This window comes from Aethalodelphis obliquidens, unplaced genomic scaffold (assembly GCF_003676395.1).
Source record: "Aethalodelphis obliquidens isolate GAN/ISIS:26980383/991018 unplaced genomic scaffold, ASM367639v1 scaffold15, whole genome shotgun sequence".
In the NCBI taxonomy this organism is placed as follows: Eukaryota; Metazoa; Chordata; class Mammalia; order Artiodactyla; family Delphinidae; genus Aethalodelphis; species Aethalodelphis obliquidens.
The window spans coordinates 18,229,155-18,373,333 of NW_020837959.1; the positions used below are offsets into that span (position 1 = coordinate 18,229,155).

Sequence of the window (144,179 nt, forward strand, 5' to 3'; positions counted from 1 at the left end):
GCATTCCTACCATTTTTTTTATTATTATTCCTGGAAGATATTCCAAAAATTTTCTTCAGGATCTTTAGGATACAAATCTATTCATCAAACTTGAACTTCTTTTCTACCCCTTACCAGACTTCCCTACTTACCTTTCTAGAATTACTAAAAGAGAAATAACCCAGTCCTCCGGAGTTCTTTCACATTGCCTGGACACAAGACCTTTTCTCAGTGCCCCAGGATTTGGACTTTGACTTCATTTCATGTTATCTTTTAACATTTGAGTTTCTGTGGTTTTCTTCTCAACAGAAAAATCTCTGGCCACATACATTTCTTTCTTTTTTATCAAAATAAAAATAGCCTTATTTCCTGTAATTATATAATATATGCTTATTATAAATAATGTAAACAATATTAATTTTTTTAAGTTTAGCAAAAATTTTCCTTCAGTCCACAAACCAGGGGATAATAACTGTTAACACATTGCTGAAGAATATCTATCCAATATTCTCCATTACACACACACACGCAAACACACCAGCAGATACTTATTTGTCAAAGTGGGATGGTTTACAAAATTATTTGGATTCCTTCCTTTAATAATTCACAGAAATTCTTTCGTATCTAGGTAGACAGATCTTCATAGTAATTTTATGATCTTATATATATTTTATTTTATGAATACCAAGTAATTTATAATATATAATAAATTCCACAATCTTAAACACATAATCTCTGATTTTTTGACATTCTTCACTATTACAAACAATGTGACTATGGTCTACTAGTACATATATGTTTTTTTTTATCCCTGATTTTCTTAGGTTAACTTTCTAGATTTAAATCTCTTGCTAGAAATTTTTTGGTAAAGAAATTCTTCCATTTTCCACAACTGGTATTCTTTTCGGAATGCCAGTTCTAGGTGATATTTTTAATTTGCCCCACATTTTATTTTATCAACTGAGCTGTTCATTAATGCAACAAGAATATTTCCATTATATGTTTATTGCTCTTTTCTGGTAGAAATAAATAGAAACTTCTTGAGGCTAGTATATGTAAAAATGGGACATGTATTATGATGCTACAGAGGTTTTTCCTATGATCCAAGGTCAGAGTTATAGTAGGGCCTTAAGAACAGATTGAGTTGGAGGTAAAAAAAAAAAAAAGGGAAATCATTTGTGGGCGTGTACTTATTCTCTCCTTCTGTATGTATATAAATCTGATTAAAGCCCATCTTCCTTAGTTTTCCATTTCTTGTATAAGCCATTATTTGTTCCATTGAAAAATAGTGTTGGTGATTCTCTGGTCCAGTTCTTAATTTCCTTAGGAAAGTGCCTAGTTGATTGGAGTAGTTCAGGTTTGAATGCTCACTCCTGATCTCTCTCAATCCATGAGTGATGAGTAGGACCTGATAACATTTAAAACATGGCCACTAGAAGCCCCACTGCCATAACCATGTGGATTGTGGTAGACAGTGTGATAGACAGTCTTGAGATGAAGGTGGATGGGCAGTCAAGGCAAAAGTTAAAAGTAATAATTGGAGACTTCAATAACTAACTTCTAATAATGGATAGAACAACCAGGCAGAAGATTAACAGGAAATAGAAGACTTGAACTTCACTATGCACCAACTAGACCTAACAGATACCTTTGGAACACTTTACCCAACAGCTGTAGAATACACATTCTTCCCAAGTATACATGGAACACTGTTCAAGATAGGCCACATGCTAGGCCATAAAACAAACTTTAATAAATTTAAAAGAATTGAAATCATACAAAGTATGTTCTCTGACTACAATGGAATAAAATTAGAAATAAATCAACAAGAAAGAAACTTGGAAAATTCACAAGTATGTATTATAAAAATTAAGCAACACACTTCTAAATAAACAGTGGATCAAAGAAGAAATCACAAGGAAAATTAGAAATTACTTTGACATGAATAGAAATGAAGATACACATACGAAATATACGGCATGTGGCTAAAGCAGTGCTTAGAGGGAAATTTACAGCCGTAGATGCCTATAATACACATTTATCATCCAAATGGAAGCATATTACTTGTGCCTGATGCATCTTCCTGAGTTCTTGATAAGACATGTAGACTTGTGAGAATATGAAAAATGGTGCCACAATATTGATACATTAAAGGTGAGAAGTATAGGTCATTTAAGGTAGAATTTCCAGTAAATTCATTTCTGGTGAGTTAAAAGGAATTAAGATGCACATTATTGAAAAGCACAACCAGTATTCTGACCTTTGAACCAGAACAGGAGACAGAAGCTGGATAAGCATTTTGGCTATTTTCATTAACCATTTTTTTTTTTTTTTTGCGGTACGCGGGCCTGTCACTGTTGTGGCCTCTCCCATTGCGGAGCACAGGCTCCGGATGCGCAGGCTCAGCGGCCATGGCTCACGGGGCCCAGCCGCTCCGCGGCATGTGGGATCTTCCCGGACCGGGACACGAACCCGTGTCCCCTGCATCGGCAGGCGGACTCTCAACCACTGCGCCACCAGGGAAGCCCCATTAACCAACTTTTATAATGATATGTAATATTAACCTGATAACCAGAGGGTGAGCCCCCATTATATAGAAATAAACCCTGAGTTACAATGTCTTCACTTTCATTACTAACAAAGGGGACAAATGCTAATTTTGTTCTCTGTGGGCCACAACATCACTTTGGTTTTGTAGTTTTCCAATTGTATTATAAGAACAGGGTCTTCCTGTTTCATTTGTTTGGAAAAGGAATATCATATATTTTTTAAATGACTATTATGTGTAAGGAACTATGTTAAGCACTTTTATGCAAATTTGTTCACGTCTTTGTCTCATTATCTCTCCTGAGACATTATCATCATTACTTCAGAGATTATGAAACTGAGGCTGTGGGACTTCCCTGGTGGTCCAGTGGGTAAGACTCCGAGCTCCCAATGCAGGGGGCCTGCGTTCGATCTCGCACGCCTGCCGCAACTAAGAGTCCGCATGCTGCAACTAAAAGATACCGCATGCCGCTACCAAGACCCGGTGCAGCCAAAATAGATAGATAGATAGATAGATAGATATTAAAAACAAACAAAAAAAGAAACTGAGGCTGTAAGAAATTAAAATTTAACCAAAGTCATGGCCTGTATATGGGGAGGTGGATTTAAAAAGCTCTGACATAAGCCCGAGCTTCTACTTTTTCCATTTCTCCAGGTTGTCTGCAATCTGCCACCTCCATTCCTGCATTTTGCTGGGAGAATCCCAACTCGAGTCCTTTTAGCTTGTACTTTCCCTTCAGATTATCTCAATGGCAGCACATAAGAAAAACTTTTGAATTGGTCTTTTTATTACTTCAGTTGCTAGAGAAATTTTGTGTTCTACCTCACAGCTTAGCAGAATGATCATTGAAGGGCCAATCTGATTGAATTTGAGAAATAAAAGTAATGACAGTTCTTCAAATATATTATTTTGTTTATTCATATGTGCCTGTTCAGACCTCAGCAAGATGTAAGACATTTAATTCACGTTTGTGAAGGCTTTAAACTGCTTCAGGTAATTTTGCACACATTGTCTTGTTCTGAATTTGATATTATTTGCTTCTAATCTCAACTTATTCTCAACAAAGTAACCATCCACACTTATAATAAACTTTATTAGATTCTTGTATTTTCTTTTCCATTTTTAGAACATATAAATTCTTTATTATCACTACGGTGGTCAAAATTTAGCTCTGTAATTGGAATTATAAATATGTGTAGACAAAAACCAAAACACATTTGTTTGTTTTATATGTTGTTGATAGACAATTGATGTTCCTCTGAAAAGTGCCACATATGCTTATGTGCTGATTGATTGATGATGATATCAATACATTCTATTTTATAAATTCCAGGACTTTTACTGGTTTATGGTGACTGGTTCACTCTGAATGCCTGATGAAATTGCCTTGCCTACCTGAGCTAGTATAAAAAAGTCTGTAGGTTAAAAGGGAGATTCAGTTGAGCCAGATAATAGTACTGATTTAAGAGCAAACATATCCAATATCAAGTAAGAAACTGTTAGACCCTTCAGCCTTTCCTCTCTCCCTTCTCTGTCTCCTTAGGCCCAAGATAAATTTCAATTACACAAACTATTTCCCATTGCTAATCACCTATTCTAGTCAGTATTCCTTAAATAGTCATTTAAGGCTGGGATGAGATCTCTGTGATTTCTGAAACTAAGAGAAACTTTGGAGCAGCCCACTAACAGAGCAGGAAATTCCCTAATATCCTCAGGATATGTTTAGAAACGCATCACGATTAAATACAAGAGGGACTAACATCTCCTGGGGATATTTATTAAATAAACGTGCCTAAATACGTCTGACAAATACATTATCTTTCCAAAAAAAGTCTAATTACCGAGATCCATTTATCTAATTAAGTGACACTCGAATGCCCTAATTTTTCTTTTGAAACTCCTCTTTGACAATGAATTTCCTGATCATGAAACCAGCTTGCTAAAATGGGTACCAAGATAATCAACTCATTTGTGCATCTTTTGTATTTCCTATGTGAGATAAAAGCATTCAGAGGAAAAAAAGCCATCATTCCATCCTCTAAGATTAAAGTAACTTTTCCTAAACAATTGTTCAAGGAAAATGAAAAACGTTATTTACTTCATTGTTATTTGTGGCAGTGACAATAAGATGAGTGAAGGAGATAAATATTAAACAGCATGAATTATATTTGTAAAAGAAAGGAAATTTCAACTTTTTTCCTTCAAAATTGTGAAAACAATAACACACCATTATTCCACATAATCAAACAATAATTATCTCATAAAAATAAGAAGGCAAGCATTAAAATATCTACCCATAAAATGCAGACTTGTTATAGCACAACTTGCTTTGTTTTGGAATTCAGCAAAATGGAGTCTCATTCAAGGAGACTTAGTCATCAAATACTCAAAATATCAATACTTTTTCCTGTCAGGGTCTTTTCAGTTTAATCTGTCATTAGTTTCTTCTTTTCTGTACAAAATCACTCTTTTCCCCCAATCCAGGCACATATATATATATATATATATATACACACCCCTAATTGTTTTCTAAACATTCTTTTTTTTCTTCCTTTGGCACCATTTGCTCATGACTTGTCTCTCTGTTTCGAATACCCTTCCCCACCTCTCCTTGGCCTAGAATCACACAAGAGGCAGTTCTAGAGAATGAGAAGAGCAAAGATTTTGAAATTTGGAAGAAGTGGGTTTGACCAAGCTCTGCCTCTTGCTAGTTGTGCAACAGTAGGAAGTGTAAGACAATAGGACCAAAATTGAGTCACTTATGCTAAGCCCCATGTCACCAAACCAAGACTTAACTTTATAATTTTGGATCTCCCAGAAATGGAATCTTAAAGCCGTCAATTGGGGATCACCTTATCAGCACTAGTTAGGTCACCTGCCTGGTAGACCCCTGCCATCCCCTAAAGGAAAGTAACCTGCAATAATCAACCCACTTTTTCTGCCAAGTATAACTTCCTTGTTCCAGCTCCCTCTGCCTATAAAGTCCTTTACTTTGTACAGCTCCTTAGACCTCCTTTCTATTTGCTAGATTGGATACTGCCTGGCTCATGAATTACTGAATAAAGCCAACAAGATCGTTAAATTTTACTCAGTTGAATTTTGTTTTTTAACAGAAGGAAGCTTTGAAGTTCAGCTTTTGTCCTTTGTAAACTGGCAATGTATTATCTATTTCACGGGATTGATCTGAAAATTATGTGACATATTTGAATTAAAAAAAAAAAAAGTCAGTGGGATGGAAAGTTCTCCATAAAACCTACCCCTCCATAGGATTTTTGTAGCAATTACAGCCACAGTGATCTCTCCTTTAAACATGCCTCACCAAGCCTGCCTCTTATTTGACCCTTCTCACAGGTTTTATGTAGTTAGCCAACTTTTAAAGTTCACTGAAAAACAGTTACTGAACACTTGCTAAGAGTCATACTCAGTGTTACATGGTGGTGAAGATAGAAAAAATATCCACGAGAATCTTGTGATCTATGTTGAATGAGGGTCTAGTAATTTGGACTCTGCAGAGCTGAAAAAACCAACTAACTACATCTTACCCCAAATTAAAGCAGTTATAGAGGGTGGCTCTGAGGAGGTAGCTTTAGTAGGAAATAAGACTGTGACCCCAAGATTTTCTCCTGTTATATATTTCTGTCTGTCAACAACAAAGATCAGATTATAGAGATTGCTTTCTTTCTAAAGCCTGTTCTTTCAAATTCTAAGGGAAGCCACAATTAAGTTGAGAGAAGAGGGAAATTGGAAGGGCCAAGAGGCCAGTAAGTAAAAGTCTTCAGACTCAAAACTTCTAGAAGTCTTTCTAATGGAGACTAGCGCCAGAAATTTACTATAATCAAAGAAACCATAAGCCTGACCTAGAAAGCCTGTGATTTACTTCAGCTCTGCGGAGACCCTCAGGAACCCAAACCTTCACTAGCAGGAATAAGGCTGCAAAAGTGTAGTCCCTCGGAAGGGCAGACTTTCCTTTCCTTCCCACTTTGATGGGACCATAGAGAATAAAAAGACAGAAGAAATTTCTGGAAGTAGAATTACGGGTACAGGAATCAGGGGCTGCCAGATGGAATTGACTCAGAAGCTGAGTCCCTGTCTGGGCAGGAGTCTTCCCAATTTCTGCCCAGCAGGAGTTGATAGTTCCTATGGACCAGAGATTACTGTGCATTTCCTATTCTTCCCTCTTTTGGAGGAAAGTTCTTATTAAATTATTATTTTAAAAATTACTGTTCTCCTGTTTCTATGACATGATCAGGTATTGAGTTTGTAAGCATGTGTGTGTCTATAGTGATGGGGAACACAGTACTTTTCTTTTACTTCATAGTTTCCTGATCAGGAGAAGCAACATAAGGAGATTATGGAGAAAGCTATCCCTCAGAGACCCTGGACTTTGATATGGGTGCAGGAACTGGCTGGAATTTTGTGGTTGTTTTCCTTGGGCAAAATGTAAATGCATTTTTTTAAGAAAAGAAAGATGAACATCTGCTATTTCGGTGATCAAGGAGGCACATGGTGGCAAAAACTGCTGATTGTTCCCTGATATGCATTCTTCCCACTTTGATTCTTTATTCATTTATTTGTTTATTTTTATTAATATTATTATTTTTCCAATGGAAACTTGAGTTTTACATTTCTCAGCCTTCTTTGAAGCTAGTAGAAGTGATGTATGCATTTAGGTTACACCCTTAAAAGGAAAAAGCTCACTCACTTCTGGTTTTTATCTTCTTGTTGGCTAGAATGTGGACACGATGGTAGTGAGTCATCTTAAGCCTTGTGGATGAGGAAAAATTCTTAATTTGATAAAGCCAGAAAACAAAAACAAAACCAAAACTGGGTTCCCAACAATATTGGAGTTGGACAACTTCACCCCTGGACTGCTATGAGAGAGAAAGAGGGTGAAGGAGGGGAAAAGGGAGAGGGAAAGGGAGGTGGGGGAAAGGGAAAGACAGAAAATGAGAGGGAGTGGAAAAGAAGGAGGAAAGAGATCTAGCTTATAAAACTCTTGTCGTATTTGATATATAAAATCATGGATTGGGTTAGTTCACCAGGGCAATGATTCTCAACAGGAGATGATGTTGGCTCCCAGGGGACATTTGGCAAGATCTGGAGACATTTTTGGTTGTCTGGAGGCTGGGTGCCACTGCCATCAGATGGGTTGAGGCCAACGATGCTGGTACACATCCTACCATGCGCAGGACAGTTCCCACAACAAAGAACAAGGCCAACCCAAAATGTCAATAGTGCCAAGTTTGAGAAACCTTGACTTAGGGAAAGTATTGATAAAGTTGAGAAGAAGACCTAAGATTGAAATAACCAATCAGTTTGCCTACGACATGGAGTAACACCAGAAAGAACTGGAAAATCAGGCAGGTTCAAATAGTTAACATTCTTGTAAGCCACTGAAGAAGTTTAGACTTTGTACTAAGGACAAATAGAAACTGGGAATGAAAAGGGGCTTACCATAATAGGATTTGGATTTTAATGACACGAATTTGGCTGCAGTGTGCAGACTGACCTGGAATGAGCAGGTCTGGAGGCCATTGAGCCCAAGTTTAAGACACAGTATCCCTGGCAAGGGCAGTGCAGTAGGAAAGGAGAAAGCAGCAGACAGATCCAGGGGACTTTTGGAGGGAGAAACAAAGTATTTGGTGATTGTATTGACATGTTGGTGAAGGAGAGAGAATTCTAGTTTGGACTAGAGGCACACAGGTGACACTCAGTGAGCAAAAAATCATTTTTTTTTGCCTTGTATATTTTCTCCAGCACTTTGGAGACAGCAGTTATGAGGCAAGGGACTTTACAGTAAAATCGCTGAAATCATCACCAGATTCCTATAGGTATTTAGGATTGGGGAAGAAGGCATTGTCTTTCATATGCAGTGTAACAAGCAAATGGAAGTCATCTCTGAGGAGCTGTCAGGAACTAGGGTCCTGGTGAATAAACACCAACCTTTTCACCGAAGGTAACCATTTTCTACTGTAGCAAGTACATTCTGTCATGTTGAGGGATGGTGTCAGACTGGAATATTTAACCAGTCCCCCATCTTTGTAATTAAACTTGAAGTCAGAAGCACTACCAGTGTTCCAGGCTGCTTGCATCTGAGTTGCTATGGTTAAATATATACGTCTTAGCAACTGTACGCAACTTTCTTAATGTTTCCGGGTGCCTCCACATCAATGAAAGAAACAAAATCAAGTTAGAAAATTATCCTTAAAAATGATTTGTAAATGATTTTATATATATATAAAATACATGGATCAGTTGACTCAAGAAATCCAACCTATCAGTCCTAGTTCCGGGACACATATTAAAAATTCATAAATGCTAAATGCAATAGATACGCATAAAACATGTTCTCCTTGCTCAAAGTCTATAATAAAATTTTGGGTCTTATTAGCATTGCTCAGAATGAATGGTCATTAATTTGAAAGACTTAATTTATTATTTCTAAGACTATGAAAGAAAAACTAGGTAAGATAGGATTTTAAAAACTCACTAAAGAATTTTTATTTTATTAAATCAAAATTTTAAGCCATTTAAAATTATTCAAATGACTTGATATTAAATATGAGAAATCACAACGTAAAAATCGTGATTTTGAGGCCTAAATAATTAGATCATGATATTCCAATGTGAATTTCATATTACACAATTAATTCACAAACAGCTTTTCTCAGAATGTGTAACGATTTTTTTCCATTGTTTATTTGGCATGTTTGTACTACTACTAGCTTTCTAAAAGGCCTGTTTAAAAAACCCAACAAAACCAAAAAACTCTAGAGCAGATTACTGTTAAAAATGCACCACGTATACTTTAGTATTTGAAGAGCTTAAAAACATTTTTTCTTTGTTTGGCTAATGTTTTGAATTAAATCTTCACAGATGTAGTGCTTCTAGAAAAATGAAATCTTAGGATTTACACACAAGTGTTTTATAAGCATTTAATATATGCTATCAAGATTAGTTGATACATTTTCATTACAAATTTGTTCTTCAATATAGTCTCTTATTCAACACATTTTATCCGATAGCACATTGGAATTCACAGAAGTTCTATTTGGTAGAAATGAAAATGCAAAAACTTATTTGCTCCCTCTGCTGGAGAAATGGGTGTTAATTTAAAGAGACAACGTGGTTTTGAACTATGGAAAGCAATGTGTATGTTTTATTTCTCAAACCCAAGAAGTGTCTCAGTAAGCAAATATAATGGCATGTAGAGAATAGAAATAAAGCACATTTAGTAAGATACATTCTATTTTAAAGACTAAAATAAAAAGATGCACTTCTGGAAAAAACTGTTAACTCGAGAATGAAGATTTAAATGTTTGTCTCTAAAGCTTCCTTTAGTACTTATTGTACAGATTCACTTCCTAGAATTACCAGTCTATTTTGGAATGACTGTTCTGTATTCTTTCATAGATGATGTGGACTCTTGAGTGTTATATTTGTATAACGTCAATACCCAAGGAAATAAAACAAGAGATCTTGCATAACTTTTAGCACTAGAATAGTTTTCTTTTTCTCTTCTCCTCATTCTTCAAGTAATCTTTAAGCACATGTTCTGGTGCAATTATTATGCAAGTGTACTGGCAAGTCTGACAGTATATCAGTTTATAGATATAATAACAATAATAATATTTAACTTTATTGTGCCCCAAGTAAGTGCTAAGAATTGTACTAAATTCTTTATGCAAATTATCTTATTTAGTCATTTCTCAAGTATGTGAGGGTTGGTATCAAAACTAGAGTTGACTTTCTGTAGAGGTCGGCACAGCTGATTGTGGGGATAAGGTCCTGTCCTAAAAAGAAGGGGACTGAGTCTGACTTGGTGAACTGCTTATCAGGGTGTTCCTTCACTGACTGCACTCCTCAGATTCTGAGAACCAGATTTATACCCTCCCAGGCAGAAAGTCAGAGGATTCCTTTTTAGGGAACTAAGCCCAAGAAACAATACAGGTGCTGACATTAGAGTTTCCCTCAATGAAAAATTCAGCTCCCTGTCTTTTCACCCCCTTTAGAAGTTCACCACTCAGTAACCACCCCCACCTAACATACCTCACAAACATGAACTCAGGTAGCAGTCATCAGATTTCCAAGGAAAACTTCTAATATAAAAGACTGGGACCAAAATAAATGAACTCAAACAAATGAAAAATCTAGCCCCATTTTACAGGTGAAGAAACTGAGGTCTAATAAATAAGGAACTTGCCTAAATTCAAACACCTAAAACTTACCAAGGCAGAATTTTAAACCAGACTGCCTGACTCCATCCTGGAGCTGACACATGTAACCATTATAAGAAAGTCTGAATGATGTCTAGAGTGAAATGTTACCTGCACATTGTACGACTGGTTTTAAACCAATAAATAATAAAATATGTCACTACAAAGCTGCTATTTCTTCCTGCCAGGCATTATGTTAATGCAAATTGCTGTAAAACGTAAGTTTCTGGGAGATTCCTTGTTCTCTCAGACTGGAGCAGTAAAGACAACCTGACGAGGCTTGACGATGCATGGCACAATGGAGTTCTTAGTTAAGAAGTCTGACTTTGACTGCTGATCCTCTGAGTCGAAAGGTCACCATTTGCTCAGGTTTTCTCATCGTTAAAATGGTTGTGCCGCTTGCAGGAAAAGTCATAATGATAAATTCGAAAAGATGTGCATGATGTGCTGATCCTTACAACCTGGGATAATAGTCTCTGTAAATACTCAGTAAAAAACCTATCAGCCCAGGGCTTCCCTGGTGGCGCAGTGGTTGAGAGTCCGCCTGCCGATGCAGGGGACAAGGATTCATGCCTCGGTCTGGGAAGATTCCACATGCCACGGAGTGGCTGGGGGCCTGTGAGCCATGGCCACTGAGCCTGCGCGTCCGGAGCCTGTGCTCCGCAACGGGAGATGCCCGCGGACCGCAAAAAAAAAAAAAAAAAAAATCCGCCGGAAACTTGATGTGTAGCTGTACTCTTGTGCATCACATGTGGTAATGGAATAGAAAATTACTGGAAAAAATCTTTTACACTGTTAGAAGAATCAATTCAATGCCCTAAAGCTGAAGAATTTTGAGTTAGAGTGTTAACACCTTATTTAACGGTTTGAATACTGACTTCTCACCAATTTAAAGGAAATGTAATAATGTATCTGCTGCTTTTTTGATGTCAGAGTCAAACTGTAATACAGAACCATTGAATCCACTGCTATTTGAATGAGTCAGTATTTTCTAAATATCTTAGCTGATGATTGCTGACTGATTGATTTGGCTAATTATGTATCTGATTCTCATACGCCTGCTATATTGAATAAAAACAACGGTATGGGAAATTTTAATTGTGACCATCCAACACATAGTTTAAGGTATAGAAACTATGATAGTTAAATTGATTAATTGGTGAATCATAAACCATTTGAGGACTATACTTTTCAAGTGAGCTTGGTAACAAAAAATTGTCTGCTGAATTTTGTACTCCATAGACATCCTTAAAAACATAAATCCAATTCCTCAACCAGAACATAGTAATTCTATTTCTAATACCAAAAAATCTCCAACACAGTGTGATGACATTGCACAGAAAAATCTCTTTAGGAGAAATTGCACTAGCAGTATTAAGACTCCTTCAGATCGCCCAATGGGCATCAGATATATCTGCCACATCAATTCAGGAAACTTGAGCTAAAATACAAGACAAAAATAGTTCTGTCACAATATTGTAGATAGGGCTGTGTTAAAGGACACAAGAGGTATGCTCAGGGCCACTGAGAAAAATATGTGTGGGGAATGTTTCAGAAGTCCCATTATAGAGGCTGTTGTCAGGGACAAAACAGTCTGTATTCTATTAGTATTATTTTATTTTGATTTTACAACCAGTATAGCCTGAGAAAATACACGTGTATTCGTACATGTTATGTTGCACACGAGAAAATGAGGCCCAAGGAGGTGGTAACTTTTTCAATACTATCACTACTCTTATTGGTAAAAATAAGCTGTAAATACTATTTTAGAAAAAAACTCCTTGATATAGTGAGTATCATAGTTGAAAAAGGTCTAGAATTAGAAATATCAGATCAATTCGGAGAGGCTATGTTTGTGAAGAATGAATGAGCCAGGAGCTGATTAAATAAATTAAGGTTCATCCATACAATGGAATTTTTATGCAGCTGTTAAAAAGAATGTGGCAGATACGTTAAAAAACACTATAGATAAATCAACGTGGAATTCTAAAATATGTTCGGGTAAGACACAGGAAGGCAGGAAAAAGAAAAGAGAGAAAATAAACAGAAAATCAAAAAATAAAATGGAATCATAAACCCTAACGTATCAATAATTTCACTAAATATAAATGGTCTAAATACATGTTAAAAAACAGAATTTGACAGAGCAAGTAAAAAATTATCAAACTATATTTTGTCTACAAGAAATTCTCTTCAAATATAATGAGATAGGTAAATCGAATGTTAAACAATGGGAAAATATATATCATGCAAACATTAATCAAAAGAAAGCAGGAGTGGCTATATTAATATCAGATAAAATAGACTTCGGAGCAAAGAAAATTTCCAGAGGCAGAGAGGAACTTTACATAATGATAAAAGGGTCAATCCACCAAGAAAGCATGACAATGATAAATGTGTATCATAACAACAAGTTTCATATCCTTAAAACCTGTTTGATAGCAGTATTTTTGTACAATTAAAGATAGCTGTTTAGAATATCTTACTGATAATTCTGTATATTTATAATAACAATTTTATGTTTTCTTTGGCCTTTCATGGTTTTAAAAATTGACATTTTTCCATTACCGAACAACTTTATCAACCCTTTCTTCTCTGGTATAGAGTCACCAGTTAGGCAGATAGACACTTTCAGTAGTAAATCTGTTAAGAGGTTTAAATTAGCACATGTAAGGGAAAGTATATAGTGTATTTTGAGAAGCTTTATGAGAGAGAGAGACAGACTTTTCCCTAACAACTTTGCTCAGTGTATACTGAGTTACACACCAATAATGCTATGTAACAAACTACCCCAACACTTGATGACTTAAAACAGCAATCAGCTATTGGCAGAGATCTGTAGGTCAGTAGGCTTGGCTGATTTAGGCTGGCTCAGGTGAGCAGCTCTTTTTTGGGCTGGAACAGCTTGAGTAATTTTGCTTCTAAACACTGGTCTGTAGGTTGTCCGGGGTGGCTCTGCTCACATGTCTTTCATTTCCCTTGGAACAGTTGGCTAGTTAGAGAATGTTTTTCACATGGAAATGGCAGAGGCACAAGAGAAGAAGAGAAAAGATGTGTTATCATAAGGTCTAGTCTTGGAACTGGCACACTGTCCCTTCTGCTCATACGGCATTAGGTAAAGCAAGTTATGTGGCCAAGCTCAAACGTAAGGGGCAGGTGAATATAAACCCCTTTTAGAAGAATTGCAAACTCCCTAAGCAAAGGATGTAAATACAGGGAAGTGTGAAGAATTGGGGCCAGTGGTGAGATTTAGTAAGACTGTTAACTGTGCTATCAATCCCGCTTGCCAAACAATAGACACACACACACACACACACCTGACCAATGTCTTCCCGCTAAGTTTGGGTGGATTTTTGATTTACTTGTTTTTATTTTGTATTTTTAAAATTTTATTTATTTATTTATTTTTAATTAATTAATTTTTTTGGCTGCGTTGGGTCTTCATTGGTGTGCGTGGGCTTTTCTCTAGTTGCCGTGTGTGGGCTTCTCACTGCAGCGGCTTCTTTTGTTGTGGAGCATGGACTCTAGGCCTGTGGGCTCAGTAGTTGTGGCTCACGGGCTTAGTTGCTCCACAGCATGTGGGATCTTCCCGGACCAGGGCTCCAACCCATGTCCCCTGCATTGGCAGGCAGCTTCTTAACCACTGCGCCACCAGGAAAGTCCCAACTTGTTTTTAAATGAATATGAAACTCAAAATCATGAAAGATGATGACATTGAACTCCCATATTTTTGTTTGCTACATACTTCAGAGAGATAGGCATAATCAGGAAAGGGTGGGCAGTGGTAGGGGCTATGCATCTAGTGGTAAAATAAATTTTATACTATATGCCTGGAGTTTCCCTTGTCCACTTGGTCAATAAGTGTGTATAATTCCTCCCCACTTTTCTTTCTCTTTTGAGGCTGTCATAAAATCATGGCATGATTAAGCTAGAAGAATCCAGACACTTTAAAAGTGATCCAGTCCTTGGGCTTCCCTGGTGGCGCAGTGGTTGAGAGTCTGCCTGCCGATGCAGGGGATGTGGGTTCGTGCCCCAGTCCGGGAAGATCCCACATGCCACGGAGTGGCTGGGCCCGTGAGCCATGGCCAATGAGCCTGCGCGTCTGGAGCCTGTGCTCCGCAGCGGGAGAGGCCACAGAAGTGAGAGGCCCGTGTACTGAAAAAAAAACAAAAACAAAAAAAAAAATTGATCCAGTCCAAAAATATTCAATCTCTGTTCCTCATATATATGGATTATATAATCCATATAATCTTGGATTATAAAGTGGGAGGGTAGATATTTTAGGACCCTTCTCCTACTTGATAAGAAAAGATCTATTTTAGCTGTTTTGTCTATTGGCCTCTCATGTAATGTTTCATGACATAAAATGGTTGGAGCATCTTTGATTTTACTAAAATTATTCTCTCTCTCTTTTTTTTTTTTTAACAGATGAGGAAAATGAGGCCCTGAGATGTGGAGTGACTTATTTCTACACTACCAACATGTAGGTTAGACTTGGGATTCCTGGCTTCTGTACTCGATTAGGTTTCCTATACAACAAATTGCCACAGACCTAGTGGCTTAAAGCAACGCACATTATCTCAAAGTGTCTGTGGGACAGAAGTTCGGGAATGGCTTAGCTGGGTCCTCGGCAAGTCTGCAATTAAGGTGTTGTCCAAGGCTTCATTCTCATCTGGAGGCTCAACTGGAGAACGGTCTACTTTCAGGATCACTCAGATTATGGCAAAATTCACTTCTTTATGGCCGTAAAAGGTCAGCTTGCTTCTTTGACCAGTAATAGGCAGTGAGAGACCCTAGCAAGAGAGGTGCTACACTTATGTAATCATGTATTTACCATCGCCTTTCGCACGTTCAACTGATGAGAAGCAAATCACCGTTTTGCCCACACTCAGGGAAGAGGATTATACAAAGACATGAAGACCTGAAGGTGGGGTCATGGAAGCCACCTTAAAACCTGTCCACCACCAGTACAATAACTGTTTTAGCTGCCAAAATATTAGTAGGTGAGAAGGACACTATAGTGGTTTAAAATCTGTCTAATGTTCAAAAAAGTATTCTCTCCTTTTACTCTACTCCCTTGAATCTGGACTGGACTTGGTAATTTATTTCTAATAAACTAGAAGATGGTGGAAGAGATGGTGTGTGACTTCTGAGACAAAAGGCATTGTGATCTTCTCTTTGCTCTCTTTCTTCGATGATTCACTCTGGGGGAAAACAGCTGTTATGTCACAAGGACATTAAAGCAAGCCGGAGGAGTGGTCCATGTGGCAAGGAACTGAGTAACCCTGTCGAAAACCAGAAAAAGGTTTCTGCCAACAGCTATATGAGAGCCAGCCCTCCGCTGACAGTCACGTGAGTCAGCCGTTTCAGAAGAGGATTCTTGAGCCCCAGTCGAGCTGTTAGATTTCTGCAGCCCCAGCCAGTATACCCTCCTGAGAGAAGCAGAGCCAGACCACTCAGTGGAGCCTCTCCCGAATTCCTGAGCCACCAAAACTGTAAGATCCATAAATTTTTTTACTTTAAGTTACTAAATTTAGGGGTAACTTGTTACTCAGTTAATAGAGAATTAATATAGATATGAAGTGCTTTACTGTCTGATTTCACATCAATCAAGGAACCTCCCTACTGTGCATAACGGGAGACTGTTTCTGACAGACGTTTTTATATTTATGAAAATCCTTACAAAATCTTCTGCTTATTTTCCCCTATAACAGGACACCAACCCAAGATATAAATGTCCACTTTTGTTAGCATCTAAGAATTCTTTTCAGAAAAAAGCGAAATGTCCATGCTCTGTCCTAAAGCATTGATTGAAGGGGTAATTTCCCCTGGAAAAGGCTGTGCTGTAGTCAACATTCACATCTCAGAGCTGACATAACCCTTTTCCACTCCGTATTCTAGAGGGTTTCCAGCAGCTAAATCAACACATTTTCTGCAGAGAAATGTTCCAAAGATAAAGTAAGAAAGATGAGGACACTTGTTCTTAGACTCTTCCAGGTGAGTGAAGCCTCAGTGTGGATTCAAGTGAATTTGCTTGGAGGCTTTATTCAGAGAAAACAGTCAAAAGATCAACCCTTCATGGGGGTTATAACCTTAAGAAACTTAAAAGAAATGGCTTGTCTCTCCCTCCAGCTGTGAGCATAGGAACAAAGCAACAGAAAAGTTTATGAAAAAAGTTTCTAAAATTTATTTATTTTATTTATTTATTTTTGCCTGTGTTGGGTCTTCGTTGCTGCGCGCGGGCATTTCTCTAGTTGTGGCGAGCTGGGGCTACTCTTCGTTGCGGTGCACGGGCTTCTCATTGCAGTGGATTCCCTTGTTGCAGAGCACGGGCTCTAGGCACACGGGCTTCAGTAGTTGTGGCTCGTGGGCTCAGTAGTTGTGGCTCAGGGCCTCTAGAGCGCAGGCCCAGTAGTTGTGACGCACGGACTTAGTTGCTCCATGGCATGTGGGATCTTCCTGGACCAGGGCTCAAATCCCTGTCCCCTGAATTGGCAGGCGGATTCTTAACCACTGCGCCACCAGGGAAGTCTCAAGTTTATCAAATTGAATTGATTTTCTTAACAGGACTGAAATAATCTGGTCTAAGTGAAAAAATAGACTTTCTTCGTTAGGGCTGAATTTAAAAGCGCAGACTTTTTTGGTATCAAAATAACTGGCTTTACAATTGGATGTTAGCTCTGCGTGGCAATTATCCTTTACTTCTTTACTCCTCGGATCCTCTTGTGTTCCTTTTTATCTGCCATGCATTACACTTTTATAATTAGGAGCTGATTAAGCCATGGTAGACTATTTTTACTTTTTCACTTCAAAAATTATTGTAGAATGCTTTTTTCCCCAATTGTCTATTTCACAAATAGCCTGATTATTGGTATTGGTGTTTCAGTGGTGAGTGAAATCAACTAATGTATATTCCATGGTGGAGGAAGCAAAATGCCTATTGGGTCAATTTAATCCATATTAAATTGTGATATTTGTGCCTTAAAGGGGTAAATTTAACAAGGCCTGGATTTAATTTATCAAGTATACTGACGTAGGTAAATAACAGCATGGAGCCTGATGCATCAGAGTTGGAAGTGTAATGAGATCAGTAGGCAAGCCCTCCATAAAATTACTTGGGGCGTAGGAGAATCCAGACATAGCAATTATACTTAGCAAGAAGAAGCAGTTCTAGAGTGTGAAGCAATTAGTCAGATTTACAATCTCAGAGGAGAGAAGGGAAAATTACTTAAGGTAAACTCAGAAGCATCTTAAATCATCGTTACACTGTATTGATCTCAGTTGAAAGTGACTGGCTAGAAATGCTTGGTTTATCTTTACCATTAAATATTTCCATGGTGTTTGACTAACACCAAGAATATATAGCCTGGCATTTGAACTATAGTGAATTATAAGCACCTAGGCTTTTGCTGTGTGTGCATGTCTTTTGGAAGAAGAGTCTCAGAACATTTAAGAGAGTTGATGTTCATCTATAAGCTAGTTGTATTTTTTAACATTCCTGATAATACACCAGAGTAAAGGGTGGGCAAGTACATTTAAAGAGAATGAAGTATACGTGGCAGTGGTTTTAAGTGAGAAATAGGCTGCACTATTTTAACTGGTTTTATATCAATACATGTCATTGTCCATTTACTTATTAAATGGTGCTTATTATTAAGTGTATAAGTGTAAGGAGAGTGATTTTAAAAAGCCGTGGTCCCTATAGAATCTCTCTCTCCCTTTACCATTTCCCATAAAGGGATGGTTGATGGGGAAGGAAAATCTGAGTTTTAAAAGCTTCCAGGATTTGGTTCTTTATATTGCTAAAGGTGAACACTAGGGTTTACACCTCTTTGATATTTTTTTTTTAATTTTTTTTTTTTTTGCGGTACACGAGCCTATCACTGTTGTGGCCTCTCCCGTTGCGGAGCACAGGCTCTGGACGCGCAGGCTCAGCAGTCGTGGCTCACGGGTCCAGCCGCTCCGCAGCATGTGGGATCGTCCCGGACCAGGGCACGAACCTGTGTCCCCTGCATCAGCAGGTGGACTCTCAACCACTGTGTCACCAGGGAAGCCCCTCTCTTTGATATTTTTTGTATTCATGTTTGGGAAACACTTTAATGAGTCCTCATTTATGAAAATAGAAGGTATTAGAAACAATAAGAAAAATGCAAAGGTTTTTTTGTTCACACATATCGATGCAAAAATCTTAAAGTTACCTAGTAGCATCCAGCAGCACATGAGAAAACAATACATCATTATCAAGTAGGCTTCTTTCCAGCAATCTAAGGATGGCTCAGTTTTAGGCAGCTTGGACGGTATTTAATAGACCAAATGTGAATCCAAAAGATCATTGTCCGTGGATATTGAGATCGCTTTAATATAAAACTCTACACCCGTTCTTCACGGTGTGCTGGATATATTATATTTGCTCTCCCAGATCGTTCTTCACTCTGCTCTCTGCCCCAGGAGGCTGGCCTGTATGGATTCCATCAAAGGGCTGTTTCAATCTCTGGGGTCTAGCTGGGTTCAGGAGGAGCTCATGCAGTGAGAAGAGACTGAGGTCAGAGTATTTAGTGCCTGTTTTCCTCTCTGAAGCAATGCGTCCAGCTACTTGTGTGCCTCAGAAAAATGTCCCTGCGACCCCGAAGTTGGCTTTTCTATATGACTTTCTCCCTCTGTGTTCTGGACAGTGCTTCATTTCCTTGTCCCTTCTATCCTTGGAATAATCCCAGTTTTATTGAAATAGGCTTTGAGGTTCCTTGATACTCCAGCCTCACCTTAATAAATAGTCCCTTTGTTAAAATAAAATTACCCTAATTTCAGTATGCCACCTGTTTTCCTTGTGTGACCTTGATCGGTTCATATGGGAAACTTCCTTAACATGATCAAACATTGTGGTATATCAATAAAGTAAACAGGCAAAGAAGGAACGTATCTGGTCTTTTGTCTGAGGTTCCTGGCACAGAGCTGCAAAAACCCTTGGAATTGCCTGAGTGATAGGAGTGTCTTTGTTATGCTAATGGAGTGACTCAAGGTGGGTCCCTAGGTAGCTTCAGGATGGAGTCTGGTCCGCGAAAGACCAAGCACATGATTAAAGGGTTGGGGACTCTGAGGTAGCCTGACAATGTAGGAAGCAGAGAGGGGCTGGAGATTGAGTTCAATCACATGGTCAATGACTTAATCATTCATGCCTAAGTTATGAAACCCTGATTAGAAGCTCTGTGGAACTTCCTGACTGGAGAGTACATTAATGTGCCTGGAGGGTGACATGCCCTGACTCCATGTGGAGGTGGCATGGGGACTCTGCATTCTCTTCCAGTACTTCACCCTATGAGTATCCTTTGTAACAAAGCTGTAATTTTAAGTACAGAACTCTCCTGAATTCTGTGTCATTCTAGTGAATTATCAAAGCTGAGGGGGTTATGGGAGCCCTCCAACTTACAGTCAGTTAGTTGGAAGTCCAGGTTGCCTGGCAACCCCCTAAAATGCAGCTGGCATCTGATGCAAGCACAGTCCTGAGAAGGGTTAAGCCCTTAAAGTTGTGGGGTCTGATGCTAACTCCTGGTACTTAGGGTTAGAATTGTATTGCAGTACATCCAGTTGTGATGGAAGTGAAACAGAACAAACATATACCCAATCAGGAGACAGCATCATGTTTAATGGTAAAACTTCAAAAATATTTCTACTAAGATGGGGATATCCACTATCATATTAATATTTTCATTTTTAGTAATACAAATTTATTAAGGCTGTGAATTTTCACAGAGTAAAACATTGGTTTTGCTGAATCTTGTAAGTTCTAATATGTTTCATACTTATTTTTACAAAATACTCTTTCTCTTCCCTGGAACACTCTTTTGGTTTTACCAGAATTTGTGTCTCCCAAAGTGGAATTCCTAAGACCCCCCAGTAAACCCTTTTCTTATTTGTAGCCTTCTGTGTTTCTTCTTGGTCGACAATAGGTTACCTTAGGGTTTGCTCTTGGTGTTGTACAATCTATGGTATCGGACAAATGTGTAATGACATATATCTATTACTGTAGGATCACATGGGGTGTTTTCATTGCCCTAAAAATCCTCTGTGCTCTGCCTATTCATCCCTCCATCTAACCATAACCTTGGCAACTCTGATCTTTGTTGATTGTAGAGTTTTTTGTTTTTGTTTTTTGGGGGGTGGGTGTGGGGTAGGGTTAAATGAAATGATGAAATGTTTACCAAATCCAAAGCAGTGCGCCAGGCACATAGCAAATGGTCAAAAAATTTCAGCTTCTTCCTTTTTCTCAATTTCCTAAATATACTCTGAGATCTGGCTTTTATTTACAGACATTTAAAGGCTACTCTGTTTTTTTAGATTCTCTTTATATAAGGACTCAATTATGGAAAATGACTTTTATTATATTTAGCCTATATGAGAAACTAAGAAATAATTTACTGGGTGTAAATTTGGGTAGAAATGGATGTCTTTTTAAAGTTCCCTAACTATAAATCAAATTTATTCCTGGACAGCTATTAGTGATGTTAAAAAACAAAATTCTACTGAATAAATTTGAAGTTCTAATTAACTTTATTCAATGATTTATGAATCAGGCAGCATTCCGTCTAACAACTAGAAGCGAGCTCTGAGGGGTTATACAAAATGAATTTATAGAAAGGAGGGTGGGGCAGGAAGTCACTATTACAAAAAACAAAGTTATTTTGGGCAAGAAATCTTTTCAGGGGAACCCAAGGGCAAGCGTTTTATCATGCAGATTGCCTCTTCTTCCTCTGGGGGGAGATAGAGAGGGCCCATGTGACAGATTACCTTACTGGTGCTGCCCAGAAAATTCCAGATTGGTTAATTAAGATTGCATTTCTAAGGGGCTTCCCTGGTGGTGCAGTGGTTGAGAGTCCGCCTGCAGATGCAGGGAACACGGATTCGTGCCCCGGTCCGGGAGGATCCCGCGTGCCGCGAAGCGGCTGGGCCTGTGAGCCATGGCCGCTGAGCCTGCGTGTCCAGAGCCTGAGCTCCGCAACGGAAGAGGCCACAACAGTGAGAGGCCCGCGTACCGCAAAAAAAAAAAAGATTACATTTCTGGTGAAGGTCGAAACTACAGTTGGGTAAGGTATTAAATCTAGGTTCGGCATCATGGACTTTAGCACAAGTGACACCATTTTAGGTCTGTGGTTTTCACTTTAACAGTGCTATTCTTCAATTTGAGAAGTATATTTACAGAATCTCAACATTTATGGGATGAATACATTGTTATAAATTCACTCTGAGGTATAATGCTTCTCAGATTTTGAAGTTTAAGCTTTTTTTTTTTTTTTTTTTGTCAGCATCAAGTCTTTGATTTTGCTACTACCAAAATGGTCTGGATTATCGTACTCAAAGCCTGGATACTGCTGGCAAGGCAAACTATGGTGAGTACTTTTCGAATCAAATATTCCTGATTTGATGTGCTAATAACCACAGTCAGTCCCTGGCAAAAGGCAAAATTTGTTTCAGTTTTGGTTCATTTTGTACTTTTATTCTTTTTTGGTAGCAAACCTTATACTCTTTTTCAAACAGGTTTATTTTGCCTTATTCTTACTTTCACTGTGATTAAACATGTTTATTCTAAAGCATAAATTCACTAGGCAGTGCATACAAGGAGATATTCATTTTATTCCTATGCAAATTTGTCTTTTTGGCAAAATAGAGTTCTTTCTGGTATTTGGGCCATGTAGGCCAAGTATCATATTGTTCTTTCTTGTAGCAGGAAAATAGATGCACATATTTTCTATAGTAAATTTTCATTGAGTTCACTGAAATCAACTGCTGTACATTTCTGTTTAACAATTTGGAACTTTAAAAGTGCTTTCATGATTTATCTTCTTAATAACTGTGTAAGATAGACAGGGTAGGTAGCGTTGTTGGTATTGTATAAAGAAATTGCAAAATAAAGACTCTGAATGACATATCCAGACTCTAGGAGCTGGAGGATGGGTTGAACACCCAGTCTTTGGCCTTTTGGCACAATGATTTCTCTGCTAACCACTACGCCTCTCTAATTATAACTCAACTAAACTTAGTGACTGTTTATGTCAGAGAAGTTGGGGATATGTGGTTATGTATATTAATTCTGGCATGTCAAATCATAGGGTTGTTTGACTTTTTTTTACTACCCATAGTTGTAGCGAGTTGTGAGAGGTGAGCTTATAATTCTAGCTTTTGCTGTTATAGTAACTGATGACTGTTGACTCACAGCCAGGTTCATTTGCTTAGAATTATTTATTTGGTATAATTTGGTATAATTTATTTGATAAGCGGATTTGTCTTGGGCCATGCTGGCCAGTGTCAGGCAATACAAGATGACTGGACTTGAATGCATCAGAATTTTGTAATTGGAGTTTGTCTAAACAAAAAAAATGAAACAAACAAAGTTAGAATGTTCCCAGCCCTACTGATAAATTATTGTATTCCCAAGAATTTAAGTCAGAAACCAGAAGAAATCTTTCTCTCCAATGAAAGTATGCGGATCCAAGTAATTTCTTGTCAAATTTTCCTGGTATAGGTATTGACAAAAAAGGAATCATTATTCATTGAATAGTATGTGCTTGTCCTTTACTGCCCAGCTCTTTTAAGCCTATCACATTTGCAAAGTCTATATTATTGTCCCATTTGACAGATGAGAACATTGAGACTCAGGGAGATCAATTGCCAGTAATGACAGAACTCAAATTTGAATAGTGTTCTCAAACCAAAGTTCATGCTTTTTCTATTCTCCCAACAATCCTCTCTCACAAACAAATGTCTACAATTTCTGTAATCTCAAAATGTTTGTATTTACAAATCTTATCCCTAAGAGATAATCATTTCTTAAGTAAATTAGACGTTTTTATTTGCCTGAGTAACCAGAAGAACTTTTTCAAAAAGGGAGATAAATTGTAGATTAAAATATGTTCCTTAGACCATTTTGATAATGTCAGACCGTATGAAATAATTGCAGATAATTTAAACCCCATGCTTAACCTAAGTTTGATTTGGAGGTCAGGAATTCCTCTGATAAACTACAGTAGTTGTCCCTGGAGTATAAAAAATTATTTTGCATAAGGGAGGGAGTTCAGCAGGGTTAGTGAAAATTTGCCAGCATAAAAATTTAGAAGGCGTTGACCTGTGTAGCTACATGTGAAGTAGACAGATTTAGTGTATAAAAGATTTGTGTGTTCTACTTATAAATTTTAATTACCATGCACATGATAAAAAGACTCCTAATACTGTAATTTAGAAACCTACATAGATTTATTTTCCCAGAAAAAAATCTTTATGATTCATTGCATGTAACACCTCTCAGAGATCCTCAGTACTTTGCCTCAGTGTACAAAGTTTTTGTTAAAAAAAAAAAGTATAATAACTCATTAAGGATTCATTTTGAATACTGTGTTGCATTTTAAATACTGTTTGGTAAATTCTAGGTTTGACAGTAGTGAAATGATTTAGTTTGGAGTGGGCTCTTCGTCATGCTGAAGGACTGTAGTAAATCAGTTCTATGAAAAACAATTTGAGTGTACTTCACTCTACTAGCTCTAGGACATTCAAAAGCAGTTAAGCCTTTGTTTTACCTCAAAAAAGAATGTTTACTTCATTAGAACAGGTAGAAAAAAACACACTTATGCTTTTTCTTGGTATTTTACTTGAAGATTAATCTTTTTTTTCACCACTGGATCTGTACAAAAACAAATTTATTTGAAAGGAACTAACTGTCATGTGGTATGTGGGTCTTAGTTTTCTTAAAGTGAATAGGAAATGTCTGGGGCCTAAACAATATTTCAGTTTGAGGGTAATGTGTTTTCTGGTTTCTACTCTGTCAGATTCTCACCCTGGTCTCCAGGGAGGCAAGAAAAGATTGTCTATATGACATATTTTGCCTAAAGCAAGTCCTGAAACTAGGATTCATATTATTCACGTGACTGAGTGTTGATTTCCATAGATTTGCCAAGGCTCAGAATACAATCCATTTTCTCAAAAAATGTAACACCTCTCTTTTACAAATGAAGTTGTATTTTGTACAAAATAATGACGGAAAATGGGGAAATAAAGAATGTTTGACTTTGAAACATTTTTTACACATTAAACTACATAGAATCAGGCTTTTAAATGGGCTTGATTTTTTTTTAACTTATTTATTTTTGGAGGTATTGGAAAATTTAGGACTCTGAACACCCTTTTCTGGCCAGATGGAAAGAAACAGCAACAACAATAACAACAACAAAAAAACAAAACCACGTATATAGAAAAATTACTTAGAAATCATGAGGTCTTGTCTCTTTTCAATATCTGAATCAAAATAGTAAAATATAAACTTAGTCTGATAAAGTAAATGAAATATGACTTATTCCATTCCAGATGTTAGTTGCCACTGATAAAAATCTTCTTGAGGGCTTCCCTGGTGGCGCAGTGGTTGAGAGTCCGCCTGCCGATGCAGGGGACACGGGTTCGTGCCCCGGTCCGGGAGGATCCCACATGCCGCGGAGCGGCTGGGCCCCTGAGCCATGGCCGCTGAGCCTGCGCGTCCGGAGCCTGTGCTCCGCAGCGGGAGAGGCCACAGCAGTGAGAGGCCGGCGTACCGCAAAAAAAAAAAACAAAAACAAAAACAAAAAAACTTCTTGAATTGCTGACTGATCTTGCAGAGATGTAAAATCCATGGACTCAGTTGATAAAGATTAATGATGGTATTATAGTTTTCAGAGATTAACAGAAGATCATAATCATATTTTGCTATATGGGGAAGCTTTTTAAAAATAGGGAATATCCCATAATTGCATTCCAAACATAGTAAGTATAAGAACAGACAGTTTTTGTTGTTGTATTTCTTCTTCACATCCAGGGATAAAATAATAGAAAAGTTCTATGAGGTCATGGAAAAGTTTCTACTCTAGAATTAGGTAAAAAAGACAAAATAAGTACCCAAACCATATGATTTATCTGTAGTATAGACAGGAATTGCTTTTACACTACACTATTCATTCTCCAAGGCCTAGTCACTTTGTTGAATTTTTCTGTAATGACTATTACAACTATAATTGCCCTTTATATTGAGAAAAGTCACATCATAATCCCCCCAACAACCTCCCAAACCAATTCCTTGACCTGAATTCCCCATAACTGTTAACATCATTACCAATGGACCACCCTTGACATACTGGAATACCTTTTATAACAATTCTTAAGTTTGATCCTCTATATTCCATAAAATGCCAATTTATGAATATTCTACCTATACAACACCTTCTTAATCCACCTTATTTTCCCCATATTCATTGCCATTACCCTTGTGTAAGTGTAAGTTAAGTTAATTCAGATTTTTTCTAATAGGAAAAATGAACTTCTTCCACCTTTTAGAATTTAAATATCTCACTACCACCATCCCCAAACACACAAATATCAACTCACTCAGAGTTTCAGGATTAAACCCTTCTTGCTGTAGAGCAAAGATAAATAGTTATTTGCTGAATTGGTTCTAATGGACCATCAGAGTCAATTAAGAAAGAACTAGTGGAGAGGATTTTTGCATAGCAGCTAGAAGGGAGGGAAAAAAGTGCTTGAAAAAGCAAGAAGGAAAGTAAAACATTTGAAGGAGGAAGTCATGTCCTAGTCTAAAACGGAGATTAGAGGATGAGAGAGGAGAGAAAAGAGGGCTTTCCAGAAGAAGAGACCAATATTTGCCATCTGGGGAGACGTGGAAAAGAACCCACTGTTAGGGGGCATTGCTGACACACTCAGGGCTCAGGTACAAGATTTGACTCCCATACTGTGCCTTTCCTTGCCACATTGAGGTTTTATGCTATTATTTTTACTGGATGGGGTTTTCCCTTCATCTAGACCCTCACTGAGTGACTATCCAGTAGGAGAGATGCTGCTCTGTTGGACTTTGCTTGGTTTGGTCCTCACCTTAACACCCAGAACATCCTTAGGATCAATAGGGGGCTGATGTGCCTGCTTAGTCTCTAACCTCCATATATACTTGGGGAATTGCTGAACTTAATAACCAGAGACACCAGAACTCCATGGTGTTTAATGATACACTGGAACATGCGTAACTCTTAGAGACAGCTTTGATCATCTCTAATTTATCATCTTTTTCTTTTCCTATTGTTAAAATGTGCATTTATAAAAAGGCCAAATCCTGACTCTCATAAAAAACATAAGATCAATACATGTCAAAGATTTTATTTAACTCATGAACTTATGAGGTAACCAGTTAGATATTAACAACCAGTTCAAAAAATAAATCAAAAAGCAGAGATAGAGGCCATGAAATGATTTTATAGACGGAAGCAAAACCAACTCTTTTTCATAGGGATGGGGCGGGCAGGTGGGGTTAGGGAGGAGAAATGAAATGTCTTTCCATCAGACAGGATTGTCTTGCATGCTAACAGACAAGAGCCATTTGCAGTGCTATCAGTTATCTACAATTTACAGAATTCTAAAATAGCTCAAAAGACCAAGAAAGGTGCAAATCCCTTAGATTCAGAACCTGGAAGAATGTTCTTTAGAACAGAGGTTAGCAAATTTTTTCTAGAAGGGACCAGATAGTAAATATTTTAGGCTCTGTGGTCCACATATGGTTCTTGTTACATATTCACCTTGGCTTTGTTCTGTTTTGTTTTATAACCTTTCAAAAAATATAAAAACCATTCATAGCTCCAATACTGTTCAAAAACAGACCACTGGCCCATTTTGGCCCATGGTCCTAGTACACCTGACTCCTGCTCTCAACACCTGTAGTTTAGAATTAAAGTCACCCAATAACCTTTTTGGTCCATTTCAAAGTCTTTCACATTTTTCCTTGTACCATCTGGACCCGTCCTTCATTTTGTTGCAAAATAATTCTTTTAAGATGCTAATTTGGTCTCAAGCTTTCTCCTTTCCAGGAAATTTCATTGGATCCTTGCAGAATTAATTAAGTGCAGACTTCTTGGACCTGGACCTGGCATTCAGGACTTTTGCTCATGTGACTGATGCAGATTTATTCCCCAGTATCTTCTGTGTGTGAACCACTCACTCACTCTTACTTAAATATGCCTCATTTTCTTACTACTGTACATTTTCCCGTTTTAACCATTACTCAGAATTTTCTTCCTTTTTTGAAATCCTAGGCTTCCTTACAAGGCCTGTTTCAAAAGCTGTCTGCCCACTGGTGTCTATCCCAATTTTTACATGGGGGGATGTTCTTCCTCGAGTCATACTAACATTAGCGTCATTATTACTATCCTTCAATCTAATCTTCCTGTATTAACTCATCTTTACCTGTATTACTTCCTGTCTTAGTCTGTTTAGGCAGCTATAACAAAAATACCATGCACTGGGTGGCTTATAAACAACAAAAATTTATTTCTTATAGTTCTGCAGGTTGGGAAGTCCAAGATCAAGGACAGATTCAGTGCCTGGTGAGAGCCTGCTTCCTGGTTCATAGAAGGCTGTCTTTTCACTATAATCTCATATGGTGGAAGGGGTAAAGGAGCTCCCTGTGTACTTTTTCATAAGGGCACTAATTTCATTCATGACCTAATCACTTCCCAAAGACCCTACATTCAAATACCATCACATTTGGGGATTAAGTTTCAACATATGAATTTTAGGGGTACAGAAGTATTCAGTCTATGGCATTTCCCATTCAATATTGAACTTTTCTTTCTTGTTTACCTAATCTAGGCCTTTCAAAGATTAGGTGCTCAGTGAATTTTTTGTTACATTGCATCACTTGTTTCTTCTCTTGCTTTTGCATAATTTTCAAATTTGCTGGCATGAGAGTTTCTCTTGACTTTTACTGAGATAAGCTAAACGTGTTTGCTGCCTAAAGGCAACATCATTAGCTAGGCTGGTATCTATGGGAAATCACTGACTCTACTGGTATTAGTTACTGCTGCATACCAAGCTACCCTAAAACGTATTAGCTTCAAGCTAAAAACATATTTATGAGTTAATGGTTTCTGTGCCTGAGATATGCGTGTGTGGCTTTGCTGGGCACTTTGGCTTAGGGTCACGTGTGGTACTGCGGTGAAGATAGTGCCAGGGCTGCAGTCACCTCAAAGGTCAGCTGAGGAAAGATCTCCTTCCAAGCTCACTCATGTGGTTTTGGCAGGATTCGGTTTTCTGCGGGTTGTCGGACTAAGGGCCTCATTTTTCTCACTGGCTGTTTGTCAGAGAACTCCCCCTCTTCCTTGTGTCTTCTCTACGGGGCAGCTCACAGCATGGCTGTTTGCTTCATCAGATTCAGCAAGTGAGAAGAGTCAGAGGGAGAAGGAGGGAGACAGAGAGAGGAGAAAGAGAGAGAGATGGAGGTCACGTCTTTTATAACCTAACCTCAGAAGTGGCATTCCATTACTTTTGCTGTATTGTATTTGTAAGACGCAAGTCTCCAAGTCCAGAACACAGTCCACAGGATAGAAAATTACACAAGGGTATGGATACCAGGAGGCGGGATCATTAGGGGTCATTTTAGAGTCTACCTGCTCCAATTCTCTATATTTCAGTTACCAGACCACTCAGATGAAGGTAATAAACGTTGAATCTACCAAACTCAGAGAACTGCAAAATTAAAATGCTATCGTAAGTTCAAAATGCTATGGAATGCACGTTGTGGCCCCTAAATGTAAGAAGACCACGGAAAACTTCTCCTGTCAAATAATGGAGAAATGGATCATATTTACGGAAAAATAATTAATTTTCAGCAAAAATTAATGTTTGCTGAAAATGAAAATGATTTAGTATGACTCTGCAATTTTCCCTCTATTATCTAAGCCTCCAGCTTTTGGAAATCCAGACTTTTTTCTCTTGTTTTGCCACGGCATTGCATATTCTAAATAGATACACTTGCATCTTAAAGGAACCTTTGCAAAGATAGTAATCATAGACAAAGGAAAGGTTCTCAGGCTTCCCTGAAGGTCTCTAATTTTGGAAGATTTCTTTCCTAACAGTCTTGAAAGAGACTGATTACTCTGCTTCTATATGTGTTAGAGCCCTGAGAAATCATCTTTAAAGTGTCTGGTTAATCCAATTTAATCACCATTGTCTCAACCCCTCTTGCTGCAGATTATTACACCTGCAGTCTATCATTGTTCCAGCAGATGGCAAAAGCATACTATGCACTGGGTTGGAATAAGTTTGAAACTCGTATATTGAAGGCATGAACAAATGGTCTCAACCTGTTTTAAAAATCTGCCTTTGTTGTGTTTGGGACACCGTGGATGTGAAGGGAATTGTAGCATTCCATCACGTACACCACTGATGCAGACAGGTTTTGCTGAAATTCTACAGAATTAAAGACAACAAATAGTTCATAGGAACGAGTGATCTCAAGCAGAATTAAGTCATGCCTGCGTGTTAATCTTGTAGTTAATTCAACCAGGCTTTTTTCTTTTTGATTTATTTTAATAAAACAAACTGGATATAATATGGAAATCATTTAATTAAAAGAAAGGCATATGGCACTTTGTAATTATAAGCCAAGAAGATCTGTTATTTAGATAGTGTTCTGCAGTGGGAGTTAAAAGACAGAAAGACATAAGACATTTGCATTCAGATGCTGGTTTTCAGTTATGGAATACCAGTATGTTTTAGAGTGTACATAGTATTGCACATATTGTAATTTAGAAAGCATATACGCATAACAATTCCATTGCTATTCTTGTCTATGTTCTTGCTAATTTGACAATACTGTAATTTAAACCAAGAACATTATGCAGCTCTGTGATTGTAACCACTGAGAGATAAGGATGGCAAAATTTATATTCATGCAAAATAAACATGAATTAGGGAAAATTCAGATAATTTTTCTGGTATTGATGCTAACTGGAAAGAATGCACACATCCAAAATGCAGTGAAGTAAAGCTTGATTTTCTGTTTGTTTTCATTATATTAAATGAGATGCATTCTCGCAAAAGAAAGAAAGAAGAGAGAGAGAAAGAGAGAGAGAAGAAATGTCCATAATATATCTTGATAATAATGCCCATTGCTTTACTTGTTCTTCTGGCCTCAGCAGAATATCATGTCCAGTCCTTCCTGTGAGGCATCCTACCCTCGGTAAGGGGCTCCCCGTGGGGAAAGGCCACGTCGGGCCAGAATAGGTATCAGGAGGTTTGCTGGTGATGCTTTCAGTGAGCAGGTAGGCAGGCTTTTAGCTGGAGCTAGCTCAGGTTGTCAGATCTGAGAGCTCGGAGCGGCAGCATAAAGGGAAATGAATTCTGAAGTTCGTAGCTGGGAAATGAGAGCAAGGCTGGATGAGCTGTGAGATCGAATAGGGCGGTTCAGGAATTAGTTTCTGAATAGAGGCTATAATGCGTGGCTACTTTTTCCGTGTGGCGTTTTGGAAGACTCTCTGTTTAAAGGCATTAGCTAAAAGGAACGCGGTACATCGATGTCTTGAGGGATTGTCAGTCTACAAAGTCCTCTCTGTCCCTGCTTTTGCTGATAGCTCAGACCCAATTAGATTGTAAATGGGATTTGGATTACTTTTTACTTAAATACATTCTTATATACGCTTAGAGTAAAGCTTAGCTGGCATTTTTCTATCCACTGTAGACATCTTTCAAGACAACCCATTTGATTGGACATTTTATTATCTCAAAGTGCTTGGCTTTGAAGTACAGTTTTAGAGAATTTATTGTGGCTTGTGGTCTACAGTAGTTAAAACTTGCATCTATTGTAGCACTAATCCTTGGAGAGCCTTATTGTTCCCTTTCTTTCTCCAGAAGTGTGTTGATTTCCCTTTATAGATTTTTATGTATCTACACTGTTTGTTTATCCATTTTTCAATCCCATGGAGATTTTAAAATAACCATGAAAGTAGTTTTATTCAAGGTTTTCTTGATAACGTAAATAAAGTGTATATATCTATCCATTTCCTTTTTACATGCATATTTTCCTTCATTCTAGATACTGTATGAAATCAATTTTGCAAATGTATCATTGTTTATCACAACACAAATCAGCTGAAAATAAGGATATCTTGAAAATCAGAGTCTTGAAAAAATCAACAAAAGGAAAAATCAGGTTCGAAGAACTTAAGACCTTACAGTGAAAATGGCATTAGAGAACTTACCTATATGGTTTTCACATCTGACATTATTAGAAAAGACAGCTTTATTATTAATACAGTGATATTTTTATTTACTGTATATGATGTGGGGGAAATTGTTAGGGTCTCTATCCACATTAGTTCCAATGATGTATTTATAATTTGTTTTCTTTGTTGGAGAGCGCTTTCCGGCAGAGAAGCTCTTTGATGCTGGTTTCTGTGTCTTGGCCGCAATCTCATTGTGAATACTTTTGTGATTTTGTTGCTTAGAGCTGCTGACAACAGGGTTCTTACGCTGGTTCCTACTTCCGTGTCCTTTTATCCCTTTTCTCACTTTGCAAGTGACATCATTGCTTGGATATTTAACTTTTAAAAACTTTTTGACTTTTCTAAAAGTCTAAAAGGCAACTTTGGGTGACTTTTTTTTAACGTACTAAGGTATTTCTCACCGCTTCCCAGTTCCCAGGGTTTTACGCTTTTAGCTAGGCTTTATGTGAAAATATACACTGTCAACCCATCTTACTTATGTCTTAGCTTCCCCATCACACAAATACAAACACCACCAACGTGTGATTCCAAAGCACAGCATTGTAGTCTTTTATTTTCACTTGTTTCTAAAGGATTTATTGAAAAGTCACTCATTATTTCTCTGCTACTCATTTTAGCTTCTTTTTTCTAATTTCTGAATGCCAAGGTCCTCTTTCTTTAACTCTCTCTAACAGAACTGCATTTAATAATTTTACAATTGTAAAATTATTGATATCTTCTTGATATCTGGGGACTCAGTTGGAGGAATCAGAGCAAAGAGGCCGGAATTGTCTGAAGGACATTCAGTCCTGTGTCTGGTACTTGACGATGGCGGTTGGCTAAAATCTTAGCTGACTCCGGGCCAGAACAACTCATAAGGCCACGAGCTTGGGCTTCCTCACAGAATTATGGATGAGTTCCAAAGCTATTGCAAGAAAAAGGCAGGCAGAAGCTGTATCCCTTTTATGACCTAGTCCCGGAAGTCACACAGTAGCACTTCTGCCTTACTCTACTGGTTGGAGAAGTCACAAGCCAGCCTAAGTTCAAGAGGAGGGGAACCAGACTTTAGCTCTTACTGGACAAGGCACAGAACTCTGGGAAAGCATATAAGATAAGAAATATTGCTCTGCTATAAACGTTTTCAGAAAAATACAATCTGACACAGTCTCTTTGAGAAAGTGATACTTAAGTTGAAGCTGTTTGCAAGGGAATAAATATGGAAAGACATTATGGTCAGAGGAGGCTGTCTGAGTAAGGATCCTGAGGTGGGACAAACAAGTGACTTAACTGAGAAAATGAGAGCCAGGTGATTGGCAGGTGATAAACCTGGAGAGGTAGGGCCATATAGGTCTTGGCAAAGAGTTCAGACTTAAAGCAAGGCCCTACACATCATGTTAAAGATATGCAGACCTCATCATGAAGATTATAGGAGACTGTGGGCAGGTTATAGTTTGGGAATGATGTGATCAGATCTGTTGTTATAGATGTCAGGCTGCTGGATTGCAAGATAGAAGTGTGGGTGATGGGAGCAGTTCAAGGACAATTGCAGTGAGCCAGGTTGGAGAGAAAAGTGGCTTGGACTAGGGCGGTGGCTGTGGAGTTAGAGTCAAGTAGACAGATTTGAGATCTAATTAGTTGGTATGGGCAAGATTTGGGAAATGGTTCGGTGGTGAAGTAAGAGGACAGTCAGATTTGAGAATATATTTCTGAAGTTTTGCTTTGGAAACTATATATGGAAAGACTGGAGTAGCAGGAATGGCTTTTCGGGGGTAGAGATTATGAGCTAAGTTTTAGAGATACTGAATTAAGTGTTTTGAAAGCTATATTGAGATGTCCAATGGTAAGTGGATTATACGGGTCTGGAGCTGAGGAGGGATGAAGTATATGTTTGTGAATCATCTGCATATAGATGGTACCTACAGCCATGGATTAGATCAGAAGAGGCTATCAACAAAAGGGGAAGCAGTGTCACAAATTAGGTTACTTAAAAATAGATTAGGTTACTTTCATCTTGCAGAAAAAGAAAAGCAGCTTGGGAAAAGGAATTTGACTTTTCTTATAGTTTAAACTCCTTCAGGGCAGGAGTCATTTCCTTACAGGATGGATTGCGATATAATTACAGGTAGAATGGGTAGAGTTTGGGAAGTGGTTTGGCTTTAAAAGATCTCTGCAGAGTCCATTTTCTATAGCAACTGAGAAAATTCATAGACACGAGGCTGAAAAATACTGAATTCATCAATAGTGGAGAATAATGCTTATAATTGGAAAGGCATGGTTTTACATAGGTTTTGTTTTATGTGCTGTGAAATAAGAAAAATACTCTCTAGATAGTAAAAACATAAAACTGTATTTAGCGTGAAGGTGAATAATCAGAACTATTTGTACAAATTTGCAAGCCTGTGTTCTGAAATTATGCTCAATGAAGCTGTAGACCCATGAGTTTTCTATGGGAGTGAATATTTTCTGTGTCTTGCAACATAGAAGAGTGGTTTTGAGAAGAGTGTGTCCAGGCCTTTGAAGTCCTTCTCTATCCCTTTGAGTGTGAGTAGGTAGGAAGATAGGAAGAGTAACAGCAGTGCGTTGTTAATAACTACTGGCATTGCTGTGGTTGGCCACATGTAAACAGCTAGTTGGTGGAGCTAATGTGGGCAATTTCACTTCAATTTGCAATAAATAAATAGCCACCTGGCTGTCTCTGGGTAACCCGTCTTGTTTCTTAGTGACCAAAGAACATTGCCAATAAAATTATAATTCTGTCAGTTATGTGTTACTTTCTGATTTTTGACTGATTGCTCTCAAGTAGTGGATTATTTTGTAGAGAATGGGCGTTATGAATAATGCCCATTATGAATAATAACTCTGTTATTAAAATACTTTTAATCCCCAGAACCCCAGAATGTTGTATCTTCTCAGCAAAGAGAGACAGCGCTTTGGTAATAACAGTATCTGATGTGAATGGGTTTAATATTTTCAAACCTGCATCAGTGTAGGGAAATCCTGAAGATGGAACTTATTATTGAAGTATTATAAATTATAAATTTCAATACTAGGTAATTATAAATGGAAGGCTGATTTTCTATAAGGTGAATTCATTCATTCATTTAATATATACTGAATATTTACTACTTGCTACTTATGGTTCTAGGCTATCGAGGTCTAAGAAATGAGCGCCGTAATTGCCATTCAGGAGCACACAGTGAAAGAGAGGAGAAAGTCTAGAATACTCCCTATTGCGTTCAGGGCGTTATGATAGTACAAAGAACTGTTACCTAAATCAGAAGCTTTTCCTGATGCCCTGGTCTAAAAGGAAGTTGACTTGAAATGAATCCTTCACCAGACAATAGGTGTTAATATCTCTAACGTTTTTCTTTTAACATTTAAAATATCCCAGAAAAAAAAATAACATGGTTCCATAGTGTGAACAGGTAAATACTTCATTTTCTGTATGATATTGGGATCCAGACAATGAGACACTGAATATAATGTGGCTGCTGGAAGCCGCATGAGATAGATTTCCCCATAGGTGTAATTTTCCTTCTAGATTTGACACTGCTAGGTATATTGCGCTCAGTGCCTGAATGTGGTTCACCATTAGTAGTTCTCAAAACCATTAGTGAGTCTCTGGATCACCAGGAGGACCCCTTAGGGCAGAGTCCTGGGCTCCAGACCTGGGGTGGGGCCCAAGATTTGCATTTCTAACCATTTCCCAGGTAACGCTGGTGTCAGTACCGCCGGTCCCAGAACCACACTTTGAGAACCACTGCATTCGATTTACCCCTTGTCCTCAGTGAGTTTACAGCCAGGTGGGGAAGACAGCAAATGAGAAATATGGTGTGGTAAGTACAAATGGAAGTGAAGATTTAAGGTGAGATTGCTTAGAACAATCAGATTTATGTCAAATAGTGACCTAGTGATTTGTAGACAGGCAAAATGAAGTAAACATCTGATGTAATTATTAAGACACTTCCTCCCCACAGCCTAACAGTATAAACCTTTTAGTGAGGAAGAAAAAGTGACAATGCTGCCGATTGCTTGTCTGTGCTGATTGGTTTCACCAGTTAAATGCTTCCCTTTACAATTCCCCTTATCTTTGTCGAATTAACCTCACATCATTTGGGAACTACTTTTCTCTCCAATGTCATCAGATAAATAGTGGCTGTATTTGTGTTTCTTGACAGCCATATAAAAGTGCATTTATAGGCTGGGGTTTCATCTGTCTTTTTATGTGTAGTTGCAAATATAATGAATTATGTCAGAGCCTAAATAAAAGTCCTTTCCTTTGACAATGTTTTTCTTCTGACCCAATTTAAGAACTGTGAACTGAGAGATTATCTTATACAATGAAGAGAATAGAAAAATCCTAAACTTCTGAAGATAGATTTTGTTAGTACAAAGTATGTGAATAGTCTAATCATTTTACTTGAATTTCCAGAGGAGAAATAAGTTATTTCTTTCACATTTCACTTTAGTGAAAGACTGAAAAGCAGTTTCAAACAGTGTAGGTGTTTCCCTCAGATATTTAGAATTGGCCCAAAGTAGAGAACGGTGCTTTCTAAAAACATATTTTGGAAATTAATGAATACTGCTTTGCCTCATAGTTCTGTCTCCTGGTTGCTTTAATATAATTTTATTGCCCCCTTAACTCTTCTCTTCCCACCCCTCATCCCTTTGCTTTCTGCTACAGTCTTCTTGTAGGGAAAAGAGGAGTTTCTTGCCAGATAATGTCTCAGGGTTATGTACACCGTCTAATCCTATATCCTTATCATTTTCTTTTCCTCTTACATACCTGAATTTTTGACCTACTTTTCCAATTTATGTCAGTTAATCTTCCCTGTGATTTTGTTCTCTTCTCCAAGACACTGTGGAATGGAACATAGGATTCCTAATCCCTATTTCTTTTCTTTAAGGTACTTAACTCCCTTTTTATTTTTAAAGAACTTAATATCTATAAGAAGGCAAATATAGATTACCAAAGTTAACAAATGATGAGTATGTTATAAATACAAAAGAAGTCTTAGAATGTCCTCTTTGTAGCTATATCCAGTTTTGTAATGTGAACCAGATTTGCTTCTTTTTGGCCACGCTGCTTGGCTTGTGGGATCTCAGTTCCCTTACCAGGGATTGAACCCGGGCCACGGCACTGAAAACTTGGAATCCTAACCACTAAGCCATCAGGGAGTTCCCCCAGATTTGCTTTGTAAATTTTTTTTTCCCCTGACTCTCTGATCCCTTTGACGACTTGACTTTCTAAGTTTCTGATTCTTCTGGGAATCTCTAAGAGATATTTTCTCATAGGACACAATACTAAATCTTCTCCCCAGACTTACTCTTGTGCCCCTTGGTTTTCTCCTAATGACAATCCTACATGCTATTACACTAGTGCAAGCACCTTGCTTTTCACTGTCTCAGCAGGATCACCTAGAACCAGAGCAAATCTTTTCCTTGCGAAAACTTGATTTAATGGCATAAGGAATATCTTTATTTACCTTATATTGTGCAACTTAGTCCCCCCAAATTTTCTTTCAGTAGTATGATCTAGTTCCCACCAGGTTACAGTAAATAAATTAATTACATGTGTCCCCAGTGCACCCTACAGATAATATCCTAGCCCTACCTGCCTTTCTCCTCCCCTACCTGAGAAACATCCATTTCTCAAAGCCATAGGCAAATCCCTATCTTGCTATGCTGTCCTTTGGTATCAGTTTCTATTCTAGACAGGGGTTACTGGTTGCAAGGAACTGAAACCTGCTCAAGATTCCTTAAACAGAAAGGAAAGCTTATTATATAGGTTTGGATAAATACAGCCAGGTCTATTGGGAATTGCCATTGGAAACAAGGCTTCTGTCTGGAACCATGTTTGTTCTTTCAGTATCCTTTGGGCAAAATGGTCTCCTCTAGGCCTTTATTTGTTAAGTCTGGCGTGTTTTTGTTCCCTGTGATTTTCACTTAGCTTTGCTCTTTCACTTGGTTCCCCACAGTTCATTGATTCCCTCTTTGTGTCTCTTTGATTAAATTCAAGAGAGGGGTAGGAATTCCTGATCCATCTGTTGTCATTCGTGGGGGGCTGCAGGAGAAAGTTGGCCACACTTTTCACCTATCAAAAAGATTTCATCACATTTGAGGGAAATTTTTTTTTTCTGAGAGCCACCCCTCCCAAAAGGTTAGATTAGGTTAAGCTATTTTTAGAAGCAAATTAAGCTAAAATTCTGCATGGAGAAATTTTCTTAAAACAAACTGTTCTAAAACTATCTCAAAAGTAGAACCTTGATACAATAAATAAAATATATTTTTAATATCCGGCAAGAAGTGCTTTGACAATTGCAACCTCTCTTTTTACATCTGGAATGAATTCAAGTACTCAATTTAAGAAGAAATCTGTTAATAAATAATGATAGGGACCTAAGTTAGTACAGAATATCTACCAATCAAAATAGTAATCACTAACTATCAACAACTTTAAAGAAGGGAGAAAATAAACTTTGTACTATTTGCTTTTCATAGCAAGCTTGAACTATAATTTTATCTGATTTGTGAAGAAGTTCTACAAAGGCCATTTCTAAGGTCAGGAAGGTGATGCCCTCATGATGAGATTAAGGCCTTAAAAGAAGAGGCACCAGAGAGCTTGCTGGTTTTCTCTTTCCATGCGTGCACACACAGAAGAGGTTACGTGAGTACACAGTGAGAAGGCAGGTGGGTGCAAACCAGAACAAGAGCCCTCGCCAGGTCCTGAATTGACCAGCACTTTGATATTGAACTTTTCTGACTCCAGGACAGTGAGAAATAAATTTCTGTTGTTTAAGCCACCAGTTGATGGTGTTATGGCAGCCTGATCTAAGATGCTGTACATTTTAACTTTTGCAGCTATTATCTTTTGCAGAGAATGCTCAAGTTCAGTGTATTCAGTACATTCAATGGAAATAATTTCCAGAACAATAGTCACTTCCTTAATCTGCACAGATTTGAATAGGAAACAGCACATAACAAGAAATACTTGATATACAGTAGAAAGGAAGGCAAGGAAACTTTCTGGTACATAGGCTTGGATTTAGAGTGAAGTCACCTGGGAATTTAATTACCCAAAGTCTAGTTGTCTGGTTCAAAGGTCAAGATCTGTACCGAGTAACCTTTTAAGTCTTGTTAGTTCAGAAGTTTCCAGTTAAGTCTTTCATGGATGATGCAGGTTTCACACTTGTACTTGATATCCTAAGGCAGGGATTGGCAAACACCTTCGGTAAAAGACCCTACAGTGTCTTTGGCAGTTAATCAACTCCTCTTGTTGCAGCCACAGGCAACATGCAAATGAGTAGGCGTGGCTCTATTCCAATTAAACTTTCTCTACAGAAACAGTCACAGTTCACGTGCAGGATGTGGCTCCCGGGCCATAGTTTGCTGGCTTCTTTTTTGTTTTTCTGCCCCCTCAAGCCATTATGTATCAATCTTAGGGTCTTAGGAAAAAGGCATTTCTGGGTAAAACTAAGCTTTTTCATTGTCCTCTCACAAGGGCATAATAGCTGGGAATCGCACCACAGAACAATTCCAGTCTATCCCATCTGTAAGAAGGACTTACTTTTCCTATGGAAGTGCTTGCTTCTTTCTTTCCAGTATCCCTCAGTATCTAGGGTCTGTCCATGGAATAATTCCTATTATACTATTCATAGCTTGAGTAGAGTTGGTTTGTTATAGTCATAGATCTACTGCATATATTTAGTTTCTCCTCAGTTATTTGGATTGAACTCATATCCCACCTCCAAATTGAGAAATCAATTGAACATTGGATTTCTGATTTGTGGAGAACATTATGAAAATAAATATCATAGTGTTCCTGTTTTCTACTGATGCCTCATTATCCAGAATCTTCAGTGAAAGAGGTGTTCCGTGTGACTGATTTCCTACTTATGAAAGCTCATTGTTTTAAGCACCAAGACTCCAGTTTATTAAAACTATTTTGAATTAAAGTTTGAAAAAGGAACTGTACCCTTTTAGTGCCTTAAAATTAGGAGAGGAACCAACACAGTGAATGGTAATTCAGTTATACTCTCAGAAGATGGTGAGCTAGATAAAGATATTTTCTTTTATACTAAATGACTCAAGAGAGCTGTGCTTTTGAGCATTGCATGATTTGTGCCACTCAGATCATTTGTTTCACAGCTCAGCTCACCATGGGATTATGCCCAACTTCAGATGTATGGAAAGTTATCTTGTGTGAAAAATAAACAAGCTGTATCTATATATTTACACTGATGAAAATTTTTCATTCAGAATCTCAGTGAGAGGCTCAAGGAAGCAGTTTTCAACTCGCTATCTGAGCCTAGTAGGAAGGTGAGGGAAAGTTCTTTCCCTCCTTCAGAAAAACACTTTCAGCAGAGTCATTGATCCGTCTTTGGGAGGAATCCACGGTGTCAGCAGCAGCTGCAGTGTGAGAGGCCTCTCAGCACAGTCGCCATGTCTGTGCCAGGGCCAGCACTGGACTTTGCATTTAGCACAGAGTGTCTTGACCTGGGGGAACAACTTGAGGACAGCCAATCAGAAACAGCCAACTAGGCTTTAAGCTCCAGTCCATCAATAGTTTATTCATGACAATAATTTAATTTCTTTATAATCTATAAAAAGAAAGCTTATAAGAAAGCAAAATGGCCTCTGAAGGATAAACTTTTTTTTAAGCTATTTGCAAATTTTGGTGTTTTTCCTGAACAAATGATTGTGTCTTCAACTTCTGGGTAGAATTTAACTTTACGTGGCTATCATCCATTCTTTTTTTTTTTTTTGATATGACATAATATTGTTATTTTATTTTATCCTTTTATAATCCATCCTTATATGATGACATAATTGTTCACATAAACTGTAGTAGTGTAAATTGAAATATTACCCTAAATAATTAGAACAACCTGGACTTCTCAAAATAAACATGACAAAGCATAATTTGAATATGGTATACTTAAGGTTTTTAAATGCTCACCAATTTTAATTCTAATACTCCAAATAAATTTGTCAAAATCTTCATGTATTTAGCAATGGTCAGCTCACATCACTAAAGGTAATGGAATCTCATTGTACGATATTTCCACAGGCCACTCCTACTTAAAAGACCTCATCTCTTTCGTATACATATTGTCTTTAGATAAACATACTTATGTTTTGCATACACCAAACTATTGCTTGGTGCATATTCTTCTTTGAGATTTACTATTAGAAGTGTCCTCCTCTGTGTAAGGTTCTACATTGGACACACCACCCATCTTCCCAGTCAGTGATTTTCAATTCATTTCCTTGATATCCTTGTATTTGCCTCAAGAAGGTGGATTGAGGGTGAACAATAGGGTGGAAGTTCAAATAAAAACAGGTAGGAGTCCATGTCCCTTAACTTAAATGAAATGTGGATTTCTGGCCTTTTTCATGGTGATATAACATATCAATATCAAGGTACAGATCAAGCCAAGAATGACCTCATTGACTGAGGGGCCAAAGAGAGATGTGAGCAGAATTCAGTCTTGAGAGTACTGCAGAACTCTGCTATTCCTTTAAACAAGCTTATCCTCATCTGGAAAAAAGCGGAAGGGCAGATTTGAGTACAGTTTCTTTTACCTACCTTGTGGGTCGGGGATAACAGAACTTATTTCCACCAATAAAAAATTTAGAATTGACATTTGATGTTTACTCACAGCATTTTAAAAAACAGAATTCATGTGTAATATTACTTTATTTGGATGATTTGAATCTTCCTTCCTTTCCTCCTCCTCTTTTCCTTTTCCTTTCTCACTTTATCTATTTTCATAAGAAATGTATATTATTCATTTTTTCTATGAAAAGCAATATATTTAAAAAATGAATATGTATTTTATGTTCTAGGTAAATGAATCAATGTCCTATGCAGTGAAATGATTTTTTTCCATTTAAAAATTTTTGTATGTATTTTTTAAAATCAGGAGTTCACTTACATGTAAGTCAGGATTCTTCTTATTTTAAATGACTAAAAATCACTACTGCTAACAGGTAAATAGAGAAACTATTGGCAAACATGGCATTCTCAGTCTTAGAGATGCTTGGAATTAGAGATCCAAATGCTGCCTGGAATCTGTTTCTTTCCATATCTCATCTAGTGCCTGGAGGCTTTATTCTCCTTGGTTAAGTAACAGACCCTTAACTGGGCAACTCCAGGGTTTATCGTCTCATAATCCAGACTTATAGTCTCATAATCAACAGCCTCCTCCTACCAGTTCCTATCTGAGAAATAATAGGAAAAACCACTGTTTGAACCACGCTGGGCCATAGGACATCTCTGCATCAATCGTTGTGGCTTAGAGAGTCTGTGATTGCATACCCTCGTCTACCGTCTACCCTTACCAGTCCTCCATGGTTGGAGAGGAAGAAAAGCAGTTCCCCCCAAAATGGACTCTGCTATCTTATGCAGGTTAATCAACTAGAAGCACTTTCACAGGAAATCTGTGTCCTGAAAGCACCTGCCAAGTGCTGCCTTAATGTATCAGAAATACTGCAAATGTAGAATATTGTAAATAAATCTGTCAAAATGCTGTAGTGGAGGAAGTGGGAGCCTTAGAGTTTTCCGCTTAAGAGCTCTGCTGCTTCTGGCGAGGCCCTTAAACGATCTGATCCTTTGTATCTCTATCTGTAAAGTGAGCATAAATAACCACATTATAGTTTTGTTTAACGACGGGAAACTAGAAAGCATGTGTGTATACTGCCCCCAGTATACAGTTGGCACTCAGCTGGTGGTAGCCTTCACTGCTGTACATTGTTGCTGCATCATTTTGCAGGGAAAGCACTTTTCCTCAGCTTTCTTACAGCAACACACGCCATCTGGGCACTCTGCGCAGACTGTGAAAGCTGTTTTTTCCACCTCCTAGCACAAAAGAAAATGTTCTACGATGTGCACGACGCACATTTCTCCTGCTTCCTTTTCTTTTGCCTTCTTCCCCTCTAGGTCCCTACTTTCTGTTTCCTTTTTCCTCCTATTCTCTCATCTCCACTTTACGTTTTTCCTTTTACATCTATCTTTTATCTTTGACTTGCCAGTGCTGACTCCCTGCCCACCAGCGGCTTTGGTGTCCCTTCAAACTTGGGGGCACAGTTTATCAGAGACTAGGAGGCCCATTAAGCTTCCAATGCCATGACCAGATCACAAGTAACAAAGTTTTAATCCCGGCAAGCTGTTTCTCTGGGATGTGAGAGGAAAGTGATGGTTAATTACACAGGAAACAGTGAAATACTGAAGTTAACTGCTTGTTCTTGCAAATCACACTGACAGGTTGCTATAGGCAGAGTTCAGAGCAAGTAGTTTCGAAGGTAAGGTGTAAGTGTATTCTTTGACATGAAGCCTCAGTGAAAGGGGAATGGATTCAAGATCCAGATTCTCCAGATGTGTGTGGGGGGTGTGCGTGTGCATGTGTGTGTGTGTGTGTGTGTGTATGACAAATAAAATCCCATTGTGTCTTTCATATTTGCATGGCATTAGCATATTTCTAAAGCATCTTCCTTTTCAATAAGCAGTGTGTGTTCTGGAAATGCCAACTCATATTAAAATATAATTAGGAGGGCTTCCCTGGTGGCGCAGTGGTTGAGAGTCCGCCTGCTGATGCAGGGGACACGGGTTCGTGCCCCGGTCCGGGAAGATCCCACATGCCGCAGAGCGGCTGGGGCCGTGAGTCATGGCCGCTGAGCCTGCGTGTCCGGAGCCTGTGCTCTGCAACGGGAGAGGCCACAACAGTGAGAGGCACGCGTACCGCAAAAAAAAAAAAAATAATAATAATCGTCTTTTCCTTGTAATGAGTGCCTTTCAAATTCAACATACATATTTTGATACCTGCACCATGTTTCCAGTCATTAGTGTATATAAGCCATTCTATTTCCTGTTCATACACATTGGTGGACCAGTCAATATATGAACATAAACCCAATATAACAGCATCCACCTGAGATATCATACTCAGATATATACGTGTGGGACTAAATACAGCTCTTCTCTATCATTGAACTTCACCACAGTTTCACCTTATCGACAATACATGTCACTCTCAGTTTCAAAATACACTTAATTCTGACTTACTCTTCAATATCCTCTTGACTTTGTACCTTATTTTATGCTGTACTTAGGTTCTTTCTCTGTGTATGCACAAGTGTGTTACTATTTTCAATATGGAAACCCTCCTTACTAAAAGGCGTTTATGTAATACTGTTAGCAGAGGTAACTTAAGTACTTTTTTTTTTTTTAATTTTATTTATTTATGGCTGTGTTGGGTCCTCGTTTCTGTGCGAGGGCTTTCTCTAGTTGCGGCAAGCGGGGGCCACTCTTCATCGCAGTGCGCGGGCCTCTCACTATCGCGGCCTCCCTTGTTGCAGAGCACTGGCTCCAGACGCGCAGGCTTAGCAATTGTGGCTCACGGGCCCGGTTGCTCCGCGGCACGTGGGATCCTCCCAGACCAGGGCCCGAACCCGTGTCCCCTGCACTGGCAGGCAGGCTCTCAACCACTGCGCCACCAGGGAAGCCCCTTAAGTACTTTTTTGACAATGATGATGTTAGTATAAAAATACCCCACATTATGTAATTGAGAGTGTTTGACAGTGATTTATGCATTTGTAACACCTTAAGACTTTGCCATTAACAAGTGTCATCCATGTCAAAACATAAAAAGGTAATTACTTTGTGCAAAGAGATGTTACCCAAGTAATTCCTTAGAAGTGTATGTTACTCCAGTAGAACTGAAATTGCATGCCATTGCCGGTGACTTCAGTCATCAGTGCATAATCTTAATCTTAATGAGGTTCCAATCACATTTGGCTGTCATAGGCTTCTAAACATCTCCTAGGTCTGTTACTTGGTTCCATTAATTAGTATGTATATTTTCAAAAGCCTAAAATAGATATCATATTAAGTAGAAAATTTAGAGATGTTCTTGACATCCTGTTTGGTTTTTACACTATTCATAGGCTAGAGAGGCTTAAGTATTAGTGAAACAGCCTTTTCTTTTAAGATAGAGAACATGTGTTACAGGCATTTAGTAACTTCACAAGAAAGTCCTATTAACGTTTTATTTTTTTCTTTAATGGCTTTACTAGAAATGGAAAAATAATTGCCTTAAAGGTTCAATATGCACATTTTGGGTATATTTGGGAAGCGTGATGAGGGATGGAGAAACTCTATAGGTATTAATGAATTTTATCAATTCCTTGGGTGATGTGTCATAATTAAGAACAAGCTTTGTTATGGACTGAATTAATGTCCCCCTAAATTTCATATGTGGGTGCCTTAACACCCAGTGTGGAAATGGGGCCTTGGGAGGTAATTAGGTCATGAGGGTGGAGCCCTCATAATGGGATTAGTGTCTTTATGAGAAGAGACTCAAGAGAGCTCTCTTAGTCTCTCCCTCTTTCAGTCTCATCCTCTCTCCACCGTGTAAGAACATAGCAAGTTGTAAAGCAATTATACTCCAATAAAGATGTTAAAGAAAAAAAAAAAAAAAGAACATAGCAAGAAGCCAGGAGGAGAGACCTACCTCATCAGGAACAAAATCAGCCAGCATCTTGACCTTGGCCTTCCAGGCTCAGGAACTGAGAAATAAATGTCTGTTGTTTAAGCTACCCTGTCTATGATATTTTGTTATAGCAGCTCAAGGAACTAATACAAGCTTTGTAATCTAAATAGACAGAAATATGCTAATTCTATTCGAAGAGTTAATAGCTATTTGATAGGCAGTGATAAAGAGAATGTTTCTATTTGATTTTGCAGGGAAGATGTTCTCGAAACTAAAACCAGACTACCTTGAATGGCTCAGAGTTTAAAAGTCTGACTCAGAGTCTTTATGCTCCAATGACATATTTTACTTTTAAAGTTGGCTGAGCATAAAGCATATGAGTGATAAATATGTGGTAGAGACATGTGACTATAGGTCATGTCTCAATGGTATTTTTCAAGAGCTAGTAAATGTAATAGAGCTTTGTAAATTTTTTGAAGCATTCAAATGACTGTGATAACTTTCCTACAGTTCCATCTAAGTCATGTAGCATGTTGCAAACATTAAAATCAGCTTATCTTTATTTGAAACAAAAGTCAGTGTTTCTGTGACATGCTTTCAAATGGCTGTCAGATATTAACTTTGCACTGTATATTTCAGCATTTATAAATAGCCCTCTAAATAAATCGTGGCTCTCAAACTGTGCTACGTTAGCTTCTTCTATCAAGGTTTTATATAACTAAAAAACTAATGAAGAAACAACAATTATTTTAACAATTTTGAAGAGATGTTGTTTGATAATGGTGATAATTCTTCCTACAAAAATATTTTTGGTTAAAATTCTACATGAGAACATAATAAGGTTCCAGGATGAACAATTTGAAAATAGCAACAGTTTCAGACTCCTGGGTATTCATTTTTCTATATAGGGCAATTTTAATTTTCTACAATAAAGTTGTATTTCTACATCAATACTATGTGGCAATGTATTTGAGTAGGGTCAACCAAAAAAAGAAAAAAGTAAAGATAGTTTCCAACATAGTAAAAATTCGTGCTCTTTTTAGAATCAAAAACATTTTTCATTATCCTGATTTATAGATTTACAGATTTAGAGACTGAAATTAAAAAGAAGTTTTACATATGTATTTGAGTCCATTAGAGAAGCTGAACTCAGAAATATGTTTAATGAAATAAAATAAATTAAAGCACTTCATAAACTGTAAAGTGCTAAACAAACCCCTCAAACAATAAAATCTTCTTCCCCTTAGTTTAGAGATCCTTCTCTTGGAACAAAGTAAAGCAGAGCGTTCTGTGCCTATAATTAGTAAAAACAGTTTCCCCTATGCTAAAAACTTAAATAGCAGGGCAAGTATCTGAACTGATTCCTTTCCAGCCCAGGATATTTAGTTGTTTCAGCAGGCATTTGAGAATCCTAATGGAATGTTCTATGAAGCATTCCTAAGGAAGGAAATTCAAAATGCTCACTTAAGTTTAGATGATTAAAGTCAAGAGTTTGTTCTTTGGTTCAAGGATTCAGTTGGACATATAGTTCGCTTTTCAAATGATTAAAATGAGAATGATATTGTAATAATGGTAGCCTTAAGTGCAGTTGCCAGTTACATAAACTTATTTTAAAGGATAGAAATACCTCTTGTACATGGGTCTTATTTGGCCTGAACAAAGGTGGTCTGTGATATAATATTAATTCTTCTTGGAAGAATCAGTACTTTTAATACATAGTAAAATGTTAAAAATGCACAAGTGGCTCTTTGGGAGAAGTAAGTTAGCATAAACACTTTTATTGCAAATTGCTACTTGTGTCCTTGTGCTTGGAGTATTAAAGAAAATGTCCTCTTACTGGGGAGAAATTAAGCTGAGAATAAAGATAAAAGGCTTTAATATAAGCAGTATCCAATATAAACATAAGTTATTTAAGTTGGTTTAAGTTTTCTGAATATTAAGTAAGAGAATAAAGCCAGTACACACACACACACACACGCACACACACACACACACACACACACACACACACACGCTACACAAAATTTTGCCGTAATATAACTGAAGAAGTAAACATATACAATGGGAAAACAAAGATAGAAAAGATTTCTGTGCATCTTGAATCCTGGTGCTGAGGAATATTAGTTTATTTAGAAGAGGCAGCTGGACAGTTTTGTGAGCAATGAGGGGGAAAATTTCAATTCCTTGGAGGGCTTAAAATATACTCTATGGTTTTTATTTTTCTTGATTCAGGTAGTTAGTAATATTATGTTTTATCAGCCGTGTTGTTTTTGGTTCTCAAGTTAAAATTAGAGAGATTGATGATGAGAAATTGCTGATGAGATTGAAAGATGAGGAAAGAGACTTCGTGAGGCAATGGGGGCAGCACAGAGAAAGCAAGAAGAGTAATGGGATCTACAGTAGCTGTAGCTCTGGGCAACACAGATATTCACTGTGTTGAAATTAACTGCATTATGGACAACATGTATCAAACAAGAAGAAACAAAGTGAAAGAAGCTATGCCTAAATATTGATTTCTGAAAGAAATTAAGGAGCATCTGGTCATCAACTCTCATAACCAGCCAGTAGGTGGGGCCCAAGGCCCAGAAGAACTGGTAATTGTTCAGAGAAGAGCATTTAGGGTGAAAAAGCCCTGAGGAAAAAGGTGAAAGTCAGTAATTTGAGTGGAATATTTATTACCCTAGAAGAGGCTGAGTTTTCTCCCTCGTAGACGAGTATGAGGTTGATAGACCTGCCTTTATTATTATTATAATTATTTTTCATCTGTCTAATTTGTTACTTTTGGTTGTGTTTTAAAACATTAAGATCATGAAAATGGATATTGTATTAGTCCTGTCATGAAAGAATAAAAATTGTAAAAGATACATAATACTTTCCATTGCCATTAAGATTTCAAGGACTTGAAGCAGATAAAAAATATCACATCGTTGCCTTTCATATTTGAAATGTTTTTTGGCATTGACAGCCCATGTCTGAGAAAAATGGGCAATCACCATGCCTTCTTTATGCAAAAAATTTCATGTACATCTAGTTGTAATTAAAAACAAACTGAAAACAAGCTGTTCAAAAGTATAACTGATGTATTTTAAACCACATTTTAAAACATTTTGGGATGCGCTAAAATAGCATTTGATTTTAGGAAAAGGATTTTGCACTTTATCAGTAAAAACTAATTATCTGCTTTTTCATATTTAAAAGTAGTATAGGAAGTTAATGCCAACTCTTTTTTAGGTTATTGTGCAACATTACCATTTTTGACATTAAGCACCATGCTTATTCCAAGAATAGTTTTCTTTAGAAATCATCTGTTCAAATATGTGTTAGCATTACCATATAAATGATGAGTAGTTACATTTAGTATTAGTAAATGGAAATCTTACTGTTGCACACACTTAGCACATCTCTTGCAATCTGATCTAGTTTAAATGTATTCTTTAACTTAATTATATAAAGACAAATTTAATCTTAATATGTCAGAAAGTATCATTTTGCAAGCAGTTCTCCAAGGTTAATAATGTCTGGGAATGTAATATGCTTTTGACTGTAAAATTAGTCGTCTTATTTGAAAAAGGCTTTAAATTTCATTTCAAAGGAGATTTCACGCCCCATGAAATTTAAACTATGACATTTAGAAAACATTCACTTTATTATAATGCACTGAAAAATTATAGTGCCAATGCTTCTTGTTCCTACCTATCAAAACTGTTGTTAGAAATGTAAAGGGACTATTTTCGTAGGTAAAAGTTATGTTATGTGCTGGAAAAAAAAAAAAGAATGCCTCCTACCGTCCTTCCTGAAGTCAGGTAATTACTGTTTCAATTATGTTACAGAATGCTTTGAAATTAGGTCCTACAGGTGTTTTCAGTAGAGTTTATGTTTAGATAACCTTTTGGTCACTGAGTCTGCCATTTATCCAAAAGTTTATGAAGTTCTCCATATGCTTTAAAAATAAGTTTTGAGGAAATCTTTATATGTACTCTTGATATTACTTCTGTCACAAACTAATACTGAGGTCTAAGCCACAAAAATGTGCCACTTTTAAATACTAATGTATTTCATTTGTTATCACATAGTAATTTTAGATGTCCTTGCTAGTACTCAACTTTGATTTGAGTGTCTTCTTGGGCCTCTCACTGTTGTGGCCTCTCCCTGGAGCACAGGCTCCGGACGCGCAGGCTCAGCGGCCATGGCTCACGGCCCCAGCCGCTCCACGGCATGTGGAATCTTCCTGGACCGGGGCACGAACCCGTGTCCCCTGCATCGGCAGGCAGACTCTCAACCACTGCGCCACCAGGGAAGCCCCACAAATAATCTTTTGAAGCACATTAAGCAGCACAAGTCAAAAATAAACATACATACATAGAAAAAAGGCACAAAGAGAGAATTGGCAGAAAAAAAATGAAAGCTGAAATAGACTTCAAAACATTTAATAAATTGTAAATATCAGGCCAGGTTAGAAAACAACTATTATTTTTATGTTCAGAGAAGGAAATGACAAGTTTGTATATATCTGAAGGGAGCATAAAAGTATAAAAAATAACGAAGCAGATTTGAAAAATCATGAAATATAACTTCTAGAAATAAAAATGACAATAACAAATATTGAAAAGTCAATAAATGGGTTTAACAAATGATTACATACAGCTGAAGAGAAATTAGGTAGAAGAAAGATCAGAAGAAATTACCCAGAACACACTTTTCAGAGAGACAGGTTAAGTGGTATGGGAGGTTTCATTGGATCATGATTAGAAGAAAGAATGAATGGCATGAAGGGTTGTTGTCGTTCCAGAACTGGTGAAAGACACCAACCCATAGATTCAAGTAGTTCAGTGAATCTTAACCAGTGTAAGTACAAAGACCATTACATTTAGGCACGTTATAATGAAATTGAAGAACGTCAAAAAACAAGGAAAAATCTTAGAATTCACCAGAGCAAAAAAAAGAAAAAAAAAAAAAAGAGGAATGTTCCCTTCAAAAGATTTTTAATTAGACTGATGTGGCTCTCTTGTCATCAGCAATAATGGTAGCCAGAGAGAGGGAGCTGACAATTTTAGTATACTGAAGGAAAGAAAACTCTCCTAATCCAGTAGTACCCAATATCGGCAAGAAAAAAATATTTTCAGATAAAGAAAAACAGAGGATTTTCCATCAGTAGATTTTTTACTAAAGGAAGCAGAACAATATTATGAGTTCTAGAAAGACATGAAGCACAATAAAGGTAGATTGATGAATATGTTTCATCCTTCTGTGTTTTCCCTCCAATAGTTTGGAAGCTATGTACGTTATTCCTTTTACCAGTTTACATATAAATTTTCACATGCATCTTGAATTTTTCTAATATTAATAAAAATGTGCCACTTCCTGAATAATACAAGGACTTGACTTCACATTGTCTTATCCCCAATCTATGCGTTATTGTTGTCATGTGTTTTAATGCTTACCATTTTAATCCACTATGACATTATTATTGATCATCCTTCCAAAAAAAGAACAGATTGAAAAAGAAACATTTAAGAAACAGGATAATTAGATACATAATTTTTGTAGCATTTACAAAAGCTGACCATTTGAAACTTGACCATAATGAACATTTTCAAACATTTCAAAAGATTGCTATCTTAACTATGTAGTTAACCTAGAATTCAATTAGCAATCAATAATGAAATTAAGTAGAATGTTTCCATATCTTGGAAATTAAGAAATTAGCTAAAAGAATCCATGTGTTAAGGAATACATCCTCACAGGTATAGAAAGTGATGAAAAATGAAGAAAATTATAAGAAAAATACTACTATGTCTTAAATTATTAGAAAACAGCCCAAACATTTCTTATTTAGAACCGATGTTGAAAATTAATGAGCTAAACATATATCTCCTGTTTTAAGAAGAAATCCAGAACAAATGCAAATAAAAAGGACGTAACAATAATGTAGATGAAAGCAGAAATTAGTGTCATAGAAATAAACACTAGGAAGTTTGAAAAAAGCCAAAAGGTTGTTATTTGGGAAAGTAATAAAATAGACAAAATTTGATTAATGATACAGTTCAATAAAGTATAAGGCACAAATAACTAATACCAGAATGAAAAAAGAGACCTAATTACAGGTGTTACAGAGATTTAAAAAAGGTAATGTGAAGAATTTATGAACAACCTTTGGGCCAACACATTTGAAAATTTAGGTGAAACGGGCAAGGTCTTACAAACGGTAGAGCTTAGTGGATCAAAGAAAGAGGGAGCCGGAACTAGTCGTCAGAAATCTCGCACAGAAAGATCCAGGCCCTATGGACTTTAATGTGCTGTTATTACAGAAAAAGATAATAATGGCAAAACATAGTAAATATGATAAACTGCAAATTAAGACTCTTCAAAAGCATTTCCCATGCTTACAGATGGTATCATCAGATTGCTGTGAAGTTCCAGGGCCTTGGGCTGTAAAGAAGCAGATGCTTGCTATCGTTTTCATGACCATCTCACTCAAGCATGAACAGCTCCATTCTCAGCCTCCTAATCCTCAATCATTCTTTGTCACAGCATTAAAGAGCTAAATGTCAGGCCAAATGCATATTGGCACGTTTGCCTTTCTTTGAACCTTTATAAGATACAAAGAATGAAAAAAATACTGATGTGTCATACTTGGCGTTCAAGCCTGGCACTGTGTGGACATTTGGATTACAGAAGGAATAAAATCAGCACGTTAGAAGGAACACTGTGTCTTCTAATCTTTGAATTTTAAAGCTGCAGGAATGATCACAGTGAATCGATTTTATTTTTAGTGTGTCTGCCTCCAACAAGTTTGATTTTATGAAGAAAAGGCAACCTGAGTTTTTGGAACTTAAAAATAAGTATATTGGGCACCTTTCTATGGGTCTCACTTTAAAAAATACATAGAAGTCACCATATGTAGCCATAAGCTTTCGATTTCTTTTTTTTTTACCTTGACCTTGAATGTAATTTAAGCATTTTATTGAACTCGAACATATTGAAGCATATTATTACTTGATCCTGTTTCACAATGACATGTAATAATAATAGTGATAATTAAAATAATAATTATCATACTAGTGGCTGTTTACTGAGATGCTTAATATAGTCCAGTACTATTCCAAGTATTTTCATAACAGCTAACATTTATTATTCTGTTTCATACACTTCACATGGACTATAGAAATTTAGTAACTTGCCTGTGGATATGTAGCTATTACATGGCCAACCTAGGATTCAAACCCAAGGAGACCAAGTCTAGGGTTGTGGTTCTCACATGTGTTGTGCACCAGACCCACCTGTAGGACTTGTTAAAACACAAGCTGCTAGTCCCACCCTGAGCAGGTGTGGAGCAGGTCCTAGGAATTTGCATTTCTAACATGTTCCCAGCAGAAGATGATGCTTCTGGTCCAAGTACCATACTTGAGACCCCATTGTTATAGGCCCTGTGCTCTGAAGCACTATGCTGTATTGCGTCTCTGCAGCATCTCATTTATTCCTGTCAGAGCCTCTGAGATATGAATATATTATCATTATCTCCATTTCTAGAAAGGAAAATTGAGAATGTGAAAGTTGAAGAATTAATACTCAATTTTGAGCAGCTAGTAAAGTCAGAATTTGAACCTGTCTGTCTGCCTCCATTCAATTTCTTTTGGAGTGTGTGTGTGTGTGTGTTTGGTTTAAAAATAGTTCAATGTAGATTTTAAATTTTAATTAAAATCCAACCTTTGCAGAATCCATGATTCTCTGTGGAACTCCACCCAGTGGTTTCTTGGAACATGGTTTAAAAACCACTGCAGAGTCCAAAATTTTAACCACTGTTTCTAACATAAGTTAAAAATAACCAAGACCAATCTATGCATTTCTAGCAATCCCTTAAAGAAAAATCACCCAACAACTTTTGTCTTTATTTCTACCAATTCAGGATATTTATTGCTGCTTACAACATACAGAATTTTCTGGGACTATTGTTTATTCTGAATAATCCTTTATTAAAGTAAAGGCTTTTGATTCAAAATTGATAAGTGATTAATGATGGTGGAAGGAAATTTTCTCTCCAAATTATAATACAAAATTCTCTAGTTTAATGACAACTCAGAACAGTTTACTAAACTAAAAGATTTCCCAAATTAATTTAGGAATTCACAGTGGAGAAAAGGACATCACAGAATTATAAAGTTTGAGGCATCTATGCATCTAAATTCTTGCATGTTTCCTTATCACTGAATACTTGGACCCTAGCTCCTATTTTTTGGGTATCCCACAGGGACTAATTCACAAGGATCAGAGGGCTTCCACATTGATCGTTGCTGTTGCTTATTCTTCAGTTTTTTAAAGTACTGCATTAGTTTTAGATCAAAGCCTTCTTTTGGGTGGTCTTCCTGCTTAAGAGGCAGAGATGGTGTGGTGGGCGAATTTTAAAATCCAAGGGACATCCCATTTGGACAAACGTAGCTATCATGGAGACTTCAGGAGGATATGGAAAAGCTGTATCTTAGAGTTCACGGTTGCAATGCTTATCTTGGTACTTGAAGACATCAGGAAATAACTTTGACATTAATAATACATATTTTACTTAAATGTACTAATTCTTAGGAACTTCCTTTGTAAGTCTAGCCAAAAGGTCGCTATCTTCTTACCTTTGCTGTTTAGGCATAGAATGCCTTAGGCATTAAGCCCTGGGTTAGCTTTGGGCTAGAACAGTGGGCTTGCCTGGCTTCTTCCATTGCCTTTTCCCTTTGAAGCATCTTTAAAAATGAGCTTATTTCAGGGAGAAGCAAACATTACACTGTACTATTAATATTTGAGTGGGGTTTAAAATATTTATTAGAATATTTTTATTTCTTATGTGTAATTTTAAAAGGTCTTTGGTTTTCTTCAGTGATCCAATAGACCTATAGGCTTAATTTAAAATCATGTAATTAAAAAAATTAAAAATGGGGGACTATTATAATTCACCTGAACAGTTCTTAATTCTAGGTAAATCCACTTTATTAGTTGACGATGGTAAGTGGATTGGGGACTCTTCAGTGACGTATTTATTAGAGCTCCATGGAAAAACATGGCTCTTTACCTTTCCCTGTATCAGCTACCTTTACATGCCACATAAGGGTTTCATCATCATTACATTCACTGGTACTATCATTAATATGGTTAATATGGTCCTGAGTTTGTCCCTCACAACAGAAAGCAAATACTTCATTTTGCTCTGAATTTTCTAAAAAAGAATGACAAGTCAGTGCAGGAATACATACTCCTTGACTTTGAGATTTCTTAGTCTAACTTTCCTTGATCTTTTTCCCCATAAATTATTTCCTGAACTATTAGAAAACTCTTCCAGTATTCCTATCACCATAAATGCTTTGAGTGGTGATAACCATGAGTGGATAACATTTCCTGTGGCTACCTTGTTTTTAGTGACCAAGTCACTTGGGATTTTTTTCCCCCCAATTCTGAGCTCATGTATCATTTTAAAGACCTTTAACTGGATGTCTAATTTAATAATAAATATGGCTCATTTTCTATAATGTAAAAATAATTTCCTTTTATCACATTATTGAAATATCTGTATTTTCTAAACGATTTGAGTTTATTTCTAATGCCATATTCTCTTTCAGTTGTGAGTTGGTCAAGCTATAGGCGTTTACTCTTTTCAATCTTCATAAATCAATCCTTCTGGTTCTATCGGCCTTTTCATTACTCATTCTTGATTTCTCATATAAAATGCTAACTATAAAACTATATAATCTCAATGCATTTCTGAAATGTAATATGTATGACAAGATTAAGTATATTTCTGTGCATTTTATGAAAAAAAAAGGGACCTCTCATGGGAATCTTCTACTTGTCTTCCTGCATCAACCGGATACAAGTAAATGTGGAATAATGTGCTTGGGTTGCTAAGCTCACTTGAACCTCTGGGGATTTTGTGGTTATTTGGTTAATATCTGTGCTCTCACAAAACTGTAAACACTTGAAAGCAGGAGCTATACTTTTCAGTTTGAATAGTAATATATATATATAAAAGAGCAAATGATTGAATTTTGAGTTTAAAACTCTAGTTTACAGTGTAATGTCTTAAAGTAAAAACATCAGACTTTCTAAAATTAGGTTTCTAGAATTATTTTAGCAACCAGTTAGCAGAGTGCTTGAATTGAAATAATTGAATCACCTGCCCCATCCCTGGTATTACAGTCTGTTGGAAAAAATGTCAGTCTTTAAGCTAAAAAAGATTTAGGTGTTGACTAGAATGTGTTAATGTTTTAAACATTCTATCAGATTACATTAGTTAGCTCAGGCTGCCATAACAGAATACCAAGACTGGGTAGCTTAAACAAAATAAATTTATTTTGTCAGAGTTCTGAAAGCTACAAGTCCAAAATCAAGGTGGCAGCAAATTTGGTTTTTGGCGAGACTTTTCTTGCCTTGCAGGTAGTAGCCTTCTTGCTGTGTTCTCACATGGCCTTTCCTCTGTGTGTATGTGTAGAGAGAGGGAGAGATCTTTCATGTCTCTTTCTCTTCTCATAAGGACACTAGCTTTATGAAATTAGGATCCCATCCTATGACCTCATTTAACTTTAATTACTTCCCTAAAGGCCTTATCTCCAAATACAGTCACATTGGAAGTTCAGGCTTCAACATATGAATTTTAGGGGAATACTATTCAGTCCATAACACAGATTATTTTCCACATCAAGTAATACTGTTTTCACAGTGCTTCATTCATCGATACTGACGCATGCATGCTTGGGATAGGAATAGGAGAGGGGTGCAGTGGTAATACAGCAAAAAACCATTGAAGGCATTGCTTAGTTTTGCTTAGTTTAGACTTTCAAAATCACCATGTTGTGAGGTGTTTCCTGACACCGACGATCAGTTCGCTGATTCTCCAGACACGTACTGGCGTCCAACAATTTAATTTAATTCTGATACTAACCACCTGGAGTTAGCACAGAGCCTACAGGTTAAGGATACAATCCCACAAGATCTCCTGCACTTCAGGTGCCAGCCACAAGTCCTGGGCCACCTTCTGACAACTAGCTATAAATCAGGGGTCTCTACCAACCACTCCTCAGTTTCAACAATTTGGTAGAATAGCTCACAGAACTCAGGAACATACTTTACTTATATTTATTGGCTTGTTATAAAGGATACAATACAGGAACAACCAAATTGAAGAGGTGCATAGTTCAAGGTATAAGGGAGGAGATGTGTGGAGCTTCTATACTTTCTCTGGGTGAACCGTCCTCCCTCTTAGCACCTTGATGTGTTTATGAACAAGGAAGTTCTTTGAAGAATCTCATTGTTCAGAGGTATTACAGAGTTCAATCCCCAGCCCCCTTTACTCCCTAGAAGTCAGGGGTGGGGCTGAAAGTTCCAACTTGCTAATCACTTGGTCTTTCTTGTGACCTCCAAACTGAGGCTAAATAGGGGGCCCACCCTAAGTCACCTCATTATCATAAACTCATATGTGATCCAAAGGCGCTAGTTATGAATAACAAAAGACACTCTTTTTGTTCAGGAAATTTCTAGTGTTTTTGGAGCTCTGTACCAGGAACTCAGGACAAAGACCAAATATATTGTTAAATTATACCACACCATGTTTAGAGTAAAGCAGAAAGAATGAGTCCTGAAAGTCAGAGTTTCATTTGCAAGGATCAGATTGGAGAGAAAAAGGCTCTTGATTTCCCAAGTCTGTTCTATAAATATCAAGATCCAGAGTCTAGAGGAATGAAGAGTTTTAGGATATTTGCAGGAATCAATGGGAAGTTTTTCATTGAAAAACTGCAGTTTTTCAGACTGAACAAGGTAATGGTTTGACCAAGGAAACCCCAAAGGAAAAGAAGTGGAAAAGAGAATAAGAATTAAAAATAGGTGAGTGTTTCTGCGAGGGCCCTGGCCTTGGGCTCTCCTAAAACTGAATCTCTGGGGAGCTGGACACTATCAGTTTTCCCAATAAATTTGGAGATCCATGAGCAGACAAGAATTGTATTCCAACTTCTATATAGACCGCTGGGAGTGATTATTCTTATAGAATTTCCTAAACTATGGTAGAAATTTAAAATTGAAAATTTTTTTTTCTCAACTCTGCATGATATGACATTTCAGGCTTACAATTAAAATTAATTATGTCCTTCATCAATTTTTAAATAAATGAGTGTATTTCTATATTAAATATATTGGGGCCTGGAATATGGTGTGTCTTCTGAATTTGGGCAGTTTTCCCTGCCTTCAGAAATGCTGTATTTTGGGCCCCTTCTTGGAATACTAAGCTGTTAATTTCCTGGTAACAGTTACTAGAGATGAAAACAAAGGTAATGAACTGAGAAAAGATTAGCTGTCTTTCCAGAATGGTTTTGGAAACCTCTAGACTTTTGCCATGATAGAATTGTCACGAATCTCTAACTCTAAATAAATTAAATGTCAGATGATGTCTTATTGTAATCAGTGGAAATTCAGAGGTGGTAAGGTGATCCAGTCACTGTTACGAGTTGTGGTCAAACACATCACTTTAGGGGACTGTTGTATGACAAAATGGAAAATACCAGAAAATGTCTTCAGCATAATATGTTTAAGATATTGACTAGAGAAAGGAAAATCCATGACTCCTAGAGTAAAAAGTTATTTTTTTCTGATATCTGGAATCAACTCCTCTTATCAGATGCATAGTCTTTCTGTATGTGTATTATCCATACCTTAGTTTTATAGTTTTAAGATTCTTGAAGTTTTGAAAGACCAAAGAAGTTAAGTACCAATTACCCTAAATAGATTCTGCAGAACATTTGTAGAGTCCCTCAGGAGAATACAAATTGGGAAATGCTTGAGAAACATTGATCGGAAACAGGTTGTGATAACTTAAGAAAATTTGTGCTCTCCTGGTTATAAAAAAAGAATCTTCCCTCTCAAAACCTGAAACAGATTTTGTACTTTGATCCTTTTATCAAGTACTGGCCATATTATTTTAGATGATAATATCAACTGGTAATTCCTGCTTCACTCTTTTACTTAGAATAGTTGAATTTCAGATTTTAAAAGGTATCTGTAGAGATAGGAAATGACAATCTTTATTGAAACTTTCAAAATGAGCAAAATAACCACATGAGCTTTGGATTTGTATAGTAGAATTACTTTTTGGTAAAAGCACTCATAATGAGATCATTATGATAACTTAAACTGTTACGAGGTCTGAGATGGAATTTCCATATTCAGAATTCCTTACCATAATAGGCTTATAGTGACATTTCAAGGTGCTTTGCACATATCAGGTATTTTCTGCATGGAACTTCTCCCCGCTAGGCTTCTACTAAGTATGGAATAGAGACAACATGTTTTCCTTTATAGGGCAGCATCAAGAGTGACTATTTGTAACAACATTTGCTCTGTCTTGCCAACTCTATGGAGTGTGCCAAACCAAGCCGATTACACAGCAATTCAGGTTTTTGGCAGATTTTTCTGCCATTTGAGTAAGACCAAAGGTAATGTTCTCTGTAAATAACACCTTGCCTAATCTGTCTGAAGAGCTCTAAGGCATGTCATACCAAGATGCAAGCTTGGTAAGGACATGTTCACTGCAAATAGTAATTGTCATCAGTATATCTAACCGCAGCTACCTTTCAATTTCATTTCCCTTACATGTAATTAAATGAGGTCCTAAACTATCCTATAATAAAGGAAAAAATGACACGTCATAGATCTTTATATGTTATCAGGGTTTTACTGTCGTATATGAGTGAATGCTGAAAACACTCAGTAAGATGATGGTAATTACAGATGGGGAATATAAAATTAAATCTACCTGAATTTTCATGTTAGTAATGAGTAGAGGGAAGGGAGTTTACAGAAACACAGTTTTCAGGAAAGTGGCTAAATAATTTAGCACAACACTCAACATGTTGACTGTTTTAGGTAAAAGGCCTAAACTCTTAGTGTATACTTTTCAATTTGTTGGATTACCTCTGAGTGACAGAGAGAAGCAAATTATAAAGAAAGATATTTAAAGAGAAGTCATGGTTTGATCATGTCTTCTTGAACCAAAATGGAAGAGGAAGTAACTTCCTTAATAAGTCTAAATGATGCATAATGTTAATGTTACTATCAGTAAAAATATAATACTTATTAAGGGCCAGGTGCCAGTCTAAACATCCTACATATAGTAACTCATTTAATCCTTCCAACAACACTGTAAAGTCATTAGAGTTATTATTCCCATTTTAAAGGTGAGAAGCTGAAAAAATGAGGGGTTAAGTAAATTGCCGGAGTCACAAAGCTGAAAAGTGGTTAATCTGGGATTCCAATCCATACAGCCTCCCACTGTGGTCCCTTACTTACATAATATACTACACTGCCACTAAAGTAATACTAAAACTAACACTCATCTCACAACTTCCCTACAACAGGCATGGCTGACACAACTAATCATCACAAAAACCCTGTGAGGTAGGTACTATTATTACCCACATTTCCTGAGACTCCGAGACCCAGAGAGGCTAAGCAGCTTGTTAACATCACAGATAATACATAATGGAGCTGTGATTCACACTTAGAAAACTTGGTTGTAGAATACCTGTTAACTATTCTGTTATTTACCTAATTTTTTTTAAAAAGTAGGCAGTTAATTTAGCTTTGTCTCAGTCATAATAATCAAAATTTGATGATTTGTTAAGGTCTCTTCTTTTTAAACTTTACATCATTTATAAGGCTTGAACCAATGAGAAAACTTTATGCTCTACAAGGAGCAATGTTTATCACACAGGAATTAATGAATGGATATCTACTTTGCTAGATTTGGATTTTCTGGGTTGGTTCATTGGATTGATCGACTTCACTGGATTCTTAAAATTTTTTCTTCTTTCTATTGCTAAAATGTAGATATAATCATAATCAGAATCCACTGATGATTAAAATTACTAAATTACTAAGACATACTATAGTAGAGTGGTTATGGGCATCAACCCTGGGGCCAAACTGCCTGGGTCTGAATTTTTCACTGATAGTTTTGTGATCTTGAGCAAGTTACCTAACAACTTTTGCCTCACTTTACTCATCTATAAAATGGGAATAATAGTAGCCCCTGTATCAAAGGTTGCTGTGAAGACTAAATGGGTATTTCTATGTAAAATGATTAGCACACTGCCTTGCATATTTAAGTGCTATATATATCTGGTAGTACTAACTCTCCAACTCACCAGGCATAATCCCACTTCAGGGCCTTTGCACATGCTCCACGTTCTACCTGGACCACTCTTTCCCCCAGATAAGTACATGACTCATTCTTCATTTCCTTTAGGTTTTTACTCAATTGCTGTCTTTGATGTAGGCCTTTGCTGGCCACACTCTCTAAAATTGTAATGCCTTCCCCACCTTCCCCATACTCTTTATTCCCTTTCCTTGCCTTATTATTTTCATATCATTTATGTATCTCCTTATATTTCTCCTTATCATTTCTTCTGCTTTATGTTTTATTGATGCTTTATGTTTTATTAATTTATTATAATTTAGAGTCCGATTTAGAGTCTGTCTCTCCTCACTAGAATATTAGCTTCGTGGGAAGAGGGATTTCTTTCAGTTTTCCTCTGGCTTCTGTTTCTTTTGGGTAGGCATGCATGCATGAATGAATATTTCCTCTCAGTGTAGGGGATATCACATATCAGGTGTTCTGTGATAACTTTGATTTTGAATTAAAAATGATAGAGACACTTGAGTTTTTATAGAACTATAAAATCTCCTACCAGCCTTGGTGTAAATTAGAAAAAAAGATGCTGCTTCCTGCAGGATATAGCCTGAGCTAGAGCATGTGACTTGGCTAGGGAAGCCCAGATAGATTTCAGGCTGTGTGCTGCCTTTGTACCTGCTAGAAGCACAAATTCCTTTTAAACAGAGGATCAACTGAGACATGAATATGATGAATTGAAATATTTTTTTAAAACCAACTAAAATTGGTTAGTAAATATCTATCAGCATCATCATCGTCATCTAGTTATCATCTATCTAGCTATCATCTATTTATGTATCTAAGTATCTATTGATCTATGCACATCAGGTTCTAATTTCTTCTTTATCTTTTCTGATGAGGTTGATATTATTTACTTGACAGCAATATGTTTTGTTTTGTTGTGTTTTGTTCTTGCGGTACGTGGGCCTCTCACTGTTGTGGCCTCTCTCGTTGCGGAGCACAGGCTCCGGACGCGCAGGCTCAGCGGCCATGGCTCACGGGCCCAGCTGCTCCGCGGCATGTGGGATCTTCCCGGACCGGGACACGAACCTGTGTCCCCTGCATCGACAGGCGGACACTCAACCACTGCGCCACCAGGGAAGCCCAAAATTAACTTTTTAATGTCAGAAGCACCAAAGAAAAAAGAGTGAAAAGACAAGTAATGCAACACATGGAGCCACTTTCTGTGCTGCTGTGTGGATGGGAGCAGAACCTGTCCCTGTTGGCAGGCACCCCAAAGGAGGGGGGCAAGGGAAGGGGAGAGCCGGTGATCCTCACAGCTGCTGACTGAATTGTTGCAGAACCAATTTGGCAATCTGTAGTCAGTAAAAGTATGCTGCTGCCCATTAAAAGGTAGCCTTACTGAATAACTTAAATAGATTTGAAATGTTAAATAAATAATAATATTAAATTTGATAAAAGAAAAACATTCAAGAGAACGTACTAATTAAGCCGAGAGAGGGAGGATGAAAAAGTGTAAATAAGTAAGGATGAGGAAGGTCAAATAAAGCTAGGGAGGCATAGGGAACACTATATGCTTAGGTTTTCAAGAGCTGGGAGGTCAAGGGTTGTGGTATAAGGTGTTTGGGGAAGAGCGTTAAAGGAAAAGAGTGTACTAAGAGGTGTCACAATAAACTTTTAGGCTTACAGTAATCTGAATTTTAGGTTGCTGGCTAGCGTTATTCATCCATAATATAGTTCCCCCCAAAGCTTATTAAGATTAAATGAGAGATAAAAATCTAGTAATCCTTTTAAAGCTAATTATAAGGTGCCAAAGTTTACACATAATTTGCTTTAAAAGATATAAATTAGAATCACATTAAGATTATATATATTTATATTAATTGTGCTCTCACTTGCTGTCTGTCCTGTTTGCTTGAGGGATAGATTTACAGTCGGTGGCTGGGTAATTACATTTCCCTCTGAGAATGCCCATGGGAGTGGGTGACTCTTATTAGCAGAGTAGGGACTGAGATCCTCCTTAGTAGACTGTAGGGTAGATGAGTCTGGATAGGTTGGTTGGGGCCTGATTTTGGAAGTCTTTGAATGACATATTAAGTAAAGCATTTGAGTACATTGGAGGGTCATTTCCAGTTCGGATCTGTGTTGCTGGAGGACATCAGGCAGCAATGTGAGGGCAAGAGATTGGAGCCTAGGAAACTACTTACAAGGAAGCTGTAGTCATCGAAGTGGCAATGACCTGAATTCAGGTCATGTCAATGGGGACGTATGAAGATGGATTAATGAGTCACTGTAGAGATAGAGCAAGATGTGGCCACGAAAAGTAAGTGGGAAATGAGGGAGAAGGAAGAATAACAAAAGGATTCCCTGGGGGCCGCATATTGGTAGGATGATGGCTTTATTCAATACGGTAGAGCTCACAGAGATGAATCATTTACTGGGGGGAAATAATGAATTCAACCTTGGACATTTTTGTATTTGATGTATTCCTGGGACATCTGCATGGATAGGCCTAATGATGATAATTATAGTAAATACAACATTTCTCAAATCCTTACTTCTTAATAGGCACTGGGCTGCATGCATTTTTCTCAATTTAGAGATGATGAAAGTGAGGCTTATTGAAGATAAATAATTCGGCCAATGAGTGGTGGCTGGGAGTTGAACACAGACTGGCTCTAAAGCCTGTATATACATCCTTAGCCACTGCACCATACTGCCTCTAGGGCTTAGAAGGGATGTTGAGTTAGAGATGGGGATTTGAGAGCTATTAGTTTATAAGTGATCCCTATGGAAAGGAGATGAGTTTTCCTAGGGAGAGATTATAGAGAGAGAATGCTGACAGAACACATCTATACAAGTTAAGCAGAATAAAGTGATTATAGACATTTAATGTCATGCAATGTTGTAAGACTGCTTTATATCGATTTCCTGTTGCAAGCAAATGGCTTTCTGAGTGTAGTGATGTCTCTCTGTTCAGTGCAGTTCATCTCTCATTTATTCTTTGGGGATGAAGCCAATTTAACAATATGTATGACTAATTCTTTTCTTGAGAAATAGAGATGAAGAGGTGACCTTCTGCCCAGCCTTCTGATGGCAGGTTAAAACGGAAAGATTGGGGTCAGATGAACTATCTGTATTTCCCTGTAAGACTGTGACTATTTTGCCTCTTTAGTTCACTTGGTGTAGTAGATTTATTTACTCTTGATCAGGGTGATAGATTGGGAAAGAAAAACTATAGGAATTTATAACATAAAAGAAGTAAAACACCCCACCTTTGGATGTTACTCTACAGGCTAATTTAGAATGATTACTTTTAGTGCAATATCAAGGAATAAAAATGCTTCATTGTTTCTTAATGCCCCTCAGCCTATTTTCAAATTTCTTTTAAAATATTACTTTCCAGTCACAATAGAAGTGACGGCAGATTTTTAAAGGACCCAGAAGTCTCTAATATATATTGTCACTATTCTTAGTTTCCAATACATTCCCTGGTACAAATAATTTGCAACCAGGCATTAACTTTTCAGAAGGTCAAGAATATTTTTGGTCTTTCAGAATAAAGAAACCCTCACTAAAATTATAATAACTCTGGAAGGGGAAACACTTTTAACTTTGAGCTTCTCAACCTTAATTGCATGCAGAGTTACGACTACCCCAGGGGCTTTAAACAACAGCAAAGTGCCAGGACTTCACTTCCGGAAGGTACTGATTTAATTGGATAGGCGTGGAATTTGAGCACTGGCGTTTTCTTTCTTGGCTTAAAACAGAAATTTATTCTCTCACAGCTTGGGATGCCAGAAGTCCAAAATCAAAGTGTCAGCAGGGCTGTGCTGCCTCTGATGGCACTAAAGGGAGAACCAGTCCTTGCCTCTTCCAGCTCTGTTGGCTACAGGTGTTCCTTGGCTTGAGACTCTATAATTCCACTCTCTGCCTTGGTGTTTGCTTGCCCTTTCCTCCATGTGCTTAATCTCCCTCTGCCTTTCTCTTCTAAAGGACGTCCTGTCATTGGATTTATGGCCCACCTGGGTAATCCTAGATGATCTCTCCTCAAGATCCTTAATATCTACAAAGACCTTTTTTTCCATATAAGGTTACATTCACAGGTACTGTGAACCGAATTGCGTCCCCCATAAAATTCATATGTTGAAGGCTTAACCTCTAACGTGATGGTGTTTGGAGACCGGGCCTTTGGGAGGTGATTAAGCTTAGATGAGGTGCTGAGAGTTGGGTCCTCCTGATGCATTTAGTGCCCTTGTAAGCCGAGACCCGCCCCCCCCCCCCCCCCCCCCCCCCCCCCGCCCCGCCCACAGAGCTTGCTCCCTCTTTCTTTCTCTGCCACGTGAAGGCAACGATCTTCAAACCAGAAGGAGGGTTCTCATCAGGAACTGAATCTGCTGGCACCTTCTTTAAAGACTTCTAGCCCCCAGGACTGTGAGAAAATAAACATCTGTCGTTTAAGCCACCCAGTTGATGTTGATTTGTTATGGCAGCCCGAGCCGACAAAGACAGCAGGTTTCAAGAGCCACGATGTGGACACGTCCTTGGGAGCCACCCTTCAGTCCACTGCAACTGGTGTCACCCGGCGCTCTCTGGTTACATTTTTACTTGCCCGGGCCAGGATTAAATCATAGAAAAGAAAACTTCGACAGACTCTTTTCCTTTCTCCCTCATCATTGAATTTTTGGATACGAGTATTTTTTAACTCCCCATGGAATTCTAGTTCACAGCTAACACACGCGATTGGATAGTCAAGTCAGATTTCGTAAATCAGAGATCCTACTCAGCTCAGATGGAGCAAAGAGACGTATGGGGACTTCAGAATGAATCCGCAGGTCCTATCTTCCGTCGACAGACATGCACTTTTTACCCAGAATAATAGGTTGAGACTTGTGTGTAAGATTTGTAGGAATCACCTCCTGTGGTGAAGCGTTCGAATTGTTAAGCAGATCTATTTTATATGTGATAAAGCATGTGTAGCATTATTCATGGCTTATAGATGCTACTTTCCTTTTACGATAAGTAATTGTCAACCAGGGATGGCGACTAAGGGCATTTCAGAGAAAAAGTCTGTTCTTCCTGTTAAGTACTATTGGTCCATTTATCTGGTGGTCCAGTTGACATAAGGATTAAACAAAGTCATCTGCTTTCTTTTCATTCCCCCAGGCTGCCCCTTTCCTCCCTCATCCCTCCCCCTTCCCCCATGGATCAGAGGTTGGCTGCTTTCATTCTTTGCTCCCAGCAACCAAGGTCGAGATTTAGAGGGAATTAATAGCTTGCTGGAGAGCTGCTAGCTACTAGCAGAAATGGAGCCAGACAAAATGATACCAGGAGAAACAGTGCCTGTATCAGTCTTATTTAGTGCTGTCATTCATGTAACAAACATTCATTGATCACCTATTATGTGCTAGACGCTGGGGATGTTAAGAGTAAAAAAAAACATAGTCCCTAATGGGTAGACAGACAACAACTAAGTGAGCAAACACATAAGAAAATTAACTCTAGAACTATGGAGAGATTAAGAGGGCAACGAAGGAAACTAACTGGGGGAATTCATATATGGTGCAGTCATGGGAGGCCTCTCTGGGGGAGGCATTGCATGAGCTGAGAACTGGAGCATGAGAACGAGCCCGTTACCTGAAGGGCTGATAGAAGTGCCTTCTGGGCAGAGAGGGGAAAGGGATTGGTGTGCTCTTTCAGCCAAAGAAAGGAGGCCAGTGTGGCTGGAACATGGCGGCCAGCGCAGGAGAGAGTGGCTGAGATGGGGCTCGGTGGGGAGAGTGGCCGCCAGACCATGTGCTGACTTGGCCAGAGTTCTAGGTTTGTTCTCAATGCAATGGGAAGCTGCTGAGGGTTTTGAGGGGTATTTAAGTGGGGAAGTAAAGCAGTTCCTGATCCATTTCTCTTTATTTTTTAATTTTTATTTTATATTGGAGCATAGCTGATTAACAGTGTTGTGTTAGTTTCAGATGTAAAACAAAGTGATTCAATTACACATATACATGCATCTATTCTTTTTCAATTTCAATTAGGTTGTTACCGAATATTGAGCAGAGTTCCCTGTGCTATACGGTAAATCCTTGTTGCATATCCATTTCTCTTTAGTAGGCAAAAATTAAGGATGCTTATCCTTTGACAGAGGGTACTTGTCAGGGAGAACACCAAGAGTTCCTTAACCAACGACTGTGTCTGCTGACAAAGGTTTTGCTGACCAGAAAAACACTAATTCCTTCAAGGGAAAGGTCAAAAGCTGCTCTTGCTGTGGTAGGGCTGAACCTTGCGTGGCAATTTGTAAAGTGGGATAGATAACAGAGATAGAAATGCTTGGTGTTAGTGTTGGGTTAGGATTAGCTACAAGAACTCTGAAAATGGGAAAATATTTTGAGCTGTCTTTTATAACTTTGAAAAGAAATTTAAAACTGACTACTCAAAGAAATGAACTGCATACAGGGGTTGGAAAATATTTATTCTTTCATACTTAATGCAATACATGGGTTAAGTTCTTTATTGTAGTAGAGGCAAAAAAAAAAAAGGGATACAGTAGACAAGCCAAAGTAATTTACATAAAACACAATGGAAAGTGGCTGAGAAGAGGATAACTTTGGAAAATGATCTCTCCAGGAATGCTGCCAAGGTAAGTGGCAGTAGATATTGATTACGTAGACGTGTCATGGATTGGTTAACCAGTCATTCTGAAAACTGAATTGGATTTTTCTTCCTGAAATGATGTTCTTGAAGCTATGCCAAACGCAGTCTCTCTTCCCACCCATTCTGGTTTGTGTCCGCTTTTCAGACTTAATAGTACTCAGTCGTTTATACTGTTGGTCACAGGAAAGTCTTCCATATACCCAGAGCAAACTGATTATGTTACATCATTTTACATGACAATTTCTCTCACTTTAAAAATACTGTATATTCTGCAACAGTGGATGTATAACGTGCAATGCAGTGTGGGAATAGGTGAAGCACAGAAAAGAAGGAAAAGCAACAAAGCACGAAAGCTGCATAAAATAAGGTGACTATATAATTTATCCTCCAAAACATGGAAACGTTTGGGAGTAAAACGGGATGCTACGATTACACTTGTACGACAGGCTTAAACTGGAGATGTTCTAGGCAAACCGGTTTGTGTGTTTACCCTGTGAGTTAGAGGAGATAAGAGAATCCGAGTGAAGGCAAAATGTTGTGACAGGTAGGTATTTATTTAAGGAACAAGGGTCAGAATGAAGCTTCAGAATAGGATGTGTGAAATGGTGGACTATGGAATGGGACACATGGAAATCTGGAAGCCAATAAGAAAGGCTGGTAGCAACATCCTCTGTAGTAAAAACTTACCCAGCATATTAATGAAGACTAAGAAGCTGATCAAATCTAAACTTCAGCTCTATGCAGGGATCCCATATATGTAAGTAAAAGGTGAATGGAACTTAAATGTTGTCCTGTGAGAAAGCAAAAAATATAAATACCAAGAGGCAGGTGACTACCATGAAACATAGTCATACATTCTGGTATGGTTTGGGAAGTTTTTATGGATGACATACTATTTCAGGCAGGCCTGGAAAGATGGCTAGGTTTAGGGGGAAATAAAGCAGATGATAATAAAGAATATTCCAAGTATAGGGAATGTCAAGATGTAAGGTGTACATAGGTAGTAATTTGGCTCAAATATTATACATGAATGGGAGTTTCAGGAAATAATAAGTTTTGAAAGATAGATTGTCCCCAACTCATAGAATGGCCCTGAGATTCAAAATGTGCCACCTGCTAATTGATGAATATCTCACTAAAACTTAGACATGATAACAGATCAGCAGAATCTGAAAGTGAAGATCTTGACAGCAATAAACCGGTTCAGAAAGCCAAATTCGTACCATCAGCTTTATTAAATTAATTTTCTTCTACTTATCGTGAGCCTACTGTGTAATTACAAGTTAGTTAAGGTTGCCCTGTCATTTGAGATATAAATAAGATAAACTCAATCCTCTTGTCACCCTTCCCACAGAAATGTCAGGGCCCTTCAAGACCCCGGCCTAGAGTCCTTGTTCCTCCCTGGTCTTCTCTCTCCCCCAGCCTGCTGGCCCTCTCAGCTCTGTACTGGCTCAGGCAGGGAACTGAGCCTCTTTCCCTCTGTTTGTCCACTCAAACAGTTTCCACAAAGCATCTAGGTTTGGAGTCTATTGAAAGAAGAGTCATGGATGGGTAAGGCCTTGGGAGCCTATTGGGAAGATGTTCCTGGGCAGCCAGAGCGAGGGAAGCTGGGGGAGGGGTAAGGCAGGGGGGGAGGAAAAGCTGCGTGAGGTGTGCCATGGGTGTTGCTGTTATGAGCAGTGAAGGCTCCATCCCACAGGAGCCCCCCGAGAACCATGCGGGATGCCTCCCTCCATGGGCAGGGGCTGAGCAGTTATTTGCCATCCCCTGCCCCCTGTGGCTGAAGGTTGACATGATCATGCATACTTACCTGCCTCCTGGGCTGGGCTGTATTTGGATGAACAGCTCCTGTGGCATGTGAGAAGGCTCTGGGGCAGGATGCCCCAAGAAGGGGGTACAAGCATGCAGGGGGCATCGATCTGTGTATGTCTAGGCTCGCTCAGAAATGTCCTCCACAGATGTGCTTGCAATTGGAAGTGGGTGATGGAGCATGAGAAAATCCACCAGCAGGTATCCACAGGGTACTTTTACAGAGTGGATCTCTCTCCATTTTGGAGAAGGTTTCTATTGCAGAAAACTTAGGACATCAGCTTAAAATAGAATATTAGCACTATTTCTAAAGGGCTTTTTACTATCCCAGATTTCTTACGGGGCATCTTAATTTGTAGGCTCCAAACTCTTCAAAAACCTGCTGCCTCATCCCTTAACTCACTTCACACCTCATGCTTCTTTCTCTTTTGGGTACCCACCATTGGGGCTTTCTTCTGAAATTAAATATCCTGATATTATCAGCCAGAACAATCTAACTTACTTCCTCTAACTAGACTCTGGACTAACAGCTGCATGTCCCCAAATGTATTTATGTTCTTGTCAAAGACACAGTCATCTACACTTGGAGTCACCCAGGCACATTAGAAAACTGGCCAAGATTTTGAGAAGGTTAGTCTTTTCTTATCCCATTCCCTCTTAGCCACAGGTAGGTTGAATGGAGCCGTTTAAAATTTTATTTTCCCTTTAATATGAATGATGCCTCCTACTCTTAGCCTGACAACTTCCTAATGACAGAAAGGTCAAGAGGCAGTTTTGATTCTAAATAGTTTTTTTTCCCCGAAACTCAGAGAAATTAAGTAACTTCCAGCTCACATAGATAACGAGTGCCAAAGCTCAGATTCAGATCCACTTCTGTTTTTTTGACATCAAAGCCTCATACCAAATTGTAACTTTTCCACCATATCGCCTTCTTAAAAATAAGGTCGTGCTTATATTTAACGTATATGTTAGCTCTTTCTCTCCTAGCTAGGACTGATTGGAAAGCTCTTAGTTGAAGACAGAAAATTCTAATTCTTGCATAATTCTTGTAGCTAATTACCAAACTTATTACTTTGAGACTGAGGAAAACTTTGCTTTTCCTAGTTGGTTTGTCAGTTGCTTTCACATCAGCTCTGTATTGAATTCAGCTGCATTTTGTTTATAAATAAATTTGAGCAAATGGGATAAAGAAAAAATCCAGTAAGATTCCTAAACTACAAAGGAATCAGATCAAGGGCTGTGCATTTAGGTCCGAATGCTCAGTGTCAAAAATAACATGGAAAGGAAAGGATTAACATTAAGTGAGGGTCTTTAACATAATTTGTCTTGAACTTCTTGTGATAAAACTCAGGCTAATATTTTTCTAAGTCTCCCTTCCCCAAATGATTTTATATATTAAACCTCACAATTATGTATATGCGTACACACATATTTATATATTTACACATAAAAGGAGTGATGTATTGACTAATTTTAAATTTCTTTGGATATGTTTTCTGTTATCAGAAAAGTTTCCAGTACAAAAAAACATACAAAATTTTAAACTACTATGATTAAGAATTTCAGATTTGTCTTTACTCTTTTGTTTCATCTTATAGCACCTATGTGTTTATTAGAAAGCTTAAAAAAAGGTATTGGTTACACATATAGTTGTTAATATGAAGCTTAATACCTTTCAGCTGTGTTTGTCCATATCATTTGTCTTTGATTATTAGTATGTTTAACTAGTAAATCTGTATCTATAAATGAGATCCTTTCCGTGTGTGTGTGTGTGTGTGTGTGTGTGTAATGCATGAGAGGATTCTTTAAAATGCTCCAAACTAGTTCTGAAATTAAGTCTTGAAGGAAAGAGCCCTTGCCTTTAGAGATTAATTATTTCCAGGCTTTGACATTGTGAAGTCAACTTTTATTTTCTCCAAAGCAAAGTAATTGTGTTGATATTGAGCTGTCAATGGAAAAAAATAGATTTGGTCTCTCAGAAATAGTTTAATGATTGCCATTCCTGTCATTATGGGGACAATAATGTACTTAGTTTTTCCTCCAGAAAGGTTAAGGACAATGTTACGTTATCGCAAATACCACTTTCAAAATTGCACAAAATGATACATGTTCTTTTGAAGGCATTTTATCAATGACTATTGATTTAACCCAGAAACTGGATTTAATAATGACTGCTTTACTAAGTACATGTCACAGTAAAGTCCCTGAACCAGCAGTCTTCAAATGAGTAGCCTGTACCTGCATTGACTCCTTTTCTTAAGACTTACTCCTAAAGACTTTTAGCGTATCAAAATATTTATTTAAATTGGCAAAAGATAAATTGTGGTAATTTTGTTACATTATTTCTAACATTCCTTGTTAGCATATCTTTAAATTTGTACCATTATGACAATGAATATTAGTTTAACGAACATTAGCTTTTTTCTTAGATTTTAGGCTGGAGTGTGTATTCTGAATGTTTAGAAAAATGTATGCATTTGATTTTCAAATTATGCAATTAAGAAATTGATCTACTAGTGTAAAAAGATTGAAAAATTTGGAGTAAATACACAATCTCACTGATTTTTTGTGTATTTTAATCTTTAATGTTTTATATTAATTGTCTAGTTTTTTAAAAATTCATTGATATTTTCCATGCCGAACTTTTATTTTAGGAAATAATACCAAAATAGTAAAGCAAGTAAAAATTATTGAGTACAAATTTACTAGGTCCTGTTTTTTTCAGATGGTTGAATTTTATAGTACTGCACAGTTTTAACTATCTACAAAATAAGTTTAGCCTTTTCTGCTCTGGAATAGGGTTGACAAACAAAAAAGGAAGGTTTAAAGTGGACTTGTGTTCAGAACTCTTAGGATCTTGAGACTGTACCTTACTTGCAAGCTAATAAGCTGACCCACTACAGTTTCATGGATGCTGGCAGAAGCCACAAGACTCCTGTGACAGAGACAAAGGAGTAGACATAGTATCAGCATTTACTCCAATTCTCCAAGTCCCTGATCCCATCTTGTGACACAAAGAGGCACAGGTATTATCTGCACACCTAGCAGGTTGTGTTACAAGAGAGAGCCCTGAGCCTGGATCTTTAATCTTTCTTATGGGCAGTAAACAAACCCAGCTTTTGCTCCCAAAAGACACTATCTTCATCTTCTAAGGCTATTCACGATCCAAACATACTTGAGAAGATAATCTGTAACCAAAGGACAGCAGTGCCTTCCTGCAAGAAAAACCTGAGAGACCTCTGGAGAACTGTCTCCCAGCAAAGTGGTTTACACGTTCCTAGATTCCTATAAGTGGTGTAGATAGTTTTGTGAAGTAGTACAATCCTATGAGAGTGTAGATCAGTTTGAGAAATGGATATATCGATTCCCAATTAGTTCAAATTCTCACTGCTAGATAATATACATTGGGAGGTGGCAATGTACTTTCCTGTCTACATCATTTTACTATGAATTATCATGACTTATCATGGCAGATGTCAGCCCCTTCGGGTTAAATTGGACTCTCATTTATATATTTTAAGCTGTGATTGATACCATTGTTAGAAACATGATTCAGTGCTGTAACAGGTGATTCTTAACATATATTTCCTTTAGGTGACTGTTGCTGTTAAATCTTTGTCATATCATCAAAAGTTCCTTCCAGGTATCACCAGAATTTATTTAACTTCCTTGTTTTAAATTTAGGTTTAATTTTTTAGCATACATTATCTCAACTAATTCAGTGGTGTCTCATAGTTTAATTTATAGCTTCCGAGTTCCCCCATTTTAAATGTACATTTTGATGAGTTTTACTGAATTTATACAGTTGTGCAACCATCACTAAAATCTAATTTTAGAACATTTTCATCATCCCTAAAAAGCTTCTTCCTGCCAATTTGCCCATCCTCACTTCCATCCCTCGTCCCTAATAACTTCTGATTTGCTCTGTGTTTCCATTTTTACATTTTCTAGAAATTTCTTATAAGTCAAATCAGTTTTTGTGTGTGTGTGTGTCTGATGTTTTTAATTTAGCATATAATACCTTTGTGATTCATTTATACTGTTGCATACATCAGGAGTTTTTTCCTTTATATTTCTGAGTACTAGTCCAATATATGGATGACTATTAGATATTTTTGTTGCTTCTAGTTTTGGGCTATGAATAAAGATGCTATAAACCTTCATGTATGTCTTTGTGCAAACACTTCATTTCTTGTAGGCCATATGGTAAGTGTATGTTTAATATTTAAGAGGCTGCTAAGCTGTTTATCAAAGAGGTTTTACTATTTCACGTTCTCATCAGCAATACATGAGGTACAGTTTTTCCACATCTTTGCCCACAATGTCAGTCTTTTTGATTTTATCCATTCTGGTGGGTGTGTAGTGGTATCTCTTTGTATTTTTATTTTGCATTTTCCTAATTACTAATGATGTTAAACTTCTTTTCATGTGCATATTTTCATTTATATATCTTCTTCGGTGAAATGTCTATTTGACCTTTCTAAATTGGATTAAGCTTATTGTTGAGCTATAAGAATTCTTCATATATTCTTGATGACAACCTTTGTTACATATATATTTTGCACGTATTTCCTCCCAGTCTATGACTTGTCTTCTCATTTTTTTAAACATTAACTTTTGAAGAGCAAAAGTTATCAATTTTTATTATATTTTTTATTTTGGGGACCAGAATATTTAAAATCCATTGGCCATAACCACCTACATTTATCTCTGTTGGTGGTTCTAGGCCACTTCAAGCTTGCTTCTCCTATACAGTGGTGACATGGGCATGCACCACATTTGCCTTGTTGACTGTTTCCTTCGGGTCCTGTGGTTAACAAGTACTCCTAATTGACACAATGTTTATATAGTTAAATATGTAGGATTCTAGTCCTGCACACTTGATCCATCTTCCTCTTGTCATTGACTCCTAGAGAGTAAATCTGTTTCATTGATTTCTACATTCTTGGTGGAGCCATCTCGTATCTCCTAAGAAACTATAATAAAATAATTATTTTATTATTATGGTCACATTATAGCTATGTAAGGACACATTTTCTTGATCTTAACCACCTATTTTTTAACATCTTTATTAGAGTATAATTGCTTTACATTGGTGTGTCAGTTTCTGCTTTATAACGAAGTGAATCAGTTATACATATTCATATGTCCCCATATCTCTTCCCTCTTGCGTCTCCCTCCCTCCCACCCTCCCTATCCCACCCCTCTAGGCGGTCACAAAGCACGGAGCTGATCTCCCTGTGCTATGCGGCTGCTTCCCACTAGGTATCTACCTTATGTTTGGTAGTGTATATATGTCCATGCCTCTCTCTCGCTTTGTCACAGCTTACCCTTCCCCCTCCCCGTATCCTCAAGTCCATTCTCTAGTAGGTCTGCATCTTTATTCCCGTCTTGCCCTAGGTTCTTCTGACCATTTTCTTTTTCTCTTTCTGACTTACTTCACTCTGTATGACAGTCTCTAGGTCCATCCACCTCACTACGGATAACTCAGGTTCATTCCTTTTTATGGTTGAGTAATATTCCTTTGTATATATGTGCCACATCTTCTTTATCCATTCATCCAATGATGGACACTTAGGTTGCTTCCATGTCCTGGCTATTATAAATAGAGCTGCAATGAACATTTTAGTACATGACTGTTTTTGAATTATGGTTTTCTCAGGGTATATGCCCAGTAGTGGGATTGCTGGGTCATATGGTAGTTCTATTTTTAGTTTTTTAAGGAACCTCCATACTGTTCTCCCCAGTGGCTGTATCAATTTACATTCCCACCAACAGTGCAAGAGGGTTCCCTTTTCTCCACACCCTCTCCAGCATTTATTGTTTGTAGATTTTTTGATGATGGTCATTCTGACTGGTGTGAGATGATATCTCATTGTAGTTTTGATTTGCATTTCTCTAATGATTAATGATGTTGAGCATTCTTTCATGTGTTTGTTGGCAATCTGTATATCTTCTTTGGAGAAATGTCTATTTAGGTCTTCTGCCCATTTTTGGATTGGGTTGTTTGTTTTTTTTATATTGAGCTGCATGAGTTGCTTGTATGTTTTGGAGATTAATCCTTTGTCAGTTGCTTCATTTGCAAATATTTTCTCCCATTCTGAGGGGTTGTCTTTTCATCTTGTGTATGGTTTCCTTTGCTGTGCGAAAGCTTTGAAGTTTCATTAGGTCCCATTTGTTTATTTTTGTTTTTATTTCCATTTCTCTAAGAGGTGGGTCTAAAACGATCTTGCTGTGATTTATGTCATAGAGTGTTCTGCCTATGTTTTCCTTTAAGAGTTTGATGGTGTCTGGCCTTACATTTAGGTCTTTAATCCATTTTGAGTTTATTTTTGTGTATGGTGTTAGGGAGTGTTCTAATTTCATTCTTTTCCATGTAGCTGTCCAGTTTTCCCAGCACCACTTATTGAAGAGGCTGTCTTTTCTCCATTGTATATTCTTGCCTCCTTTATCAAAGATAAGGTGACCATATGTTCATGGGTTTATCTCTGGACTTTCTATCCTGTTCCATTGATCTATATTTCTGTTTTTGTGCCAGTACCATAGTGTCTTGATGACTGTAGCTTTGTAGTATAGTCTGAAGTCAGGGAACCTGATTCCTCCAGCTCCATTTTTCTTTCTCAAGATTGCTTTTCAACCACCTATTTTTCAAAGGATGCTATATAATTGAGAATCATTAAAGTGTACATCAACAGAAGACTTGCTTGTAAGATAAATTTTATTTGATTTCATGTTTAATTGCAATATTGTTAATTCAAAAAAGTGATATCATTCAACCTCAATGGATTGCAGTCAAACATCTCATGCTTAATATTTTAATAAAAATGGTATTTTTCTATAAGAATGACTAACTTTTCTAGTTTTAAAGATTACTTAAAGCCCAACTCACAGTTGACATTTTGCTTTTATTGTGGAAATAACAGTAATAAGAAAGACTAAATACATGTTAGCAAACTGATACACTTAAGAATACTATGTCATTTGCTTTAGAAGATTTGTTGTTCAGATTTTCTGAGTCTTTAAAGATTGACACATGTGTAGATTGTGAAGAAAGGTAAATAGCCTCTGAGGCTCAATGATAGTTCTACAGAGTATTAAAAGCAGCAAAAAGCATGAAAGTTAATAACTCTTATCTTCTAATGCAGAAAAGTGAATGAAATATTTAATGCCCTACTAATCTACCAAGGGACCTTTCTAGTCTTGTCACGTTTTCTTCCCCTGTGAAGAGCAACTAAAAAATTATTATAATTCTATATTATTTTTCTATAATTACCCAGCTTTAAAAAAAAAATACTTAGCTTTTAACATTTGTTTACAAGCATTTTAGTGGACTTTCAACCTCACATGTATTTCCCTCATCTTTTACCTTCACAAAAATATACATATGGCAGAGATTTAAAATATACAAGGTAAAAAGATGCAAATCCTAGATATAACAGTAGTTAAGAAATAGAAGAATACAAACAAAATGTTCCTTAAAATAATAATTAAGATTTCATAATTTTTCTATAGTCTACAGTAATAGACATGAGAACTCATGGCTGAAACAAATATATATTTCCATTTATATACATAGAATAAAAATATATTCAATCTGTTTTTTAGCCTGCTGCCTATATTTCTAAAATGGTAATACTTATCATGTCATTTCCATGTTTTAAATATGTCAGTGGTTACCTATCGACCACTAGGTAAAATCAAGTTTACTTTCCATATGTAGTATTTAATTATTTGTCCTCTTATACTTTTTTTCATATTTGCTACACATCATATCCTGAGCAGCTACTTATAGTTTTAAAATTTAACAAAGATTTGTTGATAATCCGTAGTGTAGTAGTTCCTAGGCCCTGGAGATAATAAGATCCCTATGTTTACCTCAAATCGTCAAAAATTCAAAGACCCCACAGTCTAGTGAGGGTATGTCAGCATCCTCATCTTCATCCTCATCATTGTCATGATAACTGTCCTTTCTTGTTTACTCAGGACAGATGCTGTGTAATGGGCTTTATATGTATGAACTCACTTAACCATTAGTGTAACCTGTAAGGTAGGCTCCACTTTAAGAGGAAGAAACTGAAGCTCTGAAGATTAAATATTTTGATTAAAGTTAAACTGCTAATAATTCATAAGCCATACATCTGGAATTCTAACTGATAACCGTCTTTCTCCTTTTCTCTACATGCCTTCTCCTATGACACATTTCAGTACCCTACAGGAAATGTCACATGAGTACAGGAAACCATGGAAGGGGGGTTGGGATGTCCACGATCCTGCCTGTGGTTGTCAAGCGTTTAGGTTTTGCTTCATAGAGAAAGAATCACTTCAGCTGAATTTTGAAGGATGCCTGTGACTTTACCAAGTGGACAAGGAGTGCGAAAAAGAGTATTTCAGTTATTTGCACAGTTAACAAATAAGAGCGTGGCATTGGAGGAACAGGGAAGGGACATTGTAAAGCACAAATAATGTGGTAGAAGCCCTGTTTTCTGTGATGTGTGTGTGTGTGTATGTCTGTGTCTGTGTGTCTGTGTGTGTGTAGTAGGATGCCTTAATATGAAACATAGTATGTGATTTATCAATATAAAAATTTTCTGAGGTTTCAGAAAGCAGTTTCCTAGAAAGACATTTAATTAGATAATCTTTTGTTTTCAAAAGAAATATTGTTAGCACCATAATAAATCTCATAATAACACTATAATAATAAAACTAATAATAATAACACTATATTATTAAAAATCTTCCGATACAATACAGATATTGTTTAAATTATTAGAACAGTTTTTAAAATTGGTATCTTGAACCCAAAAGACAACACTGATCATGGGATTTTTTTTAGGGTTCTGCTTTGGATTTTTGTTAATAAACTATTTCCTAACCTAAGGGAATGCTGTTGCCCAGCTAACAAAAGTTATAGTTTTCCAATGAGTTTCCATGCACTCCTTCCATTTTCTATGCTGTTGATTGCTATAGGTTTATTTCCTATTGATTTCAATTTTTCCTAAATAATACCTCTTTCATTTTCATACACATTTTCAGTCTCTTCTGAATAATAGTTGGATACTGAATCTCCAGGTGCGTAAATCTTTTGACACAAGCATTGTTGCTACTGCTCTGTTAGACGTTCCGTATATGTACTTCTTTTTTATACCTGAAGTAGAGGCCACTACCTGTTTTGTACAGTCAGTGTCAATGTGGAGGAAACAATTTCTTCCACAGTCCATATTGGAATGCCAAAAAGGGAATAATTGACATAATCTAGATGTTGAATTTCATAGGAAGAGAAAAACTCTATTAGTCTAAAAATGTATCATTTCTAGATGATGTTCTAGATGATGTTCATCATCTAGAACATCAGAGATCATCAAGAATACCATTTAATTTAGAAATCACTGTGGAGTAGAAGAGAAACTAAAAGATTCTACTGTTGATCAGTAGGCATTTAATATGTATTTCCTTTTCTCCCCTTATATGATCCTAGGCTGGTTATTTTCTAATGCAATCATTGTGATAATCATTGAAGTGAGTTGTGGAATAGACACACAACACATCTAATCATTTATTAACATTCTCGGCGATTTCAGGGGAAAAAACTATTTCTAAATCTTATTTTGATGTTAAAAAAATATACTAATTTGCTAGTAGAATAAGGAAATGGAGGCCTTACTTGATTTTAAAGAAGACCAGCTGACAAGCAGTTCCAGAGCAGGAGAAGGCCTAGAAATTCAGATTTTGAAGTCGGAGGCTCTGCTTATATTTATAGCAAACTGGCTGAACTATTGTAATCATTCTTAAATGTATCCTTAAGGTATTTTTAATAAGAAGATTTCATAACTTAATTTTATAAATGGTCCGAGTGTTTTATTACAGCTAAAATTAAGTAATTTTTCCTGTACTGTAACCCAAACTTCCTTTTCCGATTAATATTCATGAGTTGCAGTCCTTAATTCAGATACCAGTGTGAATATGTTGTGACTATCCACTCCTTTGTTGCCACTCTCACAAAGCATTTTCCATTTGTCTATGTCTTTAATGTCAGTATTTCTAACTTTATTCCTTTATTTAAATTATTTCGCCAGCTCACGTTTCTTGATTTATTTTCTTTCAGTCTTTTCCAATATAGGTGTAATTATTTTTATTATTTAAATTTTAACTCAATCTTCTGATTGACAGTAGTAATGCATATATAAGGCATTTTCTTATTCTTATATTGGACTTTGAAAATGAAAACCCAGATACAGAGACCCACAGTTGTCTGCTGGAACTAAATCACTTGTTTGGAAGGGATGAAGAGACCCGTCACTCGTAAATATTCTTTATGCTCATGACATTTTTAAGGTGCAGTTTTGAAAGTGATTATTTAAAGCTAGAGAGTCAACTTAGAGCAACACATTTGCGACTTCCTCAATTGTTATTTATCAAATGTCCACTGAGCCAGTGGCCTGTGATTAGTATATGTCACAGGCTATCATGGGAGGATTTACCAGTCAACTCTAGATTCCTCGGTTACGATGATTAAAACTTCCAACGTGGCCTTTGAATTTCTAACTCCAGTTTTACATCTAGGAGGAGTTTGTTTGAGATGACATCAAAATAGGCAATTTTTTCTTTGAGGGAATAATGATAGCAAATCATTTCAAATAAATAAGAGTCTTAGTATTGGGGGAACTTTGTTTCTACAAAAAGTGCAATAAAATGGCAAGAAATGCAGAAATATTTAATCTAATGTAAAATTTTTACATCTGTACAGCACAGAAACATTTGTATTAGTAATTTTCAACAGAAGATATAAGTGACTATCAGCATCTCCAGGGAGCTTTTAGAAAGGAGGCGCTACCTCAACCTTCAGTCTTTAGAGTGTCTCTTGCTCAGGAGTGCACAGGGGCTCAGACCCACTGCTCAGCATCATATAATATTTCTGTGGGACAGTCAGGCATTTGCAGAAATGGGATGAGTTAGCAAAATATGTTATCTTTAATCAGTGCAAAACTCTAGGTGAGAATGTGAAATGACAGGTAGAATAAAGCAGATATTTTTTTCCTCTAGGGAAATTGAAAGTAGGAGTTACTGTAGTCATCTGGTAACTTTAAGGTTTAACTTCGCCAAAAAGAGAGAGCACACCTCTGATCCTTCTAAATCCAGGTGGAATTAGGCAATTCATGAGGAGTTTCTCGCTCATTACACATTTTCAATGTCCTTAATTCCAGAATTCCCTTCCTGCTCCTCTCCTTTCCTATCTATGCAAAATAAATATGGTTTTAAACAAGGACATCAGGTAACCTCTTTTCTCTGAAAAAATTTCTGGAATTCTCTACTTGTTCTCTGTTCTTCCTCTTTGCTTAAGTTCGAGATAGGACTGAGCCCCAGACTTTGAGATTACTTCTAAAATAGAAGTGAAGATCAAAAAAGGCTACATTTGGCCAGGGCAGATATATGGGAGAAGGTGGAGAAATAGGACAGCACACCATGTCCTGTCAACTTTGTAACCATCTCCTGCTGGGTGACATTTTCTTGCTATTCATCAATTGAAGGTCTACAGACGAGCTTTCACGGAAGCATGCCTGAGGCAAGTCTCTGGAGAGGGTGTGTAGTGAGAGGTATCTGTATGGATGTGCATATATATTGAGCTCCAAGAATAAAGGAGATAGGGGTGGAACAAAACAAAAAAGGAGGAAAGAAATTGCCTTTAAATACTATGTTTGCAGTGGCTGTAGTTTTTATAGAACGATGTTGTGTTCTGGAAAAATGGAATCAAACTAATAGTTTCACGACTTACGACAAGAACAAGAAGATTAAAGCGTAAACCGGGAATGACTCAGGGAAAGGGTGAATGGGCCTATTTGGCAAATACCCTTTTTTAGTGACACTTAGGAGAGAGCTGACACATACATTGGTACAGACTACACAGGTGCAAACAAAGGAAAATAACATTTGAAGTTAAGTTATCCCAGGACCTACATCATAAAATGAGTTACAGATCAAGACCAAAGCTGTGCTGAGGTTGAACATAAACTGTTTGCCAGAAACAGGCGTTCACATGTCATTTCTGAATTTTTATTAAATTCATGTCAGGAGATTACGAGTATCTCTTGAATCTAAAGACCCTTTCTTGGTTGGCAAGATTTACTACTTCTGAGGGCAACATAACAGTAGACAAGTTAGTAATGCTATTGATGGCAGTCAATGTGTGCTGGGAAAATAAACATCAATCTACTAAGTAGGATGACAGCGTGAGGTACCAGAAGACTAACAACAGTCTTAACAATAAGAAATTGCAGTTTCCCCTGCTGTGTTTTAAGCCTCGTTTATATGACTACTGCATTATACAAATTAATATTTAATGCAGTTCAACATCAAGCTTGTCAAACAGTAGTGCAGGATGTAGACCCTTGCAAAATCACACATTTTCCGTGTTTGATAGAGGGTAATATCATACATTTTTTTCTGTTTTTCATTTTAGCTGATTCAAGCCCAGAGTTGTCTCACCGGCCAGTCCCCTTTTTGCAACCAATATTGTTGTGTAAATCACACTGACCCAGTGAAAATGAAAGGAAAGCAGATTTTGTTTTCAAGTGTTCTGAGAAATAATACCATGGATTATGGGAGAGTATTCTATATGTGGAAGGACTGAGATAACATTGAAATTAAACCATTGACTTCTGTTCTTCTCTCTTATTCAAATTTACATTGAGAAATATGACTTTGGGGGATGGGGTATGATAATGACGCAGAAAGACTCCCCTGGGCTTATCTTCTTTCCTTTGGTATGTTAGTAGTTTGGTCAGGGAAGGTGGGCAGGTCAAGGAAATAATTGAGTAAACTCCTTTGATCTAAAGGGGAAAGATACCCACTGTGGATTCATGGGCAAATATGTCATGATTTACAGCAGCCTGTGACGATATCCTGCTGCCCTTATGAGGTGGATGGCAGTCCTGTCTGTTCTCAGGCTCGGGGGGAAACTGAGATAAGTCTCCTTATTTTTCTTGACTTGAAGTCAACCTAGTTATTTTTCTTGCATTGGAGATGGGTTGGTGCTCAGTGAAACTGAGCTGTCATATGGCAGATGGCCATGACTATGGCCATTACTGACTATGATCGGTCTTAGGCAAAATAATGAAGCCAACAAAATTTGTCATCCCCCTCCAGCCACTTCTCCCTTCTACATTCCTTTGCACATTTTCTTTTGTTTCTTTCTTTTTTTTTTTTTTTTGCGGTACCCGGGCCTCTCACTGTTGTGGCCTCTCCCATTGCGGAGCACAGGCTCCGGACGCGCAGGCTCAGCGGCTGTGGCTCACGGGCCCAGCCGCTCCACGGCATGTGGGATCTTCCCAGACCGGGGCACGAACCCATGTCCCCTGCATCGGCAGGCGGACTCTCAACCACTGCACCACCAGGGAAGCCCCCTTGGCACATTTTCAACCCCACTTTCAGTTTCTATTCATAGTCCTCATGCACACCTTAACCAGACTGGTTGGTTTTCCTTTGGAAGTACACATCCAGCCATTTTAATTCTTTCCCATTAAAATATACATCCCCTTGATGTTCTTACTTCTACTAAATATTACAGGAAGGTTATTGTGGAAATTTTTAATCTAATTTACTCTAGTTTTAGAAGCCGTTTGTCATAATTAACAAGGCCCCTATATTTCCAGTCACTAAGTATTGGTGAAGAAGTATTTTGGTCACAAGAGACCTTCCCAGGAGTCTCATAGTGATCACACTTGAAGAAATGATGTAATCATAGCAATCGACAGCTTTTGTCTCTGGAAGTGGCAACTGCGTTCTCCAAGTTTCTCCAGCTGGAATACCTGGAATCATCCTCGACTCCTCTGTTTCCCTCACACCCCACATCCGATCATTGGCAAATCCTGAACTGTCTAACTTCACATCCTGAATCTGCTACTTTTAACCACTTGCACTGTCTTTTTTCACCTGCCTTTTGCTTTAGTCTCCAGAGTCAGTGATTCCCAATGTGAGTATTATCAAAATATTTTGAAGCATTTTCAAAACATGTAGAGCCATGTTCCTTAGTCAGAGGGGTTGAAGAAGACATTAGGCCTTTAATGGGCAGGGTCCAGTGATGCTAGATGCCCTTCAACACACAGAACAGTCCTCCAGAAGAAATGAATTGTCCTCCATCCTGCTTTCCTTTTCAATGTCTCACATTCATGGTCATTCCTGAGCCTAGAATCGAATTCCATTTTACTTATAAATACAAAGTGGGTTTTTGTTTTTGTTTTAATGTATAGGAATTTTCCAGGAATGTGCCTGTTGTGTAAATTGAAGGAATGTTATATTTAGTGTTGTTTAAAACTATTAGGATTTTTTCATCATCTCAGAAAATGACATCGTCATTGGCTGTGCTGTTCTTGGTCTTTGAGTTGCCAGCATAAAACACTGGTCAGCTCTTTTAGCTTCCACATTTACAGCAGGCATACAAATGGGTGTCAAAATCTGATCCTTAGTCGCTGTTTTCTAATGTCTTCTTGCAGGAAAAGACACATTGAAATACATAATTTTTCAAATAAATTATTTTTCATTTATTGATGTTTGGTATTAAAAATAGGGCTTTTGAAATTCTGTATTATTCTAAGTGTTGATTTCTTTTGCTAATCAGTTGTATTGGTAGGTTAGATTTATTTAGAATTGTAAAGAGGGTACTATTAATATTTTTTATTTAAAAAAATGCACTGGGCTTGATAGGGTTGAGAATCACTCTCCTACTGGTTTCTTCTTCTTTGCCTCCCCGCCATCAGTTCTTCCCACGACTGTCAGTTATCCTACAACCCTGGAGTAGACCCTGCCACCTCTTTTGGAAGAGTTCTCCAATGGCTTCTGTGTCACGTAGAATAAAACGCCAGATGAAGGGCTGTGTGCTTTTTCCCTGATAACCTCTCTGCTTCCCCTCCTAACACCCTTGCTCCAGTAACACCCCCAGCTCACTCCTCTTTAGTCAGAACCGATCTTGCAGTTTTCTTCACACATCCAGCAAACACCCACCCGCTTGATGGATGGCGGTGCTGTACTTCATTCCAGCCTCTGCTCAAACGTTTCCCTTTCCTCTCAAAAATTATCTTAGACTCCCTGCCTTCATGATATCTTCCCTCACCTTGGTTTTACTTTTTTCATCCTGTTTATTAGCTCCTGATACATTACACACGTACATTTCTGTCTCTTCTCCTGAGTAGAATATGAACGGTATGAGAGCAGAGATTCCATCTGTTTTGTTCCCTGCTTGATCTGTGATGCCTAGAATGGAGCTGGCATGTCATAGTCACACAACTGTATTGAATGAATGAATGAGTGTGTTTTCAAATTTCAAGGTTGAATACTGGGAGTGACTTCTAAGAGCAAGATCAGGGGCAATTCAGCTTTTTGTTTGTTTGTTTGTTTTGCTCTACGTGGGCCTCTCACTGTTGTGGCCTCTCCCGTTGTGGAGCACAGGCTCCAGACACGCAGGCTCAGCGGCCGTGGCTTGCGGGCCCAGCCGCTCCGTGGCATGTGGGATCTGCCCGGACCGGGGCACGAACCCGCGTCCCCTGCATCAGCAGGCGGACTCGCAACCACTGCGCCACCAGGGAAACCTGGCAATTCAGCTTTAAGCCTCAACTTCCACATCTCAATCAAGATGCCTAATTCTTAGGATTCTTATAAAGGTTAAGAAGGATAATTTATGTAAAGCCCTTATATATTGCACAGAATATATAAATATTCAATGTAAAATATCTATCCATTTATCTCATTTATTCATCCAACTGTGCATTTATACTTGTCCTTGTATTCTCTCTCTCATATCTGATCCTCTTACTCTGACAATTCACAGAGTAGTTAGATTAGCTCCAGTGTGCCTTTGGTCATGTGGTTTTTGAGATTTGTATATCTTGTAGGTATACATAGACCCTGAAAGTGATTCTCCCAAAGAAGACAGAAACTTTCATAATCTGTTAGGTGTGATAGAAAAATTGATATAGAAAAACTCTTTGGGAATATATAATATTACTTTATTATTATTAGTCTATTCTAGAAAATGTTTTCACCTAGTCGATCTGTTTTACTGGATCTCATCTTTTCTTCTACCTCTGCAATTGTTATAAGAATTTAATTCTAGGAAACGTGTTAAACTTAATTGCCAGATGGGGGGAACTGACCATGATGTTGCTGCATCATTGGAACCTTTATAAAATTATTCATATAACTAGAGAAGTTGAATTTCAGTAGAAACAATAATTTAAGTCCATTTATAACAAATTTAATTAAAGAATTTTTGTCCATTAGAGACATAGAAATCAATCACACAAGTGCTTTTTTCAGTACTTTCACTCTCCAATTTTTCCTTTTTCTGTAGGTCATCCAGAGATTTTTGCCTTATTTCAGTCATTAAGGCAAGTAGTAATTTGTGGGTCTACTTATTGGTTATTTGCAGGAAAACTCCTAGTTGCTAAATAACCAATATTTTACTCTTATTCCTGGAGTTTAGGGAAGAGATATGCCCTTTTACGAATACACAGTAATTGAAGATGCAATAAGTATTTCATATATAAATTGATTCCTTAGAGGAAGTTTCAAAATCAATTGCAGCATCATTTGAAAGAGCAAAAAACTAGAAACAATTCAACTCATAAGGAGGTTGGTTAAGGGGGGAAATGGCGTAGCTATATAGACATAGTATTTGTAAATTAAAACATATACATTTACCCAGAAGGATATATATCAATTTGTTGAATGGTTTTTGCTTCAGGATTAGAGTTATGAAGTAATTTCACCTTCTACATATATCAACTTGATAGATTATGATTATTATCTGATAATAATTATAATATAATGGTAATAATAAAGCAATGCAGATTAAAATCCTCTGCATTTAATACCTAGATACATTTTCTAGAAAGGAATCGTATCTGATATTAAGTACATTTTCCTATAATTTAGGAGTCAGAAGAGCTTATATATTCAGTTCAATGCTTCTGGGAAGAATGTAATTTGTAACATGCATTGAGTACTTGGACAAGCTACTTAACCTTTCTGAGACCATTTCCTCACTTGTAAAATGCGGGTTATAAGAGTAACTACCTCAAAGACAGTAAAACTGAATAGGAGAATTACTACTCACACTAACTATTGGCTTGACTTTAAATCAGAACAACAAAGCCCTTCCAGAAGAATAGGGGACACAGAGGAAATACTGCTTATTAGTGGTCGTAGCCTTTGCCTCCCCTCCAGAACTTTACGTCTATTTCTTCTTTCACATATTTAAATGGAAATTATTATTTTACTGCACCTTCTTTTGGGCTTTCTTCCTAAGCTCACTGGGAAAGGATATTTTCTCCTCAGAAGCTAAAGAAATTTGTCTAATTCTCCAGCAAGAGTTTAAGAAAGGTTTAATGCTGTAACTCTAGGTCATACCACAAGGACTTGGTCCCAATTGTGTACAGAAGTATATGTGCTCAATATCAGGTAAGAGAAAAGACAGAAATTGAGCCAAGTCCTTACAGGTGTAGTCCAGATCTCCAAAGATCTTGAGTTTATATGACTCATGGAGAATAATCATGTTAAAACGAATGTCTTTATATTGCTGTCTCATTACCTGCCATCTGAACAAAAGTAGGATCTTGGCTGCTCTCCTCCCCTAAAATTTCCTTATGAATGTCTCTGGGGGTTTTCATGTACCCGTGACCAGCACTTTATGTTCCTCTATCACGTCAAATAACTTGTTGATATTTCCTGCCTCATCTTGCAGTGCTTTTGCTACAAAGCATCCTGCAGTGGCTCTGCTTTTTACAAGGATGTTCCATGAGGCTCCAGGTTCCCTGCCTCCTGATGCTACCCAAGATGTAGAACCTTTGAGCTGCCAAATGCTGTACATTCCTTTATTTTTATTGTGTTAGGGTCAATCTCAGTAGCAATACAGAAAATAACTCTTTCCCCAAATAATGAGAATAAAGTTGTCCAAAGGTCCCAAAGCTTTGCCAAGTACTTGCTCCTTGAATGTTGCCCATTTCCCAAAACTGTCCTTTTCATTTCAGTTCTTAGCCCAGTGAATCAAATCTACTTCCTATCTGGGGGATAAAGTTCATATAGTCTTATTCCTTCCTCACCTTCCAGGTTTTTCAGAAGAACTTGGTCCTCCTTCCAGGTTCCTCACAAGAACTTTTTCTCCTATGAACTAGGAACATCGTCCCATGAATTCTGTAGATAAAACCAGATTTTAAGGCTAGACTGTAAGATTCATCTGGGAACCCAGATATTTGTAGTTATGAGAAGGGAAAGAGAGCTAGTATTTTTGATGGCCTTGTCCTATGTTTCATCCCATTTTGTGTTTACAGTAGTCCTGTGAATTAGTTTTAGTGCTAGGTTTTGTCTGTGGACTGAATTCTCGATCCTTTCTCAATCATTCTGCATTTTCATCTTTTTTATGGGGGCTAGAAGTCTTGAAACTATATTCCCCAGACTCTGACTCTCTTGCTGCCAGGTCTTGGGTATGGTTTAGGTTTGGCCATTGAGATTTACTTATGCAAGACTGGAAAGGTGAAGGGATGCAGGAGTGGTTTTTCCTCCTTCAGTGGTGGTAGCTGATACGTAGACTTCCACAGACAAATTTGACAGGAGCTGAACTCAGTGTTGCACTACCTGGTTCCCAGATTTAGGGCTGTGGGCAGTTGGGAAGTTGGCAGTTATGTCAGGAGGTTTTCTCACCTCTGGGTAACAGCAGCAGTTTTATAATCTTTCACAACTGCAGTGGCATGAGTTGAAATCTAACAGCAACCCTATGAATTTTGTTCATCTAACACTTCTAATAAGTTTGTAAGCATCAAATTCCTCATAACCAATCTCTTTCAATATGGAAATACTTAGAGGAATTTCTATTTTCCTCCATTGAACCCTAAAAGACATTGTGTTTTTTTCATGCTATTATACATATGAGATAGTAATAAAATTAGTAAATCTTATAGACACATTCACTGACTGAATTTTTTTAAGTTATAATATTCTATTGCCTGCCCAAACCACTTAACAGTGATTGGAATATATTAGACCTTCAACAAGTGATAGTTTTAATATGATATAATCCATCTCTTCTTGCATAAAAAATTATATTGTCAGTCTCGTTTTTGGTCTCCTTTATTTATTTGTTTCAGGCATGTTGGAAGTGAGCTTTTGTCATTTTTTGAGCTTAGTACAAGAGTTTTTTAGAACAATTCTCCATTTCCCTCACCCTCTATCCCCTGGCTATCACCATTATATTCTCGGTTTCCATGAATGGACTATTTATATACCTCATATAAGTAGAATCATGTAGTTTTTATCCTTCTGTGATAGATTTATTTTACTTAGCATAATGTCTTCCAGGTCCATTCATGTTGTCACAGATGGTAGGATTTTCTTTTTTTAAGGCTGAATAATATTCCATTATATGTATAGACCACATTTCCTTTATCCATTCATGTGTCAGTGGACATTTGGGTTGTTCCCATATCTTGGCTATTGTGAATAATGCTGCAGTGAACAAGGGATTGTAGATGTCTCTATGGGATCCTAATTTCAATTCTTTTGGATGTATACCCAGGAATGGGATTGCTGTATCATATGGTAAGTTCTCTTTTTAACCTTTTGAGGACACTTCATACTGTTTTCCATAATGGCTGCACCGACTTACATTCCCATCAATAGTGCACAGAAGTTCCTTCTTCTGCACATTTAGCCAACACTTGTTAGCTCTTGTATTATTGGCGATAGCCATTCTCATAGGAGTGAGATGATATCTCACTGATTTGCATTGTCCTGCTGATTAGTGATGTTGAGCATCTTTTCATGTACCTGTTAGTCATTTGTATGTCTTCTTTTAGGAGACTGTATTCAAGTCCTTCGCCCATTTTGTGATATGGTTAATTAATTTTTAAACTATTGAATTGTAGGGGTTCCTTATATATTTTGGAAATGAATCCCTTATCAGATACATGGTTTGCAAATATTTTCTCCTAATCCAAAGGTTGCGTTTTCATTTTGTTGATTGCTTTCTTTGTTTCTAATTTTTGAGCTTAGTTTATAAGAAATCTTTTTGATGAATCCATCTCATTTGTCTGTCTACAAAAGAAATTTTTAGTCTTTATGAATAGGTATAATGGGTATTCATTAAGCTAATATTAATTACTGAGGTTAGTAGATGGCATTAACCTGTTTTACATTCATTATTATTTTTAACATAATCTTGCTGTTCTTCCATCGTTCTTTCCTCTCTAGGTGGGTCACATTTTCTTCTCTCTTTTCTATGCTGAAGAAGTTTAGATTGTACCCTGAACATCATGAATGTTATGTTTTGGAGGCTTTGTATTCTGTTAGTCTTCCAAAGAGTGTTAATTTCTTGTTTCACAGACAATTAACTTCATAGACAAAAACAATCTCTTGGGTTGTAGTTCAATTCTCAGCTCAGTTATTTTATTCTTACCCGGACTGTTTTGAATCTGCCACGTGCATGCATAATTCAAGGGTCAGCCACAGACGTTTACACAGAATTTGTAGCTCCCCATCTCAGTCTCCCTTTCTTCCAAGATTCCCCTCTCACTTTCCAGAATTCTGTAATCTGTTATTTTCAGGCTAGAAAGATGGGGATTTTCCATGAGAATTTTAGCTACCATGAAGAGCATCAGCTATAATACAGTGTCAAGTTACAGCATGTTGTCTCATGTTGTTTGCTGATTCAGTAGTTGACTCCCCTACAGAATTTGCCTGTTTTGTTCACTCTCCAGGGTCTTTAGACAGTGGTTTGTTGCATTTTGTCAGAAGTTTATAGTTTTTTATCTATGGGAAGGATGTTCTGGTAGAAGCTTAGTCCATCATATCAGATCTGAAACTTCTTTTTAAATTTAATTATTTATTTTTAATTGAAGTATAGTTGATTTACAATATTATATTAGTTTCAGGGGTACAGCATAGTAATTTAGTATTTTTACAGATTATACTCTATTAAATGTAATATATGTAATTCCCTGTGCTGTACAATATATCCTTGTTGCTTATCTATTTTTATATATAGTGGTTTGTATCTCTTAATCCTGTACCCCTAACTTGCCCCCATTCCCTCTCCTCTCTTCCAAACACCAGTCTGTTTTCTATATCTGTGAGTCTGTTTCGCTATATACATTTGTTTGTGTTATTTTTCAGATTCCACATGTAAGTGGTATCATATAGTATTTGTCTTTCTCCATCTGACTTATTTCACTAAACATAATATTCTATAGGTCTTTTTTATTATTCCCAAACAACAGAAGTTTATTTATTGCTCACATGAAATCTTAAATAGTGATTCCATCCATTGTCATTACTCATGTCTCAGTTCCTTCTGTCTTGAGAGTCTGCTTTTCTCAGGAGCAATAAATGGAGGAAGAGTATGGAGCGTCACACACATGAGGTTTCGATGGGCAGTTTGAGAGGCAGCACACTGCATTTCCACTCACATCCTACTGAATAGAAGTCAGTCACAAGGCCATATCTAACTTCAATGAGTGCCTAAAGAATGTCGGCCCAGGAAGAAGAGGAAATCATTTTCTAATCAGCAGCCTCTGACAATACCGTTTTAATCATTAATGCTTTTCACAGAATTACTACAAATTGCATCTTCTGAGGAAAATTTAATATGTTCACAACATCTTTCCTCAGTATCCATTAAGGGTTCCCTAAACTGTGACTAATATCTTCTTATTGTCTTCATATCATAACATTGTCTGAAATATACTTCTATGGAAATATCATGTTGGGATATGACTGTCATCCACATCTGTGAGTTCATTTAAAAACATTATGGAACACCTCCCATAGCTAAGATTTATGAGAAAGAGTCACTATGGCAGAAAAGCTCTTTATGGTCACTTATACAGGAAAAGAAGAATAACAAAGTCAATTCTGCCAAATCACTACCATAGTGCAATTTACTTTGTATATTTCATACTTCAGTGTATAAGGTCATGACTCATTTCTAACAGACAAGAAAAATACTTTCACTCATTTCCTTTTATGAATATGAAGAACATTCATGTGGCAATGAGATGGACTAACAAGAAAAGAGGTCCCTAACTTGCTGTGAGTCAGAAAAGCAAGTCCCAGTTTGGACTATGATGCTAAAAATAAAAGGATAAGAGTGAAAAACAACTCCTTTATATCTATCTTTTAAAAATGAAGGGACAGAACTCTCAACCTCAGCAGCTTTATTTCTGAGACAGATTCAGGCCTTTGGGGAGTAACAGACACAGCACATTGTTTCCTGCTCTACTGCTTGCATTTTCTAAACCCTGTGTGTTGTTGTTTTTTTTTTTTTTCTATTCTGAGAAATAGAGAACTAGTGTAATTTCTGGATCTTTGCACCTTTGGTACGCTGATGTAAGTCCGAGATGTGCTAACAGGTGAGCCAAGGTCAATGAGACTGTCATTTTCCTCTCTAGAGAAAGGAAGAGGCTATACTTGCCTGTGTCACAGTTTTCCTGTCTTTGTAGTAGTTTGCTAACCTCTGTGAGCATAGCAATTGGGTACTAGGAAGGGAGTGGCAAATTGTTGTACATCTTCCCCTGTTATCATTTCCTCTTTGTTCCTAGACTATCATTTCACGAGTTATTTCAAGGAAAATTGGCTCTCACTAAGCTGAGGAAAAAAACCACACAGGTCTATGGATTTTATTTGGTATTTTAGGCACAAAAAGTGGGGCTGCTGGAAATTTCCAAGTCACATGGAGCCAATCCCTACGTAATATCCATAATTATGCAAGAAAGTGATCATATTTTCAATCAATTTAGGGTGTAGGATAAATAGGTGTAAGACATCAAGTAGAGAAATGAGGACAACAAGTTTTTCTTAACAACTTCTCACAACCCAGAACAATTGTGACTTGAGATATGGACCTACCCACATTCCCTTAGCCTTGTGGGCTTCCGTGTTTGCTGGGCAGTGGTTACCTTTCCCCTGGCTTTCAGAGATACAAGCTCTATACACGCTGTTACAGTGTAATTTGCTTTATCATGCAGTAACTCATAGCAAACCCATTTCAGGTGGGCTTTTACATCAGGTGGACTCTTGAATCATAAAACAAAAAACTATTGTTTTCTACGCCTCCATACAGGAGCACTACCTCCTTGAAGCAAAGTATAGAACCGAATTTTCCTGGGGTATCAGTTGATTGCTCAGAACTGTGGAGATCCGGCATAAGACCTACAAAGAACAATGCTTATCTCTATAGGAGGTGGGGAAATGCCAGCGTAAAACTAATCAAGTAGGCCTTTACTTACAGAACTAAGGTACTTTCTGAGTAGCCACGTGTCTCATGGTAGTTAAGAAATATATTACAATTTACGGAGAAGACTACAGGTAGGATTTGGGGATGTTTCTATTTCCTCAAATGCAATAGGATCAAATATTTGCCAGATGGAGGAAACTACTATTCATTGTTTCCCACCAAATTATCCACTGTACTTGAAATTATTTATTGTGCCTTTTTATATTTGTTGGCTATGTGTTAAGTATACATATTATTCTAGAAAAGCACACATTTTAACTGTCTTAATCATATATATTCTTCTAATGTTTATTTAGGTCAGACTCTGAAGTAGTGCCTACAGTCTTGTACATAAGTTCTTTCATTTTCATCCTATGACACAAGGCAAGGATGACTGCAGACTCTTGGCAATTGTTATGACTCTGATATACTCACATTATTTAGTGAATGACACTGAATCAACCAGAGAAGACATTTATTGGAATTTAGGTTAGAATTTCCATTTTCTTTTCTTATGACATTTTCATTTCTTTTTTTAAAATTTTGTTTATCATTTATTTATTGAAAACAAGTGCCAGGAAGTATTAAAAAATGCTTTATATATCCATTCATTTATTAAACATTTATTGAGCACCTACTAAGTGCACAATACTTTTTAAGCACGTGGGCTACATCAGTGAGATTAAAGATAAACAATAAATATTATCTAGCTTTTTTTTCATCTTTATTGGACTATAATTGCTTTACAATGGTGTGTTGGTTTCTGCTTTATAACAAAGTGAATCAGTTATACATATACATATGTTCCCATATCTCTTCCCTCTTGTGTTTCCCTCCCTCCCACCCTACCTATCCCACCCCTCCAGGTGGTCACAAAGCACCGAGCTGATCTCCCTGTGCTATGCGGCTGCTTCCCACTAGCTATCTACCTTACGTTTGGTACTGTATATATGTCCATGCCTCTCTCTTGCTTTGTCACAGCTCACCCTTCCCCCTCCCCATATCCCCAAGTCCATTCTCTAGTAGGTCTGTGTCTTTATTCCTATCTTACCCCAAGGTGCTTCATGACATTTTTTTTTCTTAAATTCCATATATATGTGTTAGCATACGGTATTTGTCTTTCTCTTTCTGACTGACTTCACACTGTATGACAGACTGTAGGTCCATCCACCTCATTACAAATAGCTCAATATCGTTTATTTTTATGGCTGAGTAATATTCCATTGTATATATGTGCCACATCTTCTTTCCATTCATCTGATGATGGAAACTTAGGTTGCTTCCATCTCCTGGCTATTGTAAATAGAGCTGCAATGAACATTTTGGTACATGACTCTTTTTGAATTATGGTTTTCTCAGGGTATATGACCAGTAGTGGGATTGCTGGGTCATATGATAGTTCTATTTGCAGTTTTTTAAGGAACCTCCATACTGTTCTCCATAGTGGCTGTATCAATTCACATTCCCACCAGCAGTGTAAGAGGGTTCCCTTTTCTCCAAACCCTCTCCAGCATTTATTCTTTCCAGATTTTTTGATGATGGCCATTCTGACTGGTGTGAGATGATATCTCATTGTAGTTTTGATTTGCATTTCTCTAATGATTAGTGATGTTGAGCATCCTTTCATGTGTTTGTTGGCAATCTGTATATCTTCTTTAGAGAAATGTCTATTTTGGTCTTCCGCCCATTTTTGGATTGGGTTGTTTGTTTTTTTGTTATTGAGCTGTATGAGCTGCTTATAAATTTTGGAGATTAATCCTTTGTCAGTTGCTTCATTTGCAAATATTTTCTCCCATTCTGAGGGTTGTCTTTTGGTCTTGTTTATGGTTTCCTTTGCTGTGCAAAAGCTTTGAAGTTTCATTAGGTCCCATTTGTTTATTTTTGTTTTTATTTCCATTTCTCTAGGAGGTGGGTCAGAAAGGATCTTGCTGTGATTTATGTCATAGAGTGTTCTGCCTATGTTTTCTTCTAAGAGTTTGATAGTTTCTGGCCTTACGTTTAGGACTTTAATCCATTTAGAGCTTATTTTTGTGTATGGTGTTAGTAGGGAGTGATCTAATCTCATACTTTTACATGTACCTGTCCAGTTTTCCCAACACTACTTATTGAAGAGGCTGTCCTTCCTCCACTGTACATTCCTGCCTCCTTTATCAAAGATAAGGGGACCATATGTGTGTGGGTTTATCTCTGGGCTTTCTATCCTGTTCCATTGATCTATCTTTTTGTTTTTGTGCCAGTACCACACTGTCTTGATTACTGTAGCTTGGTAGTATAGTGTGAAGTCAGGGAGCCTGATTCCTCCAACTCCGTTTTTCATTCTCAAGATTGCTTTGGCTATTCGGGGTCTTTTGTGTTTCCATACAAAATGTGAAATTTTTTGTTCTAGTTCTGTGAAAAATGCCAGTAGTAGTTTGATAGGGATTGCATTGAATCTGTAGATTGCTTTGGGTAGTAGAGTCATTTTCACAATGTTGATTCTTCCATTCCAAGAACATGGTATATCTCTCCACCTATTTGTATCATCTTTAATTTCTTTCATCAGTGTCTTATAATTTTCTGCATACAGGTCTTTTGTCTCCTTAGGGAGGTTTATTCCTAGATATTTTATTCTTTTTGTTGCAGTGGTAAATGGGAGTGTTTTCTTGATTTCACTTTCAGATTTTTCATCATTAGTGTATAGGAATGCCAGAGATTTCTGTGCATTAATTTTGTATCCTCAACTTTATCAAATTCATTGATTAGCTCTAGTAGTTTTCTGGTAGCATCTTTAGGATTCTCTATGTATAGTATCATGTCATCTGCAAACAGTGACAGCTTTACTTCTTTTCCGATATGGATTCCTTTTATTTCCTCCTCTTCTCTGATTGCTGTGGCTAAAACTTCCAAAACTATGTTGAATAAGAGTGGTGAGAGTGGGCAACCTTGTCTTGTTCCTGATCTTAGTGGAAATGCTTTCAGTTTTTCACCATTGAGGATGATGTTGGCTGTGGGTTTGTCATGTATGGCCTTTATTATGTTGAGGAAAGTTCCCTCTATGCCTACTTTCCGCAGGGTTTTTATCATAAATGGGTGTTGAATTTTGTCAAAAGCTTTCTCTGCATCTATTGAGATGATCATATGGTTTTTCTGCTTCAATTTGTTAATATGGTGTATCCCATTGATAGATTTGCGTATATTGAAGAATCCTTGCATTCTTGGAATAAACCCCACTTGATCATGGTGTATGATCCTTTTAATGTGCTGCTGGATTCTGTTTGCTAGTATTTTGTTGAGGATTTTTGCATCTATGTTCATAAGTGATATTTGCCTGTAGTTTTCTTTCTTTGTGACATTCTTGTCTGGTTTTGGTATCAAGGTGATGGTGGCCTCATAGAATGAGTTTGGGAGTGTTCCTCCCTCTGCTATATTTTGGAAGAGTTTGAGAAGGATAGGTGTTAGCTCTTCTCTGAAATGTTTGATAGAATTCACCTGTGAAGCCATCTGGCCCTGGGCTTTTGTTTGTTGGAAGATTTTTAATCACAGTTTCAATTTCAGTGCTTGTGATTGGTCTGTTCATATTTTCTATTTCTTCCTGATTCAGTCTTGGCAGGTTGTGCATTTCTAAGAATTTGTCCATTTCTTCCAGGTTGTCCACTTTATTGGCATAGAGTTGCTTGTAGTAATCTCTCATGATCTTCTGTATTTCTGCAGTGTCAGTTGTTACTTCTCCTTTTTCATTTCTAATTCTGTTGATTTGAGTCTTCTCCCTTTTTTTCTTGATGAGTCTGGCTAGTGGTTTATCTATTTTGTTTATCTTCTCAAAGAACCAGCTTTTAGTTTTATTGATCTTTGCTATCGTTTCCTTCATTTCTTTTTCATTTATTTCTGATCTGATTTTTATGATTTCTTTCCTTCTGCTAGCTTTGGGGTTTTTTTGTTCTTTAATTGCTTGAGGTGCAAGGTTAGGTTGTTTATTCGAGATGTTTCCTGTTTCTTAAGGTGGGCTTGTATTGCTATAAACTTCCCCCTTAGAACTGCTTTTGCTGCATCCCATAGGTTTTGGGTCGTTGTGTCTCCAATGTGATTTGTTTCTAGGTATATTTTTATTTCCTCTTTGATTTCTTCAGTGATCACTTCATTATTAAGTAGTGTATTGTTTAGCCTCCGTGTGTTTGTATTTTTTACAGATCTTTTCCTGTAATTGATATCTAGTCTCATGGCATTGTGGTTGGAAAAGATACTTGATACAATTTCAATTTTCTTAAATTTACCAAGGCTTGATTTGTGACCCAAGATATGATCTATCCTGGAGAAGGTTCCATGAGCACTTGAGAAAAATGTGTATTCTGTTGTTTTTGGATGGAGTGTCCTATAAATATCAATTAAGTCCATCTTGTTTAATGTGTCATTTAAAGCTTGTGTTTCCTTACTTATTTTCATTTTGGATGAGCTGTCCATTGGTGAAAGTGGGGTGTTAAAGTCCCCTACTATGAATGTGTTACTGTCGATTTCCCCTTTTATGGCTGTTAGTATTTGCCTTATGTATTGAGGTGCCCCTATGTTGGGTGCATAAATATTTACAATTGTTATATCTTCTTCTTGGATCGATCCCTTGATCATTACGTAGTGTCCTTCTTTGTCTCTTCTAATGCTCTTTATTTTAAAGTCTATTTTGTCTGATATGAGAATTGCTACTCCAGCTTTCTTTTGGTTTTCATTTGCCTGGAATATCTTTTTCCATCCCCTTACTTTCAGTCTGTATGTGTCTCTAGGTCTGAAGTGGGTCTCTTGTAGACAGCATATATAAGGGTCTTGTTTTTGTATCCATTCAGCCAATCTGTGTCTTTTGGTGGGAGCATTTAGTCCATTTACATTTAAGGTAATTATCGATATGTATGTTCCTATTCCCATTTTCTTAATTGTTTTGGTTTCGTTATTGTAGGTCTTTTCCTTCTCTTGTGTTTCTTGCCTAGAGAAGTTCCTTTAGCATTTGTTGTAAAGCTGGTTTGGTGGTGCTGAACTCTCTCAACTTTTGCTTTTCTGTAAAGGTTTTAATTTCTCCATCAATTCTGAAAGAGATCCTTGCTGGGTAGAGTAATCTTGGTTGCAGGTTTTTCTCCTTCATCACTTTAAATATGTCCTGCCACTCCCTTCTGGCTTGCAGAGTTTCTGCTGAATGATCAGAGGTTAATGTTATGGGGATTCCCTTGTGTGTTATTTGTTTTTCCCTTGCTGCTTTTAATATGTTTTCTTTGTATTTAATTTTTGACAGTTTGATTTATATGTGTCTTGGCGTATTTCTCCTTGGATTTATCCTGTATGGGACTCTGTGCTTTCTGGACTTGATTAACTATTTCCTTTCCCATATTAGGGAAGTTTTCAACTATAATCTCTTCAAATATTTTCTCAGTCCCTTTCTTTTTCTCTTCTTCTTCTGAAACGCCTATAATTCGAATGTTGGTGTGTTTAATGTTGTCCCAGAGGTCTCTGAGACTGTCCTCACTTCTTTTCATTCTTTTTTCTTTATTCTGCTCTGCAGTAGTTATTTCCACTATTTTATCTTTCAGATCACTTATCCATTCTTCTGCTTCAGTTATTCTGCTATTGATCCCATCTAGAGTGTTTTTAATTTCATTTATTGGGTTCTTCATCATTGTTCGTTTCATCTTTAGTTCTTCTAGGTCCTTGTTAAATGTTTCTTGCATTTTGTCTATTCTATTTCCAAGATTTTGGATCATCTTTACTATCATTATTCTGAATTCTTATTCAGGTAGACTGCCTTTTTCCTCCTCATTTGTTAGGTCTGGTGGGTTTTTATCTTGCTCCTTCATCTGCTGTGTGTTTTTCTGTCTTCTCATTTTGCTTATCTTACTGTGTTCGGGGTCTCCTCTTTGCAGGCTGCAGGTTTGTAGTTCCTGTTGTTTTTGGTGTCTGTCCCCAGTGGCTAAGGTTGGTTCAGTGGGTTGTGTAGGCTTCCTGGTGGAGGGGACTAGTGCCTGTGTTCTGGTGGATGAGGCTGGATCTTGTTTCTCTGGTGGGCAGGTCCACGTCTGGTGGTGTGTTTTGGGGTGTCTGTGGAATTATTATGATTTTATGCAGCCTCTCTGCTAACGGGTGGGGTTGTTTTCCTGTCTTGTTAGTTGTTTGGCATAGGGTGTCCAGCACTGTAGATTGCTGGTTGTTGAGTGAAGCTGGGTGCTGGTGTTGAGATGGAGATCTCTGGGACATTTTCGCCGTTTGATATTACGTGGAGTTGGGAGGTCTCTTGTGGACCAGTGTCCTGAAGTTGGCTCTCCCACCTCAGAAGCACAGCACTGACTCCTGGCTGCAGCACCAAGAGCCTTTCATACACACGGCTCCTCAATTTGGGATGATTCGTTGTCTATTCATGTATTCCACAGATGCAGGGTACATCAAGTTGATTGTGGAGCTTTAATCCTCTGCTTCTGAGGCTGCTGGGAGAGATTTCCCTTTCTCTTCTTTGTTCACACAGCTCCCAGGGACTCAGCTTTGGACTTGGCCAAGCCTCTGCATGTAGGTCGCCGGAGGGCGTCTGTTCTTCACTCAGACTGGACGGGGGTTAAAGGAGCCGCTGATTCGAGGGCTCTGGCTCACTCAGGGCGGGGGTAGGGAGCAGCACAGAGTGCGGGGTGAGCCTGCGGCGGCAGAGGCCAGCGTGACATTGCACCAGCATGAGGTGCACCGTGCATTCTGCTGGGGGAGTTGTCCCTGGATCACGGGACCCTGGCAGTGGCGGGCTGCATAGGCTCCCCGGAAGGGAGGTGTGGACAGTGACCTGTGCTCACACACAGGCTTCTTGGTGGCAGCAGCAGCAGCCTTAGCGTCTCATGCCTGTCTCTGGGGTCCGCGGTTTTAGCCGCGGCTCGTGCCCATCTCTGGAGCTCCTTTAAGCAGCGCTCTTAATCCCCTCTCCTCACGCACCAGGAAACGAAGAGGGAAGAAAAAGTCTGTTGCCTCTTCGGCAGGTCCAGACTCTTTCCCGGACTCCCTCCCGGCCAGCGTTGGTGCACTAATCCCCTGCAGGCTGTGTTCGTACCACCAAACCCGGTCCTCTCCCTCTGCTGGACCGAAGCCCAAGCCTCAGCTCCCAGCCCCGCCCGCCCAGGTGAATGAGCAGAGCAGCCTCTCAGGCTGGTGAGTGCTGGTCGGCACCGATCCTCTGTGCGGGAATCTCTCCGCTTTGCCCTCCGCATCCCTGTTGCTGTGCTCTCCTCCGCCACCTGCAGTCTCTGCCTGCAAAGGGGCTTCTAGAGTGTGGAAACCTTTCCGTCTTCATGGCTCCCTCCCACTGGTGCAGGTCCCTATCCTTTTGTCTCTGTTTATTCTTTTTTCTTTTGTCCTACCCAGGTACGTGGGGAGTTTCTTGCCTTTTGGGAGGTCTGAGGTCTTCTGTCAGTGTTCAGTAGGTGTTGTGTAGGAGTTGTTCCACGTGTAGATGTATATCTGTGGGGAGGAAGGTGATCTCCGTGACTTACTCTTCCGCCATCTTCCCTAATCCCCTCTGACATTTTCATTTCTTAAGTGATTATCTTTTCAAGATGAAAGACTTTTTCTTTTCATTAATTTACTGTGTATTGTGTTAAAAAAGAAAGAGAGTAGGACTCATTTTCAAGTTTTATATTTGAAATGGTAAGATCCTTTGTTCATGGGAAGAAATTAAATAATAGTTTTATCCTCAATTTATGGCTGGTCAATTACTTCACTCTCACCATGCTTACAGGCTGCCAAGATAACAATACATTGATACTACGATGTCTTAAACCTTTAGCTGACCTAGTAAAGAAAACAAATTTTATTTAGGAACTAGCTTTTTCAAGACAGTGAATAAAACTTTCTTGCAATTTACAAAAGCACGAACAGCAACATACACATTTTCAGCCTAGGTAGTAAAATATGCAAATTAATAATACAATGGTAATTCCCAGTGCAGATGGGAAAACATTGTTTTAACTTCTCTGATAATAATTTGACCTTAGATATCAGGATTTTTACTCCCAGCATTTCATTTTGATTAGAACTTAAGAATATAATACAATAAACTTTAAAAAGTTACCACAAGGACATTCATCACAGCGTGGCTTATAAAAGTACCACAATGGATATCTTCTCAAAATTCCATGGAATTGTTGGGAATTACTGAAAGAAGTTATAGCACCCCCATGTATTAAAATATTATAATGCCATTAAAATCACAGTCTGAAATTCCATTTATGAAATAAGTAAAGTGAGTGAGTTGAGACTCTCAGTATGTTTTGAGAAGTGACACACTTGAATGAATCCATGTACCCATTATACTACCTGTGATTATTTCTGGTTATTTGAATAATGGACAACTTTTTCTTTGAACCAGTTTGCATTTTTCTAATTAGTTTATAGGTAACAGACATTACAGATAATTAAAAATTATTTTTAAAAAATGGATCTAGGCAAGCCCATAATTTTCAGTAGATAGTATCCACACAGGACATAACATTTTGTCTCTGTGTTCAAATCTGAGGAAAGACAAGTTAAAAACAGTTATCAAAGCTGGGTACTCTGAATAACCTCTTCTACTACTTTGTCAAGTGGAGTATTTTTAGACATTTCAGACACATACACTGTGCACCGTTCACTTGCTCTCTGTCAGAGCCTTCTGTGTCCTGTAATTTTACACTCTAAAAATAGTGGTGAAATATTGATTTCCTCTCTAACTTCTGCCCAGCCTTTAGTTGGATGCCTGGTAAGGATTCCACTCTGAGAAGATCAGTACTTGACCCTGCACTTTATTCTTTAGTGAAGAAGCACATTGCATCTTCATACTCTCACCTCCGGCTGTCTATGTCTTTTTCTTGGCATTTGTGTTGTTATAGTACATTCAAAGGAGGATCATTATTTTACTTTAAACCCAGCCAATGATAAGGTATCCAAAGTGTGTACAGGTTTTCCAAGAAGGCAAACACCTATTCCCAACAAGGCAGTAGCTATATTGGTTATTTGTTTATTTATTCGTAAATAAATTGCCATGGATTAAACTCAGCAATGTATATAAATTTGTAACATTTCCTTGGAGTATTAGTTGTAATGAGCAACTAAATTATAATCTCTCTGAAAACAGAAAGATTTATTTTTTTTGGATTTATGTCAAAATAAGTATTTAGTACATAGCTAGTGAATCATAGAAGAGACTAAAAAGATCAATTGCAAACATAAGCATACGTTAGAATTTTGTATATGATTCATTCATTCACTTATTTTCCCAACAAATATTAAATTATTAGTAATTATTAATTTATTAAATAGTTTAGTGGAAGATATATATATATATATAATATATAATATAAAGTCAATACTTTCAATGAAAAAAATGATCAATGAATAAATGATGTTGGGACAATTTGAATAAATCAAACCCAATACCACTGTGGCAAGGAGGCATATACTTTCTGTAGGAGGCTCTGAAAAGTCATTTGGGTTTGGGTAACACAATTGAGGGTAAAATTGGTTCCTAATGGAATATGTTTTCAATTTCTTTATTTTAGTGAGTCTGTAGCCTTATTTAAGCAAAACTTGAATCAGTAACGGATGGGAAATTTAAGTTTCTAAGGATTTGTAATATAATATCACACAATATTATAGTGATGAATAAGTTTTTAAAGTGGTATAAATGTTAGTTTAATTTAGGTAGTCTTTCAAAGTACTAGAAGTATTTATATGAAAGTAATTGAAATTAAATACAAGTTGCAGAAAAGAGGAAATATACCAAACAGTGTAATGCTTATTTTTAAACCATTAAAATAATAGGAAATGTGGAAAAATAAGCATATTATTTGTAGAGTAAAATCAAGGAGTGTTAATAACTCATTCTTTTCTAAAGTAAATACCTTAAAGCTTTTTAGACTTTTATACAACTTTTTCAGAAAACAGACTTATGAAATATCTTTAAAAATGCAATGATACAGAATTTTATAACTTGTATATAACTAGTTTTTATGGAAAAAGAATATCATCCTTGCTCTATTTGTAGATACTTTATAAATTTTTATATAAATTATTTAGCAAAATATCTAAGCCTAAATATGTCTTCTACTGAACATCTTCTTAATAATAACAATCCAGATGGCAAAAGTGGGGTTTGTCTGGAGCATTTGCTGCTGTAATTGGAGGCCTGGGGTGTAGAAAACACAGGGTGGGAAGATGGCGGAAGAGTAAGACGCGGAGATCACCTTCCTCCCCACAGATACACCAGAAATACATCTACGCATGGAACAACTCCTACAGAACACCTACTGAAGGCTGGCAGAAGACCTCAGACCTCCCAAAAGGCAAGAAACCCCCACGTACCTGGGTAGGACAAAAGAAAAAAGAATAAACAGAGACAAAAGGATAGGGGCGGGACCTGCACCAGTGGGAGGGAGCTGTGAAGGAGGAAAGGTTTCCACACACGAGGAAGCCCCTCCGCGGGTGGAGACTGCAGGTGGTGGAGCGGGGAAGTTTGGAGCCGCGGAGGAGAGCGCAGTAACGGGTGCGGAGGGCAAAGCGGGGAGATTCCTGCACAGAGGATCAGGGCCGACCGGCATTCACCAGCCCGAGAGGCTTGTCTGCTCACCCGCCGGGGCGGGCGGGGCTGCGAGCTGAGGTTCGGGCTTTGGAGCACAGGGAGAGGACTGGGGTTAGCAGCGTGAACACAGCCTGAAGGGGTTAGTGCACCACGGCTGGCTGGGAGGGAGTCCGGGAAAAGGTCTGGAGCTGCCAAAGAGGCAAGAGACTCTTTGTTTCCTGGTGCGCGCGAGGAGAGGGGATTAAGAGCGCTGCTTAAAGGAGCTCCAGAGATGGGCGCGAGCCGCGGCTAAAAGCGCAGACCCCAGAGACGGGCATGAGATGCTAAAGCTTCTGCTGCTGCCACCACCAAGAAGCCTGTGTGCGAGCACAGGTCACTATCCACATCCCTCTTCTGGGGAGCCTGTGCAGCCCGCCACTGCCAGGTTCCCGGGATCCAGGGACAACTTCCCCGGGAGAACGCACAGCGAGCCTCCGGCTGGTGCAATGTCTCGCCAGCCACTGCCGCTGCAGGCTCACCCCGCACTCCGTGCCCCTCCCTCCCCCCGGCCTGAGTGAGCCAGAGCCCCTGAATCATTAGCTCCTTTAACCCCCGTCCTGTTTGAGCGAAAAACAGACGCCCTCCGGCAACCTACACACAGAGGCGGGGCCAAATCGAAAGCTGAGCCCCTGGGAGCTGTCAGAACAAAGAAGAGAAAGGGAAATCTCTCCCAGCAGCCTCGGAAGCAGCGGATTAAACCTCCACAATCAACTTGATGTACCCTGCATCTGTGGAATACATGAATAGACAACGAATCATCCCAAATTAAGGAAGTGGACTTTGAGAGCAAGATTTCTGGGTTTTTCCCCTTTTCCTCTTTTTGTGAGTGTGTATGTGTATGCTTCTGTGTGAGATTTTGTCTGTATAGCTTTGCTTTCACCATTTGTCCTAGGGTTCTATCCGTTTTTTTCTTTTTTTCCTTAATAATTAATTTTAATAACTTTTTAATTTTACTTTATCTTCTTCTTTTCTTTCTTTCTTTCCTTCCTTCCTTCCTTTAAACAGATCATCCCAAATTGAGGAGGTGGACTTTGAGAGCAAGATTTATGATTTTTCCCCTTTTCCTCTTTTTGTGAGTGTGTATGTGTATGCTTCTGTATGAGATTTTGTCTGTATAGCTCTGCTTCCACCATTTGTCCTAAGGTCCTATCCATCCATTTTTTTTCTTAGTATTTTTAATTTAATTACTTTATTTTATTTTACTTTAATTTATTTTATCTTCTTTCTTTCTTTCTTTTTTCCTTCCTTCCGTCCTTCCTCCCACTGTCCCTCCCTCCCTCCTTTCTTTCTTTCCTTCTTTTCTTGTTTCTTTCTTCCTTCCTTCCCTCCTTTCTTTCTTTCTTTCTTCCTACTTCTACTAATTATTTCTATTTTTTCTCCCTTTTATTCTGAGCCGTGTGGATGAAAGGCTCTTGGTGCTGCAGCCAGGAGTCAGTGCTGTGCCTCTGAGGTGGGAGAGCCAACTTCAGGACACTGGTCCACAAGAGACCTCCCAGCTCGACATAATATCAAACAGTGAAAATCTCCCAGAGATCTCCATCTCAACGCCAGCACCCAGCTTCACTCAACGACCAGCAAGCTACAGTGCTGGACACCCTATGCCAAACAACTAGCAAAACAGGAACACAACCCCACCCATTATCAGAGAGGCTGCCTAAGATCATAATAATTCCACAGACACCCCAAAACACACCACCAGACGTGGACCTGCCCACCAGAAAGACAAGATCCAGCCTCATCCACCAGAACACAGGCACTAGTCCCCTCCACCAGGAAGCCTACACAACCCACTGAACCAAGCTTAGCCACTGGGGGCAGATGCCAAAAACAACAGGAACTACAAACCTGCAGCCTGCAAAAAGGAGACCCCAAACACAGTAAGCTAAGCAAAGTGAGAAGACAGAAAAACACACAGCAGATGAAGGAGCAAGATAAAAACCCACCAGATATAACAAATGAAGAGGAAATAGGCAGTCTGCCTGAAAAAGAATTCAGAATAATGATAGTAAAGATGATCCAAAATCTTGGAAATAGAATAGACAAAATGCAAGAAACATTTAACAAGGACCTAGAAGAACTAAAGATGAAACAAACAACAATGAACAACCCAATAAATGAAATTAAAAATACTCTAGATGGGATCAATAGAAGAATAACTGAGGCAGAAGAACAGATAAGTGGCCTGGAAGATAAAATAGTGGAAATAACTACTGCAGAGCAGAATAAAGAAAAAAGAATGAAAAGAACTGAGGACAGTGTCAGAGACCTCTGGGACAACATTAAACGCACCAACATTCAAATTACAGGGGTTCCAGAAGAAGAAGAGAAAAAGAAAGGGACTGAGAAAATATTTGAAGAGATTATAGATGAAAACTTCCCTAATATGGGAAAGGAAATAGTAATCAAGTCCAGGAAGCACAGAGAGTCCCGTACAGGATAAATCCAAGGAGAAACATGCCAAGACACATATTAATCAAACTGTCAAAAATTAAATACAAAGAAATCATATTAAAAGCAGCAAGGGAAAAACAACAAATAACACACAAGGGAATCCCTATGAGGTTAACAGCTGATCTTTCAGCAGAAACTCTGCAAGCCAGAAGGGAGTGGCAGGACATATTTAAAGTGATGAAGGAGAAAAACCTGCAACCAAGATTACTCTACCCAGCAAGGATCTCATTCAGAATTGATGGAGAAATTAAAACCTTTACAGAAAAGCAAAAGCTGAGAGAGTTCAGCACCACCAAACCAGCTTTACAACAAATGCTAAAGGAACTTCTCTAGGCAGGAAACACAAGAGAAGGAAAAGACCTACAATAACGAAACCGAAACAATTAAGAAAATGGGAATAGGAACATACATATCGATAATTACCTTAAATGTAAATGGACTAAATGCTCCCACCAAAAGACACAGATTGGCTGAATGGATACAAAAACAAGACCCATATATATGCTGTCTACAAGAGACCCACTTCAGACCTAGAGACACATACAGACTGAAAGTAAGGGGATGGAAAAAGATATTCAATGCAAATGGAAACCAAAAGAAAGCTGGAGTAGCAATTCTCATATCAGACAAAATAGACTTTATAATAAAGAGTATTAGAAGAGACAAAAAAGGACTCTACGTAATGATCAAGGGATCGATCCAAGAAGATATAACAATTGTAAATATTTATGCACCCAACATAGGAGCACCTCAATACATAAGGCAAATACTAACAGCCATAAAAGGGGAAATCGACAGTAACACATTCATAATAGGGGACTTTAACACCCCACTCTCACCAATGGACAGCTCATCCAAAATGAAAATAAGTAAGGAAACACAAGCTTTAAATGATACATTAAACAAGATGGACTTAATTGATATTTATAGGACATTCCATCCAAAAACAACAGAATACACATTTTTCTCAAGTGCTCATGGAACCTTCTCCAGGATAGATCATAGCTTGGGTCACAAATCAAGCCTTGGTAAATTTAAGAAAATTGAAATTGTATCAAGTATCTTTTCCAACCACAACGCTATGAGACTAGATATCAATTACAGGAAAAGATCTGTAAAAAATACAAACACACGGAGGCTAAACAATACACTACATAAAAACGAAGTGATCACTGAAGAAATCAAAGAGGAAATAAAAAAATACCTAGAAACAAAAGACAGTGGAGAGACGAAAACCCAAAACGTATGGTATGCAGCAAAAGAAGTTCTAAGAGGGTAGTTTATAGCAATACAAGCCTACCTTAAGAAACAGGAAACATCTCGAATAAACAACCTAACCTTGCACCTAAAGCAATGAGAGAAACAAGAACAAACAACCCCAAAGTTAGCAGAAGGAAAGAAATCATAAAAATTAGATCAGAAATAAATGAAAAAGAAATGAAGGAAATGATAGCAAAGATCAATAAAACTAAAAGCTGGTTCTTTGAGAAGATAAACAAAATTGATAAACCATTAGTCACACTCATCAAGAAAAAAAGAGAGAAGACTCAAATCAATAGAATTAGAAATGAAAAAGGAGAAGTAACAACTGACACTGCAGAAATGCAGAAGATCATGAGAGATTACTACAAGCAACTCTATGCCAATAAAGTGGACAACCTGGAAGAAATGGACAAATTCTTAGAAGTGCACAACCTGCCAAGACTGAATCAGAAAGAAATAGAATATATGAACAGACCAACCACAAGCACTGAAATTGAAACTGATTAAAAATCTTCCAACAAACAAAAGCTCAGGACCAGGTGGCTTCACAGGCGAATTCTGTCAAACATTTAGAGAAGAGCTAACATCTATCCTTCTCAAACTCTTCCAAATTATAGCAGAGGGAGGAACACTCCCAAACTCATTCTATGAGGCCACCATCACCTTGATACCAAAACCAGACAAGAATGTCACAAAGAAAACTACAGGCCAATATCACTGATGAACATAGATGCAAAAATCCTCAACAAAATACTAGCAAACAGAATCCAGCAGCACATTAAAAGGATCATACACCATGATCAAGTGGGGTTTATCCCAGGAATGCAAGGATTCTTCAATATACTCAAATCAATCAATGTGATAAACCATATTAACAAATTGAAGCAGAAAAACCATATGATCATCTCAATAGATGCAGAGAAAGCTTTTGACAAAATTCAACACCCATTTATGATAAAAACCCTGCAGAAAGTAGGCATAGAGGGAACTTTCCTCAACATAATAAAGGCCATACATGACAAACCCACCCAACATCATCCTCAATGGTGAAAAACTGAAAGCATTTCCACTAAGATCAGGAACAAGACAAGGTTGTCCACTCTCACCACTGTTATTCAACATAATATTGGAATTTTTAGCCATAGCAATCAGAGAAGAAAAGGAAATAAAAGGAATACAAATCAGAAAAGAAGAAGTAAAGCTGTCACTGTTTGCAGATGACATGATACTATACATAGAGAAGCCTAACGATGCTACCAGAAAACTACTAGAGCTAATGTATTAATTTGGTAAAGTAGCAGGATACAAAATTAATGCACAGGAATCTCTGGCATTCCTATACACTAATGATTAAAAATCTGAAAGTGAAATCAAGGAAACACTCCCATTTACCACTGCAACAAAAAGAATAAAATATCTAGGAATAAACCTCCCTAAGGAGACAAAAGACCTGTATGCAGAAAATTATAAGACACTGATGAAAGAAATTAAAGATGATACAAATAGATGGAAAGATATACCATGTTCTTGGAATGGAAGAATCAACATTGTGAAAATGACTCTACTACCCAAAGCAATCCACAGATTCAGTGCAATCCCTATCAAACTACCACTGGCATTTTTCACAGAACTAGAACAAAAAATTTCACAATTTGTGTGGAAACACAAAAGACCCCGAATAGGCAAAGCAATCTTGAGAATGAAAAACGGAGTTGGAGGAATCAGTCTCCCTGACTTCACACTATACTACCAAGCTACAGTAATCAAGACAGTATAGTACTGGCACAAAAACAGAAAGATAGATCAATGGAACAGGATAGAAAGCCCAGAGATAAACCCACACACATATGGTCACCTTATCTTTGATAAAGTAGGCAGGAATGTACAGTGGAGAAAGGACAGCCTCTTCAATAAGTGGTGCTGGGAAAACTGGACAGGTACATGTAAAAGTATGAGATTAGATCACTCCCTAACGCCATACACAAAAATAAGCTCAAAATGGATTAAAGACCTAAATGTAAGGCCAGAAACTATCAAACTGTTAGAGGAAAACATAGGCAGCACACTCTATGACATAAATCACAGCAAGATCCTTTTTGACCCACCTCCTAGAGAAATGGAAATAAAAACAAAAATAAACAAGTGGGACCTAATGAAACTTCAAAGCTTTTCACATCAAAGGAAACCATAAACAATACCAAAAGACAGCCCTCAGAATGGGAGAAGATATTTGCAAATGAAGCAACTGACAAAGGTTTAATTTCCAAAATTTACAAGCAGCTCATGCAGCTCAATAACAAAAAAACAAACAACCCAATCCAAAAATGGGCAGAAGACATAAATAGACATTTCTCCAAAGAAGATATACAGACTGCCAACAAACACATGAAAGAATGCTCAACATCATTAATCATTAGAGAAATGCAAATCAAAACTACAATGAGATATCATCTCACACCAGTCAGAATGGCCATCATCAAAAAACTAGAAACAATAAGTGCTGGAGAGGGTGTGGAGAAAAGGGAACACTCTTTCACTGCTGGTGGGAATGTGAATTGGGACATCCCCTATGGAGGACAGTATGCAGGTTCCTTAAAAAACTACAAATAGAACTACCATATGAAACAGCAATCCCACTACTGGGCATATACCCTGAGAAAACCATAATTCAAAAAGAGTCATGTACCAAAATGTTCACTGCAGTTCTATTTACAATAGCCCGGAGATGGAAACAACCTAAGTGGCCACCGTCGGATGAATGGATAGAGAAGAAATGGCACATATATACAATGGAATATTACTCAGCCATAAAAAGAAACGAAATTGAGCTATTTGTAATGAGGTGGGTAGACCTAGAGTCTGTCATACAGAGTGAAGTAAGTCAGAAAGAGAAAGACAAATACCATATGCTAACATATATATGGAATTTAAGGGGAAAAAAAGTCATGAAGCACCTAGGGGTAAGAAAGGAATAAAGACACAGACCTACTAGAGAACGGACTTGAGCATATGGGGAGGGGGATGGGTGAGGTCTGACAAAGCGAGAGAGAGGCATGGACATATATACACTACCAAACATAAGGTGGATAGCTAGTGGGAAGCAGCCGCATAGCACAGGGAGATCAGCTCGGTGCTTTGTGACCGCCTGGAGTGGTGGGATAGGGAGGGTGGCAGGGAGGAAGATGGAAGAGGGAAGAGATATGGGAACGTATGTATATGTATAAGTGATTCACTTTGTTATAAAGCAGAAACTAACACACCATTGTAAAGCAATTATACCTCAATAAAGATGTTAAAAAAAGAAACCACAGGGTGATGGGAGAGACCGCAGACAAGTTTGAGAGCCCTGGCCTGGCTGCCCTGAGGCTGGTATCCCAATAAATTAGCTCTTCAAAGGGTTATTCCTAAAACTTAGGACCTGTTCGGAAGGGGAGAGGCAGCACGTCCAAAGGAGGGCCTCTGGAGTGTGGAGTTCCAGAGTTTGGAGGCAGCAAACTCATCAACATCCGCTCATTTGTTCTGATGTCTCGGAGTAAAGCATTTGCTCTTGTGCACATGAGGAAAGTCTGAAGGGAATTGTGCCTTTACGAATTGTGGCCAAATCAGTTCATACCTATCAGTGCCAATAAATTATGTCCGTGAACGTCTGGTTCTTCAAAACAGAGCCGTTTGGCTGACAGGGTCTTTGTGCTCTGACCAGGTGTCAGACCTGAGCCTCTGAAGTGGGAGAACTGAATTCAGGGCATTGGACCACCAGAGGCCTCCTGGCCTCACGTAATATCAATTGACAAGAGTTCTCCCAGAGATCTCCATCTCAACACTAAGACCCACCTCCACTAAATGACCAGCAAGCTCCAGTGCTAGACACCCCATGCCAAACAAATAGCAAGACAGGAACCCCACCCATTAGCAGAGAGGCTGCCTAAAATCATACTAAGTTCACAGACACACCAAAACACACCACCGGACATGGTCCTGCCTACCAGAAAGACAAGATCCAGCCTCATTCACCAGAACACAGGCACCAGTCCCCTCCACCAGGGAGCCTACACAACCCACTGAACCAACCTTATCCATTGGGGGCAGACACCAAAAACAACAGGAACTACAAACTTGCAGCCAGTGAAAAGCAGACCCCAAACACAGTAAGTTAAGCAAAATGAGAAGACAGAGAAATATGTAGCAGAAAAGGAGCAAGATAATAACCCACCAGACCAAACAAATGAAGAGGAAACAGGCAGTCTATCTGAAAAAGAATTCAGAGTAATGATAGTGAAGATGATGCAAAATCTTGGAAACAGAATGGAGAAAATACAAGAAACGTTTAACAAGCACCTAGAAAAACTAAAGAGCAAACAAACAATGGAGAACAGCAATAAATGAAATTTAAAATTCTCTAGAAGGAATCAACAGCAGAATAACTGAGGCAGAAGAACAGACAGGTGACCTGGAAGATAAAATAGTGGAAATAACTACCGCAGCAGAATAAAGTTAAAAGAATGAAAAGAATTGAGGACAGTTTCAGAGACCTCTGGGACAACATTAAATGCACCAATATTTGAATTATAGGTGTCCCAGAAGAAGAAGGGAAAAAGAAAGGGACTGAGAAAATATTTGAAGAGATTATAGTTGAAACTTCCCTAATATGGGAAAGGAAATAGTCAATCAAGTCCAGGAAACGCAGCGAGTCCCATACAGGATAAATCCAAGGAGAAACATGCCAAGACACATATTAATCAAACTATCAAAAATTAAATACAAAGAAAAAATATTAAAGCAGCAAGGGAAAAGCAACAAATAACACACAAGGGAATCCCCATAAGGTTAACAGCTGATCCTTCAGCAGAAACTCTGCAAGCCAGAAGAGAGTGGCAGGACACATTTCAAGTGATGAAAGGAAAAAACCTACAACCAAGATTACCCAGCGAAGATCTCATTTAGATTTGATGGAAAAGTTAAAACCTTTAAAGACAAGCAAGAGCTAAGGGAATTCAGAACCATAAAACCAGCTTTACAACAAATGCTAAAGGAACTTCTCTAGGTAGGAAACACAAGAGAAGGAAAAGACCTACAATAACAAACCCAAAACAATTAAGAAAACCAAAACAATTAAGAAAGTACATATCAATGACTACCTTAAATGTAGATGGATTAAATGCTCCAACCAAAAGACATAGACTGGCTGAATGGATACAAAAACAAGACCATGTATATGCTGTCTACAAGAGACCCTCTTCAGACCAAGGGACACATACAGACTGAAAGTGAGGGGATGGAAAAAGATATTCCATGCAAATGGAAATCAAAAGAAAGCTGGAGTAGCAATTCTCAGAGAAAATGGACTTTAAAATAAAGACTATTACAAGAGACAAAGAAGGACACTACATAATGATCAAGGGATCAATCCAAGAGGAAGATATAACAATTATAAATATTTATGCACCCAACATAGGAGCACCTCAGTACATAAGGCAAACGCTAATAGCCATAAAAGGGGAAATCGACAGAAACACAATAATAGTAGGGGACTTTAACACCCCACTTTAACCAATGGACAGATCAATCAAAATGAAATAAGTAAGTAAATACAAGCTTTAAATGACACATTAAACACGATGAACCTAACTGATATTTATAGGACATTCCATCCAAAAACAAGATAATACACTTTCTTCTCAAGTGCTCATGGGATATTCTCCAGGATAGATCATATGTTGGGTCACAAATCAAGCCTTGGTAAATTTAAGAAAACTGAAATCGTATCAAGTATCTTTTCCAGCCACAACGCTATGAGACTAGATATCAATTACAGGGAAAAAACTGTAAAAAATGCAAACACATGGATGCTAAACAATACACTACTAAATAACGAAGAGATCACTGAAGAAATCAAAGAGGAAATCAAAAGATACCTAGAAACAAAATGACAATGAAAACATGACAACCCAAAACATATGGGATGCAGCAAAAGCAGTTCTAAGAGGGAAATTTATAGCAATACAGTCCTACCTCAAGAAATAAGAAAAATCTCATATAAACAACCTAACATTACACATAGAGCAATTAGAGAAAGAAGAACAAAAGCCCCCCAAATTTAGCAGAAGACCTCATAAAGATCAGATCAGAAATAAAAAGAAATGAAGAAAACGATAGTAAAGATCAATAAAACTAAAAGCTGGTTCTTTGAGAAGATAAAAAATATTGATAAACCATTAGCCAGACTCATCAAGAGAAAAAGGAAGACTCAAGTCAACAGAATTAGAAATGAAAAAGGAAAAGTAACAACTAACACTGCAGAAATACAAAGGATCATGAGCAACTACAGGCCAATAAAATGGACAGCTGCAAGAAATGGACAAATTCTTAGAAAAGCACAACCTTCCAAGACTGAACCAGGAAGAAATAGAAAATATAAACAGAACTACCACAAGCACTTAAATTGAAACTGTGCTTTAAAATCTTCCAACAAACAAAAGCCCAGGATAAGATGGCTTTACAGGCAAATTCTATGAAACATTTAGAGAAGAGCTAACACCTATCCTTCCCAAACTCTTCCAAAATATAGCAGAGGAGGAACACTCCCAAACTCATTCTACAAGGCCACCATCACCCTGATACCAAAACAAGGCAAAGATGTCACAAAAAAAGAAAACTGCTGGCCAATATCACTGATGAACCGAGATGCGAAAATCCTCAACAAAATACTAGCAAACAGAATCCAGCAGCATATTAAAAGGATCATACACCATGATCAATTGGGGTCTATCCCAGGAATGCAAGGATTCTTCAATATACCTAAATCAGTGTGATATACCATATTAAAAAACTAACTGATAAAATCCATATGATCATCTCAATAAATGCACAAAAAGCTTTCAATAAAATTCAACACCCATTTATGATAAAAACCCTCCAGAAAATAGGCATAGAGAGAACTGACCTCAACATAATAAAGGTTGTATATGACAAACCCACAGCTAACATCATTCTCAATTGTAACAAACTGAAACCATTTCCACTAATATCAGGAACAAGATAAGGTTATCCACTCACCACTATTATTCAACATAGTTTTGGAATTTTTAGCAACAGCAATAAGAGAAGAAAAAGAAATAAAAGGAATCCAAATTGGAAAAGAAGAAGTAAAGCTGTCACTGTTTGCAGATGACATGATAGTATACATAGAGAATCCTAAAGATGCTACCAGAAAACTACTAGAGCTAATCAATGAATTTGGTAAAGTAGCAGGATACAAAAATTAATGCACAGAAATCTCTTGCATTCCTATACACTAATGATGAAAAATCTGAAACAGAAATTAAGGAAACACTCCCATATACCATTGCAACAAAAAGTATAAAATACCTAGGAATAAACCTACCTAAGGAGACAAAAGACCTGTATGCAGAAAACTATGACACTCATGAAAGAAATTAAAGATGATACAATCAGATGGAGGGATGTACCATGTTCTTGGATTGGAAGAATCAACATTGTGAAAATGACTCTACTACCCAAAGCAATCTACAGATTCAATGCAATCCCTATCACACTACCAGTGGCATTTTTCACAGAACTAGAACAAAAAACTTCACAATTTGCCTGGAAACACAAAAGACCCATAATAGCCAAATCAATCTTAAGAAAGAAAAACGGAGCTGGAGGAATCAGGCTCCCTGACTTCAGACTATACTACAAAGCTACAGTAATCAAGACAGTACAGTACTGGCACAAAAACAGAAATATAGATCAATGGAACAGGATAGAAAGCCCAGAGATAAACCCACACACATATGGTCACCTTATCTTTGATAAAGGAGGCAAGAATATACAATGGAGAAAAGACAGCTTCTTCAATAAGTGGTGTTGTGATAACTGGACAGCTACATTTAAAAGAATGAAATTAGAACACTCCCTAACACCATACACAAAAATAAACTCAAAATGGATTAAAGACCTAAATGTAAGGCCAGACACTATCAAACTCTTAGAGGAAAACATAGGTAGAACCCTGTATGACATAAATCACAGCAAGATCTGTTTTGACCCACCTCCTAGAGAAATGGAAATAAGAACAAAAATAAACAAATGGGACCTAATTAAACTTAAAAGCTTTTGCACAACAAAGGAAGCCATAAACAAGCTGAAAAGACAACTCTCAGAATGGGAGAAAATATTTGCAAATGAAGCAACTGACTCTCCAAAATATACAAGCAACTCATGCAGCTCAATAACAAGAAAACAAACAACCCAATCCAAAAATGGGCAGAAGACCTAAATAGACTTTTTTCCAAAGAAGATATACAGATTGCCCACAAACACATGAAAGGATGCTCAACATCACTAATCATTAGAGAAATGCAAATCAAAACTACAATGAGGTATTACCTCACTCCAGTCAGTATAGCTATCATCAAAAAATCTACAAACAATAAATGCTGCAGAGGGTGTGGAGAAAAGGGAACAGTCTTGCACTGTTGGTGGGTAAGTAAACTGATATCGCCACTATGGAGAACAGTATGCAGGTTCCTTAAAAAACTAAAAATAGAACTACCATACGACCCAGCAAGCCCACTACTGGGCATATACCCTGAGAAAACCATAATTCAAAAAGAGTCAGGTACCACAACGTTCATTGCAGCACTATTTATAATAGCCAAGACATGGAAGCAACCTAAATGTCCATCGACAGATGAATGGATAAAGAAGATGTGGCACATATATATTACTGTGGAATATTATTCAGCCATAAAAAGAAACAAAATTGAGTTATTTGTAGCGAGGTGGATGGATCTAGAGTCTGTCCTACAGAGTGAAGTAAGTCAGAAAGAGAAAAACAAGTACCGTATGCTAACACATATATATGGAATCTAAGAAAACAAAATGGTTCCGATGAACCTGGAGACAGGACAGGAATAAAGACGCAGACCTACTAGAGAATGGACTTGAGGACAGGCGGGGCGGGAAGGGTAAGCTGGGATGAAGTGAGAGAGTGGCATGGACATACATACATTACCAAACGTAAAATAGCTAGCTAGTGGGAAGCAGCCGCATAGCACAGGGAGATCAGCTCGGTGCTTTGTGACCACCTAGACGGGTGGGATAGGGAGTGTGGGAGGGAGATGAAGAGCGAGGAGATATGAGGATATATGTATACGTATAGCTGATTCACTCCGTTATACAGCAGTAACTAACACAACAATGTAAACAATTATACTCCAACAAAGATGTTACAAAATAATATTAATAATAACAATCCACCCAAGGCCTGCAGTGACTGCTATGGCTATGGCAATAATTTTTGCTTTTTTGAGGGGAAGAGGATACCCATTATCAGAATTAGGAAGTTCTATTATATTACTGTACTGCAAAACAACAACAACAATTTTATGAATCAATTTTGAATTTTGCCAGATACTTTTTTCTTCATCTGTTGTGATAATATTATTTTTCTTTTTTTTCCTGTTAATATAGTTAATTGCATTGATTGATTTTCAAATATTAAACCAAATTTCCATTCATAAAATAAACGCTACTGTGTCTCACAGCATCAGTGCTTTCCATTCTGACAGATTCAGTTTACTATAATCTTGGACAGGATTTTTGCTTCTACAATCATGGAAGAGTTTGGCATGTAATTTTCTATTACAAAATCCATGTCATGTTTTGGTATGGGAGGAGGGTTTGATTTGATAAAACATGTTGATATCTTTTTGGAAGGAGATTTTCATGAGAAGATTTCTAATTACAAATATATTGAAAAAATATATTTTTTCTTACGTTAGTTTTAAAATTTGTGTTTTTGAGAAATTTGTACATTTTATATTTTTCACACCTATTGGCCTGAATTTGTTTGCAATAAACTTCTGTTATCTTTTAAATTTCTATAGGATTTGTATTGTGTCCCTTTTATTTCCATTGTTGACAGTGAGTACTCTCTCCTTTTTCATAATTGGTATTAGTAGGAGTTTATCAATTGTATTAATCATTTTAAAACACCAACTTTTGGCTTTGCTGATTTTTTCTGTTATATTTTTCTATTATTTTAAATTTTGTTCTAAGCAGTATTTTATCTATATTCCAAATCTTTTAATGTATTTTATTTTCATTACTATTAAAGTTAAAAATATTTTCTAATTTTCATTTTGGGTTATTTAGAAATGTTACTTAATTACCAAATATTTGAACTTTTTAAAGTTATTTTATTATTGGTTTTATTATTGATTTTTTTTACTTGTGCTGTTCAAATCCATATTTTTCTGTTTTTGTGTGTGTGTACATGTGGTGTGTTCTATCAGCCTAAGAGACATATGTTAAAATTTCTAAGTACATATGTAGATGTATTAATACAGTCTCTGTCCATCTTTTGCTTCATTTATTTTTAGCCCATGTGATTAAATTTATACAAATTTAGAGTTGTGACATCTGCCTGCTGAATTAACTGTTTTAACATTATGAAATATTCTTTTTAAAGTATAAGTTTTATGTAGAAAGCCTGTTTACATTCTGAAGTCCCATTGCTGAAACATAATTACAGCTCCTTACATAATTATAGATTCTTATGTGGTGTATTGGCTCTGGTTTCACCACATTATAGATGATATGTGTAGCACAGAGCAGAGTACACAATGGATTTTAAATAAAATAATCTCATTTTTTTCTTCAAATCATGGGATTTCTTTGTGCCTATATATCATGTTTGATATGGGCCAATATTGTTGAAAAATCTGGGAAAGACCTTGATACCCTAGGTTTGGTAATAATGGAAGGTTTATTTTTATTCTAAGGTAAAAGTGGATATAGATAATTAGAGCCTTTAAGGGAAAACAGGTGATAAGCCCCAACCTTTCTCTGTGCCATTAACAATGGCATTCGGTGATGCTGTTAACTTAATGGATAATGGCGGAAGCAGAGTAAGGATCTGGGGCTGGCAGAAGAAGTGGAATTGCTGAATCAAGGATTTGCTTAAGAAGTCAGGAGCAAACTGTAGAATACAGATTCTTGGGAAGTTCTGGGACAGGATTGCTCCCTTTCCCTCTAAAACTTACTCGGTTCAATTTAGCAGTCTTCTACTTGACACTAACCATATTCTAATATTTCTAGGTGTTGAAGTTCAAAGACAAATAAGACGCAGTTGCAGTTCTTGAGATATCTGTCATCTGATGGATGAAAGAAACACAAACAAATGTTTTGAAGTGAAATAAAAGAGAATGTGAAGTCAGACCATTGCCAGACACAAAGGAATACCTGTGACAGTGCCAACTTGTAATGCAGCCACTAACACGAAGGGAGAGGTGGGCATAAGACAGGGAGTAAATGGAGGGGTGAATAGTAAGAGCTAATTAAATGCTTGTTTACTGGATCTTGAAATTATTGGAGATTTTTGTCAAATGTTTAATTTTCATATGCAATCTAGAATATTAGTACAATTTTGCATATTACATTTAGAGAGTAACATGTTTGTATAATAACATTAAAAATTTTTCTAATTTTTCTGTATATTATATGCACTAAAACTTTGTAAAATATATTAACTCCTCTTCCAAAAATCAATAATCTATCATCTTGTAGAAGGCACTTGTTTGCTCAAAGTTACATGTAAATAAAATTCTATGACCATTTTTTTTAATTTTAATTTTTATTTTTTTTGCGGTACGCGGGCCTCTCACTGTTGTGGCCTCTCCCGTTGCGGAGCACAGGCTCCGGATGCGCAGGCTCAGCAGCCACGGCTCACGGGCCCAGCCGCTCCGCGGCACGTGGCATCTTCCCGGACCGGGGCATGAACCCGCGTCCCCTGCATCGGCAGGTGGACTGTCAACCACTGCGTCACCACAGAAGCCCTCTATGACCTTTCTTTCCTTGTAGGTGATATTTTGATGAGAGAAGGTGCATAGCAAGAGACCTCCTATTTATATGAAGGAAACTACAGCTTTTAGATTTCTAATGCTAGTGGAGGAGAATTTGACTGAGCTAAACATGTTGAAAATTCAGCCTTGACAGCTGGAAAAGATAAATGAAATCCAGTTTTTCTGCCTGGGTCATTATTTAAGTTCCTGCTTGGGATTAGGATAGGACTTGAAGGCATCACCTTCTGTAGATCATCTGCCTTGCTCCTAGATGCTTCCATTCATACTGGGTACATTTGCCCCAGCAGAGATGATTTATAGGGGATGATATTCCTTGTATATGGTAAATGTCACTAAATTATACCAGGAAATTTGAAAAGCAATTAATTTAGAAAAAAATTAAGTATATGAATAATTTTAAAAATCCTAGAAGTTAATAATAGTTCAGTTCCATCTGGAATGTTACAAAATTGAAAGCCCTAGATATAACTTCTTGAGCAACTGCTCAGAAATCTGACTTTTAAAAATTGCCAAAGAGCAAAGAAGTGGAATGGGAATCATATGATGATGCATATGACAAAAGAATAAGAAGTTATGTAATTTTTTTCCTCTGGATTGATTGTCTTAGAGGTTGGAGTCTTGGTTTCCTATGTAAAGGTATGCAACTCATTTTTGATGCCTAAATACTAAGTGAATAACTCAATTATAATCTATCATCAAATTAAACATGAAAATAGACTTTTTATTTCAACTTAATAAAAATATTTTATATTAATTGAACATGTACCTACTATGTGCAAGGCACTGAGTGAAATAAACACGTCAGGAATGCAGGATCTGCTCTCAAGGAATTTTAATCTAGTAGAAGAAAGAAAGCAGACACTCAGGAAAGGATGGAGCACATTCCAAATAGTAAATTACAGACTTTCAGTGAGTAATAAAATCATGCTAAGGCACTCAGAAAGCAGAGTATTTCCAGCTCTGTTAGTCCAGAGACTTTTAATGGAGGTCATGAAGGCAATTATATTTGAACTGCCTCTTGAAGAATGAGTAAGATTTGAATAGATGTAAATGAGTGGGAAACTTTTCCACAGAGGAGTATTAGTAAACATGTAAATAGGAAAACACAATTGAGCTGACTTGGTAGGCTACAGATGACAAATTCATGGAAGACAGTTATGAGAAAAACTGTTAAGGGAGGTTGGGACCCTGTTTGTAATGGGCATTGAAACCTGTGCCAGGAATGTAGACTCTAATAACCATCGATATCACAAGTCCTTCGCAATAAGCGAGGGAGTTGTATGATTGAAGCAGTGCCGTAATAGTTCTAGAAAGATTGCAGAGGAGAGCGGTGAAGCAAGAAGGCCGTAAAGATGCTGTTAAGTGTCTAGGCACCACATCTCAAGATAAGGGGAATGGGGGCAAGGGATTTTTAGTTAGATCTATTTGTATAAAATGAATAAAATATGGAGAGTAATTAGATACTGTTGGTTTTAGGAACAATACAAAGAAAAGTAATGACTCCGTGAATAAAAATACACAGGTCTGGAGAGAGAACTGGAAAGGGCAATACAAATGGAAATTCCCACCATATTGTTTCTTATAAGGAAAGAAATTTTAGAGCTACAACATTGCTGAAGGAAAATATTTGTAGTCATCAGTACAGCTATGAAAGTTGAAGCTAAGAGGGTGGGCAGGCTTCTTATGGACTCCATACGAGATGAGAAGAGTCATATAGCAAAGGCTATGATTAGGGCATGCCCACAATTAATCCCGTAAAGAATCCAGTATAGGACAAGGGAATGAGTTTTCAAAAAATTAAAAGGACTAAAAGAGATAGAGTATTACTGAATCTAAAAAAGTCTTAAAAAGAAGAGTTGGTAGTTTTCTAAGGTACAACAGAAAGATAGACAAAGTAAGGACTGGCAGCCAGCCATTCTAACGTACGGTTATGAGGTGCCTGTAGGATTCTAAAGGTGCAGGTTTCAGAAAGTGAAGAATAAGGGGGAGTACATGCATAATTCAGGCCTGACAGGTTATCAGTTTTGGTTTCTCTCCATTCAATCATTCACAACATATTTGTGGAGCACCTCCAATGAGCTTTAGGGATTGGGGATGTAGCAGTGGACAAAACAAATTCTTTCATGCTTCTTATATTCTAACAGGGAAACAAATGTATATCAAGTGGTGATGAGTTAAAGAAGAAAAATAGGAAAGAATGGCTGCGTTGGGTCTTCATTGCTGTGCGCGGGCTTTCTCTAGTTGTGGCGAGCGGGGCCTACTCTTCGTTGCAGTGCACAGTCTTCTCACTGTGGTGGCTTCACTTGTTGCAGAGCACGGGCTCTAGGCACATGGGCTCAGTAGTTGTGGCTCGCAGGCTCTAGGGCGCAGGCTCAGTAGTTGTACAGCACGGGCTTAGCTGCTCCGCAGCATGCGGGATCTTCCTGGACCAGGGCTCGAAACCATGTCCCCTGCATTGGCAGGCGGATTCTTAATCACTGTGCCTCCAGGGAAGCCCCGGGGATGCTTTTTCTTCTCTTATTTACCAGTGTTCCATCTTTGCATCAGACTCAAGCATGGCCACAGGCTTATTTCAAGAATTATTGAAAAACTGCAAAATGCCATTGGAGAATGGAGTCACTTCTTGGCCTTGCCCTTTCTTATAGAGCACACTCCTTAGAATGTCTGACTCTATTCATGTCGTTTATACAGAAGAATTAGCCCTTTCTGCAAAATTTAAAGATTTTGTAGAAGCTGTGGGTAGAAAGATAAAACTGAGGAAATACAAGGAAATAGAGTGCCAGTCCCAAGATATCTTTTTCTCTATGTCTGTCTTAAACAGATCAGGAAGAAGATCAAGTTATTTTATTTTAAGGAATTGGTTGCCTTAAATGTATTAAGGACCATATTAACACAACACACATGTGCCTCCTACTGACATGGCTTGAGCGTATTTTCATCTAAACTCAGTGGAATGAACAAATATGAAAGCTTCTACAATAATTCATGGTTAATAATAATTCAAGGGCTTCCCTGGTGGCGCAGTGGTTGAGAGTCCGCCTGCCGATGCAGGGGACACGGGTTCGTGCCCCGGTCCGGAGGATCCCACATGTCGCGGAGTGGCTGGGCCCGTGAGCCATGGCTGCTGAGCCTGCGCGTCCGGAGCCTGTTGCTCCGCAACGGGAGAGGCCACAACAGTGAGAGGCCCGCATACCGCAAAAAATATATATATATAATAACAATTCAAAGTCATGGCCTTCAGCATGCACAAATAAGAAATGCATAGGCAAGTTCTGATTTAATTTAACACTTTTTGCAAGGTCAGTTTGCTTAATAAGGAATATGAATGAATAAGGAAATCATGAATAAGGAAACCATGTTTCAAGCAGGACAGAAATCAATGCTGAGTGCTGGAGAGAAGGCCCTTTCACTACGTTGATTAACCTTGCATTACCTTCTTAAAATGAATATATCTATAAACACAGGAAATTTCACACTTCCCCAGACAGAAGGTAATTAAAATTGCCTTCTGTGTCTGTTTAGTGGAGGATATGTGATGATATTCTGCCTTTATTTAAAACAACCTTTGGTATTAAATGTTGTCTTACCTAAAAAGCAATACGGCAGAATGACTTTTATTACAGATGGTAATTTATGAAAAATGTAGCCAAAGGAATTGATGTCAAACTTTTGTCTGCAAGCTCTATTTACTTTCATATTGCTCACTATTTACCAAGGTTTGCTATAGCACTAGGCACTATCTCAGCTGGCATTCTGCCTGTTTATATTTTTTAAAGTGGTTTTGTTTTTTATTCTCATACAGCATTGGAGCTAATTACAGCTGCTCACTCTTCTAGTTCAACCCCCAAAGCTCTCCGTTTTCTTTGGGTTTTGCTTTCACTCACAGGCATAATATTTTTTTTTCCATTTTGTGTCTGATCCTCTTTCATATACAGCCAGGAGAGGAGCGTCCTCTGCCACAGAGAATGAAAAGGCTTTTAGAACTAATTTTCATTTGCTGTGCAGTGCCCATGGCGTTCTTGGAGTGTGTGATGTGCTATCATCAGGTTTTGATTATGCAATTGAAATGCAAAAAGTTTAAAATCTCAGCTTTATTGGCCTTAGCAGTTTGCACTCTTCCAAAAGCTCTGTTAGAACAAATACATGATCCCATTTGGTTTAAAATTACTACATGTTTTAAGGAAAGGAATCTAATAGATGATGCTTAGAGAGAAACTGGTGTTTTGAAATTTTATACTGTATTTTTATGCCAATTTTGTTCATTTTTTTCTGTTAGAAATTGTCTTATTTGAATATGATTTAAATTTGGAAAAAGTGCCCAAATGTACCTTGTCTCTCAATTTGCTGGCAAAGACCTGGGAGGAGAGATCTTTATCAAAATATTCTACATAGAAGTAAATGCAGTTAAAAAAAAAAAAAACTGGCTGTTTGTACTTTTTTTTCACCTTGCAAGTCTTCCACTTCACATCACTTTGAACGGGAGGGGACCTTGGATTATTGTAAAAAGCAAAACAATCTGTTTTCTTGGGAAGGACCTAAAAATCTGTGTATCTGCATGGATATGTGAGTGTGTGTGTGCCCACCCATTATTCTAGGCTAATCAAGAAAAGACTTCGGTAAACATGCAAAATTAGAGCAACTTCAGTTAGGTTTTAAGGGTCTTGTAGTTGCATCCATGAGACTAGACTAGAAATTAAAAATGAGCTCTACTGTAGGGGATGTGGCTTGCTATATTTTCTCTTCCTCCACTGATTCAGATATTGCTTGGTGTCTTAGAAGCTGATGTAGGGAGAAAAAGACTGGACTACAAGAAAGTAAGGAATAGTTGAATTCCTTTTTTCTTAAATTTTTGAGGCTTTGATAGTCACATTAAAATAATTTTGTGGCCATTTTAGAAATAGGAGAGCAAATGCTGAATTACAGGATTCTTACGTAGTTTATATTCATATAAGACATTATGCCTAAACTGAGATCTTAAAAGAGCTTATGCCACATTTGAATTAGATACACTAAGCACCCTTGGAAATAATAATGATCAAGTTAACCTGCCATGAAGCTTGAATATAAATCTCTGTATTAGTTTAGCAATGTTGACCTCACTACCTTACATTCTAATCATGAGAATGAGATCTGTATGTGACAGTGTACTAACACCAAAGAAACTTGGGCAAAAAAAATGAACTTCAGCTTCCTTACAGAATCAGAGATCAAAAGATCTGTTCCATTAAACTTTGAACCAGAGAAATTCATCTGTCTGCCCCAGTGCCTAGTGTCAATCAGTGACCCAGCTTTAGCTGGATTACGGTTAAGCCTGAATGGTCATGCAAGAGAGAATTTCAGACAGCCAGTCTCCAAAGAGATTCCTATTCTAAGACTCAACATGAAACAGAAATATGCTTAGGTTTTTGCTGTGTAGCAAAGAAATCCTGTTCACCTTTAAAGACATAGTGAAAGAACTGTATACTGTATTTGTCCTACACATATACATACAAAAATTGGATAATCATTAGAAATGTGACACAAATGGACATTTTGTTTCATGTATTTCTTTCTAAGGATTTGGGGCCTTTCTTTGCTCTCTTAATTTGCTTAATATAATTTAAACCAAGATTCCAATAGGCTATGATATTAAGAAAACTTCTGAGAATCTAAAGTCTCATTGTGTCTTTACAGCTCATATAATTACAGCCAGTTTATTGAGGAATTCCAACTCACTGGAATATCAAGAAGTAACTGTTCCCTACCTGCGTCTCGTTGAAGCCTCCCTTTTCACTGATGAGTCAATTTCTTTGCAACAACTTACTCAAATTCTGTAACTTTTCAGTTATATCAGTTGTTGGAAAAGTCTCAAATTTGATATTAAAACCTAGTCTTATTCATTATGAAAGTTCAATATCATTATCAATTTCAGTTCTATTGTTCACTTTTAAATATGCAGAATCAGAAAGTCAGATTGAGATTCATACATGTTTAATGGCATCAACTGAGGAGTTGATCATGTGGTACACGTTGAAAAGTACAGATAAAATAAGGTCTGAATTTAAAAACATTTTGATTTTAATCTTAACATGAAAGCAATGAAATAGATTAAGTCCACGTATATCCTGTTGGTTAATTGCACTATCAGAAGACAAATTTAATTTAGAGGATACATTGATTCTAAATGAAATGAGTCATGAGATAAGAAGTTTCAAGATTTGTGACTCCTGTGGCCATAATTACATATGAAATCTTTGAACATGAGTAAATTTCTATCTTTAAGCAGAGTGTGGAAAGGGTTTAGACTGGTATCTTTTGAATACATATATATATATATATATATATAATTTTATAGTAAATTAATGTAGACTGAAATGTCTGTCTTTTAGGTAGATTCAATTTTATTATAAACATGTGGTGCATCAAAATATTAAACTGTATACATAAAAACCTGGATAACTTTTTCACTTATTTGAAAGTAGTTAAAATAATTATTTTCTAACAGAATGCTGATCAGATATTAACATCTTTATCCTAATTGCAAAAACACCCAGGAGATGGAAAGCATGTTGACCTGAGTTCTGGATCATGGGTTAGAAGAGGAAAATAGATGAAGGATAACTAGAGACCATGGCGAGATTGAAGTGTCATCTGTGTATCTGCACAGTGTCTGTCATCATGGCACCTGGGCATGACAGGGAAATACGCATGTGCACAGTCATAATACAGCTTTGAGGCTCAGAGTCCTGGTGACCTCAAAGATCTGAGAACTTGGAGTGGTTTTATGGATTTTCCTTTCCAGTCTTCGGCTTAGCTTCTAAAATGATTCATTAACAAATAGTAATCACATAACAGTTTTCACTTGGGTGCTTATAACAAAATGACCCTCTCCACTTTACAGCCTCTACTTAAAGACAAAAAGTGCTTAATGCCTAAGTAGAAATAGCTCCTGTTCATTGCCTTTTTGCATATAAGGAATGAGACTGTGACTGATGTTTATGGCAAAGAGTTTTTATTAAATAAGAGTCTTTCTTTGAGCAGCAGAATAATTTGAAAAGGAATTTGAGTTCATTTAAGAACATTGCCTCACTTTTCTCCAAATACTCTCGTGTTCTCTTCTAAAGATGTTGCTTGGCAGCCCTGTCATCTTCATCTGATTCAGCCTCCTAATTATTTTGCTTTAATGGAAGAAACTCTGATAACATATTCATAAATAAATGCTTATTAAAACAGCTCATTTATCAGTGCCTCTTTGTAGTCAGTTCAGTTGGGTTATGATATTATTGGTTTATGTAATCAGTTCAGTTGGGTTATAATGCCTGCAGTGTGTTCGTTATTCAAGTGCAATAATCAGGGGGGACTTGTGTTTATATTTTGAACTTCCTTCTAAAGATTAATACCACCTTCAAAACAGTACACTAATAAAAGTATATGCGAAGTCCATTTGAGCATTGTATTATAAGAAAAGTCTGCAATGTGACCTCGTATTAGGCTAGAATAAAATATTATAAATATAAAATATGATTATCTAATTATATTTTTGTTTTTGTAGAATATCTGTTTTAAAAAAGAGATACAGCAAATGCTACCCCTCTAATATAAAAGAGTTAATAAACTCTCTTCATAACTTATTCTGCATCTACATAAAGTTTAAAAAATGAAAACAAATTGCCCATGGGAAGGGAATGCTTTGTCCACCGAGACGCAGAGGTGACAAAGACTTGTTTAGCAGCACGACTTGTCTGGCCTCCTACTCCAAACCTCCAGCTTATTCCAGAGTCCTGTTTTTCTCCTATTATCTACATCTCTCCACAAATTGCTTTTTTTCAGTTCATTTCTTAATGGCTACTTTTTAAATGCCTGCAATTTTCATAGCAGTGGGTTAATTTCACTAAGTTGCTCAAATTATTACAGTGAATGTTGTTATGAGGATTATATAAAAGCATCTATTTATACAATGCTTAGCCCACACACTTAATATCTTTGTCTCCTTTTGCCCATCTCTACACACTGAGATATGGTTGAATAAATTTTTAAATTATTTTTAATTTTTAAAAATTTCTAATTTTTAAGATATAATTGACATATAATATCATGTAAGTTTTAGGTATATTGTGTGTTGATTTGATACATTATCCAATAATTACTAGGTATCATTTTATGTCAGCTTTCAACAGCACTTGGTAGAGTTGGTCATTATGTTTTTAAAATAATTTCTTTCTTTGTGGACATCATATTCTCCTTTATTGGTTGCTTCTCAATTTCTTTCTGGCTCCTTATCCTTCCGATATAGTAATTTTGGAGCGCTTCAGTGCTCAGTGCTTGTACTACTTCTTGACAGTGTTAACACTCATCCCTTTGGTGAGCCCATTCAGTCTTACCTTTTATATCATCTATACATTAATGACTCCTAAATTTATATGTAGCCAGTAACTTTTGTCTGAAATTGAGACTTCTACGTCTGATGCCCTCTGCAATGTCTCTTTATTGATGTCTAGTGGGCATTTCCAGTATCTCCAATTAAATATAACCCAACTGAAACCTGTTATTACTATCCTTCCAAACTTCACCATCTGAGTAAAAACCAACAAATTAGTTCTAGTTGATCAAATTGAAGACTTTAGAATCATTCCTGACTTCTCTTTCACACCTCTAATCTATATACAAATAATGTTGGCTGTACTTTATGAATATTTTTTACCCCTCTACTACTACGTGGTCCAAGTTACTTTCCTCTTAAAAACAGATAATTGGAATTGCCTCATAATTTATATTCTTCCACCTATCTTTACTTTGCCTCCTAAATCTATTCCCATCTCCACAAAGCGAACCTTAAGAATTCAAATCAAGCCATATTACTTCTCTACCAAAATTTTCCAAATGGATTTCCATCTCACTCAGAGAAATAGCCAAGATCTCTATGAAATCTAGCATCTATCATTTCTTCATCCTTATTTCATCTACTCACCCTCTTACCCATTCTGGTTTTCCAACGCTCCTAATTCCTAACACACACCAGGCATGTTCTTGCCTCTGAGCTCTTACACTGGCTATTTACTTCTCCTGAAATTCTCTTTCTCAGCTATCCTCATAGCTGCTGCATCACATACTTCAAGTTTTGCCTCTGCCTCCCTTCCCACTTACTTAGTACTTCTTTTCCTCTCTCATGACTTGTTTTCATAGCATTTACTATCACCTGATGCACTATGAAATTTACTTCTCTGTTGCCTTTCTCCTTTCATTAGAATGTGAACTACATGGAGACTGGAATTTTGATGATGTTGCCCACTGCTGTGTACATTCTTTGGCACAGAGTAAGTACCTAACAAATATTTGCTGAAAGAATGTGGTGAATGAACATCTTATGCCCATCACTTGACCACTGGCAAAAAGTGATGAATGACTCTGATTTATTAGGCCAATTTGTCCTCTTCCCCTGGGGCTGGGTCTTATTTGCCGCCTAGACAAAATTGGGATTCTGTTAGTAAGGAAAATGGATGGCCACGTGGTTGGCAACCAACATAATTGCTGCCCAGAGGAGGAAGACAGAGGGTAGTGTCTGAAGTGTTTAAATGTGTGTGCATCTTTAAAATAAAGTAAAAACATGAAAATTCATTTAGGTGCATATAAAAAGGTTCTATAATTTCTTGTGTTTCTACATTTCTTTTTTAAAAGTTGGATTTTTAGAAAGGAATACAAGTCTTTGAAATATCAAGAATCCTAATTACAATTTCAGGTGTCTTGTACTATCAAACCCCCTTTAGCACCCTGTAAGCACAGAGTTTTCATCGTTGCTGTTGTTTTAATGCAAAAGTCCCTTTCTTTTCCTCGATATGCTGAGAATGCTACCAAGAAGGTTTATCTCCTAGTCCTCCACCTCTCCACCAGCGTGTGATTCATCCCTTCCGCCTCTACCTATGTGAAAGCATACCTCTGTGATGAGGATGGGGTGGTCCACACAGAGTCCAGTGCCAAAAGAGAAGAGGTCTTGGTGCTCCAGCCAGATGTCAGGCCTGAGCCTCTGAGGTGGAAGAGCCAAGTTCAGGACTCTGGACTACGAGAGAACTCCTGGCTCCACGTAATATCAATGGGCGAGAGCTCTCCCAGAGATCTCCGTCTCAACGCTAAGACCCAGCTCAAGTCAACGACCAGCAAACGCCAGTGCTGGACACCCCCTGCCAAACAACTAGCAAGACAGGAACACAACCCCACCCCTTAGCAGAGAGGCTGCCTAAAATCATAATAAGTTCACAGACATACCAAAAAACACCACTGGACACAGCCCTGCCCACCAGAAACACATGATCCAACCTCATCCACAAGAACACAGACACCAGTCCCCTCCACCATGAAGCCTACACAAACCACTTAACCAACTGTACCCTCTGGGGGCAGACACCAAAAACAACAGGAACTGTGAACCTGCAGCCAGTGAAAATAAGACCACAAACACAGTAACTTAAGCATAATGAGAAGGCAGAGAAATACGGAGCAGATGAAGGAGCAAGGTAAAAACCCACCAGACCAAACAAACGAAGAGGAAATAGGCAGTTTATCTGAAAAAGAATTCAGAGAAGTGATAGTAAAGATGATCCAGGGTTGCCCTGGTGGCGCAGTGGTTGAGAGTCCACCTGCCGATGCAGTGGACACGGGTTCATGTCCCGGTCCGGGAAGATCCCACATGCCATGGAGTGGCTAGGCCTGTGAGCCATGACTGCTGAGCCTGCGTGTCCGGAGCCTGTGCTCTGTAATGGGAGAGGCCACAACAGTGAGAGGCCCGTGTACCACAAAAAAAAAAAAACGAGATCCAAAATCTTGGAAATAGAATGGAGAAAATACAAGAAAAGTTTAACAAGGACCTAGAAGAACTAAACAGCAAACAAACAATCATGAACAACACAATAAATGAAATTAAAAATTGTGTAAAAGGACTCAATAGCAGAATAACTGAGGCAGAAGAACAGATAGGTGACCTGGAAGATAAAATAGTGGAAATAACTACTGCAGAGCAGAATAAAGATAAAAGAATGAAAAGAATAGAGGACAGTCTCAGAGACGTCTGGGACAACATTAAACGCACCAACATTCGAATTATAGAGGTCCCAGAAGAAGAAGAGAAAAAGAAAGGGACTGAGAAAATATTTGAAGAGATTATAGATGAAAACTTCCATAATATGGGAAAGGAAATAGTCAATCAAGTCCAGGAAGCACAGAGAGTCACATACAGGATAAATCCAATGAAAAACATGCCAAGACATATATTAATCAAACTATCAAAAATTAAATACAAAGAAAAAATATTAAAGCAGCAAGGGACAAGCAACAAATAACATACAAGGGAATCCCCATAAGGTTAACTGCTGATCCTTCAGCAGAAAATCTGCAAGCCAGAAGGGAGTGGCAGGACGTATTTCAAGTGATGAAAGGGAAAAACCTACAACCAAGATGACTCTACCCAGCAAGGAACTCATTTAGATTTGACAGAGCAATTAAAACCTTTACAGACAAGCAAAAGCTAAGAGAATTCAGCACCACCAAACCAGCTTTACAACAAATGCTAAAGGAACTTCTCTAGGCAAGAAACACAAGAGAAGGAAAAGACCTACAATACCAAAGCCAAAACAGTTAAGAAAATGGTAATAGGAACATACAAATCAGTAATTACCTTAAATGTAAATGGATTAAATGCTCCAACCAAAAGACATAGACTGGCTCAATGGAAACAAAAACAAGACCTGTATATATGCTGTCTATAAGAGACCCACTTCAGACCTAGAGACACATACAGACTGAAAGTGAGGGGATGGAAAAAGATATTCTATGCAAATGGAAATCAAAAGAAAGCTGGAGTAGCAATTCTCATGTCAGACAAAATAGACTTTAAAATAAAGACTATTATAAGAGACAAAGAAGGACACTACATAACGCTCAAGGGACCAATCCAAGAGGAAGATAAAACAATTGTAAATATTTATGCACCTAACACAGGAGCACCTCAATACATAAGGCAAATACTAACAGCCATAAAAGGGGAAATTGACAGTAACACAATAATAGTAGGGGACTTTAACACCCAACTTTCACCAATGGACAGATCAACCAAAACAAAAATAAATCAGGAAACACAAGCTTTAAATGACACATTAAACAAGATGGACTTAATTGATATTTATAGGACATTCCATCCAAAAACAACAGAATATACTTTCTTCTCAAGTGCTCATGGAACATTCTCCAGGATAGATCATATCTTAGGTCACAAATCAAGCCTTGGTAAATTTAAGAAAATTGAAATCGTATCAAGTATCTTTTCCAACCACAATGCTATAAGACTAGATATCACTTACATGAAAAAAAACTGTAAAAAATACAAACACATGGATGCTAAACAATACACTACTAAATAACGAAGAGATCACTGAAGAAATCAAAGAGGAAACCAAGAAATACCTAGAAAAAAATGACAATGGAAACACGATGGCCCAAAACCTATGGGATGCAGCAAAAGCAGTTCTAAGAGGGAAGTTTATAGCAATACAATCCTACCTCAATAAACGAGAAAAATCTCAAAAAAACCCCCAAAGCTTACACCTAAAGCAATTAGAGAAAGAAGAACAAAAAGACCCCAAAGTTAGCAGAAGGAAAGAAATCATAAAGATCAGATCAGAAATAAATGAAAAAGAAATGATGGAAACAATAGCAAAGATCGGTAAAACTAAAAGCTGGTTCTTTGAGAAGATAAACAAAATTGATAAACCATTAGCCAGACTCATCAAGAAAAAAAGGAGAAGACTCAAATCAACAGAATTAGAAATGAAAAGGAAGAAATAACAACTGACACTGCAGAAATACAAAGAATCATGAGAGATTACTACAAACAACTATATGCCAATATATGACCACCTGGAAGAAATGGACAAATTCTTAGAAAAACATAACCTTCTGAGACTGAACCAGGATGAAACAGAAAATATAAACAGACTAATCACAAGCACTGAAATTGAAATTGGGATTGAAAATCTTCCATCAAACAGAAGCCGAGGACCAGATGGCTTCACAGGCAAATTCTTTCAAACATTTAAAGAAGAACTAACATCTATCCTTCTCAAACTCTTCCAAAATTATAGCAGAGGGAGGAACACTCATTCTACGAGGCCACCATCACTCAGATAGCAGAACCAGACAATGATGTCCCAGAAAAAGAAAACTACAGGCCAATAACACTGATGAACATAGATGCAAAAATCATCAACAAAATACTAGCAAACAGAATCCAACAACACATTAAGAGGATCATACACCATGATCAATTGGGGTTTATCCCAGGAATGCAAAAATCCTTCAATATATGCAAATCAATCAATGTGATACACCATATTAACAAACTGAGGGAAAAAAACCATATGATCATCTCAGTAGATGCAGAAAAAGATTCCAACAAAATTCAGCATCCGTTTATGATAAAAACCCTCCAGAAAGTGGGCATAGAGGGAACTTTCCTCAACATAATAAAGACCATATAAGACAAACCCACAGCCAACATCATTCTGAATGGTGAAAAACTGAAAATATTTCCACTAAGATCAGGAACAAGATAAGGTTATCCACTCACCACTATTATTCAACATAGTTTTGGAAGTTTTAGCAACAGCAATCATAGAAGAAAACGAAATGAAAGGAATCCAAATTGGAAAAGAGGAAGTAAAGCTGTCACTGTTTGCAGATGACATGATAGCATACATAGAGAATCCTAAAGATGCTACCAGAAAACTACTAGAGCTAGTCAATGAATTTGGTAAAGTAGCAGGATACAAATTAATGCACAGAACTCTCTTGCATTCCTATACGCTAATGATGAAAAAACTGAAAGAGAAATTAAGGAAACACTCCCATATACCATTGCAACAAAAAGTATAAAATACCTAGGAATAAACCTACCTAAGGAGACAAAGGACCTGTATGCAGAAAACTATGACACTGATGAAAGAAATTAAAGATGATACAACCAGATGGAGAGATATACCATGTTCTTAGATTGGAAGAATCAACATTGTGAAAATGACTATACAACCCAAAGCAATCTACAGATTCAATGCAGTCCCTATCACACTACCAGTGGCATTTTTCACAGAACTGGAACAAAAAACTTCACAATTTGCCTGGAAACACAAAAGACCCATAATAGCCAAATCAATCTTAAGAAAGAAAAACGGAGCTGGAGGAATCAGGCTCTCTGACTTCAGACTATATTACAAAGCTACAGTAATCAAGACAGTATAGTACTGGCACAAAAACAGAAATATAGATCAATGGAACAGGATAGAAAGCCCAGAGATAAACCCACACACATATGGTCACCTTATCTTTGATAAAGGAGGCAAGAATATACAATGGAGAAAAGACAGCCTCTTCAATAAGTGGTGCTGGGAAAACTGGACAGCTACATTTAAAAGAATGAAATTAGAACACTCCCTAACACCATACACAAAAATAAACTCAAAATGGATTAAAGACCTAAATGTAAGGCCAGACACTATCAAACTCTTAGAGGAAAACATAGGCAAAACACTCTATGACATAAATCACAGTTAGATCCTTTTTGACCCACCTCCTAGAGAAATGGAAATAAGAACAAAAATAAACAAATGGGACCTAATGAAACTTCAAAGCTTTTGCACAACAAAGGAAGCCATAAACAAGACGAAAAGACAACCCTCAGAATGGGAGAAAATATTTGCAGATGAAGCAAGTGACAAGTGATTAATCTCCAAAATATACAAGTAGCTCATGCAGCTCAATATCAAAAATACAAACAACCCAATCCAAAAATGGGCAGAAGACCTAAATAGACGTTTCTCCAAAGAAGATATAGAGATTGCCAAGAAACACATGAAAGGATGCTCAACGTCACTAATCATTAGAGAATTGCAAATCAAAACTACAATGAGGTATCACCTCACACCAGTCAGAATGGTCATCATCAAAAAGTCTACAAACAATAAATGCTGCAGAGGGTGTGGAGAAAAGGGAACCCTCTTGCACTGTTGGTGGGTATGTAAATTGATACAGCTACTATGGAGAACAGTATGGAGGTTCCTTAAAAAACTAAAGATAGAACTACCATATGACTCAGCAATCCCACTACCGGGCATATACCCTGAGAAAACCATAATTCAAAAAGAGTCAGGTACCACAATGTTCATTGCAGCACTATTTACAATAGCTAGGACATGGAAGCAACCTAAGTGTCCATTGACAGATGAATGGATAAAGAATTTGTGGCACATATATACAATGGAATATTACTCAGCCATAAAAAGGAATGAAATTGAGTTATAGCATATATAGCATACCCCTTCCATTCTCTTGCACCAGACAGCACCTGAGTGCTTCTGCTGAAACCCATGGTATATTATTTTAGGCACATTATCTCAGACTTTGGAAAATGCAGCACCGTGAATTACTGTATTCCTTTTATTTCCCTGGATGAATGAAGTGAATGCCTGTGATTTAGGAATGGATTTTTCTTTAAAAAGGTGAAAGATTTGCAAAATGAGACGTTGAGAAAGAACCACTCTCTTTGAGGAGAAGGAAGAGAGAAAGATGAATCTTGACTCAAGAATGCAAGGATGAAGATCAGATCATGTGAGGTTTATATATGGTTGATGCAATTAAAAATATTTTTTTCTTCATACTCTGAGAACTGTTGCAGTACGCGGGCCTCTCACTGTTGTGGCCTCTCCCATTGCGGAGCACAGGCGCCGGACGCGCAGGCTTGGCGGCCATGGCTCACGGGCCCAGCCGCTCTGTGGCACGTGGGATCTTCCCGGACTGGGGCACGAACCCGCGTCCCCTGCATCGGCAGGCGGACTCTCAACCACTGCGCCACCAGGGAAGCCCCCGAGCACTGTACTATTTAATTCATATTTGCTTTGCCCTATGCTGTAATCCCCTCTTGCTCCAGTCTCCATGAAGTCTTATTACATTCAGAATTGTTTTGTGTTGGGGCAGTAAAAGAAGGATGAGCTTTTTTGCATCTGTCTTTGCAGAGGCCACTGTAACTGCACTGTATTTAAGGAGGAGAGAGGTTCCAGAATCCCAGAGCACAGGTTTCAGTGAGGTCAGTAGAGGCTCAGGGCAGATCTGAGAGCAGTGGGTAGTGACCATGTTAGGGCAGAGAACAAGGCTACACATGCACTATTTCAGCAGAGGATAAGAGACAAGACCCCGTTCAATCAAATATGCTATGAGCCTTTAAAAACGATGTCAGGCAATTCAACTTGTATGTATTTATCAGTTTTTCTCACCCCTAAAGCAGAAGAGAGTTAATGTACCTTCTCAGGGATTCCACTGAGGAAACTAAGCAGTTGGGTATTTATAGGAAGTCTTTTATTTTGAACATTCATTTATCAGAGGAGTACAGAAACAGAACCGCAGTGAATAATATAAAATAAAGGATTTATTATAGGGAGAGACCATAAGCATTTGTGGGTATTTGTTAAACAGTCTACTGAAGGCTGTTGTTTCTGTTTCTTGGGTTAGGTCTGAATGGTCAGCTGGGAAGGAAAAGATAGAGGAGAAATGGGGAAAGAAACTGACTGACAAGGATGTTTCTCATAGTCTCCGTTCTTAGATGCAGGTGCCCCACAAATATGTGGGTGCCCCTGACCATGACACCGTATTCTCAGTCCAGTTGCTAGAGAAGCTGAAAGAGGAGATGGCAGGAACTAAAGGAGTTTAGAGGCCTGGCTGCTACTGCAACAAGATCAACCAGCAGATCGGCGACAAAGCGTGTGAGCTACAATAGCTCCCAAACTTACACTCCCCTTCTGAGGATAAACATCGGTGCTGCTGCCCTGCCATCTTTCAAGATATATGCAAATTCCACTTGTGGCCAATTCTCACTTGCAACCTTCTATATTCATCTATATGGAAGACAAATGTGGGAAATGTAGTTCCAGCTTGGCTAACTTAACAATAGAAAGCCACTGTATTTCTGTTCAATTTTGCAGTTTTAATATACTGTGCTTTAAATTGTGGACTTTGGGTTAATAATAAAATTTCAAGAAGCTGTGGCATGTTATCTCATGGTTTTTAATAAATCTTAGCATGTCACTCAGGCTACTCTGTTCTATACAGTAGCATTATATTGTGGTTATTGTATAGAATGGATTCAGTAATTCTGAATCATTATTGTTGTCTTTACAAAAGTTATTGTTATGTCCTTTCAGCTATCATTATTGGCTGTTTTCTGTACCGAGTAAGAAGATCTCAATGATAATTGCAATTTAAATTCTGATGTCTGGAGTGCGAAACTCAGCTAAGCGAAACTCATTAAAAAAAAAGGGGGGGGGATGCCTTAACCGGGGCTGTGTATTATGCTTTATTTTAGGTGAAAAGGAAGTGACAATTCTTGATTTTCTGAGTTTAAATATTGAATACAATGTTAAACGTGATAAGCAGTTAGGTTCCATATACAAGCCCTGGCACATAATCAGGACTCCAGCAATGGAAGAAGCAACAATAATGATGGTGATGTTGATGAAAGAAGGGGGATACTGGGTTATGATGGTGATGTAAGGACACAAAGTATGGTAATAAATAAAGGAAACTCCTCAACCACTGTTTTCAAAGCAATGCATGGCTGTTCTCATAGAAAACTGGATAAATCACGGATTAGCAGTTCTAATGAACCCTCATCTTGTTGTATCCTCAAAGGTGCTATTCTCTGAATGTCTCTTATTATCTCCAACCCGTAAGTAACTCGTGTGAGCTTATCATAGCTCTTCATGTGCACACCTATCATATGTCCCTGATATGTCATATCATGACATATGATCATATCATATATCACACCATACGTCATGACCTCTTACAGCTAAGGGATAATCTGGCTTTTAGGGTCATGTGGCAAAGAGCATGACATCTTTGGGTAGCAAGAACCACCCTTATTTGGCAAAGACCTGTAGAAATGGCAGGCTTTTTGGTTTTATGGACTGTGCGTAGCTATCTGGATGAGCTGCAGGATATTCTTACTGTTAACTGTCCTAAAGAAAAACTTTTTTGAAATAGTGAGAAAAGGAAAAAACTTGAAGGATATGATACAGAGATGTTTTGTCTTGAAAGGGTGAAAAGTATAATACATAATTTTTATAAGTTTGATTATTAAGATAGAAAACATTACTCTCCCCCTGTATTCCTCAGAGAGGCGTCCACCTCTATTCCAGTTCTTCTCCTTGATGCGTGGTTGCACTGTACTGTACTCCCCACCACCTCCCACACTTCAGTTCTGCATGGCCATTGACCTGCTGTAGCCAATGAAATAGAAGCAGAAGAGAAACGTGTCAGTTCCTTGTAGGAGGAATTAATTGTAGGCACTTAGATTTAAACTTCTATTTCTCCTGTAGTGATCACAGGAGCAAGAGCTGAGAGGGAGCCTCCAAGAGCCTGGGGCTCTGAGTGACTTCCGTGAGCTGAACATTACGCTGCTCCCTTTGGACATTTAGGGTGAGTGAGATATAAACATTTGGTGTGTTAAGCCACCCAGAATAAGGTGGTGTTTGTTATTGCTGCCTGACCTAGCCCATCCTGACTAGTAGAGGTGGTGACCTGCACAGCTTATATACTAAAAAAAACCACCGTCCCAGAATGTACAGTCCAAAGCTACTCAGCTTCTTGTCACAAAATTCATACAGCAAGGAGGAGGCCACAGATGGTGGGCCAAACTCCTTGGTGGTTGGTATTGGGAGAACAAGTGTTAAGCCTAGGGAGAACGTGTGGGCAGCCATCTGTCTCTGGCCAAGTGAACATGCAAACGTTCCAGGTCTTAAGGCAAAAGCAGAAAAGGGATGGCAGCTTTCTGCTCAACAGACAACCTCAAGATGCAAAACATTTTTGCTCTGTGCCTTGTTTTTCTACGAAGCCTCCACATCTCTAGTTCTCAATCATCAACAAACAACTATATGAATGCATGACTTTGTTTTTAGTCTACTTCTTGAAATAAATAATTTCAGACACTTGATAACCTGGCCATGCATGTGTTTGGTGAAACAGTTGCACTGTTAAGATAATGACACAAAACATTTAACATGCTCAATTCATTTCATGTTAAAAAAAAAAAGGAAATAAAATAGTTTGAGGATTACCCAAAAACTGCTAGATACAAATGTGGATGTTATATTCATTCTAAATAGGCTTGCTCTCTTTATTATGAAGAATATCATTTTACAAATACTTATTAACTTAAAAGAAACTGTTAGTGGCTAGTGCTTTCTAATTATTGTTCAGAGATTTTGAATGTTTTTTAATTCCATGATAACATAGCTTTTTCAGACTAAAATAACATGCTAAGAAATATAACCTATTCATTAGTTACAGTCCATAAAGCACTTAATTAGCCCACCCATTTAAAATTTTCTGGATTATCCTGAAGTTTGATTAGGAAAGAGAGATTTTTTAATTTCTTGAAGGATGCTAAAGGATCTCATATAACTTTTACCCTAACACGTATGTCGAAGTCAATAAATATTTATTAGGAGCATATTAGGTGTCAAAGTCTGTGCTAAATGCAAAGACACATAGTGAAAAATACAAGTAGGACCTGTTTGAATGTACTTTACAGATTATATTAAGATCAATATTAAGCATGCAATTACACAAGTAATATGTTGTGGTCTGATAAGTGCTAAAAGAGGGGCATTCAAGCTACTGTAAAGAAGATAATAGGAAGATGTAATCTTATCTGAAGTTCAGGAAAGTTTTTTAGAAGAATAAGATATAAGCTAAGAGAAACTTGAAAGATAGGTAGGAAGTAGGCAAAGGGGCAGAGGAAGAATCTCCCAGGTAGTGGAATTAGCTTTGCAAAAGCTAGATACCTAGAAGTGATGTGATATATTCAAGGAATAGGATAAAGAATAAGTGTATAAAAAAAAGAATAGTGGGATTGGTGAAAGCAGACTGGAGCAGACTGGTTTGGAAAAAGACCTATGTAGGTTGCTGATATAGATAGATAGATAGATAGGCAGATAGATATTTAGATATAGATATAAATATATATGTAATAAGTGAATGAGTTTGCCTAGGGAGAGCATTTAGAATGAGAACACAGAACCTTCTTCAGGACTTAGAACTGAGTCCTGAGAAATTCCCACATTTAAAATTAGAGGAGGATGAAAAAAATAATGGGGAAGAACTGTTAGTGAATCAGGAAGAAAACAAAGTATGATATTACTTAAAGCAAAGAAAGAGTCTTTCAAGAATATGGAGTGGTGGCTAGCTGCCATCTCAAGCTAATTGTCCACAGGAATAGAGACCCTGTGTTGTGAGATCTTCTGATTTTATAAAAAGGCAAAAATCTAGATTATGTAAAATTCTTCAATTTTTAAATCAAGATTGACTGTTAAAATTGTACAAACTCAATCAAAAGCCTGGAAATGATGCCATTTACAAACTCTGTGTTATACCAAGATTTGCAAACAACAGTGATAGCTATTTGGTTTAATCAGACATCTAGAAAATTAGCAAAAGCATTTGGCTGTAATTCTTAATTCAGTAGGTACTGAAACACTGTACAGCCAGAAACAGGGACATACTGAAACAAGGAAAGCTACTGAAGTTTTACAACCAGAAGTGTTCAATTCAATTGACAACTAGTAGGGCTTACTCTATATATGAGAGTATCAAATGTAGTTATTGTCTTAACACCAGGGAAAAATTTGCACATAAGCAAGAACAGGCCCCATTATGTGTTATTTTACTGCTTGTTCTACGTAATGCATAAAAAGGAAACTTTTTTCATCTTCTCTGGTTCTAATTTCACCAGACATACCCCCAAGTACAAGAAAATGTATTGACATCCTTGATAACATGATTATCTCCTCACCTAGGTGGCCAGCGCTATTGTACTACAGCCTGCATCTCTACCAGGATGCACACCAGGGAACCCTGTATCAATCTACTCTCAGATCCAGGCCTGCGGTGCCTATCGTGGCCGCTGGGATGGTGCAGTGACCTCAACTGAAGCATGATTCCTTCTCTGGAAGTTCCAAGTATTCTCTCTTTGACTTGACACTACACTGGTGGCTTCGTGTGTACATTGGCTCTTTCTTCCCTGCTAGTATCTGAAATGCACATTAAAACTACAAATAGAACTACCATATGACCCAGCAATCCCACTACTGGGCATATACCCTGAGAAAACCATAATTCAAAAAGAGTCATGTACCAAAATGTTCATTGCAGCTCTATTTACAATGGCCCGGAGATGGAAACAACCTAAGTGCCCATCATCGGATAAATGGATAAAGAAGATATGCCACATATATACAATGGAATATTACTCAGCCATAAAAAGAAATGAAATTGAGCTATTTGTTTTTTTTTTGTTTGTTTTGTTTTTGGCGGTACGCGGGCCTCACTACTGTGGCCTCCCCCGTTGCGGAGCACAGGCTCCGGACGTGCAGGCTCAGCGGCCATGGCTCACTGGCCCAGCCGCTCCGCGGCATGTGGGATCTTCCCAGACGGGGCACGAACCCGTGTCCCCTGCATCGGCAGGCGGACTCTCAACCACTGCGCCACCAGGGAAGCCCGAAATTGAGCTATTTGTAATGAGGTGGATAGACCTAGAGTCTGTCATACAGAGTGAAGTAAGTCAGAAGGAGAAAGACAAATACCGTATACTAACACATATATATGGAATTTAAGAAAAAAAATGTCATGAAGAACCTAGGGGTAAGACAGGAATAAAGACACAGACCTACTAGATAATGGACTTGGGGATATGGGGAGGGGGAAGGGTGAGCTGTGACAAAGCGAGAGAGAGGCATGGACATATATACACTACCAAACGTAAGGTAGATAGCTAGTGGGAAGCAGCCGCATAGCACAGGGAGATCAGCTCGGTGCTTTGTGACCATCTAGAGGGGTGGGATAGGGAGGGTGGGAGACGCAAGAGGGAAGAGATATGGGAACATATGTATATGTATAACTGATTTACTTTGTTATAAAGCAGAAACTAACACACCATTGTAAAGCAATTATACTGCAATAAAGATGTTAAAAAAAAAAGCACGAGGGAGGTCTGGCAATGTGAATTTACATTAGACTTTGGAAGAGGTTGACAAAGAAAGAATTTGAACGGAAAACCTGACTAAAACAGTACACATGTCAAGTTCCAAATCATTTCTCCTCTTCTATATCTAGATTTTGAAATAATATTTTTGGTGCTTCTAGCAGCTACAAACAGACTGCTCATTAGTTAGGGCTCTAGAAGCTGTAACTTTTTGTTTTTGGATTTAAAATTACTCGGAAAAAAAAGTACTTGACACGCATTAGTATCACAAGAGAGAGAGAGATGATACAAGAATGTGACTGAATATTTGATTCTTTTGTTGTATTAGATTCACCCCCTGAAATTATAAACTATAGTTTCGTGAGCACATCTTTTTTTACTTTTTAATATTTCTTATTTCTTTATACTTATGGGAGTACTAAGAATTATGGTTACCAGAGTCCTCATTTCCATAAGATATAAATGAGGTTTCAAATGAGATATGACATTAAAATAAGATTTCTAATGTCTGTATTTCCATTATTTCCACATCTATGAAATTTGAAATAACTTCATTAAATTGAAAGGTAAATAAATTGAATTTGCTAACAAGTCTAAAATGTAGCGATGTATATATAATGAAGTCAGCATAGGCTAGATTATTTTTCATACATCATGTATAATTAAAGAGGTGATATGTTATTATGTCATTGAATATAAAATATAACCCTTATTTCTGCAAGATAAAATGCTCAATGGCAGTGAGGTGTGACTGAAACATCTACGACCCAGTGATGGTCAGTGTTGGTTTGACCCCCTAAAAGGATGTCCTATTTCTTTCCTCACGACTCCTTCTTGGTTAAATGTGTTTAAAATCTAAGTTTGGAGAGAGAAAGGAAACTTTCCTGATAGGCAGTGATTTACAACGTAACTTCACTATGGATACATTTACCTAAATGCAGTCTGGCTGACTATAGATTACCAAGGAACAAACAAAAAACCCCAACTCTTCTAGACATGAAATCTATATTAGGCAGGGGCCCAACTAGAGGAATTTAATTCCGATGGCTTGAATGAAGATAATTTAATGAAGAAACTGTTTAAAAGAATCATAGGCTATAATGAAGGGACTACTTAAAAGAACAAAAGTAAATCCTAAGTGAAGCATCCAGGGAGTAGCATTTTAGGAAGCCATCACCTCCTTTGGTGTTGAAGGAGCAAAGGGAGGAGATAGTGTCCATCCTGGAGGCCAGAGCCCCTTGGAGCAGCTGAAGAGGGGTCGCCCAGTAGGAGCTCTGGTTGTAGAGGGATGGGGCCTTGTAGGGAGCAAGTTGTAAGAGTAAGTACCCTGTATCTCTCTCCTACTCCCTGATCTGCCGATGCCAAGTAAGGGTCAACTCAACAGACGTCAACAAGCCAGGGACCCTGGGTGATGCAGCCAGCAGAGCGCCCAGCAGGGCAGAGAGGGGTCGTGAAAGGATCTGAGTGGAGGGTGCAAACGGCGGAAGTTCAGCACAGATTTGAATCCAGAGAGGCTGTGAAGGTCTCCAGGATAACCTCGGGCAGTGTGCCTACGACTGGCCTCAAAAAGCATGTCCAGAAACTTGGAGATTCCAAGTAACTGTTTGGAGAGGGAACACTCTGAAACCAATGGTGCGTACTGGCCCTGAATACGGTCATGCCAGGAATAATATTGGGCCCTTTTAACATTTTGTCTTATTTCATATTGATAATACCCAGCTCTGGGAGGAATCATTACCAATGTGTATAGATTTTTAAAAAAAGAAAGAGAGCCAAAAAAAAAAAAAAAAACCAAAGAAACAAAACAAAAAAACCAAAACACAGCCAAAACCCAAAAAACCCTGATTTTTGAGAGCTTAAATAGCTGGTAAGTAGAGAGACTGGTCTTCAGGCTGAATTCTCATCATATCTTCGGCCTGCATTCTTTCTTTCCACCATGCTTCCCTTTGACATTTGAAAGCGTTTGCTTAGCTGAAGGAAAAACAGGCAGCAAAACCCCTTTATTGTCTTTTCTGGAGGAAGCAGTGACCACTTCTGTCAGCAGGATTGTCACTGTGGCCTTTTACTTCAGACCTCCCAAGTCTGTTCCTTTTTCAGATCTGGCTTCAACCCAGGCCTGGTCCTCACTTTACTTTCCTACCATCTGGTCCACTTCTTTCCTTTTCTTTTTTTTTTTTTTCTGGCTCCATTCCCTAGACTCTAGTCAACCACCTCTCACACACAAAAAAAAAAAAAAAAAAAAAAAAAATCTTCTTGGGTTTGGAAAAATCTGGAATCAAAGGTGAAGAGTGTGAAAGAAAAAACTGGAAGTAAGTAAAGAGGCTAGGAAGTGTCCACCGAAAGAGCTCGCACTTCTGAAGTGGGCCAGTGGAGTTGAAACTGCCAGGGAGCCTGGGCTGCTGCTCTGAAGCTTCGGGCACATGGTGAGCCCTGCAGAGAGCACATGGCTGCCCTAGTTTGTCGTTCTGAGTTGAAACCTCAAAAAGAACTGGAAGAAAGCAGAGCAGGAGTGAACTGAAGTGCAACGGGGCAGAATTACACTTCTGCAAGCATCTCTTTGGTGCAGCAGTGTAGCTGTTACCCTCTGCTGTGGTGTCGTGTAGTGTATCCACAGCTGGATATCTTTCTGAGAAGATGGGGAGATCTAGCAGGACCTTACTTGCTTAAGAAGTTAAAGTTATATAAAAGATACTTTCATAATTCAGAATGAAACTGAAATCTGGAAAATTTACTTTGTGATTGAATCTATTTATATTTTTGCATCACAAACATACTGCTGAATATGGCCACTCCCTCTCTTTGATGCCTCCAGTCTCTCTTTTCTGTTGAAGCAAAAGATGATTTTCTTAAAGCTAATGACATTTAATTTTCAGTGTCCCTCACTTGTCTGGGCTGTTTCCAAGACGTTATGTCTAATTTTGTGTTTGCAGTTTGGTATTCTTTTTCTTAGAAAGGGCCCGTCAAATTTTATAAGCTTCAGGCTCCACAAAACCTGGTTCCTGGGAGTGGGGTGGAGTTTGGGCTTGGGCCTTAGGAAAAGACATGCCGTGGTGAGACAATCCTTTTAGCACCCGTTGGCAGAATCTCAACTCGTTGGTGGAAATACTGTCAAAATTGTCACTTGTGACTTCATCTTTGTGCTCCATGACACATCTAAAAAATAGTTAATCAGTGACAAATTCTTGTGTAATAAAGTGCCTCCAAGATGCCTTTCACAACACTCAGGCCAAATAAACTTGAGAGGCTTAATGAATGCATGAATTAAGTGCTGCAAGCCCTTCAAAGAAGCTTTCAAACCAATGGACTCTAAATTGTGTGGAAAGGAAAATGCAGAGTGATTGATTGTATCTGGTGCATTATTGCTCTCTAAAAATATTACTTATCTGTACCTTTGGAATAATACTTTTTTCACTTTATTTTTCCTATGGTTCCACTTTCTATCTAAGCTCTAGGTGTAGACATACATTAATGAGGAAGCACGAATAGCTAGCTGAAATCTACACACTTTTTCTGTAAGGGGACAGATAGAAAACACTTTCAGCATTGCAGGCCACATAATCTCTACTGTAACTACTCATCCTGATGCCGTAGCATGAAAGCAGCCATAGTCAATAGTTCAATGAATGGATGTGATTGTGTTCCAATAAAACTTTATTTGTGGACACTGCAACCTGAATTTCATATAATTTTTATGTGTCAGGAAATATTACCTTTCTTTTGTGTTTTAAAAAAATGCTTTAAGAATGTAAAGTCATTCTTAGCTCACAAAAGCAGAAAACAGCCTAGATTTGGCCTGTGAGCTATCATTTGCAAACCTCTGATGTATAGTAAC

The 144,179-nt window shown here is 37.7% G+C and overlaps 1 long non-coding RNA gene across 1 annotated transcript; it reads left to right on the forward strand.

Annotated features, from left to right (window-relative positions):
* Positions 1-15,996: 15,996 nt before the first annotated feature.
* On the forward strand, positions 15,997-118,089 carry LOC113625491 (uncharacterized). Its single transcript, XR_003434697.1, has 3 exons — positions 15,997-16,238; positions 22,041-22,124; positions 117,536-118,089. It is a non-coding gene; the product is annotated as an uncharacterized LOC113625491 (long non-coding RNA).
* Positions 118,090-144,179: the final 26,090 nt, after the last annotated feature.